Genomic DNA, 144,179 nt, shown 5'->3' on the forward strand with positions numbered 1-144,179 from the left:
CGCTACCTAGCTTAAAATAACTTAACCTAACCTAACCTACGCACTTCTATCGTTAGAAAACGTTTTATTCGCTACTTTACAACGCTTTTTAAAACATTACGACGGTTTCATGAATTTTCACATTAGATATCGCAGTTTCCGACTTGTAGTGGTGAAAAACACATCTCATTGGCTGACATTGTTTAATGCGGTTTTATGACGCTTCATAACTTAATCTAACGTAACCTTCGAACTTGTATCTAAAAACACTCGGTTACACTGTTTTGTTGACAATTACGATATTTGCATAACCTCAAAGTTTTTTCACCAACTTAGTACAGTACAGAACGCTGTATCTCGCTAAATGACATCGTATTTTAAGGTTTCACGATGCTTGCAAACACTATCACGAGAATATCACAATAGCAGTTTCGCGCTTGTAACTGTAGAAGACGCAGTATCTGGCTAGTTCGTGCCGTTATGTGTGCTTTCACAATATTTCACATATCGCAGTTTCGCACTCGCAACAAAACAACACTAACTCGTTAGAGGAAGTCGCAATTGGTGGTTTAACGACGCCACCTAGCTTAAAATAACATAACTCAACCTAACCTAACCTTCGCATCTCTAGCGTTAGAAAACGTTTTACTGGCTACTTTACAATGCTTTCTGCAACATTACGACGGTTTCATGCGCTTTCACATTAGATATCGCAGTTCCCGACTTGTAATGGTGAAAAACACTGCATCTCAATAGCTGAAATTGTTTATTGCGGTTTTATGACGCTTCATAACCTAACCTAACATTCGCGCTTGTATCTAAAAACGCTCTATTACACTGTTTCGTTCACAATTGCGATATTTGCATGACCTCATAGTTTTTCACCAACCTAGTACAGTACAGAACGCTGTATCTCGCTAAATGACATCGTTCTTTAAGGTTTCACGATGCTTTCATGCGCTTTCACGAGAATATCACAATATAGCAGTTTCGCTATTGTAACGGTCCAAGACGCAGTATCTGGCTAGTTCATGCCATTTTCTGTGCTTTCACAATATTTCACCTATCGCAGTTTCGTACTCGCAATAAAACAACACTATCTCGTTAGATGACGTCGTTTTTGGGGGTTTCACGACGCTACTTAGCTTAACCTAACTTAACCTAACCCAACCTTCGCACTTCTATCGTTAGAAAACGTTTTACTCGCTACTTCACAATGCTTTCTACAACATTACGACGGTTTCATGCGCTTTCAGAATAGATATCGCAGTTCCCAACTTGTAATGTTGAAAAACACTGCATCTCACTAAGTGACATTGTTTATTGCGGTCTTACGACGGTTCACATCTTAACCTAACCTAACATTCGCACGTGTATAAAACACTCTATTACACTGTTTCGTTCACAATTACGATATTTGCATGACCTCACAGTTTTTCACCAATCTATTACAGTACAGAACGCTGTATCTCGCTAAATGACATCGTTCCTTAAGGTTTCAGGATGCTTGCATGCACTTTAACGAGAATATCACAGTATACAGTTTCGCACTTGTAACGATACAACACGCAGTATCTGGCTTGTTCATGCTGTTTTGTGTGCTTTCACAATATTTCACCTATCGCAGTTTCGCACTCGCAATAAAAAAACACTATCTCGTTAGATGACGTCGTTTTTGGTGGTTTCACGACGCTACCTTGCTTAAACTAACTTAACCTAACCTAACCTTCGCACTTATATCGTTAGCAGACGTTTTACTCGCTACTTTACAATGCTTTCTACAAAGTTACGACGGCTTCATGCGCTTTCACAATAGATATCGCTGTTCCTGACTTGTAATGGTGAAAAACACTGCATCTCAATAGCTGAAATTGTTTATTGCGGTTTTATGACGCTTCATAACCTGACCTAACATTCGCGCTTGTATCTAAAAACGCTCTACTACACTGTTTCGTTCACAATTGCGATCTTTGCATGACCTCATAGTTTTTCACCAACCTTGTACAGTACACAACGCTGTATCTCGCTAAATGACATCGTTCCTTAAGGTTTCACGATGCTTCCATGCGCTTTAACGAGAATATCATAGTATAGCAGTTTCGCACTTGTAACGATACAACACGCAGTATCTGTCTTGTTCATGCCGTTTTGTGAGCTTTTAAAACATTTCACCTATCGCAGTTTCGTACTCGCAATAAAACAACACTATCTCGTTAGATGACGTCGTTTTTGGTGGTTTCACGACGCTACTTAGGTTAAACTAACTTAACCTAACCTAACCTTCGCACTTCTATCGTTAGAAAACGTTTTACTCGCTACTTTACAATGCTTTCTACAACATTACGACGGTTTCATGCGCTTTCACATTAGATATCGCAAATCCCGACTTGTAATGGTGAAAAACACTGCATCTCACTAAGTGACATTGTTTAATGCGGTTTTACGACGGTTCATATCGTAACCTAACCTAACATTCGCGCTTGTATCTAAAAACGCTCTATTACACTCTTTACTTCACAATTACGATATTTGCATGACCTCACAGTTTTTCACCAACTTATTACAGTACAGAACGCTGTATCTCGCTAAATGACATCGTTCTTTAAGGTTTCTCGATGCTTGCATGCGCTTTAACGAGAATATCACAATACAGCAGTTTCGCACTTGTAACGATACAACACGCAGTATCTGGCTTGTTCATGCCGTTTTGTGTGCTTTCACAACATTTCACCTATCGCAGTTTCGTACTCGCCATAAAACAACACTATCTCGTTAGATGACGTCGTTTTTGGTGGTTTCACGACGCTACCTAGCTTAAACTAACACAACTTAACCTAACATAACCTTCGCACTTCTATCGTTAGAAAACGTTTTACTCGCTACTTTACAATGCTTTCTACAACGTTACGATGGTTTCATGCGCTTTCACATTAGATGTCGCAGTTCGCGGCTTGTAATGGTGAAAAACGCTGCATCTCAATAGCTGAAAATAAAGTTTTTTCATTCCATTCCATTCTCAATAGCTGACATTGTTTGATGCGGTTTTTTGCCGCTTCATGACTTAACCTAACCTAACCTTTGCACTCGTATCTAAAAACGCTCTATTACACTGTTTCGTTCACAATTACGATGTTTGCATGACCTCACAGTGTTTCACCAACTAGTACAGTACATAACGCTGTATCTAGCTAGATGACATCGTTCTTTAAGGTTTCACGATGCTTGCATGCGCTTTAACGAGAATATCACAGTATACAGTTTCGCACTTGTAACTTAACAACACGCAGTATCTGGCTTGTTCATGCCGTTTTGTGTGCTTTCACAATATTTCACCTATCGCAGTTTCGCACTCGCAATAAAAAACACTATCTCGTTAGATGACGTCGTTTTTGGTGGTTTCACGACGCTACCAAGCTTAAACTAACTTAACCTAACCTAACCTTCGCACTTCTATCGTTAGAAGACGTTTTACTCGCTACTTTACAATGCTTTCTACAAAGTTACGACGGCTTCATGCGCTTTCACATTAGATATCGCAGTTCCCGACTTGTAATGGTGAAAAACACTGCATCTCAATAGCTGAAATTGTTTATTGCGGTTTTATGACGCTTTATAACCTAACCTAACATTCGCGCTTGTATCTAAAAACGCTCTATTACACTGTTTCGTTCACAATTGCGATATTTGCATGACCTCACAGTTTTTCACCAATCTATTGCAGTACAGAACGCTGTATCTCGCTAAATGACATCGTTCCTTAAGGTTTCAGGATGCTTGCATGCGCTTTAACGAGAATATCACAGTATACAGTTTCGCACTTGTAACGATACAACAAGCTGTATCTGGCTTGTTCATGCCGTTTTGTGTGCTTTCACAATATTTCACCTATCGCAGTTTCGCACTCGCAATAAAACAACACTATCTCGTTAGATGACGTCGTTTTTGGTGGTTTCACGACGCTACCTTGCTTAAACTAACTTAACCTAACCTAACCTTCGCACTTATATCGTTAGCAGACGTTTTACTCGCTACTTTACAATGCTTTCTACAAAGTTACGACGGCTTCATGCGCTTTCACATTAGATATCGCAGTTCCTGACTTGTAATGGTGAAAAACACTGCATCTCAATAGCTGAAATTGTTTATTGCGGTTTTATGACGCTTCATAACCTAACCTAACATTCGCGCTTGTATCTAAAAACGCTCTACTACACTGTTTCGTTCACAATTGCGATCTTTGCATGACCTCATAGTTTTTCACCAACCTAGTACAGTACAGAACGCTGTATCTCGCTAAATGACATCGTTCTTTAAAGTTTCACGATGCTTCCATGCGCTTTAACGAGAATATCATAGTATAGCAGTTTCGCACTTGTAACGATACAACACGCAGTATCTGTCTTGTTCATGCCGTTTTGTGAGCTTTCAAAACATTTCACCTATCGCAGTTTCGTACTCGCAATAAAAAAACACTATCTCGTTAGATGACGTCGTTTTTGGTGGTTTCACGACGCTACCTAGGTTAAACTAACTTAACCTAACCTAACCTTCGCACTTCTATCGTTAGAAAACGTTTTACTCGCTACTTTACAATGCTTTCTACAACATTACGACGGTTTCATGCGCTTTCACATTAGATATCGCAGTTCCCGACTTGTAATGGTGAAAAACACTGCATCTCACTAAGTGACATTGTTTAATGCGGTTTTACGACGGTTCATATCGTAACCTAACCTAACATTCGCGCTTGTATCTAAAAACGCTCTATTACACTATTTCCTTCACAATTACGATATTTGCATGACCTCACAGTTTTTCACCAACCTATTACAGTACAGAACGCTGTATCTCGCTAAATGACATCGTTCTTTAAGGTTTCTCGATGCTTGCATGCGCTTTAACGAGAATATCACAATACAGCAGTTTCGCACTTGTAACGATACAACACGCAGTATCTGGCTTGTTCATGCCGTTTTGTGTGCTTTCACAACATTTCACCTATCGCAGTTTCGTACTCGCCATAAAACAACACTATCTCGTTAGATGACGTCGTTTTTGGTGGTTTCACGACGCTACCTAGCTTAAACTAACACAACTTAACCTAACATAACCTTCGCACTTCTATCGTTAGAAAACGTTTTACTCGCTACTTTACGATGCTTTCTACAACGTTACGATGGTTTCATGCGCTTTCACATTAGATGTCGCAGTTCCCGGCTTGTAATGGTGAAAAACACTGCATCTCAATAGCTGAAAATAAAGTTTTTTCATTCCATTCCATTCTCAATAGCTGACATTGTTTGATGCGGTTTTTTGCCGCTTCATGACTTAACCTAACCTAACCTTTGCACTCGTATCTAAAAACGCTCTATTACACTGTTTCGTTCACAATTACGATATTTGCATGACCTCACAGTGTTTCACCAACTAGTACAGTACATAACGCTGTATCTAGCTAGATGACATCGTTCTTTAAGGTTTCACGATGCTTGCAAGCACTTTCACGAGAATATCACAGTAAAGCAGTTTCGCACTTGTAACGGTACAACACGCAGAATCTGGCTTGTTCATGCCGTTTTGTGTGCTTTCACAACATTTCACCTATCGCAGTTTCGTACTCGAGGTTAAACAACACTATCTCGTTAGATGACGTTGTTTTTGGTGGTTTCGCGACGCTACCTAGCCTAAACTAACTCAACCTAACATAACCTTCGCACTTCTATTGTGAGAAATCGTTTTACTCGCTACTTTACAATGCTTTCAACAACATTACGACGGTTTCGGAGGCTTTCACATTAGATATCGCAGTTCCCGGCTTGTAATGGTGAAAAACACTGCATCTCACTAAGTGACATTGTTTAATGCGGTTTTACGACGGTTCATATCTTAACCTAACCTAACATTCGCACGTGTAAAAAACACTCTATTACACTGTTTCATTCACAATTACGATATTTGCATGACCTCACAGTTTTTCACCAATCTATTACAGTACAGAACGCCGTATCTCGCTAAATGACATCGTTCTTTAAGGTTTCACGATGCTTGCATGCGCTTTAACGAGAATATCACAGTATAGCAGTTTCGCACTTGTAACGATACAACACGCAGTATCTGGCTTGTTCATGCCGTTTTGTGTGCTTTCACAACATTTCACCTATCGCAGTTTCGTACTCGCAATAAAACAACACTATCTCGTTAGATGACGTCGTTTTTGGTGGTTTCACGACGCTACCTAGCTTAAACTAACTTAACCTAACCTAACCTTCGCACTTCTGTCGTTAGAAAACGTTTTACTCCCTACTTTACAATGCTTTCTACAACATTACGACGGTTTCATGCGCTTTCACACTAGATATCGATGTTCCCGACTTGTAATGGTGAAAAACACTGCATCTCACTAAGTGACATTGTTTATAGCGGTTTTACGACGGTTCATATCTTAACCTAACCTAACATTCGCGCTTGAATCTAAAAACGCCCTATTACAATGTTTCGTTCACAATTACGATATTTGCATGACCTCACAGTTTTTCACCAACTTATTACAGTACAGAACGCTGTATCTCGCTAAATGACATCGTTCTTTAAGGTTCCACGATGCTTGCATGCGCTTTAACGAGAATATCACAATACAGCAGTTTCGCACTTGTAACGGTACAACACGTAGTATCTGGCTTGTTCATGCCGTTTTGTGTGCTTTCACAATATTTCACCTATCGCAGTTTCATCCTCGCAATAAAACAACACTATCTCGTTAGATGACGTCGTTTTTGGTGGTTTCACGACGCTACCTAGCTTAAACTATCCTAACCTAACCTAACCTTCGCACTTCTATCGTTAGAAGACGTTTTACTCGCTACTTTACAATGCTTTCTACAAAGTTACGACGGCTTCATGCGCTTTCACATTAGATATCGCAGTTCCCGACTTGTAATGGTGAAAAACACTGCATCTCAATAGCTGAAATTGTTTATTGCGGTTTTATGACGCTTTATAACCTAACCTAACATTCGCGCTTGTATCTAGAAACGCTCTATTACACTCTTTCGTTCACAATTGCGATATTTGCATGACCTCATAGTTTTTCACCAACCTAGTACAGTACAGAACGCTGTATCTCGCTAAATGACATCGTTCTTTAAGGTTTCACGATGCTTGCATGCGCTTTAACGAGAATATCACTATATAGCAGTTTCGTACTTGTAACGGTACAACACGCAGTATCTGGCTTGTTCATGCCGTTTTGTGTGCTTTCACAACATTTCACCCATCGCAGTTTCGTAATCGCAATAAAACAACACTATCTCGTTAGATGACGTCGTTTTTGGTGGTTTCACGACGCTACCTAGCTTAAACTATCTTAACCTAACCTAAACTTCGCACTTCTATTGTTAGAAGACGTTTTACTCGCTACTTTACAATGCTTTCTACAAAGTTACGACGGCTTCATGCGCTTTCACATTAGATATCGCAGTTCCCGACTTGTAATGGTGAAAAACACTGCATCTCAATAGCTGAAATTGTTTATTGCGGTTTTATGACGCTTTATTACCTAACCTAACATTCGCGCTTGTATCTAGAAACGCTCTATTACACTGTTTCGTTCACAATTGCGATATTTGCATGACCTCATAGTTTTTCACCAACCTAGTACAGTACAGAACGCTGTATCTCGCTAAATGACATCGTTCTTTAAGGTTTCACGATGCTTGCATGCGCTTTAACGAGAATATCACAGTATAGCAGTTTCGCACTTGTAACGATACAACACGCAGTATCTGGCTTGTTCATGCCGTTTTGTGTGCTTTCACAACATTTCACCTATCGCAGTTTCGTACACGCAATAAAACAACACTATCTCGTTAGATGACGTTGTTTTTGGTGGTTTCGCGACGCTACCTAGCCTAAACTAACTCAACCTAACATAACCTTCGCACTTCTATTGTGAGAAATCGTTTTACTCGCTACTTTACAATGCTTTCAACAACATTACGACGGTTTCGGAGGCTTTCACATTAGATATCGCAGTTCCCGGCTTGTAATGGTGAAAAACACTGCATCTCACTAAGTGACATTGTTTAATGCGGTTTTACGACGGTTCATATCTTAGCCTAACCTAACATTCGCACGTGTATAAAACACTCTATTACACTGTTTCGTTCACAATTACGATATTTGCATGACCTGACAGTTTTTCACTAATCTATTACAGTACAGAACGCTGTATCTCGCTAAATGATATCGTTCTTTAAGGTTTCACGATGCTTGCATGCGCTTTAACGAGAATATCACAGTATAGCAGTTTCGCACTTGTAACGATACAACACGAAGTATCTGGCTTGTTCATGCCGTTTTGTATGCTTTCACAACATTTCACCTATCGCAGTTTCGTACTCGCAATAAAACAACACTATCTCGTTAGATGACGGCGTTTTTGGTGGTTTCACGACGCTACCTAGCTTAAACTAACTTAACCTAACCTAACCTTCGCACTTCTGTCGTTAGAAAACGTTTTACTCCCTACTTTACAATGCTTTCTACAACATTACGACGGTTTCATGCGCTTTCACATTAGATATCGCAGTTCCCGACTTGTAATGGTGAAAAACACTGCATCTCACTAAGTGACATTGTTTAATGCGGTTTTACGACGGTTCATATCTTAACCTAACCTAACATTCGCGCTTGAATCTAAAAACGCCCTATTACAATGTTTCGTTCACAATTACGATATTTGCATGACCTCACAGTTTTTCACCAACTTATTACAGTACAAAACGCTGAATCTCGCTAAATGACATCGTTCTTTAAGGTTCCACGATGCTTGCATGCGATTTAACGAGAATATCACAATACAGCAGTTTCGCACTTGTAACGGTACAACACGCAGTATCTGGCTTGTTCATGCCGTTTTGTGTGCTTTCACAATATTTCACCTATCGCAGTTTCATCCTCGCAATAAAAAATTACTATCTCGTTAGATGACGTCGTTTTTGGTGGTTTCACGACGCTAGCTAGGTTAAACTAAAATAACTCAACCTAACATAACCTTCGCACCCTTATCGTTAGAAAACGTTTTACTCCCTACTTTTCAATGGTTTCTGCAACATTACGACGGTTTCATGCGCTTTCACATTAGATATCGCAGTTCCCGACTTGTAATGGTGAAAAACACTGCATCTCACTAAGTGACATTGTTTAATGCGGTTTTACGACGCTTCATATCTTAACCTAACCTAACCTTCGCGCTTGTAACTAAAAACGCTCTATTACACTGTTTCGTTCACAATTACGATGTTTGCATGACCTCACAGTTTTTCACCAACTTATTACAGTACAGAACGCTGTATCTCGCTAAATGACATCGTTCTTTAAGGTTTCTCGATGCTTGCATGCGCTTTAACGAGAATATCACAATACAGCCGTTTCGCACTTGTAACGATAAACACGCAGTATCTGGCTTGTTCATGCCGTTTTGTGTGCTTTCACAACATTTCACCTATCGCAGTTTCGTACTCGCAATAAAACAACACTATCTCGTTAGATGACGTCGTTTTTGATGGTTTCACGACGCTACCTAGCTTAAACTAACATAACTTAACCTAACATAACCTTCGCACTTCTATCGTTAGAAAGCGTTTTACTCGCTACTTTACAATGCTTTCTACAACGTTACGATGGTTTCATGTGCTTTCACAATAGATGTCGCAGTTCCCGGCTTGTAATTGTGAAAAACACTGCATCTCAATAGCTGAAAATAAAGTTTTTTCATTCCATTCCATTCTCAATAGCTGACATTGTTTAATGCGGTTTTTTGCCGCTTCATGACTTAACCTAACCTAACCTTTGCACTCTTATCTAAAAACGCTCTATTACACTGTTTCGTTCACAATTACGATATTTGCATGACCTCACAGTGTTTCACCAACTAGTACAGTACATAACGCTGTATCTAGCTGGATGACATCGTTCTTTAAGGTTTCACGATGCTTGCATGCGCTTTCACGAGAATATCACAAAATAGCAGTTTCGCACTTGTAACGGTACAAGACGCAGTATCCGGCTAGTTCATGCCGTTTTGTGCGCTTTCACAATATTTCACCTATCGCAGTTTCGTACCCGCAATAAAACAACACTATTTCGTTAGATGACGTCGTTTTTGGTGGTTTCACGACGCTACCTAGCTTAAACTAACATAACTCAACCTAACATAACCTTGGCACTTCTATCGTTAGAAAACGTTTTACTCGCTACTTTACAATGCTTTCTGCAACATTACGACGGTTTCATGCGCTTTCACAATAGATATCGCAAGTTCCGACCTGTAATGATGAAAAACACTGCATCTCACTAAGTGAAATTGTTTATTGCGGTTTTACGACGGTTCATATCTTAACCTAACCTAACCTTCGCGCTTGTATCTAAAAACGCTCTGTTACACTGTTTCGTTCACAATTACGATATTTGCATGGCCGCACAGTTTTTCACCCCCTTAGTACAGTACAGAACGCTGTATCTCGCTAAATGACATCGTTCCTTAAGGTTTCACGATGCTTGCATGCGCTTTAACGAGAATATCACAGTATACAGTTTCGAACTTGTAACGATACAACACGCAGTATCTGGCTTGTTCATGCCGTTTTGTGTGCTTTCACAATATTTCACCTATCGCAGTTTCGCACTCGCAATAAAACAACACAATCTCGTTAGATAACGTCGTTTTTGGTGGTTTCACGGCGCTACATAGCTTAAACTAACATAACTCAACCTAACATAACCTTCGCACTTCTATCGTTAGAAGACGTTTTACTCGCTACTTTACAATGCTTTCTACAAAGTTACGACGGCTTCATGCGCTTTCACATTAGATGTCGCAGTTCCCGACTTGTAATGGTGAAAAACACTGCATCTCAATAGCTGAAATTGTTTATTGCGGTTTTATGACGCTTTATAACCTAACCTAACATTCGCGCTTGTATCTAAAAACGCTCTATTACACTGTTTCGTTCACAATTGCGATATTTGCATGACCTCATAGTTTTTCACCAACCTAGTACAGTACAGAACGCTGTATCTCGCTAAATGACATCGTTCTTTAAGGTTTCACGATGCTTTCATGCGCTTTCACGAGAATATCACAATATAGCAGTTTCGCTCTTGTAACGGTCCAAGACGCAGTATCTGGCTAGTTCATGCCATTTTGTGTGCTTTCACAATATTTCACCTATCGCAGTTTCGTACTCGCAATAAAACAACACTATCTCGTTAGATGACGTCGTTTTTGGTGGTTTCACGACGCTACTTAGCTTAACCTAACTTAACCTAACCCAACCTTCGCACTTCTATCGTTAGAAAACGTTTTACTCGCTACTTCACAATGCTTTCTACAACATTACGACGGTTTCATGCGCTTTCACAATAGATATCGCAGTTCCCGACTTGTAATGTTGAAAAACACTGCATCTCACTAAGTGACATTGTTTATTGCGGTTTTACGACGGTTCATATCTTAACCTAACCTAACATTCGCACGTGTATAAAACACTCTATTACACTGTTTCGTTCACAATTACGATATTTGCATGACCTCACAGTTTTTCACCAATCTATTACAGTACAGAACGCTGTATCTCGCTAAATGACATCGTTCTTTAAGGTTTCACGATGCTTGCATGCGCTTTAAAGAGAATGTCACAATACAGCAGTTTCGCACTTGTAACGATACAACACGCAGTATCTGGCTTGTTCATGCCGTTTTGTGTGCTTTCCCAACATTTCATTCATCGCAGTTTCGTAATCGCAATAAAACAACACTATCTCGTTAGATGACGTCGTTATTGGTGGTTTCACGACGCTACCTAGCTTAAACTAACATAACTTAACCTAACATAACCTTCGCACTTCTATCGTTAGAAAACGTTTTACTCGCTACTTTACAATGCTTTCTACAACATTACGACGGTTTCATGCGCTTTCACAATAGATATTGCAGTTCCCGACTTGTAATGGTGAAAAACACTGCATCTCACTAAGTGACATTGTTTAATGCGGTTTTACGACGGTTCATATCTTAACCTAACCTAACATTCGCACTTGTATCTAAAAACACTCTATTACACTGTTTCGTTCACAATTACGATATTTGCATTACCTCACAGTTTTTCACCAATCTATTACAGTACAGAACGCTGTATCTCGCTAAATCACATCGTTCCTTAAGGTTTCACGATGCTTGCATGCGCTTTAACGAGAATATCACAGTATACAGTTTCGCACTTGTAACAATACAACACGCAGTATCTGGCTTGTTCATGCCGTTTTGTGTGCTTTCACAATATTTCACCTATCGCAGTTTCGCACTCGCAATAAAACAACACTATCTCGTTAGATGACGTCGTTTTTGGTGGTTTCACGACGCTACCTTGCTTAAACCAACCTAACCTAACCTAACCTTCGCACTTATATCGTTAGAAGACGTTTTACTCGCTACTTTACAATGCTTTCTACAAAGTTACGACGGCTTCATGCGCTTTCACATTAGATATCGCAGTTCCTGACTTGTAATGGTGAAAAACACTGCATCTCAATAGCTGAAATTGTTTATTGCGGTTTTATGACGCTTTATAACCTAACCTAACATTCGCGCTTGTATCTAAAAACGCTCTATTACACTGTTTCGTTCACAATTGCGATATTTGCATGACCTCATAGTTTTTCACCAACCTAGTACAGTACAGAACGCTGTATCTCGCTAAATGACATCGTTCTTTAAGGTTTCACGATGCTTTCATGCGCTTTCACGAGAATATCACAATATAGCAGTTTCGCTCTTGTAACGGTCCAAGACGCAGTATCTGGCTAGTTCATGCCATTTTGTGTGCTTTCACAATATTTCACCTATCGCAGTTTCGTACTCGCAATAAAACAACACTATCTCGTTAGATGACGTCGTTTTTGGTGGTTTCACGACGCTACTTAGCTTAACCTAACTTAACCTAACCCAACCTTCGCACTTCTATCGTTAGAAAACGTTTTACTCGCTACTTCACAATGCTTTCTACAACATTACGACGGTTTCACGCGCTTTCACAATAGATATCGCAGTTCCCAACTTGTAATGTTGAAAAACACTGCATCTCACTAAGTGACATTGTTTATTGCGGTTTTACGACGGTTCATATCTTAACCTAACCTAACATTTGCACGTGTATAAAACACTCTATTACACTGTTTCGTTCACAATTACGATATTTGCATGACCTCACAGTTTTTCACCAACTTATTACAGTACAGAACGCTGTATCTCGCTAAATGACATCGTTCTTTAAGGTTTCACGATGCTTGCATGCGCTTTAAAGAGAATGTCACAATACAGCAGTTTCGCACTTGTAACAATACAACACGCAGTATCTGGCTTGTTCATGCCGTTTTGTGTGCTTTCCCAACATTTCACCCATCGAAGTTTCGTAATCGCAATAATACAACACTATCTCGTTAGATGACGTCGTTTTTGGTGGTTTCACGACGCTACCTAGCTTAAACTAACATAACTTAACCTAACATAACCTTCGCACTTCTATCGTTAGAAAACGTTTTACTCGCTACTTTACAATGCTTTCTACAACATTACGACGGTTTCATGCGCTTTCACAAGAGATATTGCAGTTCCCGACTTGTAATGGTGAAAAACACTGCATCTCACTAAGTGACATTGTTTAATGCGGTTTTACGACGGTTCATATCTTAACCTAACCTAACATTCGCACTTGTATCTAAAAACACTCTATTACACTGTTTCGTTCACAATTACGATATTTGCATGACCTCACAGTTTTTCCCCAATCTATTACAGTACAGAACGCTGTATCTCGCTAAATGACATCGTTCCTTAAGGTTTCAGGATGCTTGCATGCGCTTTAACGACAATATCACAGTATACAGTTTCGCACTTGTAACGATACAACAAGCAGTATCTGGCTTGTTCATGCCGTTTTGTGTGCTTTCACAATATTTCACCTATCGCAGTTTCGCACTCGCAATAAAACAACACTATCTCGTTAGATGACGTCGTTTTTGGTGGTTTCACGACGCGACCTTGCTTAAACTAACTTAACCTAACCTAACCTTCGCACTTATATCGTCAGCAGACGTTTTACTCGCTACTTTAGAATGCTTTCTACAACATTACGACGGTTTCATGCGCTTTCACATTAGATATCGCAGTTCCCGACTTGTAATGGTGAAAAACACTGCATCTCACTAAGTGACATTGTTTAATGCGGTTTTACGACGGTTCATATCTTAACCTAACCTAACATTCGCGCTTGTATCTAAAAACGCTCTATTACACTGTTTCCTTCACAATTACGATATTTGCATGACCTCACAGTTTTTCACCAACTTATTACAGTACAGAACGCTGTATCTCGCTAAATGACATCGTTCTTTAGGTTTCTCGATGCTTGCATGCGCTTTAACGAGAATATCACAATACAGCAGTTTCGCACTTGTAACGATACAACACGCAGTATCTGGCTTGTTCATGCCGTTTTGTGTGCTTTCACAACATTTCACCTATCGCAGTTTCGTACTCGCCATAAAACAACACTATCTCGTTAGATGACGTCGTTTTTGGTGGTTTCACGAGGCTACCTAGCTTAAACTAACACAACTTAACCTAACATAACCTTCGCACTTCTATCGTTAGAAAACGTTTTACTCGCTACTTTACAATGCTTTCTACAACGTTTCGATGGTTTCATGCGCTTTCACATTAGATGTCGCAGTTCCCGGCTTGTAATGGTGAAAAACACTGCATCTCAATAGCTGAAAATAAAGTTTTTTCATTCCATTCCATTCTCAATAGCTGACATTGTTTGATGCGGTTTTTTGCCGCTTCATGACTTAACCTAACCTAACCTTTGCACTCGTATCTAAAAACGCTCTCTTACACTGTTTCGTTCACAATTACGATATTTGCATGACCTCACAGTGTTTCACCAACTAGTACAGTACATAACACTGTATCTAGCTAGATGACATCGTTCTTTAAGGTTTCACGATGCTTGCAAGCACTTTCACGAGAATATCACAGTAAAGCAGTTTCGCACTTGTAACGGTACAACACGCAGAATCTGGCTTGTTCATGCCGTTTTGTGTGCTTTCACAACATTTCACCTATCGCAGTTTCGTACTCGCAATAAAAGAACACTATCTCGTTAGATGACGTCTTTTTTGGTGGTTTCACGAAGCTACCTAGCTTAAACTAACTTAGCCTAACTAACCTTCGCACTTCTATCGTTAGAAAACGTTTTACTTGCTACTTCACAATGCTTTCTGCAACATTACGACGGTTTCATGCGCGTTCACAATAGATATCGCAGTTCCCGACTTGTAATGGTGAAAAACACTGCATCTCACTAAGTGACATTGTTTAATGCGGTTTTACGACGGTTCATATCTTAGCCTAACCTAACATTCGCACGTGCATAAAACACTCTATTACACTGTTTCGATCACAATTACGATATTTGCATGACCTCACAGTTTTTCACCAATCTATTACAGTACAGAACGCTGTATCTCGCTAAATGACATCGTTCTTTAAGGTTTCACGATGCTTGCATGCGCTTTAACGAGAATATCACAGTATAGCAGTTTCGCACTTGTAACGATACAACACGCAGTATCTGGCTTGTTCATGCCGTTTTGTGTGCTTTCACAACATTTCACCTATCGCAGTTTCGTACACGCAATAAAACAACACTATCTCGTTAGATGACGTCGTTTTTGGTGGTTTCACGACGCTACCTAGCTTAAACTAACTTAACCTAACCTAACCTTCGCACTTCTGTTGTTAGAAAACGTTTTACTCCCTACTTTACAATGCTTTCTACAACATTACGACGGTTTCATGCGCTTTCACATTAAATATCGCAGTTCCCGACTTGTAATGGTGAAAAACACTGCATCTCACTAAGTGACATTGTTTAATGCGGTTTTACGACGGTTCATATCTTAACCTAACCTAACATTCGCGCATGAATCTAAAAACGCCCTATTACATTGTTTCGTTCACAATTACGATATTTGCATGACCTCACAGTTTTTCACCAACTTATTACAGTACAGAACGCTGTATCTCGCTAAATGACATCGTTCTTTAAGGTTCCACGATGCTTGCATGCGCTTTAACGAGAATATCACAATACAGCAGTTTCGCACTTGTAACGGTACAACACGCAGTATCTGGCTTGTTCATGCCGTTTTGTGTGGTTTCACAATATTTCACCTATCGCAGTTTCGTACTCGAGGTTAAACAACACTATCTCGTTAGATGACGTTGTTTTTGGTGGTTTCGCGACGCTACCTAGCTTAAACTAACTTAACCTAACTAACCTTCGCACTTCTGTCGTTAGAAAACGTTTTACTCCCTACTTTACAATGCTTTCTACAACATTACGACGGTTTCATGCGCTTTCACATTAGATATCGCAGTTCCCGACTTGTAATGGTGAAAAACACTGCATCTCACTAAGTGACATTGTTTAATGCGGTTTTACGACGGTTCATATCTTAACCTAACCTAACATTCGCGCTTGAATCTAAAAACGCCCTATTACAATGTTTCGTTCACAATTACGATATTTGCATGACCTCACAGTTTTTCACCAACTTATTACAGTACAGAACGCTGTATCTCGCTAAATGACATCGTTCTTTAAGGTTTCACGATGCTTGCATGCGCTTTAACGAGAATATCACTATATAGCAGTTTCGTACTTGTAACGGTACAACACGCAGTATCTGGCTTGTTCATGCCGTTTTGTGTGCTTTCACAACATTTCACTCATCGCAGTTTCGTAATCGCAATAAAACAACACTATCTCGTTAGATGACGTCGTTTTTGGTGTTTTCACGACGCTACCTAGCTTAAACTAACTTAACCTAACCTAACCTACGCACTTCTATCGTTAGAAAACGTTTTACTCGCTACTTTACAGTGCTTTCAACAACATTACGACGGTTTCGGAGGCTTTCACATTAGATATCGCAGTTCCCGGCTTGTAATGGTGAAAAACACTGCATCTCACTAAGTGACATTGTTTAATGCGGGTTTACGACGGTTCATATCTTAACCTAACCTAACATTCGCACGTGTAAAAAACACTCTATTACACTGTTTCGTTCACAATTACGATATTTGCATGACCTCACAGTTTTTCACCAATCTATTACAGTACAGAACGCTGTATCTCGCTAAATGACATCGTTCTTTAAGGTTTCACGATGCTTGCATGCGCTTTAACGAGAATATCACAGTATAGCAGTTTCGCACTTGTAACGATACAACACGCAGTATCTGGCTTGTTCATGCCGTTTTGTGTGCTTTCACAACATTTCACCTATCGCAGTTTCGTACGCGCAATAAAACAACACTATCTCGTTAGATTACGTCGTTTTTGGTGTTTTCACGACGGTACCTAGCTTAAGCTAACTTAACCTAACCTAACCTACGCACTTCTGTCGTTAGAAAACATTTTACTCGCTACTTTACAGTACTTTCTACAACATTACGACGGTTTCATGCGCTTTCACATTAAATATCGCAGTTCCCGACTTGTAATGGTGAAAAACACTGCATCTCACTAAGTGACATTGTTTAATGTGGTTTTACGACGGTTCATATCTTAACGTAACCTAACATTCGCGCTTGTATCTAAAAACGCTCTATTACACTGTTTCCTTCACAATTACGATATTTGCATGACCTCACAGTTTTTCACCAACTTATTACAGTACAGAACGCTGTATCTCGCTAAATGACATCGTTCTTGAAGGTTTCACGATGCGTGCATGCGCTTTAACGAGAATATCACAATACAGCAGTTTCGCACTTGTAACGGTACAACACGCAGTATCTGGCTTGTTCATGCCGTTTTGTGTGCTTTCACAACATTTCACCTATCGCAGTTTCGTACGCGCAATAAAACAACACTATCTCGTTAGATTACGTTGTTTTTGGGGTTTTCACGACGCTACCTAGCTTAAAATAACCTAACCTAACCTGACCTACGCAGTTCTATCGTTAGAAAACGTTCTATTCGCTACTTTACAATGCTTTTTAAAACATTACGACGGTTTCATGCATTTTCACATTAGATATCGCAGTTTCCGACTTGTAATGGTGAAAAACACATCTCATTGGCTGACATTGTTTAATGCGGTTTTATGACGCTTCATAACTTGATCTAACGTAACCTTCGAACTTGTATCTAAAAACACTCGGTTACACTGTTTCGTTGACAATTACGATATTTGCATAACCTCAAAGTTTTTTCACCAACTTACTACAGTACAGAACGCTGTATCTCGCTAAATGACATCGTATTTTAAGGTTTCACGATGCTTGAAAACACTATCACGAGAATATCACAATAGCAGTTTCGCGCTTGTAACTGTAGAAGACGCAGTATCTGGCTAGTTCGTGCCGTTATGTGTGCTTTCACAATATTTCACATATCGCAGTTTCGCACTCGCAACAAAACAACACTAACTCGTTAGAGGAAGTCGCATGGATGGATGGATGGATGCTATGAGCGTCCCCTTTATAACGGGGTGGTGACAAGTATGCCACCAGGCTCGACAAAAAAAAACTTTTTTTTTTATGTTGGCGTAATGCTTCTACTTCGATAAATTCTATCTTAATAGAAAAAAAGGTAAATTTTCAGCTTAAGTTCTCTGCCATTTACGGCACACTGTCCATATTTTATTTTTCCAATATTTATTTTTGTCCTTTATCTCTAATTTTCTGCCACCAATACTCTAACCGTCTCTTACTTATTTCAATCGCGGGTGTGTTCAGCTTTCCATTGTTGTCCCTAAAACCCAAGGCTTCCTGTAGGCTCGTGCCCAAACGTACACTTGGGTGGATATCTCCACATTCAATCAGAACATGCTCCGCCGTTTCCTTATCTTTCCCGCAGCATGTGCATTGTTCTTCTTCTTTACTGAATCTTGCTTTATAACTACGCGTTCTAAGGCAACCCGATCTCGCTTCAAACAGTAAAGCGCTTCCCCTTGAATTATCGTAAAATGCCTCCCTCCTTATTTCATTTTTGCCCTTTCGGTAGTTACTCAAAGCCGGTTTTTTCTCCATAGCTGCCATCCAGTAAATCCTCTCCGCCTCCCTGACTTTTCCCTTAACGCTCTTTGTTGACATACGGCTTACAATACCAGCCGTATACTTACTAGTGAGTCTTCTAGTTCTTTTTCTCCACTGTGTGTCCACGCTCTTCCTATACAAATAACGGAACACCTTCTCTGCCCATCTACTCTCCTTCATATTTCTTAGCCTTTCTTCGAACCTTATTTTGCTCTGCGCTTCCCTCGCCTCAAAACCTGCCCACCCCATATCGCCCTTTACAGCCTCGTTTGTCGTCTTCCCGTGAGCACCCAACGCGAGGCGTCCCACAGTCCTTTGATTTACATCCATTCCCGCTTGCACCTCTGCCCTCATGCACACCACTGAGTTCCCAAAAGTAAGCCCTGGAACCATTACACCCTTCCACAGACCTCGAAGCACCTCATACCTATTGTATCCCCACAACGCTTTGTGCTTCATTATTGCCGCATTCCTCTTTCCTTTTGCTGCCGAGGCTTTTTCCTGTACCTCCATGTATCTATCACTCTCATTTACCCATACTCCAAGGTACTTGTATTCACTTACCCTCGGTATTTCTTGGCCTTGTATGGACACCGTCTGATCACAGGGATCATTGAATACCATCAATCCACACTTCGTTACACTGAATCCTAGTCCAAGAGCTTCACCTTCCCTTCCGCATATATTCGCCAGCTGCTTTATATCATCTCGACTGTCCGCAAATAAGACGATATCGTCCGCATAAAATAAACCTGGAAGCTTCTGCTCAATCATCATGCCGCCCTGTTTGTGTGACAGATTAAAACCAATGTTGCTACCTTCTAGCGCTTTTTCCATACTCACCATGTACAGCATGAATAACAGCGGGGACAAAGGACATCCCTGTCTCAGACCCCTGCTAACCTCAACGTTCTCTTTGCTACGCATTCCTTCCCACTCTATGCAAACTGTATTTTCTCGGTATATCTTCCTCAAAAGCTGTATACAGTCGTCGCCCATGCCCATTCCTTTCAATATATCCCACAAAATTTCCTGATTAACGTTGTCGTATGCCCCCGTGATGTCTAGGAAAGCCACGTACAAGGGCCTATTCTCTATTTTGGATATTTCTATTCACTGAGTGAGAACAAACAGGTTATCGTCTAACCACCTGTCGACTCGAAATCCGTTCTGAAGTTCTCCCAAAATATCGTTATGTTCGGCCCATGTTTCTATTTTCATTTTTACTGCTTGCATCGCCATCCTGTATAGTACCGATGTAATTGTTAGTGGTCTATACGAGCGAATCTTGTCCTTTTCTCCCTTGCCTTTATAGATTAAGTTAATTCTACTTTGTCGCCAACTGTCCGGTATTTGTCCGTCCTTTGAGCTTTTTCTACTGCTTTTAACAATGCTTCTTTAGTGTTATGCCCTAGTTCGTTAATGAGGCTAACGGGAATGAGATGCAGTGCATGGGCGACGACTGTGCAATTGGTGGTTTAACGACGCCACCTAGCTTAAAATAACATAACTCAACCTAACCTAACCTTCGCATCTCTAGCGTTAGAAAACGTTTTACTGGCTACTTTACAATGCTTTCTGCAACATTACGACAGTTTCATGCGCTTTCACATTAGATATCGCAGTTTCCGACTTGTAATGGTAAAAAACACTGCATCTCAATAGCTGAAATTGTTTATTGCGGTTTTATGACGCTTCATAACCTAACCTAACATTCGAGCTTGTATCTAAAAACGCTCTATTACACTGTTTCGTTCACAATTGCGATGATTGCATGACCTCATAGTTTTTCACCAACCTAGTACAGTACAGAACGCTGTGTCTCGCTAAATGACATCGTTCTTTAAGGTTTCACGATGCTTTCATGCGCTTTCACGAGAATATCACAATATAGCAGCTTCGCACTTGTAACGGTCCAAGACGCAGTTTCTGGCTAGTTCATGCCATTTTGTGTGCTTTCACAATATTTCACCTATCGCAGTTTCGTACTCGCAATAAAACAACACTATCTGGTTAGATGACGTCGTTTTTGGTGGTTTCATGCAGCTACTTACTTAAATTAACATAACTCAACCTAAGATAACCTTCGCACTTCTATCGTTAGAAAACGTTTTACTCGCTACTTTACAATGCTTTCTACAACATTACGACGGTTTCATGCGCTTTCACAATAGATATTGCAGTTCCCGACTTGTAATGGTGAAAAACACTGCATCTCACTAAGGACATTGTTTAATGTGGTTTTACGACGGTTCATATCTCAACCTAACCTAACATTCGCGCTTGTATCTAAAAACGCTCTATTACACTGTTTCCTTCACAATTACGATATTTGCATGACCTCACAGTTTTTCACCAACTTATTACAGTACAGAACGCTGTATCTCGCTAAATGACATCGTTCTTTAAGGTTTCACGATGCTTGCATGCGCTTTAACGAGAATATCACTATATAGCAGTTTCGTACTTGTAACGGTACAACACGCAGTATCTGGCTTGTTCATGCCGTTTTGTGTGGTTTCACAATATTTCACCTATCGCAGTTTCGTACTCGCAATTAAACAACACTATCTCGTTAGATGACGTTGTTTTTGGTGGTTTCGCGACGCTGCCTAGCCTAAACTAACTCAACCTAACATAACCTTCGCACTTCTATTGTGAGAAATCGTTTTACTCGCTACTTTACAATGCTTTCAACAACTATACGACGGTTTCGGAGGCTTTCACAAAAGATATCGCAGTTCCCGGCTTGTAATGGTGAAAAACACTGCATCTCACTAAGTGACATTGTTTAATGCGGTTTTACGACGGTTCATATCTTAACCTAACCTAACATTCGCACGTGTAAAAAACACTCTATTACACTGTTTCGTTCACAATTGCGATATTTGCATGACCTCACAGTTTTTCACCAATCTATTACAGTACAGAACGCTGTATCTCGCTAAATGACATCGTTCTTTAAGGTTTCACGATGCTTGCATGCGCTTTAACGAGAATATCACAGTATAGCAGTTTCGCACTTGTAACGATACAACACGCAGTATCTGGCTTGTTCATGCCGTTTTGTGTGCTTTCACAACATTTCACCTATCGCAGTTTCGTACGCGCAATAAAACAACACTATCTCGTTAGATTACGTCGTTTTTGGTGTTTTCACGACGCTACCTAGCTTAAACTAACTTAACCTAACCTAACCTACGCACTTCTATCGTTAGAAAACGTTTTACTCGCTACTTTACAGTGCTTTCTACAACATTACGACGGTTTCATGCGCTTTCACACTAAATATCGCAGTTCCCGACTTGTAATGGTGAAAAACACTGCATCTCACTAAGTGACATTGTTTAATGTGGTTTTACGACGGTTCATATCTTAACCTAACCTAACATTCGCGCTTGTATCTAAAAACGCTCTATTACACTGTTTCCTTCACAATTACTATATTTGCATGACCTCACAGTTTTTCACCAACTTATTACAGTACAGAACGCTGTATCTCGCTAAATGACATCGTTCTTTAAGGTTTCACGATGCGTGCATGCGCTTTAACGAGAATATCACAATACAGCAGTTTCGCACTTGTAACGGTACAACACGCAGTATCTGGCTTGTTCATGCCGTTTTGTGTGCTTTCACAACATTTCACCTATCGCAGTTTCGTACGCGCAATAAAACAACACTATCTCGTTAGATTACGTTGTTTTTGGTGTTTTCACGACGCTACCTAGCCTAAAATAACCTAACCTAACCTAACCTACGCACTTCTATCGTTAGAAAACGTTTTATTCGCTACTTTACAATGCTTTTTAAAACATTACGTCGGTTTCATGCATTTTCACATTAGATATCGCAGTTTCCGACTTGTAAAGGTGAAAAACACTGCATCTCACTAAGTGACATTGTTTAATGTGGTTTTACGACGGTTCATATCTTAACCTAACCTAATCTTCGCGCTTGTAACTAAAAACGCTCTATTACACTGTTTCGTTCACAATTACGATATTTGCATGACCTCACAGTTTTTCACCAACTTATTACAGTACAGAACGCTGTATCTCGCTAAATGACATCGTTCTTTAAGGTTTCACGATGCTTGCATGCGCTTTAACGAGACTATCACTATATAGCAGTTTCGCACTTGTAGCGGTACAAGACGCAGTATCTGGCTTGTTCATGCCGTTTTGTGTGGTTTCACAATATTTCACCTATCGCAGTTTCGTACTCGCAATAAAACAACACTATCTCGTTAGATGACGTCGTTTTTGGTGGTTTCACGACGCTACTTAGCTTAACCTAACTTAACCTAACCCAACCTTCGCACTTCTATCGTTAGAAAACGTTTTACTCGCTACTTCACAATGCTTTCTACAACATTACGACGGTTTCATGCGCTTTCACAATAGATATCGCAGTTCCCGACTTGTAATGTTGAAAAACACTGCATCTCACTAAGTGACATTGTTTATTGCGGTTTTACGACGGTTCATATCTTAACCTAACCTAACATTCGCACGTGTATAAAACACTCTATTACACTGTTTTGTTCACAATTACGATATTTGCATGACCTCACAGTTTTTCACCAACATATTACAGTACAGAACGCTGTATCTCGCTAAATGACATCGTTCTTTAAGGTTTCACGATGCTTGCATGCGCTTTAACGAGAATGTCACAATACAGCAGTTTCGCACTTGTAACGATATAACACGCAGTATCTGGCTTGTTCATGCCGTTTTGTGTGCTTTCACAACATTTCACCTATCGCAGTTTCGTACGCGCAATAAAACAACACTATCTCGTTAGATCACGTCGTTTTTGGTGTTTTCACGACGCTACCTAGCTTAAACTAACTTAACCTAACCTAACCTACGCACTTCTATCGTTAGAAAACGTTTTACTCGCTACTTTACAGTGCTTTCTACAACATTACGACGGTTTCATGCGCTTTCACATTAAATATCGCAGTTCCCGACTTGTAATGGTGAAAAACACTGCATCTCACTAAGTGACATTGTTTAATGTGGTTTTACGACGGTTAATATCTTAACCTAACCTAACATTCGCGCTTGTATCTAAAAACGCTCTATTACACTGTTTCCTTCACAATTACGATATTTGCATGACCTCACAGTTTTTCACCAACTTATTACAGTACAGAACGCTGTATCTTGCTAAATGACATTGTTCTTTAAGGTTCCACGATGCTTGCATGCGCTTTAACGAGAATATCACAATACAGCAGTTTCGCACTTGTAACGGTACAACACGCAGTATCTGGCTTGTTCATGCCGTTTTGTGTGCTTTCACAACATTTCACCTATCGCAGTTTCGTACGCGCAATAAAACAATACTATCTCGTTAGATTACGTCGTTTTTGGTGTTTTCACGACGCTACCTAGCTTAAAATAACTTAACCTAACCTAACCTACGCACTTGTATCGTTATAAAACGTTTTATTCGCTACTTTACAATGCTTTTTAAAACATTTCGACGGTTTCATGCATTTTCACATTAGATATCGCAGTTTCCGACTTGTAATGGTGAAAAACACATCTCATTGGCTGACATTGTTTAATGCGGTTTTATGATGCTTCATAACTTAATCTAACGTAACCTTCGAACTTGTATCTAAAAACACTCGGTTACACTGTTTCGTTGACAATTACGATATTTGCATAACCTCAAAGTTTTTTCACCAACTTAGTACAGTACAGAACGCTGTATCTCGCTAAATGACATCGTTCTTTAAGGTTTCACGATGCTTGCAAGCACTATCACGAGAATATCACAATAGCAGTTTCGCGCTTGTAACTGTAGAAGACGCAGTATCTGGCAAGTTCGTGCCGTTATGTGTGCTTTCACAATATTTCACATATCGCAGTTTCGCACTCGCAACAAAACAACACTAACTCGTTAGAGGACGTCGCAATTGGTGGTTTAACGACGCCACCTAGCTTAAACTAACATAACTCAACCTAACATAACCTTCGCACTTCCATCGTTAGAAAACGTTTCACTCGCTACTTTACAATGCTTTCTACAACATTACGACGGTTTCATGCGCTTTCACAATAGATATTGCAGTTCCCGACTTGTAATGGTGAAAAACACTGCATCTCACTAAGTGACATTGTTTAATGCGGTTTTACGACGGTTCATATCTTAACCTAACCTAACATTCGCACTTGTATCTAAAAACACTCTATTACACTGTTTCGTTCACAATTACGATATTTGCATGAACTCACAGTTTTTCACCAATCTATTACAGTACAGAACGCTGTATCTCGCTAAATGACATCGTTCTTAAAAGTTTCACGATGCTTGCATGCGCTTTAACGAGAATATCACAGTATACAGTTTCGCACTTGTAACTAAACAACACGCAGTATCTGGCTTGTTCATGCCGTTTTGTGTGCTTTCACAATATTTCACCTATCGCAGTTTCGCACTCGTAATAAAACAACACTATCTCGTTAGATTATGTCGTTTTTGGTGGTTTCACGACGCTACCTAGCTTAAACTAACTTAACCTAACCTAACCTTCGCACTTCTATCGTTAGAAGACGTTTTACTCGCTACTTTACAATGCTTTCTACAAAGTTACGACGGCTTCATGCGCTTTCACATTAGATATCGCAGTTCCCGACTTGTAATAGTGAAAAACACTGCATCTCAATAGCTGAAATTGTTTATTGCGGTTTTATGACGCTTTATAACCTAACCTTACATTCGCGCTTGTATCTAAAAACGCTCTATTACACTGTTTCGTTCACAATTACGATATTTGCATGACCTCAAAGTTTTTTCACCAACTTAGTACAGTACAGAACGCTGTATCCCGCTAAATGACATCGTTCTTTAAGGTTTCACGATGCTTGCATGCGCTTTCACGAGAATAACACAATATACCCGTTTCGCACTTGTAACAGTACAAGACGCAGTATCTGGATAGTTCACGCCGTTTTGTGTGCTTTCACAACATTTCACCTATCGCAGTTTCGTACTCGCAATAAAACAACACTATCTCGTTAGATGACGTCGTTTTTGGTGGTTTCACGACGCTACCTAGCTTAAACTAACTTAACCTAACCTAACCTTCGCACTTCTATCGTTAGAAAACGTTTTACTCGCTACTTTACAATGCTTTCTGCAACATTACGACGGTTTTATGCGCTTTCACAATAGATATCGCAGTTTCCGAGTTGTAATGATGAAAAACACTGCATCTCACTAAGTGACATTGATTATGCGGTTTTACGACGGTTCATATCTTAACCTAACCTAACCTTCGCACTTGTGTCTAAAAACGCTCTATTACACTGTTTCGTTCACAATTACGATATTTGCATGACCTCACAGTTTTTCACCAACCTAGTACAGTACAGAACGCTGTATCTCGCTAAATGACATCGTTCTTTAAGGTTTCACGATGCTTTCATGCGCTTTCACGAGAATATCACAATATAGCACTTTCGCACTTGTAACGGAACAAGATGCAGTATCTTGCTAGTTCATGCCATTTTGTGTGCTTTCATAATATTTCACTTATCGCAGTTTCGTACTCGCAATAAAACAACACTATCTCGTTAGACGACGTCGTTTTTGGTGGTTTCACGACGCTACCTAGCTTAAACTAACATAACTCCACCTAACATAACCTTCGCACTTCTATCGTTAAAAAACGTTTTACCCGCTACTTTGCAATACTTTCTACAACGTTACGACATTTTCATGCGCTTTCACATTAGATATCGCAGTTCCCGACTTGTAATGGTGAAAAACACTGCATCTATATAGCTGACATTGTTTAATGCGGTTTTTTGTCGCTTCACGACTTAACCTAACCTAACCTTCGCACTTCTTTCTAAAAACGCTCTATTACACTGTTTCGTTCCCAATTACGATATTTGCATGACCTTACAGTGTTTCACCAACTAGTACAGTACAGAATGGTGTATCTAGCTAGATGACATCGTTCCTTAAGGTTTCACGATGCTTGCATGCGCTTTCACGAGAATATCACAAAATAGCTGCCTCGCACTTGTAACGGTACAAGACGCAGTATCCGGCTAGTTCAGGCCGTTTTGTGCGCTTTCAGAATATTTCACCTATCCAGTTTCGTACTCGCAAAAAACAACACTATCTCGTTAGATGACGTCATTTTTGGTGGTTTACGACGCAACCTAGCTAAAACCAACATAACTCAACCTAACCTAACCTTCGCACTTCTAGCGTTAGAAAACATTTTACTCGCTACTTTACAGTGCTTTCCGCAGCACTACGACGTTTTCATGCGCTTTCACATTAGATATCGCAGTTTCCGACTTGTAATTGTGAAAAACACTGCATATCAATAGTTGACATTGTTTAATGCGGTTTTATGACGCTTCATAACCTAACCTAACCTTCGCACATGTATCTAAAAACGCTCTGTTACACTGTTTCGTTCACATTTACGATATTTGCATGACCACACAGTTTTTCACCCACTTAGTACAGTACAGAACGCTGTATCCCGCTCAATGACATCGTTCTTTAAGGTTCAACGATGCTTGCATGCGCTTTCACGAGAATAACACAATACACCAGTTTCGCACTTGTAACAGTACAAGACGCAGTATCTGGCTAGTTCACGCCGTTTTGTGTGCTTTCACAACATTTCACCTATCGCAGTTTCGTACTCGCAATAAAACAACACTATCTCGTTAGATGACGTCGTTTTTGGTGGTTTCACGACGCTACCTAGCTTAAACTAACTTAACCTAACCTAACCTTCGCACTTCTATCGTTAGAAAACGTTTTACTCGCTACTTTATAATGCTTTCTACAACATTACGACGGTTTCATGCGCTTTCACATTAGATATCGCAGTTCCTGACTTGTAATGGTGAAAAACACTGCATCTCACTAAGTGACATTGTTTAATGCGGTTTTACGACGGTTCATATCTTAACCTAACCTAACGTTCGCACTTGTAACTAAAAACGCTCTATTACACTGTTTCGTTCACAATTACGATATTTGCATGACCTCAGAGTTTTTCCCCAACTTATTACAGTACAGAACGCTGTATCTCGCTAAATGACATCGTTCTTTAAGGTTTCACGATGCTTGCATGCGCTTTCACGAGAATATCACAAAGCAGCAGTTTCACACTTGTAACGGTACAAGACGCAGTATCCGGCTAGTTCATGCCATTTTGTGTGCTTTCACACTATTTCACCTATCGCAGTATCGTACTCGCAATAAAACAACACTATCTCGTTAGACGACGTCGTTTTTTGGTGTTTTCACGACGCTACCTAGCTTAAACTAACATAACTCAACCTAACATAACCTTCGCACTTCTATCGTTAGAAAACGTTTTACTCGCTACTTTACAATGCTTTCTACAACGTTACGACGGTTTCATGCGGTTTCACATTAGATATCGCAGTTCCCGACTTGTAATGGCGAAAAACACTGCATCTCAATAGCTGAAAATAAAGTTTTTTTCATTCCATTCCATTCTCAATAGCTGACATTGTTTGATGCGGTTTTCTGCCGCTTCATGACTTAACCTAACCTAACCTTTGCACTTGTATCTAAAAACGCTCTAGGACACTGTTTCGTTCACAATTACGATATTTGCATGACCTCACAGTGTTTCACCAACTAGTACAGTACAGAACGCTGTATCTAGATAGATGACATCGTTCTTGAAGGTTTCACGATGCTTGCATGCGCTTTCACGAGAATATCACAAAGCAGCAGTTTCACACTTGTAACGGTACAAGACGCAGTATCCGGCTAGTTCATGCCGTTTCGTGTGCTTTCACAATATTTCACCTATCGCAGTTTCGTACTCGCAATAAAACAACACTATTTCGTTAGATGACGTCGTTTTTGGTGGTTTCACGACGCTACCTAGCTTAAACTAACATAACTCAACCTAACTTAACCTTCGCACTTCTATCGTTAGAAAACGTTTTACTCGCTACTTTACAATGCTTTCTGCAACATTACGACGGTTTCATGCGCTTTCACAATAGATATCGCAGTTCCCGACTAGTAATGATGAAAAACACTGCATCTCACTAAGTGATATTGTTTAATGTGGTTTTACGACGGTTCATATCTTAACCTAACCTAACCTTCGCACTTGTATCTAAAAACGCTCTATTACACTGTTTCGTTCACAATTACGATATTTGCTAACCTCGCAGTTTTTCACCAGACTAGTACAGTACAGAACGCTGTATCTCGCTCAATGACGTCGTTCTTTAAGGTTTCACGATACTTTCATGCGCTTTCACGAGGATATCACAATATAGCAGTTTCGCACTTGTAACGGAACAAGATGCAGTATCTAGCTAGTTCATCCCATTTTGTGCGCTTTCAGAATATTTCACCTATCCAGTATCGTACTCGCAAAAAACAACACTATCTCGTTAGATGACGTCATTTTTGGTGGTTTCACGACGCGACCTAGCTTAAACTAACATAACTCAACCTAACCTAACCTTCGCACTTCTAGCGTTAGAAAACGTTTTAATTGCTACTTTACAGTGCTTTCTGCAACACTACGACGGTTTCATGCGCTTTCACATTAGACATCGCAGTTTCCGACTTGTAATTGTGAAAAACACTGCATATCAATAGTTGACATTGTTTATTGCGGTTTTATGACTTTTCATAACCTAACCTAAGCTTCGCACTTGTATCTAAAAACGCTCTGTTACACTGTTTCGTTCACAATTACGATATTTGCATGACCGCACAGTTTTTCACCCACTTAGTACAGTACAGAACGCTGTATCCCGCTAAATGACATCGTTCTTTAAGGTTCCACGATGCTTGCATGCGCTTTCACGGGAATAACACAATATACCAGTTTCGCACTTGTAACAGTACAAGACGCAGTATCTGGCTAGTTCACGCCGTTTTGTGTGCTTTCACAATAACTCACCTATCGCAGTTTCGTAGTCGCAACAAAACAACACTATCTCGTTAGATGACGTCGTTTTTGGTGGCTTCACGACGCTACCTAACTTGAACTAACATAACTCAACCTTACTGATCCTTTGCACTTCTAGCATTAGAAAGCGTTTTTTTTTCGCTACATTACAATGCTTTTTGCAACATTAGGACGGTTTCATGCACTTTCACATAAAATATCGCAGTTTCCGACTTGTAATGGTGAAAAACACTACATCTCATTGGCTGACATTGCTTAATGCGGTTTTATGACGCTTCATAACTTAATCTAACCTAACCTTTGAACTTGTATCTAAAAACGCTCGGTTACACTGTTTCGTTGACAATTACGATATTTGCATGACCTCAAAGTTTTTTCACCAACTTAGTACAGTACAGAACGCTGTATCTCGCTAAATGACATCGTTTTTTAAGGTTTCACGATGCTTGCAAGTACTTTCACGAGAATATCACAATATAGCAGTTTCATACTTGTAACGGTCCAAGACGCAGTATCTGGCTAGTTCATGCCATTTTGTGTGCTTTCACAATATTTCACCTTTCGCAGTTTCGTACTCGCAATAAAACAACACTGTCTCGTTAGATGACGTCGTTTTCGGTGGTTTCCCGACGCTACCTAGCTTAAACTAACATAACTCAACCTAACATAACCTTCGCACTTCTATCGTTAGAAAACGTTTTACTCGCTATTTTACAATGCTTTCTGCAACATTACGACGGTTTCATGCGCTTTCACAATAGATATCGCAGTTCCCGACTAGTAATGATGAAAAACACTGCATCTCACTAAGTGATATTGTTTAATGTGGTTTTACGACGGTTCATATCTTAACCTAACCTAACTTTCGCACTTGTATCTAAAAACGCTCTATTACACTGTTTCGTTCACAATTACGATATTTGCATGACCTCACAGTTTTACACCAGACTAGTACAGTACAGAACGCTGTATCTCGCTCAATGACGTCGTTCTTTAAGGTTTCACGATGTTTTCATGCGCTTTCACGAGGATATCACAATATAGCAGTTTCGCACTTGTAACGGAACAAGATGCAGTATCTAGCTAGTTCATGCCATTTTGTGTGCTTTCACAATATTTCACCTATCGCAGTTTCGTACTCGCAAATAAACAACACTATCTCGTTAGACGACGTCGTTTTTGGTGGTTTCACGACGCTACCTAGCTTAAACTAACAGAGCTCAACCTAACATAACCTTCGCACTTCTATCGTTAAAAAACGTTTTACTCGCTACTTTACGATGCTTTCTACAACGTTACGACGGTTTCATGCGCTTTCACATTAGATATCGCAGTTCCCGACTTGTAATGTTGAAAAACACTGCATCTATATAGCTGACATTGTTTAATGCGGTTTTTTTGTCGCTTCACGACTTAACCTAACCTAACCTTCGCACTTCTTTCTAAAAACGCTCTATTACACCGTTTCGTTCAAAATTACGATACTTGCATGACCTTACAGTGTTTCACCAACTAGTACAGTACAGAACGGTGTATCTAGCTAGATGACATCGTTCCTTTAGGTTTCACGATGCTTGCATGCGCTTTCACGAGAATATCACAAAATAGCAGTCTCGCACTTGTAACGGTACAAGACGCAGTATCCGGCTAGTTCAGGTCGTTTTGTGCGCTTTCAGAATATTTCACCTATCCAGTATCGTACTCGCAAAAAACAACACTATCTCGTTAGATGACGTCATTTTTGGTGGTTTCACGACGCGACCTATCTTAAACTAACATAACTCAACCTAACCTAACCTTCGCACTTCTAGCGTTAGAAAACGTTTTAATTGCTACTTTACAGTGCTTTCTGACAACTACGACGGTTTCATGTGCTTTCACATTAGACATCGCAGTTTCCGACTTGTAATTGTGAAAAACACTGCATATCAATAGTTGACATTGTTTATTGCGGTTTTATGACGCTTCATAACCTAACCTAACCTTCGCACTTGTATCTAAAAACGCTCTGTTACACTGTTTCGTTCACAATTACGATATTTGCATGACCGCACAGTTTTTCACCCACTTAGTACAGTACAGAACGCTGTATCCCGCTAAATGACATCGTTCTTTAAGGTTCCACGATGCTTGAATGCGCTTTCACGGGAATAACACAATATACCAGTTTCGCACTTGTAACAGTACAAGACGCAGTATCTGGCTAGTCCCACGCCGTTTTGTGTGCTTTCACAATAACTCACCTATCGCAGTTTCGTAGTCGCAACAAAACAACACTATCTCGTTAGATGACGTCGTTTTTGGTGGCTTCACGACGCTACCTAACTTGAACTAACATACCTCAACCTTACTGATCCTTTGCACTTCTAGCATTAGAAAGCGTTTTTTTTCGCTACATTACAATGCTTTTTGCAACATTAGGACGGTTTCATGCACTTTCACATAAAATATCGCAGTTTCCGACTTGTAATGGTGAAAAACACTACATCTCATTGGCTGACATTGCTTAATGCGGTTTTATGACGCTTCATAACTTAATCTAACCTAACCTTTGAACTTGTATCTAAAAACGCTCGGTTACACTGTTTCGTTGACAATTACGATATTTGCATGACCTCAAAGTTTTTTCACCAACTTAGTACAGTACAGAACGCTGTATTTCGCTAAATGACATCGTTTTTTAAGGTTTCACGATGCTTGCAAGTACTTTCACGAGAATATCACAATATAGCAGTTTCATACTTGTAACGGTCCAAGACGCAGTATCTGGCTAGTTCATGCCATTTTGTGTGCTTTCACAATATTTCACCTATCGCAGTTTCGTACTCGCAATAAAACAACACTGTCTCGTTAGATGACGTCGTTTTCGGTGGTTTCCCGACGCTACCTAGCTTAAACTAACATAACTCAACCTAACATAACCTTCGCACTTCTATCGTTAGAAAACGTTTTACTCGCTATTTTACAATGCTTTCTGCAACATTACGACGGTTTCATGCGCTTTCACAATAGATATCGCAGTTCCCGACTAGTAATGATGAAAAACACTGCATCTCACTAAGTGATATTGTTTAATGTGGTTTTACGACAGTTCATATCTTAACCTAACCTAACTTTCGCACTTGTATCTAAAAACGCTCTATTACACTGTTTCGTTCACAATTACGATAATTGCATGACCTCACAGTTTTTCACCAGACTAGTACAGTACAGAACGCTGTATCTCGCTCAATGACATCGTTCTTTAAGGTTTCACGATGCTTTCATGCGCTTTCACGAGGATATCACAATATAGCAGTTTCGCACTTGTAACGGAACAAGATGCAGTATCTAGCTAGTTCATGCCATTTTGTGTGCTTTCACAATATTTCACCTATCGCAGTTTCGTACTCGCAAAAAAACAACACTATCTCGTTAGACGACGTCGTTTTTGGTGGTTTCACGACGCTACCTAGCTTAAACTAACATAACTCAACCTAACATAACCTTCGCACTTCTATCGTTAGAAAACGTTTTACTCGCTACTTTACGATGCTTTCTACAACGTTACGACGGTTTCATGCGCTTTCACATTAGATATCGCAGTTCCCGACTTGTAATGGCGAAAAACACTGCATCTCAATAGCTGAAAATAAAGTTTTTTTTCATTCCATTCCATTCTCAATAGCTGACATTGTTTGATGCGGTTTTCTGCCGCTTCATGAGTTAACCTAACCTAACCTTTGCACTTGTATCTAAAAACGCTCTAGGACACTGTTTCGTTCACAATTACGATATTTGCATGACCTCACAGTGTTTCACCAACTAGTACAGTACAGAACGCTGTATGTAGCTAGATGACATCGTTCTTGAAGGTTTCACGATGCTTGCATGCGCTTTCACGAGAATATCACAAAGCAGCAGTTTCACACTTGTAACGGTACAAGACGCAGTATCCGGCTAGTTCATGCCGTTTTGTGCGCTTTCACAATATTTCACCTATCGCAGTTTCGTACTCGCAATAAAACAACACTATTTCGTTAGATGACGTCGTTTTTGGTGGTTTCACGACGCTACCTAGCTTAAACTAACATAACTCAACCTAACATAACCTTCGCACTTCTATCGTTAGAAAACGTTTTACTCGCTACTTTACAATGCTTTCTGCAACATTACGACGGTTTCATGCGCTTTCACAATAGATATCGCAGTTCCCGACTAGTAATGATGAAAAACACTGCATCTCACTAAGTGATATTGTTTAATGTGGTTTTACGACGGTTCATATCTTAACCTAACCTAACCTTCGCACTTGTATCTAAAAACGCTCTATTACACTGTTTCGTTCACAATTACGATATTTGCTAACCTCACAGTTTTTCACCAGACTAGTACAGTACAGAACGCTGTATCTCGCTCAATGACGTCGTTCTTTAAGGTTTCACGATACTTTCATGCGCTTTCACGAGGATATCACAATATAGCAGTTTCGCACTTGTAACGGAACAAGATGCAGTATCTAGCTAGTTCATGCCATTTTGTGTGCTTTCACAATATTTCACCTATCGCAGTTTCGTACTCGCAAAAAAACAACACTATCTCGTTAGACGATGTCCTTTTTGGTGGTTTCACGACGCTACCTAGCTTAAACTAACAGAGCTCAACCTAACATAACCTTCGCACTTCTATCGTTAAAAACGTTTTACTCGCTACTTTACGATGCTTTCTACAACGTTACGACGGTTTCATGCGCTTTCACATTAGATATCGCAGTTCCCGACTTGTAATGTTGAAAAACACTGCATCTATATAGCTGACATTGTTTAATGCGGTTTTTTTGTCGCTTCACGACTTAACCTAACCTAACCTTCGCACTTCTTTCTAAAAACGCTCTATTACACCGTTTCGTTCACAATTACGATATTTGCATGACCTTACAGTGTTTCACCAACTAGTACAGTACAGAACGGTGTATCTAGCTAGATGACATCGTTCCTTAAGGTTTCACGATGCTTGCATGCGCTTTCACGAGAATATCACAAAATAGCAGTCTCGCACTTGTAACGGTACAAGACGCAGTATCCGGCTAGTTCAGGTCGTTTTGTGCGCTTTCAGAATATTTCACCTATCCAGTATCGTACTCGCAAAAAACAACACTATCTCGTTAGATGACGTCATTTTGGGTGGTTTCACGACGCGACCTAGCTTAAACTAACATAACTCAACCTAACCTAACCTTCGCACTTCTAGCGTTAGAAAACGTTTTAATTGCTACTTTACAGTGCTTTCTGCAACACTACGACGGTTTCATGCGCTTTCACATTAGACATCGCAGTTTCCGACTTGTAATTGTGAAAAACACTGCATATCAATAGTTGACATTGTTTATTGCGGTTTTATGACGCTTCATAACCTAACCTAACCTTCGCACTTGTATCTAAAAACGCTCTGTTACACTGTTTCGTTCACAATTACGATATTTGCATGACCGCACAGTTTTTCACCCACTTAGTACAGTACAGAACGCTGTATCCCGCTAAATGACATCGTTCTTTAAGGTTCCACGATGCTTGCATGCGCTTTCACGGGAATAACACAATATACCAGTTTCGCACTTGTAACAGTACAAGACGCAGTATCTGGCTAGTTCACGCCGTTTTGTGTGCTTTCACAATAACTCACCTATCGCAGTTTCGTAGTCGCAATAAAACAACACTATTTCGTTAGATGACGTCGTTTTTGGTGGTTTCACGACGCTACCTAGCTTAAACTAACATAACTCAACCTAACATAACCTTCGCACTTCTATCGTTAGAAAACGTTTTACTCGCTACTTTACAATGCTTTCTGCAACATTACGACGGTTTCATGCGCTTTCACAATAGATATCGCAGTTCCCGACTAGTAATGATGAAAAACACTGCATCTCACTAAGTGATATTGTTTAATGTGGTTTTACGACGGTTCATATCTTAACCTAACCTAACCTTCGCACTTGTATCTAAAAACGCTCTATTACACTGTTTCGTTCACAATTACGATATTTGCTAACCTCACAGTTTTTCACCAGACTAGTACAGTACAGAACGCTGTATCTCGCTCAATGACGTCGTTCTTTAAGGTTTCACGATACTTTCATGCGCTTTCACGAGGATATCACAATATAGCAGTTTCGCACTTGTAACGGAACAAGATGCAGTATCTAGCTAGTTCATGCCATTTTGTGTGCTTTCACAATATTTCACCTATCGCAGTTTCGTACTCGCAAAAAAACAACACTATCTCGTTAGACGATGTCCTTTTTGGTGGTTTCACGACGCTACCTAGCTTAAACTAACAGAGCTCAACCTAACATAACCTTCGCACTTCTATCGTTAAAAACGTTTTACTCGCTACTTTACGATGCTTTCTACAACGTTACGACGGTTTCATGCGCTTTCACATTAGATATCGCAGTTCCCGACTTGTAATGTTGAAAAACACTGCATCTATATAGCTGACATTGTTTAATGCGGTTTTTTTGTCGCTTCACGACTTAACCTAACCTAACCTTCGCACTTCTTTCTAAAAACGCTCTATTACACCGTTTCGTTCACAATTACGATATTTGCATGACCTTACAGTGTTTCACCAACTAGTACAGTACAGAACGGTGTATCTAGCTAGATGACATCGTTCCTTAAGGTTTCACGATGCTTGCATGCGCTTTCACGAGAATATCACAAAATAGCAGTCTCGCACTTGTAACGGTACAAGACGCAGTATCCGGCTAGTTCAGGTCGTTTTGTGCGCTTTCAGAATATTTCACCTATCCAGTATCGTACTCGCAAAAAACAACACTATCTCGTTAGATGACGTCATTTTGGGTGGTTTCACGACGCGACCTAGCTTAAACTAACATAACTCAACCTAACCTAACCTTCGCACTTCTAGCGTTAGAAAACGTTTTAATTGCTACTTTACAGTGCTTTCTGCAACACTACGACGGTTTCATGCGCTTTCACATTAGACATCGCAGTTTCCGACTTGTAATTGTGAAAAACACTGCATATCAATAGTTGACATTGTTTATTGCGGTTTTATGACGCTTCATAACCTAACCTAACCTTCGCACTTGTATCTAAAAACGCTCTGTTACACTGTTTCGTTCACAATTACGATATTTGCATGACCGCACAGTTTTTCACCCACTTAGTACAGTACAGAACGCTGTATCCCGCTAAATGACATCGTTCTTTAAGGTTCCACGATGCTTGCATGCGCTTTCACGGGAATAACACAATATACCAGTTTCGCACTTGTAACAGTACAAGACGCAGTATCTGGCTAGTTCACGCCGTTTTGTGTGCTTTCACAATAACTCACCTATCGCAGTTTCGTAGTCGCAACAAAACAACACTATCTCGTTAGATGACGTCGTTTTTGGTGGCTTCACGACGCTACCTAACTTGAACTAACATAACTCAACCTTACTGATCCTTTGCACTTCTAGCATTAGAAAGCGTTTTTTTCGCTACATTACAATGCTTTTTGCAACATTAGGACGGTTTCATGCACTTTCACATAAAATATCGCAGTTTCCGACTTGTAATGGTGAAAAACACTACATCTCATTGGCTGACATTGCTTAATGCGGTTTTATGACGCTTCATAACTTAATCTAACCTAACCTTTGAACTTGTATCTAAAAACGCTCGGTTACACTGTTTCATTGACAATTACGATATTTGCATGACCTCACAGTGTTTCACCAACTAGTACAGTACAGAACGCTGTATCTAGCTAGATGACATCGTTCTTGAAGGTTTCACGATGCTTGCATGCGCTTTCCCGAGAATATCACAAAGCAGCAGTTTCACACTTGTAACGGTACAAGACGCAGTATCCGGCTAGTTCATGCCGTTTTGTGCGCTTTCACAATATTTCACCTATCGCAGTTTTGTACTCGCAATAAAACAACACTATTTCGTTAGATGACGTCGTTTTTTGTGGTTTCACGACGCTACCTAGCTTAAACTAACATAACTCAACCTAACATAACCTTCGCATCTCTAGCGTTAGAAAACGTTTTACTCGCTATTTTACAATGCTTTCTGCAACATTACGACGGTTTCATGCGCTTTCACAATAGATATCGCAGTTCCCGACTAGTAATGATGAAAAACACTGCATCTCACTAAGTGATATTGTTTAATGTGGTTTTACGACGGTTCATATCTTAACCTAACCTAACTTTCGCACTTGTATCTAAAAACGCTCTATTACACTGTTTCGTTCACAATTACGATATTTGCATGACCTCACAGTTTTACACCAGACTAGTACAGTACAGAACGCTGTATCTCGCTCAATGACGTCGTTCTTTAAGGTTTCACGATGTTTTCATGCGCTTTCACGAGGATATCACAATATAGCAGTTTCGCACTTGTAACGGAACAAGATGCAGTATCTAGCTAGTTCATGCCATTTTGTGTGCTTTCACAATATTTCACCTATCGCAGTTTCGTACTCGCAAAAAAACAACACTATCTCGTTAGACGACGTCGTTTTTGGTGGTTTCACGACGCTACCTAGCTTAAACTAACAGAGCTCAACCTAACATAACCTTCGCACTTCTATCGTTAAAAAACGTTTTACTCGCTACTTTACGATGCTTTCTACAACGTTACGACGGTTTCATGCGCTTTCACATTAGATATCGCAGTTCCCGACTTGTAATGTTGAAAAACACTGCATCTATATAGCTGACATTGTTTAATGCGGTTTTTTTGTCGCTTCACGACTTAACATAACCTAACCTTCGCACTTCTTTCTAAAAACGCTCTATTACACCGTTTCGTTCAAAATTACGATATTTGCATGACCTTACAGTGTTTCACCAACTAGTACAGTACAGAACGGTGTATCTAGCTAGATGACATCGTTCCTTAAGGTTTCACGATGCTTGCATGCGCTTTCACGAGAATATCACAAAATAGCAGTCTCGCACTTGTAACGGTACAAGACGCAGTATCCGGCTAGTTCAGGTCGTTTTGTGCGCTCTCAGAATATTTCACCTATCCAGTATCGTACTCGCAAAAAACAACACTATCTCGTTAGATGACGTCATTTTTGGTGGTTTCACGACGCGACCTAGCTTAAACTAACATAACTCAACCTAACCTAACCTTCGCACTTCTAGCGTTAGAAAACGTTTTAATTGCTACTTAACAGTGCTTTCTGGAACACTACGACGGTTTCATGCGCTTTCACATTAGACATCGCAGTTTCCGACTTGTAATTGTGAAAAACACTGCATATCAATAGTTGACATTGTTTATTGCGGTTTTATGACGCTTCATAACCTAACCTAACCTTCGCACTTGTATCTAAAAACGCTCTGTTACACTGTTTCGTTCACAATTACGATATTTGCATGACCGCACAGTTTTTCACCCACTTAGTACAGTACAGAACGCTGTATCCCGCTAAATGACATCGTTCTTTAAGGTTCCACGATGCTTGCATGCGCTTTAGCGGGAATAACACAATATACCAGTTTCGCACTTGTAACAGTACAAGACGCAGTATCTGGCTAGTTCACGCCGTTTTGTGTGCTTTCACAATAACTCACCTATCGCAGTTTCGTAGTCGCAACAAAACAACACTATCTCGTTAGATGACGTCGTTTTTGGTGGCTTCACGACGCTACCTAACTTGAACTAACATAACTCAACCTTACTGATCCTTTGCCCTTCTAGCATTAGAAAGCGTTTTTTTCGCTACATTACAATGCTTTTTGCAACTTTAGGACGGTTTCATGCACTTTCACATAAAATATCGCAGTTTCCGACTTGTAATGGTGAAAAACACTACATCTCATTGGCTGACATTGCTTAATGCGGTTTTATGACGCTTCATAACTTAATCTAACCTAACCTTTGAACTTGTATCTAAAAACGCTCGGTTACACTGTTTCGTTGACAATTACGATATTTGCATGACCTCAAAGTTTTTTCACCAACTTAGTACAGTACAGAACGCTGTATCTCGCTAAATGACATCGTTTTTTAAGGTTTCACGATGCTTGCAAGTACTTTCACGAGAATATCACAATATAGCAGTTTCGCACTTGTAACGGTCCAAGACGCAGTATCTGGCTAGTTCATGCCATTTTGTGTGCTTTCAAAATATTTCACCTATCGCAGTTTCGTACTCGCAATAAAACAACACTGTCTCGTTAGATGACGTCGTTTTCGGTGGTTTCCCGACGCTAACTAGCTTAAACTAACATAACTCAACCTAACATAACCTTCGCACTTCTATCGTTAGAAAACGTTTTACTCGCTACTTTACGATGCTTTCTACAACGTTACGACGGCTTCATGTGCTTTCACAATAGATATCGCAGTTCCCGACTTGTAATGGTGAAAAACACTGCATCTCACTAAGTGACATTGTTTAATGCAGTTTTACGACGGTTCATATCTTAACCTAACCTAACATTCGCACTTGTATCTAAAACACTCTACTACACTGTATCGTTCACAATTACGATATTTGCATCACGTCACAGTTTTTCACCAATCTATTACAGTACAGAACGCTGTATCCCGCTAAATGACATCGTTCTTTAAGGTTCCACGATGCTTGCATGCGCTTTCACGAGAATAACACAATATACCAGTTTCGCACTTGTAACAGTACAAGACGCAGTATCTGGCTAGTTCACGCTGTTTTGTGTGCTTTCACAACATTTTACCTATCGCAGTTTCGTACACGCAATAAAACAAGACTATCTCGTTAGATGACGTCGTTTTTGGTGGTTTCACGACGCTACCTAGCTTAAACTAACTTAACTTAACTAACCTTCGCACTCCTATCGTTAGAAAACGTTTTACTCGCTACTTTTCAATTGTTTCTGCAACATTACGACGGTTTCATGCGCTTTCACATTAGATATTGCAGTTCCCGACTTGTAATGGTGAAAAACACTGCATCTCACTAAGTGACATTGTTTAATGCGGTTTTACGACGGTTCATATTTTAAACTAACCTAACCTTCGCACTTGTAACTAAAAACGCTCTATTACACTGTTTCGTTCACAATTACGATATTTGCATGACCTCACAGATTTTCACCAACCTAGTACAGTACAGAACGCTGTATCTCGCTAAATGACATCGTTCTTTAAGGTTTCACGATGCTTTCATGCGCTTTCACGAGAATATCACAATATAGCAGTTTCGCACTTGTAACAGAACAAGATGCAGTATCTAGCTAGTTCATGCCATTTTGTGTGCTTTCACAATATTCCACCTATCGCAGTTTCGTACTCGCAATTAAACAACACTATCTCGTTAGACGACGTCGTTTTTGGTGGTTTCACGACGCTACCTAGCTTAAACTAACATAACTCAACCTAACATAACCTTCGCACTTCTATCGTTAAAAAACGTTTTACTCGCTACTTTACGATGCTTTCTACAACGTTACGACGGTTTCATGCGCTTTCACATTAGATATCGCAGTTCCCGACTTGTAATGTTGAAAAACACTGCATCTATATAGCTGACATTGTTTAATGCGGTTTTTTTTGTCGCTTCACGACTTAAGCTAACCTAACCTTCGCACTTCTTTCTAAAAACGATCTATTACACTGTTTCGTTCACAATTACGATATTTGCATGACCGTACAGTGTTTCACCAATTAGTACAGTACAGAACGGTGTATCTAGCTAGATGACATCGTTCCTTAAGGTTTCACGATGCTTGCATGCGCTTTCACGAGAATATCACAAAATAGCAGTCTCGCACTTGTAACGGTACAAGACGCAGTATCCGGCTAGTTCAGGCCGTTTTGTGCGCTTTCAGAATATTTCACCTATCCAGTATCGTACTCGAAAAAAAAAACACTTTCTCGTTAGATGACGTCATTTTTGGTGGTTTCACGACGCGACCTAGCTTAAACTAACATAACTCAACCTAACCTAACCTTCGCACTTCTAGCGTTAGAAAACGTTTTAATTGCTACTTTACAGTGCTTTCTGCAACACTACGACGGTTTCATGCGCTTTCACATTAGATATCGCAGTTTCCGACTTGTAATTGTGAAAAACACTGCATATCAATAATTGACATTGTTTAATACGGTTTTATGACGCTTCATAACCTAACCTAACCTTCGCACTTGTATCTAAAAACGCTCTGTTACACTGTTTCGTTCACAATTACGATATTTGCATGACCGCACAGTTTTTCACCCACTTAGTACAGTACAGAACGCTGTATCCCGCTAAATGACATCGTTCTTTAAGGTTCCACGATGCTTGCATGCGCTTTCACGGGAATAACACAATATACCAGTTTCTCACTTGTAACAGTACAAGACGCAGTATCTGGCTAGTTCACGCCGTTTTGTGTGCTTTCACAATAACTCACCTATCGCAGTTTTGTACTCGCAACAAAACAACACTATCTCGTTAGATGACGTCGTTTTCGGTGGCTTCACGACGCTACCTAGCTTGAACTAACATAACTTAACCTTACTGATCCTTTGCACTTCTAGCATTAGAAAGCGTTTTATTCGCTACATTACAATGCTTTTTGCAACATTAGGACGGTTTTATGCACTTTCACATTAGATATCGCAGTTTCCGACTTGTAATGGTGAAAAACACTACATCTCATTGGCTGACATTGCTTAATGCGGTTTTATGACGCTTCATAACTAAATCTAACCTAACCTTCGAACTTGTATCTAAAAACGCTCGGTTACACTGTTTCGTTGACAATTACGATATTTGCATGACCTCAAAGTTTTTTCACCAACTTAGTACAGTACAGAACGCTGTATCTCGCTAAATGACATCGTTTTTTAAGGTTTCACGATGCTTGCAAGTACTTTCACGAGAATCCCATAATATAGCAGTTTCATACTTGTAACGGTCCAAGACGCAGTATCTGGCTAGTTCATGCCATTTTGTGTGCTTTCACAATATTTCACCTATCGCAGTTTCGTACTCGCAATAAAACAACACTGTCTCGTTAGATGACATCGTTTTTGGTGGTTTCCCGACGCTACCTAGCTTAAACTAACATAACTCAACCTAACATAACCTTCGCACTTCTATCGTTAGAAAACGTTTTACTCGCTACTTTACAATGCTTTCTACAACATTACGACGGTTTCATGCGCTTTCACAATAGATATCGCAGTTCCCGACTTGTAATGGTGAAAAACACTGCATCTCACTAAGTGACATTGTTTAATGCAGTTTTACGACGGTTCATATCTTAACCTAACCTAACATTCGCACTTGTATCTAAAACACTCTATTACACTGTCTCGTTCACAATTACGATATTTGCATCACCTCACTGTTTTTCACCAATCTATTACAGTACAGAACGCTGTATCTCGCCAAATGACATCGTTTTTAAGGTTTCACGATGCTTTCATGCGCTTTAACGAGAATATCACAGTATAGCAGTTTCGCACTTGTAACGGTACAACACGAAGTATCTGGCTTGTTCATGCCGTTTTGTGTGCTTTCACAACATTTCACATATCGCAGTTTCGTACTCGCAATAAAACAACACTATCTCGTTAGATGACGACGTTTTTGGTGGTTTCACGACGCTACTTACCTTAAACTAACTTAACCTAACCTAACCTTCGCACTTCAATCGTTAGAAATAGTTTTACTCGCTACTTCACAATGCTTTCTACAACAATACGACAGTTTCATGCGCTTTCACAATAGATATCGCAGTTGCTGACTTGTAATGGTGAAAAACACTGCAGCTCACTAAGTGACATTGTTTAATGCGGTTTTACGACGGTTCATATCTTAACCTAACCTAACATTCGCGCTTGTATCTAAAAACGCTCTATTACAACGTTTCCTTCACAATTACAATATTTGCATGACCTCACAGTTTTTCATCAACTTATTACAGTACAGAACGCTGTATCTCGCTAAATGACATCGTTCTTTAAGGTTCCACGATGCTTGCATGCGCTTTAACGAGAATATCACAATACAGCAGTTTCGCACTTGTAACGGTACAACACGCAGTATCTGGCTTGTTCATGCCGTTTTGTGTGCTTTCACAATATTTAACCTATCGCAGTTTCATCCTCGCAATAAAACAACACTATCTCGTTAGATGATGCCGTTTTTGGTGGTTTCACGACGCTAGCTAGCTTAAACTAACATAACTCAACCTAACATAACCTTCGCACTCCTATTGTTAGAAAACGTTTTACTCGCTACTTTTCAATGGTTTCTGCAACATTACGACGGTTTCATGCGCTTTCACATTAGATATCGCAGTTCCCGGCTCTTAATGGTGAAAAACACTGCATCTCACTAAGTGACATTGTTTAATGCGGTTTTACGACGGTTCATATCTTAACCTAACCTAACCTTCGCACTTGTAACTAAAAACGCTCTATTACACTGTTTCGTTCACAATTACGATATTTGCATGACCTCACAGTTTTTCACCAACTTATTACAGTACAGAACGCTGTATCTCGCTAAATGACATCGTTCTTTAAAGTTTCACGATGCTTGCATGCGCTTTAACGAGAATATCACTATATAGCAGTTTCGCACTTGTAACGGTACAAGACGCAGTATCTGGCTTGTTCATGCCGTTTTGTGTGGTTTCACAATATTTCACCTATCGCAGTTTCGTACTCGCAATTAAACAACACTATCTCGTTAGATGACGTCAATTTTGGTGGTTTCGCGACGCTACCTAGCCTAAACTAACTCAACCTAACATAACCTTCGCACTTCTATTGTGAGAAATCGTTTTAATCGCTACTTTACAATGCTTTGAACAACATTACGACGGTTTCGGAGGCTTTCACATTAGATATAGCAGTTCCCGACTTGCAACGGTGAAAAACACTGCATCTCAATAAGTGACATTGTTCAATGCGGTTTTACGACGGTTCATATCTTAACCTAACCTAACATTCGCGCTTGTATCTAAAAACGCTCTATTACACTGTTTCGTTCACAATTAAATATTTGCATGACCTCACAGTTTTTCACCACCCTAGTACAGTACAGAACGCTGTATCTCGCTGAATGACATCGTTCATTAAGGTATCAGGACGCTTTCATGCGCTTTCGCGAAAATATCACAATATAGCAGTTTCGCACTTGTAACGGTACAAGACGCAGTATCGGGCTAGTTCATGCCATTTTGTGTGCTTTCACAATATTTCACCTATCGCAGTTTTGTACTCGCAATAAAACAACACTGTCTCGTTAGATGACGTCGTATTTGGTGGTTTCATGGCGCTACCTAGCTTTAACATAACTCAACCTAACATAACCTTCGCACTTCTATCGTTAAAAAACGCTTTACTCGTTACTTTACAATGCTTTCTACAGCGTTACGACGGTTTCATGCGCTTTCACATTAGATATCGCAGTTCCCAACTTGTAATGGTGAAAAACACTGCATCTATATAGCTGACATTGTTTAATGCGGTTTTTTTGTCGCTTCACGACTTAACCTAACCTAACCTTGGCACTTCTTTCAAAAAACGCTCTTTTACACTGTTTCGTTCACAATTACGATATTTGCATGACCTTACAGTGTTTCACCAACTAGTACAGTACAGAACGGTGTATCTAGCTGGATGACATCGTTCCTTAAGGTTTCACGATGCTTGCATGCGCTTTCACGAGAATATCACAAAATAGCAGTCTCGCACTTGTAACAGTACAAGACGCAGTATCCGGCTAGTTCAGGCCGTTTTGTGCGTTTCAGAATATTTCACCTATCCAGTTTCGTACTCGCAAAAAACAACACTATCTCGTTAGATGACGTCATTTTTGGTGGTTTTTACGACGCGACCTAGCTTAAACTAACATAACTCAACCTAACCTAACCTTCACACTTCTAGCGTTAGAAAATGTTTTACTCGCTACTTTACAGTGCTTTCTGCAACACTACGACGGTTTAATGCGCTTTCACATTAGATATCGCAGTTTCCGACTTTTAATTGCGAAAAACACTGCATATCAATAGTTGACATTGTTTAATGCGGTTTTAAGACGCTTCATAACCTAACCTAACCTTCGCACTTGTATCTAAAAACGCTCTGTTACACTGTTTCGTTCACAATTACAATATTTGCATGACCGCACAGTTTTTCACCCACTTAGTAGAGTACAGAACGCTGTACCCCGCTAAATGACATCGTTCTTTAAGGTTCCACGATGCTTGCATGCGCTTTCACAAGAATAACACAATATACCAGTTTCGCACTTGTAACAGTACAAGACGCAGTATCTGGCTAGTTCACGCCGTTTTGTGTGCTTTCACAATAATTCACCTATCGCAGTTTCATACTCGCAACAAAACAACACTATCTCGTTAGACGACGTCGTTTTTGGTGGTTTCACGACGCTACCTAGCTTAAACTAACATAACTACACCCAACATAATCTTCGCACTACTATCGTTGAAAAACGATTTACTCGCTACTTTACAACGCTTTCTACAACGTTACGACGGTTTCATGCGCTTTCACATTAGATATCGCAGTTCCCGACTTGTAATGGTGAAAAACACTGCATCTCAATAGCTGACATTGTTTGATGCGGTTTTTTGTCGTTCAATGACTTAACCTAACCTAACCTTTGCACTTGTATCTAAAAACGCTCTATTACACTGTTTCGTTCACAATTACGATATTTGCATGACCTTACAGTGTTTCACCAACTAGTACAGTACAGAACGCTGTATCTAGCTAGATCACATCGTTCTTTAAGGTTTCACGATGCTTGCATGCGCTTTCACGAGAATATCACAAAATAGCAGTCTCGCACTTGTAACAGTACAAGACACAGTATCCGGCTAGTTCAGGCCGTTTTGTGCGCTTTCAGAATATTTCACCTATCCAGTTTCGTACTCGCAAAAAACAACACTATCTCGTTAGATGACGTCATTTTTGGTGGTTTTTACGACGCGACCTAGCTTAAACTAACATAACTCAACCTAACCTAACCTTCGCACTTCTAGCGTTAGAAAACGTTTTACTCGCTACTTTACAGTGCTTTCTGCAACACTACGACGGTTTCATGCGCTTCACATTAGATATCGCAGTTTCCGACTTTTAATTGTGAAAAACACTGCATATCAATAGTTGACATTGTTTAATGCGGTTTTATGACGCTTCATAACCTAACCTAACCTTCGCACTTGTATCTAAAAACGCTCTGTTACACTGTTTCGTTCACAATTACAATATTTGCATGACCGCACAGTTTTTCACCCACTTAGTAGAGTACAGAACGCTGTATCCCGCTAAATGACATCGTTCTTTAAGGTTCCACGATGCTTGCATGCGCTTTCACAAGAATAACACAATATACCAGTTTCGCACTTGTAACAGTACAAGACGCAGTATCTGGCTAGTTCACGCCGTTTTGTGTGCTTTCACAATAACTCACCTATCGCAGTTTCGTACTCGCAACAAAACAACACTATCTCGTTAGATGACGTCGTTTTTGGTGGCTTCACGACGCTACCTAGCTTGAACTAACATAACTCAACCTTACTGATCCATTGCACTTCTAGCGTTAGAAAGCGTTTTCTTCGCTACATTACAATGCTTTTTGCAACATTACGACGGTTGCATGCACTTTCACATTAGATATCGCAGTTTCCGACTTGTAATGGTGAAAAACACTACATCTCATTGGCTGACATTGCTTAATGCGGTTTTATGACGCTTCATAACTTAATCTAACCTAACCTTCGAACTTGTATCTAAAAACGCTCGGTTACACTGTTTCGTTGACAATTACGATATTTGCATGACCTCAAAGTTTTTTCACCAACTTAGTACAGTACAGAACGCTGTATTTCGCTAAATGACATCGTTCTTTAAGGTTTCACGATGCTTGCAAGTACTTTCACGAGAATATCACAATATAGCAGTTTCATACTTGTAACGGTCCAAGACGCAGTATCTGGCTAGTTCGTGTCATTTTGTGTGCTTTCACAATATTTCACCTATCGCAGTTTCGTACTCGCAATAAAACAACACTGTCTCGTTAGATGACGTCGTTTTTGGTGGTTTCCCGACGCTACCTAGCTTAAACTAACATAACTCAACCTAACATAACCTTGGCACTTCTATCGTTAGAAAACGTTTTACTCGCTACTTTGCAATGCTTTCTACAACATCACGACGGTTTCATGCGCTTTCACAATAGATATCGCAGTTCCCAACTTGTAATTGTAATTCCCGATTTGTAAGCCTCAAATGCGTCATGTGCTGTTCTGCGCGTATGTATTTTATTTATTTATTTATTTATTTAAATACCTTAAAAGCCCGGAGGGCATTACATAAGGGGGGATACATACAAGAGGTTACTATAGCATCAGTAAAACAACATGTCAGGGAGTAATACTAGTAATCAAACAGACCGATAGCCCAAGCAACATTACTAATAACACAATAAGCAAAAAACACAGTAAGTAGCCCACCATAACAGGAAACATATTTCAAGAAATAGCAATAAACATTCTCTAAGCATGCGTAACACATTAATTATCAATGGTGGTTACAAATTATTGTCAGCTTCTAAGTAAGTTTGTACTGCAGACTGGAAAAGGGAGGGTTCTGTAATAGCGACGATGTTTGAGGGCAGCGCGTTCCACTCGTTAATGGATAACAGCAGAGGTGAAAATTGGTATTTCTTAGTGCGTGAATATATTGGATTGACCTTATGTGCATGACCACCGCGATCAGAAACGTAGGGAGCCGGGTGAATGAATGATCGGGAAAATGACGAGTCACTATGATATAAACTATGGAAAAAACATAGGCGGGACAACTTTCTGCGCGTGGCAAGCAATGGAAGGTTCAGAGAACGCTTAAGACATGTTACGCTTTGATGGCGAGAATGACAGGAGGTGATAAACCGAGCTGCTTTATTTTGTACCGATTCTAGCATATCAGATAACATTGCCGTGTGTGGATGCCAGATGGTTGACGCATACTCTAGTGAAGGCCTGATCAGAGCTTGATATGCGTGAAGTTTAGTTTTCAAGTTTGCGCATCTGAGGCGGCGTTTCAAAAGACCGAGTTTTTTTGATGATTTGCTGGTGATGTATTCAATGTGACTGTTCCAGGTTAGGTCGGAACTAAAGAAAATGCCGAGGTATTTTGTGGATGAAACGGTCTCAATTACGGTGCTATTGACTATGTATCTGACGGATGATGAGGGGTTGGCTACGGAAGTAAATCTAATATGTTTGGTTTTTTCAGCGTTGATGTGCATCTGCCACAAATTGCACCACTCTGCGAGTTTTAACAAATCTGACTGTAGGATGCTACTGTCATTCGGTTCGGTAATCTCCTTATATATAACGCAATCATCTGCGAATAGGCGTAGAGAAGAAACAATATTAGATCCAATGTCATTGATGTAGACCAAAAATAATAATGGTCCGAGCACAGAGCCCTGGGGGACACCGGATTTTACCATGCACTTTCTGGAAATTATGTGGTTAAGTTTGACCGATTGCGACCGGTTACAGAGGAACTCTTGAATCCATTGGATTGTTTTCTGATCAAGCTGGAGGTTACGGACTTTAGTTATTAATCGGTTATGTTGGACGCGATCAAAAGCCTTTGAAAGGTCTATAAAAATAGCATCTGTAGGAGCAGAGCTATGCATGGATTTGTGCAAGTCAGTCAACAATTCGAATAGTTGGGTGTTGCAAGAGCGCTTTTCCCGAAAGCCGTGTTGGTTTGGGATGAGGACGTTGTTTTTGTTCAAGTGAGATATAATTTTCGAGTAAATGATATGTTCTAATAGCTTGCAAGATATACAGGTCAGAGAGATTGGACGGTAGTTGTTCGGACTTGACTTTTGGCCGGATTTGTATATGGGTTTAACAAAGGCATATTTCCAGTCTTCCGGTACACAGCCCGTGTCAAGCGACTGCTGAAAGATCAGCGACAATAAATACGCTGATCTGTGGCGGGTTAATTTTAGGAGTTTGGCACTAATTCCGTCGGGCCCCGGGCTAGTCTTATGAGGAAGGCGTTGTACAGCTTGTGCGACACCATTTTCAGTTATTGTAATCGAAGAAAAAGGGTCGTGAATGGTAGGTTTTAACAGTGCCAGTGAGTCTAGTGGAAGTTCTTCCGTGAACACCGATGCAAAGAATTCATTGAAGAATTCAGCACTTTCCTCTGGCGACAACGGCCTTGATCACTCAGTAGAGTTGGCTCAGAAGGGTAGGCTGTAGGGTTCACCACGCGCCAGAATTTCTGGGGGTCAGTTTTCAAAAGGTTAGGTAAGGTGCAGTTAAAATATTTTTCCTTGGCCTCTTTTATTGAGGCCTCCGCTTGTTTTGAAAGATTTTTATAACTAAGCCAATCTTCCGGAGTATTAGTTCGTGTAGCCCTTTTAAAAGCTCGTTTCTTCCTATTTAGGCATCTTTTTACATCGCGTGTGAACCACGGGTCATTTGTTTTGGTGCTGATTGTTAGTTTCGGGACGCAGCATTCTTCTATTTTTTTAGTGTGTCACGGAATTGAAGCCAATTTTCGTTTGTAGGGCGATGTTCAAAGCTTGACTCAAATATTGGTATAAAATCATCTAACATACGGTTCATCTTATCGATGTCAGCACATGCGTAATTCAATAACTGCTTAGTTACCTTTGATTTGTCGGCGCGTGGTAGATATAGTGAACAATGGACAACTCTGTGGTCGCTTATTTCTTCAAGCACGTGGGTAAGAGCTTCCTGGGAATTATTAGTGAAAAGTAAATCTAAAATGTTATCGCCACGTGTAGGTTCTGTTACTAACTGGGTCATGAGGTGGACGTGTGTCAAATGTAGAAAACGCAAGCATTCGTGACGGTGGGAGCTGTTACTGCTGACAGAAGAAGATGCCCAATCTATGCCTGGGTAGTTGAAGTCGCCGCCGAGAATAAGAACAGAATTTGGATAATGGGCATGCACATACTCGAGTGAATCATTCAGCAAGACGACGAACTCTGGACCGCTATCGGGGGGTCGGTAGCAGGCACCGATAATTACGGTAGTGTGAGCTGACTGCGCAGTAACCCAAATTGCTTCGATGGACGAGTCGTAAGCAAAAACTGACGGTTGGAATTCTTGTTTAACAGCTATAATTACTCCTCCTCCTTTAGATACCGATCTATCTTTGCGAAAAACTGTAAACTGTGCAGGAAAGTTAAGTTCAGAGTTCGAAATGTCGGCCGACAGCCATGTTTCCGTACCGATCAAAATGTCGGCGGAACATGTGTACAAGAAGGAATTTAGGGTGTCTAGCTTATTTAAAATGCTCCGAAAATTTATTCGGAGCAACGTTACTTCAGATTTGTAGGTGGAGTTTCGATTAGAAGAGGTAGTTTGTCAATCAGCGAGAGGTTGGTGCGGAGAGACTTCATTAAGAGAACTGCCTTGGGGTTTCATTGCATGGGCCGTGAATTCCTGTCTGGGAGTTACTTCGACAACGCTATCAGTGACAAAGTTGTATCGAAAAACGCGGCCCCAAATGTACAAACAGTTAAAGCGAACCGAATAACGCTCGCTTCCTTTGCGCTTAAGCTTTGCAAAATCCCTCAACCGTTTACGGGCCATCTGCACCTTCGGCGAGAAATCTTCGTCAATCCAAACCTTGGGAAAATCTAAGTTTTTCAGTTTCGGGGCATTGCGCAAGACCTCGGTTTTGGACTTAAAGTTTAGAAATTTGATTATAATGGGTCGGTCAAAATGCGGGCGTCGCTTACCGACGCGATGGGCGCGTTCAATGTCACCAACTTGTAACTCAAGGTGCGCGGAAAAAAATTCTTTAACAATTTTTTCTGTTACCTCGTAGTCTTCTTTGTCGGTCTCGGGAAGGCCTTTAACGATGAGGTTGTTCCGCCTCATCCTGTTATTTATATCGTCTACTACATCACCGAGATCTTCATTTACTTTTGATATGCTTGATTTTACTTCACGTACTGAATCACCTACATCTTCGCACGTTGACTCAATTTGCGATATCTTTTGCAGACCTGTCTCAATGTCATGAATTTTAGCATTAATGCCTGCGATGTTTTGTTTTATTTCTGTCAGTGTAGCTGTAGTTTCTTCATGAAAATCTTTCATCAAAGCTAGAACGTCATCAATCTTCGGACCAGGGTTCACTTCCACGTCACCAGCACAGAGTAGGAGCAAAGAAAGGCACGTGCTCACCAACAAAACACATGGTCTCGGGCTAGCAAAGCGGAACAAGTTACACGCGCCATTGAAGCGAGCTCTAGGGTAACTTGTGTTCTTACAACAAGACACAAACGACCCGATGCGTGCCCGGTATGTAGACACGTCTACACCCATACTAGTGCCCAGGATACAGAACACAACAAGGAATAGTGGGGATCAGCGGCCAGCAGTATGCAAGAAATACAGTTCTGTAAAGAGCGCAAGGCTAAATGCCTACCTAGAACAATCAAAACGAGGACTTAGCCATGGCTGCTGCTGGCCGCAAATCCCAAGAAAGAGCTGTGGGCAGCGTCTTTATGTAGTGTCCGGTGGCGCTACATTCGTTATGACGTCAGCGGGAGGATGATGTCATTCTTGAGTGGTGACGGCGCAGAAAGGATGAATCAGTGCCAATCCTCGGTGACGGTGTGCGACCAAGCAGCAAAAGGAACACGGAGGCAGGAACCTAGAACAATCAAAACGAGGACTTAGCCATGGCTGCTGCTGGCCGCAAATCCCAAGAAAGAGCTGTGGGCAGCGTCTTTATGTAGTGTCCGGTGGCGCTACATTCGTTATGACGTCAGCGGGAGGATGATGTCATTCTTGAGTGGTGACGGCGCAGAAAGAATGAATCAGTGCCAATCCTCGGTGACGGTGTGCGACCAAGCAGCAAAAGGAACACGGAGGCAGGAACCTAGAACAATCAAAACGAGGACTTAGCCATGGCTGCTGCTGGCCGCAAATCCCAAAAAAGAGCTGTGGGCAGCGTCTTTATGTAGTGTCCGGTGGCGCTACATTCGTTATGACGTCAGCGGGAGGATGATGTCATTCTTGAGTGGTGACGGCGCAGAAAGGATGAATCAGTGCCAATCCTCGGTGACGGTGTGCGACCAAGCAGCAAAAGGAACACGGAGGCAGGAACCTAGAAAAATCAAAACGAGGACTTAGCCATGGCTGCTGCAGGCCGCAAATCCCCTTGCATCGCATGTGTGTTCCATTTATGTATGCTATGTATAACTTCGAGTTGCTGGTCACAATAATACCGAGAAATTATCTCGAGACCTGTACGGTACTTCTTTTTGCAAATAATTGTTTGTACTTCCACCCTGAAACGGCCCACTTCTGGGCTAACAGTATAAATAAATGAAAATGAAAATGAAAATGGTGAAATACACTGCATCTCACTAAGTGACATTGTTTAATGCAGTTTTTCGACGGTTCATATCTTAACCTAACCTAACATTCGCACTTGTATCTAAAACACTCTATTACACTGTCTCATTCACAATTACAATATTTGCATCACCTCACAGTTTTTCACCAATCTATTACAGTACAGAACGCTGTATCTCGCAAAATGAGATCGTTCTTTAAGGTTTCACGATGCTTGCATGCGCTTTAACGAGAATATCACAGTATAGCAGTTTCGCACTTGTAACGGTACAACACGAAGTATCTGGCTTGTTCATGCCGTTTTGTGTGCTTTCACAACATTTCACATATCGCAGTTTCGTACTCGCAATTAAACAACACTATCTCGTTAGATGACGTCGTTTTTGGTGGTTTTACGACGCTACCTAGCCTAAACTAACTCAACCTAACATAACCTTCGCACTTCTATCGTGAGAAATCGTTTTACTCGCTACTTTACAATGCTTTCTACAACATTACGACGGTTTCGGAGGCTTTCACATTAGATATCGCAGTTCCCAACTTGTAATATTGAAAAACACTGCATCCCACTAAGTGACATTGTTTGATGCGGTTTTACGACGGTTCATATCTTAACCTTACCTAACATTCGCGCTTGTATCTAAAAACGCTCTATTACACTGTTTCGTTCACAATTACGATATTTGCATGACCTCACAGTTTTTCACCGACCTAGTACAGTACAGAACGCTGTATCTCGCTAAATGACATCGTTCTTTAAGGTATCACGATGCTTTCATGTGCTTTCGCGAGAATCTCATGATATAGCAGTTTCGCACTTGGAACGGTACAAGACGCACTATCTGGCTAGTTCATGCCATTTTGTGTGCTTTCACAATATTTCACCTATCGCAGTTTCGTACTCGCAATAAAACAACACTATCTCGTTAGACGACGTCGTTTTTGGTGGTTTCACGACGCTACCTAGCTTAAACTAACATAACTCAACCTAACATAATCTTCGCACTTCTATCGTTAAAAAACGTTTTACTCGCTACTTTACAACGCTTTCTACGACGTTACGACGGTTTCATGCGCTTTCACATTAGATATCGCAGTTCCCGACTTGTAATGGTGAAAAACACTGCATCTCAATAGCTGACATTGTTTGATGCGGTTTTTTGTCGCTCAATGACTTAACCTAACCTATCCTTTGCACTTGTATCTAAAAACGCTCTATTACACTGTTTCGTTCACAATTACGATAATTGCATGACCTTACAGTGTTTCACAGTGTTACAGAACGCTGTATCTAGCTAGATGACATCGTTCCTTAAGGTTTCACGATGCTTGCATGCGCTTTCACGAAAATATCACAAAATAGCAGTCTCGCACTTGTAGCGGTACAAGACGCAGTATCCGGCTAGTTCAGGCCGTTTTGTGCGCTTTCACAATATTTCACCTATCCAGTTTCGTACTCGCAAAAAACAACACTATCTCGTTAGATGACGTCATTTTTGGTGGTTTCACGACGGGACCTAGCTGAAACTAACACAACTAAACCTAACCTAACCTTCGCACTTCTAGCGTTAGAAAGCATTTTACTCGCTACTTTACAGTGCTTTCTGCAACATTACGACGGTATCATGCACTTTCACATTAGATATTGCAGTTTCCGACTTGTAATGGTGAAAAACACTACATCTCATTGGCTGACATTGTTTAATGCGGTTTTATGACGCTTCATAACTTAATCTAACCTAACCTTCGTACTTGTATCTAAAAACGCTCGGTTACACTGTTTCGTTGACAATTGCGATATTTGCATGACCTCAAAGTTTTTTTCACCAACCTAGTACAGTACAGAACGCTGTATCTCGCTAAATGGCATCGTTCTTTAAGGTTTCACGATGCTTGCAAGCACTTTCACGAGAATATCACAATAGCAGTTTCGCGCTTGTAACAGTACAAGACGCAGTATCTATCTAGTTCGTGCCGTTATGTGTGCTTTCACAATATTTCACATATCGCAGTTTCGCACTCGCAACAAAACAACACTAACTCGTTAAATGACGTCGTTTTTGGTGGTTTAACGACGCTACCAAGCTTAAAATAAAATAACTCAACCTAACCTAACCTTCACATCTCTAGCGTTAGAAAACGTTTTACTCGCTACTTTACAATGCTTTCTACAACATTACGACGGTTTCGGAGGTTTTCACATTAGATATCGCAGTTCCCAACTTGTAATGGTGAAAAACACTGCATCTCACTAAGTGACATTGTTTAATGCGGTTTTACGACGGTTCATATCTTAACCTTACCTTACATTCGCGCTTGTATCTAAAAACGTTCCATTACACTGTTTCGTTCACAATTACGATATTTGCATGACCTCACAGTTTTTCACCAACCTAGTACAGTACAGAACGCTGTATCTCGCCAAACGACATCGTTCTTTAAGGTTTCACGATGCTTTCATGCGCTTTCACGAGAATAACACACTATACCAGTTTCGCACTTGTAACAGTACAAGACGCAGTATCTGGCAAGCTCACGCCGTTTTGTGTGCTTTCACAATATTTCACCTATCGCAGTTTCGTACTCGCAATAAAACAACAATATCTCGTTAGATGACGTCGTTTTTGGTGGTTTCACGACGCTACCTAGCTTAAACTAACTTAACCTAACCTAACCTTCGCACTTCTATCGTTAGAAAACGTTTTACTCGCTACTTTACAACGCTTTCTACGACGTTACGACGGTTTCATGCGCTTTCACATTAGATATCGCAGTTCCCGACTTGTAATGGTGAAAAACACTGCATCTCAATAGCTGACATTGTTTGATGCGGTTTTTTGTCGCTCAATGACTTAACCTAACCTATCCTTTGCACTTGTATCTAAAAACGCTCTATTACACTGTTTCGTTCACAATTACGATAATTGCATGACCTTACAGTGTTTCACAGTGTTACAGAACGCTGTATCTAGCTAGATGACATCGTTCCTTAAGGTTTCACGATGCTTGCATGCGCTTTCACGAAAATATCACAAAATAGCAGTCTCGCACTTGTAGCGGTACAAGACGCAGTATCCGGCTAGTTCAGGCCGTTTTGTGCGCTTTCACAATATTTCACCTATCCAGTTTCGTACTCGCAAAAAACAACACTATCTCGTTAGATGACGTCATTTTTGGTGGTTTCACGACGGGACCTAGCTGAAACTAACACAACTAAACCTAACCTAACCTTCGCACTTCTAGCGTTAGAAAGCATTTTACTCGCTACTTTACAGTGCTTTCTGCAACATTACGACGGTATCATGCACTTTCACATTAGATATTGCAGTTTCCGACTTGTAATGGTGAAAAACACTACATCTCATTGGCTGACATTGTTTAATGCGGTTTTATGACGCTTCATAACTTAATCTAACCTAACCTTCGTACTTGTATCTAAAAACGCTCGGTTACACTGTTTCGTTGACAATTGCGATATTTGCATGACCTCAAAGTTTTTTTCACCAACCTAGTACAGTACAGAACGCTGTATCTCGCTAAATGGCATCGTTCTTTAAGGTTTCACGATGCTTGCAAGCACTTTCACGAGAATATCACAATAGCAGTTTCGCGCTTGTAACAGTACAAGACGCAGTATCTATCTAGTTCGTGCCGTTATGTGTGCTTTCACAATATTTCACATATCGCAGTTTCGCACTCGCAACAAAACAACACTAACTCGTTAAATGACGTCGTTTTTGGTGGTTTAACGATGCTACCAAGCTTAAAATAAAATAACTCAACCTAACCTAACCTTCACATCTCTAGCGTTAGAAAACGTTTTACTCGCTACTTTACAATGCTTTCTACAACATTACGACGGTTTCGGAGGTTTTCACATTAGATATCGCGGTTCCCAACTTGTAATGGTGAAAAACACTGCATCTCACTAAGTGACATTGTTTAATGCGGTTTTACGACGGTTCATATCTTAACCTTACCTTACATTCGCGCTTGTATCTAAAAACGTTCCATTACACTGTTTCGTTCACAATTACGATATTTGCATGACCTCACAGTTTTTCACCAACCTAGTACAGTACAGAACGCTGTATCTCGCCAAACGACATCGTTCTTTAAGGTTTCACGATGCTTTCATGCGCTTTCACGAGAATAACACACTATACCAGTTTCGCACTTGTAACAGTACAAGACGCAGTATCTGGCAAGCTCACGCCGTTTTGTGTGCTTTCACAATATTTCACCTATCGCAGTTTCGTACTCGCAATAAAACAACAATATCTCGTTAGATGACGTCGTTTTTGGTGGTTTCACGACGCTACCTAGCTTAAACTAACTTAACCTAACCTAACCTTCGCACTTCTATCGTTAGAAAACGTTTTACTCGCTACTTTACAACGCTTTCTACGACGTTACGACGGTTTCATGCGCTTTCACATTAGATATCGCAGTTCCCGACTTGTAATGGTGAAAAACACTGCATCTCAATAGCTGACATTGTTTGATGCGGTTTTTTGTCGCTCAATGACTTAACCTAACCTATCCTTTGCACTTGTATCTAAAAACGCTCTATTACACTGTTTCGTTCACAATTACGATAATTGCATGACCTTACAGTGTTTCACAGTGTTACAGAACGCTGTATCTAGCTAGATGACATCGTTCCTTAAGGTTTCACGATGCTTGCATGCGCTTTCACGAAAATATCACAAAATAGCAGTCTCGCACTTGTAGCGGTACAAGACGCAGTATCCGGCTAGTTCAGGCCGTTTTGTGCGCTTTCACAATATTTCACCTATCCAGTTTCGTACTCGCAAAAAACAACACTATCTCGTTAGATGACGTCATTTTTGGTGGTTTCACGACGGGACCTAGCTGAAACTAACACAACTAAACCTAACCTAACCTTCGCACTTCTAGCGTTAGAAAGCATTTTACTCGCTACTTTACAGTGCTTTCTGCAACATTACGACGGTATCATGCACTTTCACATTAGATATTGCAGTTTCCGACTTGTAATGGTGAAAAACACTACATCTCATTGGCTGACATTGTTTAATGCGGTTTTATGACGCTTCATAACTTAATCTAACCTAACCTTCGTACTTGTATCTAAAAACGCTCGGTTACACTGTTTCGTTGACAATTGCGATATTTGCATGACCTCAAAGTTTTTTTCACCAACCTAGTACAGTACAGAACGCTGTATCTCGCTAAATGGCATCGTTCTTTAAGGTTTCACGATGCTTGCAAGCACTTTCACGAGAATATCACAATAGCAGTTTCGCGCTTGTAACAGTACAAGACGCAGTATCTATCTAGTTCGTGCCGTTATGTGTGCTTTCACAATATTTCACATATCGCAGTTTCGCACTCGCAACAAAACAACACTAACTCGTTAAATGACGTCGTTTTTGGTGGTTTAACGACGCTACCAAGCTTAAAATAAAATAACTCAACCTAACCTAACCTTCACATCTCTAGCGTTAGAAAACGTTTTACTCGCTACTTTACAATGCTTTCTACAACATTACGACGGTTTCGGAGGTTTTCACATTAGATATCGCAGTTCCCAACTTGTAATGGTGAAAAACACTGCATCTCACTAAGTGACATTGTTTAATGCGGTTTTACGACGGTTCATATCTTAACCTTACCTTACATTCGCGCTTGTATCTAAAAACGTTCCATTACACTGTTTCGTTCACAATTACGATATTTGCATGACCTCACAGTTTTTCACCAACCTAGTACAGTACAGAACGCTGTATCTCGCCAAACGACATCGTTCTTTAAGGTTTCACGATGCTTTCATGCGCTTTCACGAGAATAACACACTATACCAGTTTCGCACTTGTAACAGTACAAGACGCATTGTCTGGCAAGCTCACGCCGTTTTGTGTGCTTTCACAATATTTCACCTATCGCAGTTTCGTACTCGCAATAAAACAACAATATCTCGTTAGATGACGTCGTTTTTGGTGGTTTCACGACGCTACCTAGCTTAAACTAACTTAACCTAACCTAACCTTCGCACTTCTATCGTTAGAAAACGTTTTACTCGCTACTTTACAATGCTTTCTACAACATTACGACGGTTTCATGCGCTTTCACATTAGATATCGCAGTTCCCGACTTGTAATGGTGAAAAACACTGCATCTCACTAAGTGGCATTGTTTAATGCGGTTTTACGACAATTCATATGTTAACCTTACCTAACATTCGCGCTTGTATCTAAAAACGCTCTATTACACTGTTTCGTTCACAATTACAATATTTGCATGACCTCACAGTTTTTCACCAACCTAGTACAGTACAGAACGCTGTATCTCGCTAAATGACATCGTTCTTTAAGGTATCACGATGCTTTCATGCGCTTTCGCGAGAATATCATAATATAGCAGTTTCGCACTTGGAACGGTACAAGACGCACTATCTGGCTAGTTCATGCCATTTTGTGTGCTTTCACAATATTTCACCTATCGCAGTTTCGTACTCGCAATAAAATAACACTATCTCGTTAGACGACGTCGTTTTTGGTGGTTTCACGACGCTACCTAGCTTAAACTAACATAACTCAACCTAACATAATCTTCGCACTTCTATCGTTAAAAAACGTTTTACTCGCTACTTTACAACGCTTTCTACGACGTTACGACGGTTTCATGCGCTTTCACATTAGATATCGCAGTTTCCGACTTGTAATGGTGAAAAACACTGCATCTCAATAGCTGATATTGTTTGATGCGGTTTTTTGTCACTCAATGACTTAACCTAACCTAACCTTTGCACTTGTATCTAAAAACGCTCTATTACACTGTTTCGTTCACAATTACGATATTTGCATGACCTTACAGTGTTTCACCAACTAGTACAGTACAGATCGCTGTATCTAGCTAGATGACATCGTTCTTTAAGGTTTCACGATGCTTGCATGCGCTTTCACGAGAATATCACAAAATAGCAGTTTCGCACTTGTAACAGTACAAGACGCAGTACTCGGCTAGTTCATGCCGTTTTGTGTGCTTTCACAATTTTTCACCTATCCAGTTTCGTACTCGCAAAAAAACAACACTATCTCAATAGATGACGTCATTTTGGGTGGTTTCACGGCGCGACCTAGCTTGACCTAACACAACTCAACCTAACCTAACCTTCGCACTTCTAGCGTTAGAAAACGTTTTTCTCGCTACTTTACAGTGCTTTCTGCAACATTACGACGGTTTCATGCGCTTTCACATTAGATATCGCAGTTTCCGACTTGTAATGCTGAAAAACACTGCATCTCAATAGCTGAAATTTTTTATTGTGGTTTTATGACGCTTCATAACCTTACCTAACATTCGTGCTTGTATCTAAAAACGCTCTATTACACTGTTTCGTTCACAATTACGATATTTGCATGACCTCACAGTTTTTCACCAACCTAGTACAGTACAGAACGCTGTATCTCGCTAAATGACAGCGTTCTTTAAGGTTTCACGATGCTTGCATGCGCTTTAACGAGAATATCACTATATAGCAGTTTCGCTCTTGTAACAGTACAAGACGCAGTATCTGCCTTGTTAATGCCGTTTTGTGTGCTTTCACAATATTTCACCTATCGCAGTTTCGTACTCGCAATTAAACAACACTATCTCGTTAGATGACGTCGTTTTTGGTGGTTTTACGACGCTACCTAGCCTAAACTAACTCAACCTATCATAACCTTCGCACTTCTATCGTGAGAAATCGTTGTACTCGCTACTTTACAATGCTTTCTACAACATTACGACGGTTTCGGAGGCTTTCACATTAGATATCGCAGTTCCCAACTTGTAATATTGAAAAACACTGCATCCCACTAAGTGACATTGTTTGATGCGGTTTTACGACGGTTCATATCTTAACCTTACCTAACATTCGCGCATGTATCTAAAAACGCTCTATTACACTGTTTCGTTCACAATTACGATAATTGCATGACCTCACAGTTTTTCACCGACCTAGTACAGTACAGAACGCTGTATCTCGCTAAATGACATCGTTCTTTAAGGTATCACGATGCTTTCATGCGCTTTCGCGAGAATCTCATGATATAGCAGTTTCGCACTTGGAACGGTACAAGACGCACTATCTGGCTAGTTCATGCCATTTTGTGTGCTTTCACAATATTTCACCTATCGCAGTTTCGTACTCGCAATAAAACAACACTATCTCGTTAGACGACGTCGTTTTTGGTGGTTTCACGACGCTACCTAGCTTAAACTAACATAACTCAACCTAACATAATCTTCGCACTTCTATCGTTAAAAAACGTTTTACTCGCTACTTTACAACGCTTTCTACAACGTTACGACAGTTTCATGCGCTTTCACATTAGATATCGCAGTTCCCGACTTGTAATGGTGAAAAACAATGCATCTCCATAGCTGACATTGTTTGATGCGGTTTTTTGTCGCTCAATGACTTAAGTTACCTAACCTTTGCACTTGTATCTAAAAAGGCTCGGTTACACTGTTTCGTTGACAATTACGATATTTGCATAACCTCAAAGTTTTGTCACCAACTTAGTACAGTACAGAACGCTGTATCTCGCTAAATGACATCGTTCTTTAAGGTTTCACGATGCTTGCAAGCACTTTCACGAGAATATCACATTAGCAGTTTCGCGCTTGTAAAAGTACAAGACGCAGTATCTGGCTAGTTCGTGCCGTTATGTGTGCTTTCACAATATTTCACATATCGCAGTTTCGCACTCGCAACAAAACAACACTAACTCGTTAGATGACGTCGTTTTTGGTGGTTTAACGACGCTACCTAGCTTCAAATAATATAACTCAACCTAACCTTCGCATCTCTAGCGTTAGAAAACGTTTTACTCGCTACTTTGCAATGCTTTCTGCAACATTACGACGGTTTCATGCGCTTTCACATTATATATCGCAGTTTCCGACTTGTAATGGTGAAAAACACTGCTTCTCAATAGCTGAAATCGTTTATTGCGGTTTTATGACGCTTCATAACCTAACCTAACATTCGCGCTTGTATCTAAAAACGCTCTATTACACTGTTTCGTTCACAATTACGATATTTGCATGACCTCACAGTTTTTCACCAACCTAGTACAGTACAGAACGCTGTATCTCACTAAATGACATCGTTCTTGAAGGTTTCACGATGCTTGCAATCGCTTTAACGAGAATATCACAGTATAGCAGTTTCGCACTTGTAACGGTACAACACGCAGTATCTGGCTTGTTCATGCCGTTTTGTGTGCTTTCACAACATTTCACCTATCGCAGTTTCGTACTCGCAATAAAACAAAACTATCTTGTTAGATGACGTCGTTTTTGGTGGTTTCACGACGCTACCTAGCTTAAACTAACTTAACCTAACCTAACCTTCGCACTTCCATCGTTAGAAAACGTTTTACTCGCTACTTTACAATGCTTTCTACCACATTACGACGGTTTCATGCGCTTTCACATTAGATATCGCAGTTCCCAACTTGTAATGGTGAGAAACGCTACATCTCACTAAGTGACATTGTTTAATGCGGTTTTATGACGCTTCATAACCTAATCTAACCTAACCTTCGAACTTGTATCTAAAAACACTTGGTTACACTGTTTCGTTGACAATTACGATATTTGCATGACCTCACAGTTTTTCACCAATCTATTACAGTACAGAACGCTGTATCTCGCTAAATGACATCGTTTTTTTAAGGTTTCACGATGCTTGCAAGCACTTTCACGAGAATATCACAATAGGAGTTTCGCGCTTGTAACAGTAAAAGACGCAGTATCCGGTTAGTTCGTGCCGGTATGTGTGCTTTCACAATATTTCACATATCGCAGTTTCGCACTCGCAACAAAACAACACTAACTCATTAGATGACGTCGTTTTTGGTGGTTTAACGACGCTACCTAGCTTAAAATAACATAACTCAACCTAACCTAACCTTCGCATCTCTAGCGTTAGAAAACGTTTTACTCGCTACTTTACAATGCTTTCTACAATGTTACGACGGTTTCATGCGCTTTCACATTAGATATCGCAGTTCCCGACTTGTAATCGTGAAAAACACTGCATCTCAATAGCTGACATTGTTTGACGCGGTTTTTTGTCGCTTCTTGACTTAACCTAACCTAACCTTTTCACTTGTATCTAAAAACGCTCTATTACACTGTTTCGTTCAAAATTACGATATTTGCATGACCTTACAGTGTTTCACCAACTAGTACAGTACAAAACGCTGTATCTAGCTACATGACATCGTTCTTTAAGGTTTCACGATGCTTGAATGCGCTTTCACGAGATTATCACAAATTAGCAGTTTCGCACTTGTAACGGTACAAGACGCAGTATCCGGCTAGCTCATGCCGTTTTGTGCGCTTTCAGAGTATTTCACCTATCCAGTTTCGTACTCGCAAAAAAACAACACTATCTCAATAGATGACGTCATTTTTGGTGGTTTCACGACGCGACCTAGCTTAAACTAACACAATTCAACCTAACCTAACCTTCGCACTTCTAGCGTTAGAAAACGTTTTACTCGCTACTTTACAGTGTTTTCTGCAACATTAAGACGGTTTCATGCGCTTTCACATAGATATCGCAGTTTCCGACTTGTAAAGGTGAAAAACACTGCATCTCACTAAGTGACATTGTTTAATGCGGTTCTACGACGGTTCATATGTTAACCTGACCTAACATTCGCACTTGTATCTAAAAACACTCTATTACACTGTTTCGTTCACAATTAGGATATTTGCATGACCTCACAGTTTTTCACCAATCTATGACAGTAAAGAACGCTGTATCCCGCTAAATGACATCGTTCTTTATGGTTCCACGATGCTTGCATGCGCTTTCACGAGAATAACACAATATACCAGTTTCGCACTTGTAACAGTACAAGACGCAGTATCCGGCTACTTCACGCCGTTTTGTGTGCTTTCACAATAACTCACCTATCGCAGTTTCGTACTCGCAACAAAACAACACTATCTCGTTAGATGACGTCGTTTTTGGTGGCTTCACGACGCTACCTAGCTTGAACTAACATAACTCAACCTTACCTATCCTTGCACTTCTAGCGTTAGAAAACGTTTTATTCGCTACTTCACTATGCCTTTTGCAACATTACGACGGTTTCTTGCATTTTCACATTAGATATCGCAGATCCCGACTTGTAATCGTGAAAAACACTGCACCTCACTAAGTGACATTGTTTAATGCGGTTTTACGGCGGTTGATATCTTAACCTAACCTAACATTCGCACTTGTATCTAAAAACACTCTATTACACTGTTTCGTTCACAATTAGGATATTTGCATGACCTCACAGTTTTTCACCAATCCATGACAGTACAGAACGCTGTATCTCGCTAAATGACATCGTTCTTTAAGGTTTCACGATGCTTGCATGCGCTTTAACGAGAATATCACAGTATAGCAGTTTCGCACTTGTAACGGTACAACACGCAGTATCTGGCTTATTCATGCCGTTTTTTGTGCTTTCACAACATTTCACCTATCGCAGTTTCGTACTCGCATTAAAACAACACTATCTCGTTAGATGACGTAGTTTTTGGTGGTTTCACGACGCTACCTAGCTTAAACTAACTTAACCTAACCTAACCTTCGCACTTCTATCGTTAGAAAACGTTTTACTCGCTACTTTACAGTGCTTTCTGCAACAATACGATGGTTTCATGTGCTTTCACATTAGATATCGCAGTTTCCGACTTGTAGTTGTGAAAAACGCTGCGTATCATTAGTTGACATTGTTTAATGCGGTTTTATGACGCTTCATACCCTAACCTAACCTTCGCACTTGTATCTAAAAACGCTCTGTTACACTGTTTCGTTCACAATTACGATATTTGCATGACCGCACATTTTTTCACCCACTTAGTACAGTACAGAACGCTGTATCCCGCTAAATGACATCGTTCTTTAAGGTTCCACGATGCTTGCTTGCGCTTTCACGAGAATAACACAATATAGCAGTTTCGCACTTGTAACAGTACAAGACGCAGTATCTGGCTAGTTGACGCCGTTTTGTGTGCTTTCACAATAACTCACCTATAGCAGTTTCGTTTTCGCAACAAAACAACACTATCTCGTTAGATGACGTCGTTTTTGGTGGCTTCACGACACTACCTAGCTTGAACTAACATAACTCAACCTAACCTAACCTTTGCACTTCTAGCACTAGAAAACATTTTATTCGCTACTTTACAATGCTTTTTGCAACATTACAACGGTTTCATGCACTTTCACATTAGATATCGCAGTGTCCGACTTGTAATGGTGAAAAACACTGCATCTCAATAGCTGAAATTGTTTATTGCGGTTTTATGACGCTTCATAACTTAACCTAACCTAACCTTCGCGCTTGTATTTAAAAACGCTCTGTTACACTGTTTGGTTCACAATTGCGATATTATCATGACCTCACAGTTTTTCACCAACTTAGTACACTACAGAACGCTGTATCTCGCTAATGACATCGTTCTTTAAAGTTTCACGATTCTTGCATGCGCTTTCACGAGAATACCACAATATAGCAGTTTCGCCCTTGTAACGGTACAAGACGCAGTATCTGTCTAGTTCAATGTCGTTTTGTGTGCTTTCACATTATTTCACCTATCGCAGTTTTGCACTCGCTACAAACCAACACTATCTCGTTAGATGTCGTCGTTTTCGGTAGTTTCACGACGCTACCTAGCTTGAACATAACTCAACCTAACCTAACCCAGGCAGCACTCCGGCGATGGACCGATCTTGGACCGGTATTGGCTAACGTCGCTGCAATATTGGCCCAAGGTTGGCAAATCGGCAACGATCAACTTCTACCGATGTAGGACCGCCGTTCAAGCCAACCTGGGGCCGACGTCCTGCCGTTGCATTTGCCGACACCCAGCCGACGGCGGCCCACTCTACACATGCCAATGAAGGCCCGTCCTTTCACCGACGCAGTTGCCAACATACATCCAGCATAGGGCCAATCTCGGGCCACTTTGTAGCCAATGAAATGCCGGTATTGCGCCAGCATTCACTTTACGACGAATATTGGCTACCATTGGCTTGCCAATTTTACACCGTGAATAATATGGGCTTTATACTACTGGCATTTCTTTGCTGGTGGACTTTACATTACATCCCCAGAATCACCTCTAGCAGCTTATAGCGCCCCGTACGAGCTTGGCAGCGTAGTATACTTCAAGGCGACTGACCACTGGATGACTAGTGTAGAAGCACTACAGGATTTCACTAAATCGTCCAATTTCGCCTTTTTTCTTGCATTGCCTATTATCCTCCCCACATGTAGAGCATAAGACATACATTTTTCTTCATTTTCGCGAGAATGGGCTGTTCTATTATGTATTAGCTAAAAAAACATTAACTAAAGTAACTGCTCCGTGCAAATATTCCGCACACTAGCAATCTATAAATAAGAATACCAGAACACAATATTTTGTAACCTTATTTCTGAGTATACTAAGCCAAACTATTTATTTCAGTTCGGCTTTTCAAGTTGCTGCAGTTCAGTAATGAAGCCCAAACTAGGAGGCGAGTACAGCAAGGCTTTATCGGCATAGGGCTGGCCAGGGAAGCAGAGGTTGGGCAATGACTCAGAGGCTGCAGCAGCAGATGAGGCAATGAAAGTAGGCTTCCAAGGGTCCTGCAAGCAGCGATTGGGCAAGAAACCAACCATCACAGGCTGTCGCAGATCCCTGCTCCAAGGGGCAGCAGCGACCGGGCTGCAAATCTATGAACACATCTATAAAGTGCCTTTCCTAACCTCCATCAAGGCCAACAAACTTCAACAGCCATGTCTTGATGAAACGCTGTGCTTTTTCAGACACCTGCATACGTAAATTGAAATAAACACCTCAAGATAAGTTCTAAGCACTGCAGTATAACATATATGCAAGCAAAAACAATGAACAACAATAACAGTAGATGTTATAATGTACTATCCAGATCAAATGCCATGTGGCCATTATGGAATAAAATGAACAAATACTTCAACAGTCATTGGGCAAAAAAAATCTGCCACAGACCAAAAAATTCAGGAATAGATTTCATTTAAAGTTGATTAAAACAAGCTTGTTTGACTAATTGACAAACATACACCAGGTCTTTCGTGATTTCTACACATGATTTACAGGGTTGCATGACAGGTGAACTAGTCTGCAGCTATAGCCTATGGCTGTATAAATTGATAACAGGGCAACAAGACACACGACTGCACGAACTTTCAACTCTGGATTATTCTTCGGCACACGTCAGCTAATACTGCACAAGAGGATGACAGACCACCAGATAGACAACACAAGATGAAAGAATCTATGCTAACCCAATTTCAGCACTGACACTTGTGGATTAGTGCAAGGCTCCTGTCCCAAGTTTAAAATGGTATCTCCAAAGGCTATGAAAGATGTGCTGATGTGGTTTCCTACGTTGTTCTTTTCGCTATAAATAAACCTCCGAAATTTCATGTGCTTTTGGAGACTTGCATGATCTGAAGTCTTGGTTTTATAGGAGACCAGGACTGGATAGGTAGCTCACCAAAAAACCGTACTTGACAGAAACTCGCGACACAATACAGCCATTTGCGAACCGGCTGCAGAGAGAGAACGTACTCTTGGCGCTACCGTGCTTCATTCTGGAACGATAAGCTCTAAAAGCCATTGCGCCAGTAATACTGTACTGAGGCTTAAAAAAAACTGTCAGAAGGCTACTCTCACATAAATAATACTTAAAAATAGAGAGGAGCTCTGCAAAGCGGACTGCATCTATGCATGTGGCATTGAAGAAACAGTGTTGTGCAGTGACGGCAACTTCCTCGTGATCATTTCCTGGTTGGGACATTGTGCTATTGTAGTACTGGCTTATATGCCCGTGCGGCGACGATACTACACTGCGCACTTCTATAATAAAAAAACGAATAAGTAGAGGCTGCAGCATCACTTTTTCTGGCGGCATATGTACACCCTGTCTGTGGAATGCATGTACGTTGATGTTGATCAGGCGAACAACTGTGACAGCATAGCACGGGTGGTGTCGCGGTCGTATGGTTGATAGCGCGGGATGGATTTCCTGACCATAACGGCTGCATTTAGGTGGGGACGAAATATAAAAAGAACACCCGCGAACCAAAATGCTATGTGCACATTGGAGAACCCCAAGCGGTCACAATCTTTGTACGCACACTGCAGCGTACCTCAGAATGATATCTTGTTGGCACATTAAAGCCTAGCAATTATCGATGTTGAACAGACATGTTTATTTTAGGCCGACACAGGGAAGCGGAAAAAACTGAAACTGCGTGTTAGGTGAACTAAACAACAAGTAAACGTCGAAGACATTTGATACTTCTCTAGCAATGCACAAATTCCGATGTTACTTAGCCACAGCAGCAAGTGAGAAAAACGCCTACTGAATTGGCTGGCTCCATAAAGCTAAGCTTTGAGTAATCTGCTCCTTTGTAACAAGAACCCTGTCTTTTGCACAAATTAAGTTAAGCAGAGGCACTTCAGCATCGAGTTTTTACCGCAAGAGTATCTTTTAGACAGCCCAGAGGCGTATGAACGTGGCCTGCACAAGTGTTGTGAGCAATTCACTTTTCCTTTACACGCAACCGTTTACAAAAAAAAAGACTACCTGCCTATCGTTTTGTTCACTACATGCACCAGATGAAGTTTGCTGAAGGTGGTTAAATGGACGGACGCATGGAAACTATGCTAGTCTTGAACTTCACTACTCAACGCTCAGTGGGCCAGACAAAATAAAAGTTTACAATGCCGTTTGTTGCATAATGTGCTCGTTTCATTTCCAGCCAATCACCAATCGAGCAAAACAAGGTATCTTTGAGGTAAAACATCTTGATTGCGGAGGCACATGTATGAATAAATTTTCATACAACTGTGAGGTTGCTAGAACAGAAAACAGTTGTAGATAACTCTAATGAACTTTTCATTGTGTCACTTTGTGCTAGCCTTTTTTCTCAATCATGCTCAGCCAAAAACAACATTGTCACAAAGCTGCCCACACGATGTAGAGTCATTTGCCCCACCCCACCTCCCCACCACAATAGAGCCATTTGTATTGAAAATTGGGATCAGTAGAACACTCCGTAGTGTGAGGAAATATTTTATGAACGTTCTGCCATTCTTCATTTGCCTTTATATTGACGATTCTGCAGCAAGAGAAAAAAACATAAAAAATCTGTCACAACGTAACCCGATTTCATCGTAGTACAGGTCTTCGACATCTAAGCTAAATTCACTGCATGTCTTCGGATTATTCTGCCGCAGAAATATCACGATAGCCCCTGCATTGGGCACAAAAAAGGGATCACAATAATGCTATGCCTTGCCCCAAAAAGAACTCAAGACTGCTGTTAAGTCGCTAGAACACAAGGGTCAACGACAAGGCCGAGTTCAATGAAGTGATAGGACTAAAATGTCAGTGAACCTCTCATGTTTCATTTCATTTCATTTCATTTTATTACCTTAAAGACCCCATTGAAGGGGTATTACATACGGGGTGGGTACATATATGAAAACGTGAAAGCCATTTTTTTTTACAATGCAAGGTAATTTGTTACGGTGTTCAAAAAGGTGGTAGGACAGGTTATGGCGGTGATTTCGTTAGAAAGGCCGTTCCAGTCCGTAGCTGCACGAAAAAAGAATGAGGACGAAAAAGTGACGGTGCGCGTACGCGGCCGCTCAACTTGTTGCGGGTGACCAGTGCGATGGGAGATGCGTGCCGGAGGAAGAATGTATGGTGGCCTGCCGAGCGAGCTGTAAAAAAACTTGTGAAAATGGGAAAGACTAGAAATGCGGCGACGAGATGCAAGCAATGATAGGCCAGATTCTGCTTTCAGTGCTGATATGCTGACGTCATAAGAGTACGTAGAATGAATAAATCGTGTGGCTTGATTTTGAAGTGACTCGAGTTGATCGATGAGATATGCTTGATGCGGGCTCCAAATGGCTGATGCGTATTCTATCTTCGTCCTTACGAGAGATTGATAAGTTAGTAATTTGACTAAAAGCTAGTAATTCAATAAAATCAAATATTGCTTCAAAGCAATGTTTGTAGTGACTCCAGCAGTTGTACCAGCAGTTGGCAATATTTTCTTGAAGGTACACTAAAGAGAACTAATGTCTCAGTTTAGACTGACACGCGGCACACAGAGACCTCTCAAGCCACAAGTTCATTTTCAGCGAAGAAAATATTAGGGATGAAGTTTATTTTTTATTTTGTGATGCTAAATTTTGAAAATGAATTGTATTTTCGCAACATTGGCTTGATGAATATTTCTGAAATTTTGTATCATAGGTCCATCACACCGACAGATAACAGTGTACATAATTTTGATGAATCAATATTTACATGAGACCCAGTACACGTGTTTGAATTTTATGATGTCACCTGGTTTCGTGCGAAAATATTAAGTGAGCGTCTCCACCCACATTTTCTTTTGGTGCGTTATCTCAATTACCAAGCGTCGTTTCGCGGTAAGGGTGCTATTTCCTGGATTGAGAAATTGTACATCACTAATACGCGTAAAATGTTTTTGGTTTTAGTGTCTTTAAAACGTGTACCGAGACAATTTTGAGACATCGCAAAAGGGACATTTTTAGTTTCCTCGGTATGCAAGCAGCATTACCACTTGCCACACAATAGTCAGCCAGCGTGCATGAGATAGTTACTTTGACTTTAAAGTTTTTGTTCCAACGTATTGGACACAATGGAGTGGACATCATCATGACGAGTCAACAAGGTTCCTCCGAGTTGGAAAACGGAGTTTCCATGCAGCCTGAATCACAGAAATCACTGTTATGGTCAATAGGGACAATGCACTCATGGTTTATATGTACCACGAGCAGATCGCTTTTCTGCCATTAGTACGTAGCAAATTGCCAAGTTCCTGCAACGTCACACTGCCTTGTCATATCACAGAGAAGCCACCCACTTGATATCGAAATTGGTAGTGTCTTTTAAAAGTAGAGGTATTAAAAACATATGCGATGTTTTCCCACGCAATAAAAACTGTCTTTTTGAAACCAATCGTCTTCTATAGAACCAATATTCCTAAATATTGAAAATTTGTCTCAGTACTCCTTTAAGTGATGCCAACAAGATGAAATGGGACAGCAATATCAGATGGTTTGGCAGCATGTATTTGGGTACATGCACGATTACCTGATCAATTGTGAAGGGAACAATATAACGAATGGGTGGTAGATCACAGCTGGTCTGTAGGCGCTCGCTCGCTCCCTGCTTTTATGGCCTAAGCAGCCACTGCGAGTAAAATATAGTTGTTTTTACACAGTGTCCGCGCACTCCGCATGTGGGCGTCGAGAGCCAACTCTCGACGCCCGCATGCGGAGTGCGTGGGCGTCGAGACGCCCGTACACCTAAATTTATTATAACGTGCACCTAAACGTGCACCTAAATTTAATATTTAGGTGCACGTTAAAGAACTCCACATGGTCAAAACTCCCAGAGCCTTCAACTATGGCGTCTTTCGTAAATATATCAGTGAACGAACTTCCTCGAATAATAATCCTTGACAATAACACTCGATTATTGAGCAATACATTGAAGATTCACTGCTGCTGGCCTGTTCGGAAAGTGTGGACAAGAGTCACGCAAAAGCGTCGGCGCTAATTACTTCTGAAACTTTTTCCCAGATTCTTCTAGTTAATTGCATAAAAATGTTGACGGATTGAAATGACATGCCGTCTCGCTTTCTTTACAAGCCCACACAAAAGCATTTCTGGTTAGAAACAATGTCGCTATTTCAGCTAAAAGCATCACAACAAATTTTTGCCAACGGTGCTTTTTTTTTCTTCAGGTGCAATGAAAATATATTAGTACTAATGAGGACATTTTTTGATTCTATAAAATTATATTGTTCCTGTGCGTCTCTGGAGAGCCTTATTGCATGAGAAAATGTTTCACATTTTTTAATCGGCACTGAAGATTGCATGTGGGATTGTGCGGGCTTGGTTTTTTTTTTCTTTACTAAAACGACTTTCCAAAACTGCATCACAACATGATCTTTCATGTCTCCAAATTTTGTGTTTTTATTTTGAACAAATATTATTTTCATTGACATTCTTATTACTACTGCTATTACTCCTGCTATTGCGAGTGCTATTCACACCTACTTGTGAGAAATAGTGACCATCCCTCTTATGCTTTTACTTTCACCTTAATGAAGTACTTATTTCAATAAGCACGAAATGTGATACCTTGAACAAGAATGTGCCAATTTATCATTTTCATGGGCACTGGCTGCCGCATACGAATTCGAAGTAAACGTTTCCAAAACAATTTTTCTCAGAAAAAAAGAAAAGATTATGTTGTCTATCATTTCCTCTGCCAGTTTGTGAAAGATTTTGTGGCCAAGCCTTCTGAACCCAATGCACAATGGTACGTGCGTGCAGAATGGAATATTTATCAATTCACTCCTGTCTTGAAGTATCAGCAAAAGGTGTCATATATGCTTCCTACCATGTTTCCATTGCGTTGGTAACACAGGAAAGTGCAAAAGTAGAAATGAACCTGAGCATTATTTGAGTGCGCTAGCCTTTTTTTTCCAATGGACGGCGGCGAGTTAGTTTGGAACAAGATTGCAGCAATAGGTAGAAGCACAACCTCCTTTCTGTACACAGTCCGCAAATAAAGCAAGCGTGCGCCTCCAGACTCGCCGCAAGTAGATATAGTCGGGACAATAAAGAGAAACAATTGCTTGACTTAGATGAACAAACTGTGGTCTGAAATCTCTAATGCTACAAGTTTCACTGTCATCATTTCATTAATAATGAACAAAAATCAAGGTCAACATTTTAATGGTAAATTTCGTGCTTAAACATTTGCCAGGGTGCGACAGCTGAACTAGAAGTTGGAGCACTAAAATTTGAATTTTCAAAGCAGCAAAATTTTCTTTTTGGAGCACTAAAATTTAAATTTGTAGCAGGTTACAAGCGAAAAAACATTCATTTTTTTTTTACCACGAAAGACCGAATTTTGAGCAACTTGAGAAAGAAGGCTTAGACTTAAAAATATATATTTATGTGCAAGCCATTTAACATTCCCTAAATCATGCACAGTGAATATGTGCACTCCAATTTCAAAAAGTAGTAATTTCTTTAATCACCCCACTCCGCAAACAATCATAAGGTCCACATTAGAAGTCACCAGGCCTGTCAAATCGTTTGAGAATTCAAATGTGGATTTCCCCAGATGGTGACCATGAGATTCCTAAAACTAGAAAAAAACGGATTTTTTACAGCTGTAGAGATGTCATATTGTACCCCAAATAATTTTGCCAGTAACTTTTCCTACTGACTAATATGTGGCATATATATACATCAGTGATTGAACAAACTGCAAAGTGTCTAGAGACTACTACAAGCCCCTTCCAAATATTATAAGGCTTTTTCACAGGCCATCATGTACTATGCGAAGGTGGCTTAAGCGGTGTTTCTGCACAGGTTAGAACAAGACCAAGAAATTTCGAACCACAACCCCCCCCCCCCCCTCCTTCCCTTCATTTTTTTTTCATGAAGAAGTTAGGTTTAGGGCACAATTTTTGGCTTGCTTGCAAGGCGCGTTTGACCAGATAAAGCAATCTAATCAAACCATTGCGAGACCAACCTGCCAGTTGGCTTCGCAATGGCACCGGATATCTATCGCATGTGGTGTTGCTATGGCAACTGACGTCACGGCATGAACTGGCTGTAAAGCTGGTAGTGTACAAGCTCGATATGCTGAGAGCTTGAACACTTACAGCTTTATTTCCTAATGGTTCCTAAGATGCCATGGCAGCACTTGATGACTAGAAAATTCATATTTCCAACGAAGTGTTGCTGGCTACGGCAACACATCTTTTGTGTTGTCGTTGCGTCGTCCCGCCGTTAAATATATCTGCTGCGGTCAGCAAACCGACCGGCACGTGGCGTTGTAACTACATCTGGTTGATAGAGTTTTTCGACTGTCTTTAAATAATGAGCAGCTGTCTTACACTGCGGTTTATGGTTAGGGTCTGCCCGCATGGACTGATGATGCAAACTACAAGTGGCTAAAATGGTCTCCATTTCTCGCTCACATTAGGGCAAACGAGAAAATTTTGAGGGCCGTCGGGCATTTTGGCGCAGCGTGGCACAATTTGGGCAAATTTTATGGTTTTGGCACAGCTCGGCACACAAATGAGCAATTTTATAAAATTGACGCAATCAGAACAGCTGTTGCACCCCTGCGTTTGAGCATCACGTAGCAAATTTCAAGATGTCTTTTTCGTATTTTTATGACATTGGCTCAATGAAATTTTCCAATCATCGTATGCTAGGTCTAGCACCCACTGAACAGAATGTACTTCATTTTTAATGAGTAGAAGCTATGTGTGACCCCCCCCCCCCCCCCCCCAGTAGACGCCTTCATTATTTCGTGCGTCACTGTGTTTGGCAAAGGCAATCTCAGTGGAATCTCCACCCAAATTTTCTTCTTGCATGTTTTGTCCGTTGCCGAGCATCATGTTGCCGCAAGAAAAGTGTTTGTCGGATAGTGTATTAAGAAGTACATATATGCAAAAAATTGTTTTGCTCTTTAGTGTCTCTTTGGAGAATGGAAGGGTACTTCACTTTACGGCAAAACTGCTGCAGGAATTGAACCTTCAGTTTTTAGACCTAAGGTTAACGCTTTACTCAAACTGGGGTGAGATGGCTGAAACTAAATTGGGAGCGGTTTCTGGAGCAGCGAAATTTCAATTTTGCAGCAGTTAGCCGCCTTTACTAAGTTGTCCTGGGAGCTTGAAAATACCCATGTTTAGCAACGTGGGGGCACCAGTGCATACTTTAATTTCCTTAGGATACACATTAAACTGAAACAGATTTTGAAGGAAGTTTTTGAACTGATGATCGCTAGGTATGAACTGCACTACTTTTTTACATCCACACACGTGACATCTAGCCCTCGTAACACGTAAAATAATATCTAAAAAAGGTTTAGTTAAAAGCTAGGTTCCGCGGAGACATTAAAAAGAACACATCACACTCAAAAAGAAATTAAATAATTGTGATTGCACAAGAATCTTAGTGACGTAAGAGTGGTCGTTCGCTCAAAAAAAAATCGTGACATGATAGCGTAAAGCGCTTCTAACAAACAAAAGCAAGCTGCACTGCCGTTCGCGGTCATCTCATGCAAGACCAACTCCAAAAGTGCAGGGCGAGATCCAAGAAATCTTGAAGCATAGACTATCTCGTGAAGCACGTGCATATGACACTAAGTGATAAGCGAGTGATACTGATAACGCCTCTCCACATCAGCAACCACGCGCTATTATTATAGCACAAGTTGGCCAGTGTTGATACTTTTTCAATATCTATAGGTCGTCACCATCGATGAAGAACTCCCAATAATACATCGGCTCGCAATTGCTGCCCTCGCCGCTCCGTGACTCGCGTAAAGTGCTACCGCACCACAGGTGAAAAAATCCCTGTCCACGCAAACAAAACGCTGACCGTAGACAGGCAGGTTTTATTGCAAAAAAAAGAAGAAAAGAAAGAAAACAAAGTCACACCGTTATTTTCTGCTCCCCTATATACCACAGGAAAATATTGGGAGGGCAGAGGCACGGGCCGGGTGTGCCACCCCCTGGCTACGCTACTGGTGGACGGAAACCAGTGTGGTCGAATACACACATAGAGAAGGAGAGCCGGGGAGGAGGGTGGGAGTGGCACAGGCTACTGTTAGGTTACCTTGGCCAGAAAAGTAGCTCTAACTGGAGCGACACATGTATGATGTAGGAAAGAAAGTTGCGTCTAACGAGCTGGCCGAACAAACAGAAGCATCTGCAACGAAATAGACTAGAATAAGGTGACATTACCAAAATAAAGGGAAAAGAATTGAACTTCCGGGCTATATCTAGACTCTCTCACAAATCGGACAACAACGGGGCACATTCCTGAGTGTAATGACAATGACAGCAACTTCCCCCAGCTCCACACACCTACATTCTATTTTGAAATATATATAATTGGACTTTTCGCACATTCATTATTAGTTGTGACGAGGTTCCCGTGCGGAAACCTAAATGTTCCGCTTTTATGCGAGCATTCATGGTCGGTGCTCATATTAACCCCATTGTTGATAACAACCAAAACACAAAAAGAGACAGGAGACAATGGCACTGCAACCGCCGTGAGACTACCTTCACGTATGTAGCGCACTGTGGCATGTCGCCGGTAAATTTTGCTGTCTTTCCGGATTGTGTAGTCTGTCTGCAGAAGTCCGCACACATGAAGCCAGAGCAAAACAACGCTGTTCGAAAATGAAGACCCTGCAAAGTCACGGTAGAATCACACATGCAACCGCCAGCTTTTCTTTGCCAGTGCGAGGCGAGATCACGTGATCCAACCCTGTACGACACAGCACTCGCGCCTCCGGTGGTGGGCCTCACGCCCAATATGTAAGGGAAACTGCATTACCGACCCTTGATACACTAAACGGTGCAGCAAGCAATAGAGGAAGACAAGCGGTCGGTGCAGGGTGAATAAGTGGTCGAAAATACAGTGACAAGAGACTTTTCGAAAACAGTCAACCATAGATTCTTGGCTCTCTAACGCATTTGTAAGTAGTGTAAATAAACATCTTGTATATTATAGAAAGCAAATGTCAGTGAATTGCTGAATCAAACCCTTTTATAACGTACTGTTTCCTGTCATGCAAGTTTTGATTCATGTCAAACATTAGTTGGCAAAACATTAGAGCTCACTCAAACTCACTTATACATACTTCGCGCCTGGGGCTCATTCTAACCCACCAAAGTTTTCTTAAACGAGACTCGCTCGACATCAAGCTCGCTAAAATATTACTCACCCCTAATCAGTCAAGCACCTGGCTTATTTGAGTATGAGCGAGTCTCGACTAAGTCGACTCATAAGTGAGTTGCTGACCTTAGGTGTCAAGTTAAGGAGACGATCACAGAGCGCCCAGACTTAATAGGATAGAATAAACTGATCGATCAGATAGATACTACACAGACCGACTGACAGACAGATATGGTTAAGGTGCTCAACCCTTAAGGAAAGCCTCACTTTGAGGTTTCAGCTTTTCTGGTTTCTATGAATAGAAAGCACTTACGAGACATTTCGAAACTTGCCACTCTGTACTAGCACTGGTGTCCAAGCGATAGCCAACACACTGCCCTAAACGAGCCTTGGAATGCAAACCACAGGTCAACAGCATAAGAAAAAATGACTTCCTTGTTATTATGGCAGGACACCAACACTTGCTAAGCTAAAAAAAAAGAAATAATTAGAAAATTGATGTGTTTTTGAAACACCCGACAGCGTTGTACAGACCTTGTAGAGAATCTGCTGCAATCTAGCAGACACCGAGGGCATCTCTCCAATGTTGAAGGCTCGGCACGCTCCACCTGTGAAGGCACGGAATGTCCATATTAACGAGTGGTGGCAGATAGGGGCGGCAATGCCAACAAATTTTCGTGTGCCATGTTGCTCAGACTGAGGAAACTGGGATGCTAAAAAAATATTTGCAGGAGATTAAGTTCTATGTTATTTGGCTTTCTCGTGGCTGACGTGAAGGGACAGATCTTCTGCTCATTTCGTTGCTTACAATTAAATGCCTGTTTATGTTCTCCGTTCTATCCAGATGTGGGACAGCATATGCGCTCATCACAGCACGCTCTCTCATGCCATGCCAGAATGAAACGGTTTTGGCACCGTATGAATGCAGGCACAGACAAACTGGCCTTTGCACGAGCTTCACAGTTGCAACACGACTACTCATGCTTGCCTCTATTGCTGTTTACAACATTACTTTGTCTATTACATTGTGATAACAATTACATATTAGCCACGTGGGTTCTGCCTGTCATCAATTCTCATCTCATGGAATGGTTGTGCTCGAACAATATAGCAGTTTCGCACTTGTAACAGTACAAGACGCAGTATCTGGCTAGTTGACGCCGTTTTGTGTGCTTTCACAATAACTCACCTATAGCAGTTTCGTTTTAGCAACAAAACAAAACTATCTTGTTAGATGACGTCGTTTTTGGTGGTTTCACGACGCTACCTAGCTTAAACTAACCTAACCTAACCTAACCTTCGCACTTCTATCGTTAGAAAACGTTTTACTCGCTACTTTACAATGCTTTCTACAACATTACGACGGTTTCATGCGCTTTCACATTAGATATCGCAGTTCCCGACTTGTAATGGTGAAAAACACTGCATCTCACTAAGTGACATTGTTTAATGCGGTTTTACGACGGTTCATATCTTAACCTAACCTAACATGAGCGCTTGTATCTAAAAACGCTCTATTACACCGTTTCGTTCAATTTTACGATATTTGCATGACCGCACAGTTTTTCACCCACTTAGTACAGTACAGAACGCTGTATCTCGCTAAATGACATCGTTCTTGAAGGTTTCACGATGCTTGCAATCGCTTTAACGAGAATATCACAGTATAGCAGTTTCGCACTTGTAACGGTACAACACGCAGTATCTGGCTTGTTCATGCCGTTTTGTGTGTTTTCACAACATTTAACCTTTCGCAGTTTCGTACTCGCAATAAAACAACACTATCCCGTTAGATGACGTCGTTTTTGGTGGTTTCACGACGCTACCTAGCTTAAACTAACCTAACCTAACCTAACCTTCGCACTTCTATCGTTAGAAAACGTTTTACTCGCTACTTTACAATGCTTTCTACAACATTACGACGGTTTCATGCGCTTTCACATTAGATATCGCAGTTCCCGACTTGTAATGGTGAAAAACACTGCATCTCACTAAGTGACATTGTTTAATGCGGTTTTACGACGGTTCATATCTTAACCTAACCTAACATTCGCGCTTGTATCTAAAAACGCTCTATTACACTGTTTCGTTCAATTTTACGATATTTGCATGACCGCACAGTTTTTCACCCACTTAGTACAGTACAGAACGCTGTATCCCGCTATATGACATCGTTCTTTAAGGTTCCACAATGCTTGCATGCGCTTTCACGAGAATAACCCAATATACCAGTTTCGCACTTGTAACAGTACAAGACGCAGTATCTGGCTAGTTCACGCCGTTTTGTGTGCTTTCACAATAACTCACCTATCGCAGTTTCGTACTCGCAACAAAACAACACTATCTCATTAGATGACGTCGTTTTTGGTGGCTTCACGACGCTACCTAGTTTGAACTAACCTAACTCAACCTTACCTATCCTTTGCACTTCTAGCGTTAGAAAACGTTTTATTCGCTATTTTAAAATGCTTTTTAAAACATTACGACGGTTTCATGCATTTTCACATTAGATATCGCAGTTTCCGACTTGTAATGGTGAAAAACACATCTCATTGGCTGACATTGTTTAATGCGGTTTTATGACGCTTCATAACTTAATCTAACGTAACCTTCGAACTTGTATCTAAAAACGCTCGGTTACACTGTTTCGTTGACAATTACGATATTTGCATAACCTCAAAGTTTTTTCACCAACTTAGTACAGTACAGAACGCTGTATCTCGCTAAATGACATCGTTCTTTAAGGTTTCACGATGCTTGCAAGCACTTTCACGAGAATATCACATTAGCAGTTTCGCACTTGTAACGGTACAAGACGCAGTATCTGGCTAGTTCGTGCCGTTATGTGTGCTTTCACAATATTTCACATATCGCAGTTTCACACTCGCAACAAAACAACACTAACTCGTTAGAAGACGTCGTTTGTGGTGGTTTAACGACGCTACCTAGCTTCAAATAATATAACTCAACCTAACCTAACTTTCGCATCTCTAGCGTTAGAAAACGTTTTACTCGCTACTTTACAATGCTTTCTGCAACATTACGACGGTTTCATGCGCTTTCACATTATATATCGCAGTTTCCGACTTGTAGTGGTGAAAAACACTGCATCTCAATAGCTGAAATTGTTTATTGCGGTTTTATGACGCTTCATAACCTAACCTAACATTCGCGCTTGTATCTAAGAACGCTCTATTACACTGTTTCGTTCACAATTAGGATATTTGCATGACCTCACAGTTTTTCACCAACCTAGTACAGTACAGAACGCTGTATCTCGCTAAATGACATCGTTCTTGAAGGTTTCACGATGCTTTCATGCGCTTTCACGAGAATATCACAATATAGCAGTTTCGCACTTGTAACGGTTTAAGACGCAGTATCTGGCTAGTTTATGCCATTTTGTGTGCTTTCACAATATTTCACCTATCGCAGTTTCGTACTCGCAATAAAACAACACAATCTCGTTAAATGACGTCGTTTTTGGTGGTTTCACGACGCTACCTAGCTTAAACTAACATAACTCAACCTATTAGAACCTTCGCACTTCTATCGTTAGAAAACGTTTTACTTTCTACTTTACAATGCTTTCTACAACTTTACGACGGTTTCATGCGCTTTCACAATAGATATTGCAGTGCCCGACTTGTAATGGTGAAAAACACTGCATCTCACTAAGTGACAATGTTTAATGCGGTTTTACGACGCTTCATATCTTAACCTGACCTAACCTTCGCACTTGTAACTAAAAACGCTCTATTACACTGTTTCGTTCACAATTACGAAATTTCATGACCTCACAGTTTTTCACCAACTTAATACAGTACAGAACGCTGTATCTCGCTAAATGACATCGTTCTTTAAGGTTTCACGATGCTTGCAATCGCTTTAACGAGAATATCACAGTATAGCAGTTTCGCACTTGTAACGGTACAACACGCAGTATCTGGCTTGTTCATGCCGTTTTGTGTGTTTTCACATTTCACCTTTCGCAGTTTCGTACTTGCAATAAAACAACACTATCCCGTTAGATGACGTCGTTTTTGGTGGTTTCACGACGCTACCTAGCTTAAACTAACCTAACCTAACCTAACCTTCGCACTTCTATCGTTAGAAAACGTTTTACTCGCTACTTTACAATGCTTTCTACAACATTATGATGGTTTCATGCGCTTTCACATTAGATATCGCAGTTCCCGACTTGTAATGGTGAAAAACACTGCATCTCACTAAGTGACATTGTTTCATGCGGTTTTACGACGGTTCATATCTTAACCTAACCTAACATTCGCGCTTGTATCTAAAAACGCTCTATTACACTGTTTCGTTCAAAATTACGATATTTGCATGACCGCACAATTTTTCACCCACTTAGTACAGTACAGAACGCTGTATCCCGCTATATGACATCGTTCTTTAAGGTTCCACGATGCTTGCATGCGCTTTCACGAGAATAACCCAATATACCAGTTTCGCACTTGTAACAGTACAAGACGCAGTATCTGGCTAGTTCACGCCGTTTTGTGTGCTTTCACAATAACTCACCTATCGAAGTTTCGTACTCGCAACAAAACAACACTATCTCATTAGATGACGTCGTTTTTGGTGGCTTCACGACGCTACCTAGTTTGAACTAACCTAACTCAACCTTACCTATCCTTTGCACTTCTAGCGTTAGAAAACGTTTAATTCGCTACTTTACAATGCTTTTTAATACTTCACGACGGTTTCATGCATTTTAACATTAGATATCGCAGTTTCCGACTTGTAATGGTGAAAAACACTGCATCTCAATAGCTGACATTGTTTGATGCGGTTTTTTGTCATTCATGACTTAACCTAACCTAACAATTGCGCTTGTATCTAAAAACGCTCTATTACACTGTTTCGTTCACAATTACGATATTTGCATGACCTCACAGTTTTTCACCAACTTATTACAGTACAGAACGCTCTATATCGCTAAATAACAACGTTCTTTAAGGTTCCACGATGCTTGCATGCGCTTTAACGAGAATATCACAATACCGCAGTTTCGCACTTGTAACGGTACAATATGCAGTATCTGGCTTGTTCATGCCGTTTTGTGTGCTTTCACAATATTTCACGTATCGCAGTTTCGTCTTCCCAATAAAACAACACTATCTCGTTAGATGACGTCGTTTTTGGTGGTTTCACGACGCTCGCTAGCTTAAACTTACATACGTCAACCTAACATAATCTTCGCACTCCTTTCGTTGGAAAACGTTTTCCTCGCTACTTTCCAATGCTTTCTGCAACATTATGACGTTTTCATGCGCTTTCACAATAGATATCGCAGTTTCCGACTTGTAATGATGAAAAACACTGCATCTCACTAAGTGACATTGTTTAATGCGGTTTTACGACGGTTCATATCTTAACCTAACCTAACCTTCGCACTTGTAACTAAAAACGCTCTATTACACTGTTTCGTTCACAATTACGATATTTGCATGACCTCACTGTTTTTCACCAACTTATTACAGTACAGAACGCTGTATCTCGCTAAATGAAATCGTTCTTTAAGGTTTCACGATGCTTGCATGCGCTTTAACGAGAATATCACTATACAGCAGTTTCGCACTTGTGACGGTACAAGACGCAGTATCTGGCTTGTTCATGCCGTTTTGTGTGCTTTCACAATATTTCACCTATCGCAGTTTCGTACTCGCAATTAAACAAAACTATCTCGTTAGATGACGTCGTTTTTGGTGGTTTCACGACGCTACCTAGCCTAAACTAACTCAACCTAACATAACCTTCGCACTTCTTTCGTGTGAAATCGTTTTACTCGCTACTTTACAATGCTTTCTACAGCATTGCGCCGGTTTCGGAGGCTTTCACATTAGATATCGCAGTTCCCGACTTGTGATGCTGAAAAACACTGCATCTCACTAAGTGACATTGTTTAATGCGGTTTTACGACGGTTCATATCTTAACCTAACCTAACATTCGCGCTTGTATGTAAAAACGCTCTATTGCACTGTTTCGTTCACAATTACGATATTTGCATGACCTCACAGTTTTTCACCAACCTAGTACCGTACAAAACGCTGTATCTCGCTAAATGACATCATTCTTTAAGGTATCACGATGCTTTCATGCGCTTCAACGAGAATATCACAGTACAGCAGTTTCGCACTTGTAACGGTACAAGACGCAGTATCTGGCTAGTTCACGCCGTTTTGTGTGCTTTCACAATAACTCACCTATCGCAGTTTCGTACTCGCAACAAAACAACACTATCTCGTTAGATGACGTCGTTTTTGGTGCCTTCACGACGCTACCTAGCTTGAACTAACATAACTCAACCTTACCTATCCTTTGCACTTCTAGCGTTAGAAAACGTTTTATTCGCTACTTTACAAAGCTTTCTACAACGTTACGACGGTTTCATGCGCTTTCACATTAGATATTGCAGTTTCCGACTTGTATTTGTTAAAGACACTGCATATCAATAGTTGACATTGTTTAATGCGGTTTTATGACGCTTCATGACTTAACCTAACCTAACCTTTGCACGTGTATCTAAAAACGCTCTATTACACTGTTTCGTTCACAACTACGATATTTGCATGACCTTACAGTGTTTCACCAACTAGTACAGTACAGAACGCTGTATCTAGCTAGATGAGATCGTTCTTTTAAGTTTCACGATGCTTGCATGCGCTTTCACGAGAATGTCACAATACAGCAGTTTCGCACTTGTAACGATACAACACGCAGTATCTGGCTTGTTCATGCCGTTTTGTGTGCTTTCCCAACATTTCATTCATCGCAGTTTCGTAATCGCAATAAAACAACACTATCTCGTTAGATGACGTCGTTTTTGGTGGTTTCACGACGCTACCTAGCTTGAACTAACATAACTCAACCTTACCTATCCTTTGCACTTCTAGCGTTAGAAAACGTTTTATTCGCTACTTTACAAAGCTTTCTACAACGTTACGACGGTTTCATGCGCTTTCACATTAGATATTGCAGTTTCCGACTTGTATTTGTTAAAGACACTGCATATCAATAGTTGACATTGTTTAATGCGGTTTTATGACGCTTCATGACTTAACCTAACCTAACCTTTGCACGTGTATCTAAAAACGCTCTATTACACTGTTTCGTTCACAACTACGATATTTGCATGACCGCACATTTTTTCACCCACTTAGTACACTACAGAACGCTGTATCCCGCTAAATGACATCCTTCTTTAAGGTTCAACGATGCTTGCTTGCGCTTTCACGAGAATAACACGATATACCAGTTTCGCACTTGTAACAGTACAAGACGCAGTATCTGGCTAGTTCACGCCGTTTTGTGTGCTTTCACAATAACTCACCTATCGCAGTTTCGTACTCGCAACAAAACAACACTATCTCGTTAGATGATGTCGTTTTTGGTGGCTTCACGACGCTACCTAGCTTGAACTAACATAACTCAACCTTACCAATCCTTTGCACTTCTAGCGTTAGAAAACGTTTTATTCGCTACTTTACAATGCTTTTTGCAACATTACGACGGTTTCATGCATTTTCACATTAGATATCGCAGTTTCCGACTTGTAATGGTGAAAAACACTACATCTCATTGGCTGACATTGTTTAATGCGGTTTTATGACGCTTCATAACTTAATCTAACCTAACCTTGGAACTTGTATCTAAAATCGCTCGGTTACACTGTTTCGTTGACAACTACGATATTTGCATGACCTCGAAGTTTTTTCACCAACTTAGTACAGTACAGAACGCTGTATCTCGATAAATGACATCGTTGTTTAAGGTTTTACGATGCTTGCAAGCACTTTCACGAGAATATCACAATAGCAATTTCGCGCTCGTAACAGTACAAGACGCAGTATCTGGCTAGTTCGTGCCGTTATGTGTGCTTTCACAATATTTCACATATCGCAGTTTCGCACTCGCCACAAAACGACACTAACTCGTTAAATGACGTCGTTTTTGGTGGTTTAATGACGCTACCTAGCTTTAAATAACATAACTCAACCTAACCTAACCTTCGCATCTCCAGCGTTAGAAAACGTTTTACTCGCTACTTTACATTGCTTTCTGCAACATTACGACGGTTTCATGCGCTTTCCCATTAGATATCGCAGTTTCCGACTTGTAATGGTGAAAAACGCTGCATCTCAATAGCTGAAAATTTTTATTGCGGTTTTATGACGCTTCATAACTTTACCTAACAATCGTGCTTGTATCTAAAACGCTCTATTACACTGTTTCGTTCACGATTACGATATTTGCATGACCTCACAGTTTTTCCCCAACCTAGTACAGTACAGAACGCTGTATCTCGCCAAATGACATCGTTCTATAAGGTTTCACGATGCTATCATGCGCTTTCACGAGAATAACACAATATACCAGTTTCGCACTTGTAACAGTACAAGACGCAGTATCTGGCTAGTTCACGCCGTTTTGTGTGCTTTCACAATATTTCACATATCGCAGTTTCGTACTCGCAATAAAACAACACTATCTCGTTAGATGACGTCGTTTTTGGTGGTTTCACGACGCTACCTAGCTTAAACTAACATAACTCAACCTAACATAACCTTCGCACTTTTATCGTTAGAAAACGTTTTACTCGCTACTTTACAGTGCTTTCTACAACATAACGACGGTTCCATGCGCTTTCACAATAGATATCGCAGTTGCCGACTTGTAGTGGTGAAAAACGCTGCATCTCAATAGCTGACATTGTTTGATGCTTTTTTTTGCCGCTTCATGACTTAACCTAACCTAACCTTTACACTTGTATCTAAAAACGCTCTATTACACTGTTTCGTTCACAATTACGATATTTGCATGACCTTACAGTGTTTCACCAACTAGTACAGTACAGAACGCTACATCTAGCTAGATGACATCGTTCTTTAAGGTTTCACGATGCTTGCATGCGCTTTCACGAGAATATAACAAAATAGCAGTTTCGTACTTGTAACGGTACAAGACGCAGTATCCGGCTAGTTCATGCCGTTTTGTGTGCTTTCAAAATATTTCACCTATCCAGTTTCGTACTCGCAAAAAAATCAACACTATCTCAATAGATGACGTCATTTTTGGTGGTTTCACGACGCGACCTAGCTTAAACTAACACAACTCAACCTAACCTAACCTTCGCACTTCTAGCGTTAGAAAACGGTTTACTCGCTACTTTACAGTGCTTTCTGCCTCATTACGACGGTTTCATGCGCTTTCACAATAGATATCGCAGTTCCCGACTTGTAATGATGAAAAACACTGCATCTCACTAAGTGACATTGTTTAATGCGGTTTTACGACGGTTCATATCTTAACCTAACCTAACCTTCGCACTTGTAACTAAAAAGGCTCTAATACACTGTTTCGTTCACAATTACGATATTTGCATGACCTCACAGTTTTTCACCAACCTAGTACAGTACAGAACGCTGTATCTCGCTAAATGACATCGTTCTTTGAGGTATCACGATGCTTTCATGCGCTTTCACGAGAATAACACAATATACCAGTTTCACACTTGTAACAGTACAAGACGCAGTATCTGGCTAGTTCACGCCGTTTTGTGTGCTTTGACAAAAACTCACCTATCGCAGTTTCGTACTCGCAACAAAACAACACTATCTCGTTAGATGACGTCGTTTTTGGTGGCTTCACGACGCTACCTAGCTTGAACTAACATAACTCAACCTTACCTATCCTTTGCACTTCTAGCGTTAGAAAACGTTTTATTCGCTACTTTACAATGCTTTTTGCAACATTACGACGGTTTCATGCACTTTCACATTAGATGTCGCAGTTTCCGACTTGTAATGGTGAAAAACACATCTCATTGGCTGACATTGTTAAATGCGGTTTTATGACGCTTCATAACTTAATCTAACCTAACCTTCGAACTTGTATCTAAAATCGCTCGGTTACACTGTTTCGTTGAAAATTACGATATTTCATGACCTCAAAGTTTTTTTCACCAACTTAGTACAGTACAGAGCGCTGTATCTCGCTAAATGACATCGTTCTTTAAGGTTTCACGATGCTTGCAAGCACTTTCACGAGAACATCACAATAGCAGTTTCACGCTTGTAACAGTACAAGACGCAGTATCTGGCTAGTTCGTGCCGTTATGTGTGCTTTCACAATATTTCGCATATCGCAGTTTCGCACTCGCAACAAAACAACACTAACTCGTTAAATGACGTCGTTTTCAGTAGTTTGACGACGCTACCTAGCTTAAAATAGCATAACACAACCTAACCTAACCTTCACATCTCTAGCGTTTGAAAACGTTTTACTCGCTACTTTACAATGCTTTCTCCAACATTACGACGGTTTCATGCGCTTTCACATTAGATATCGCAGTTTCCGGCTTGTAATGGTGAAAAACACTGCATCTCAATAGCTGACATTGTTGGATGCGGTTTTTTGTCGCTCAATGACTTAACTTAACCTAACCTTTGCACTTGTATCTAAAAACGCTCTATTACACTGTTTCGTTCACAATTACGACATTTGCATGACCTCACAATTTTTCACCAACCTAGTATAGTACAGAACGCTGTATCTCGCTAAATGACATCGTTCTTAAAGGTTTCACGATGCTTTCATGCGCTTTCACGAGAATATCACAATATAGCAGTTTCGCACTTGTAACGGTCCAAGACGCAGTACCTGGCTAGTTTATGCCATTTTGTGTGCTTTCACAATATTTCACCTATCGCAGTTTCGTACTCGCAATAAAACAACACTATCTCGTTAGATGACGTCGTTTTTGGTGGTTTCACGACGCTACCTAGCTTAAACTAACATAACTCAACCTAACATAACCTTCGCACTTCTATCGTTAGAAAACGTTTTAGTCACTACTTTACAATGCTTTCTACAACATTACGACGGTTTCATGCGCTTTCACAATAGATATCGCAGTTCCCAACTTGTAATGGTGAAAAACACTGCATCTCACTAAGTGACATTGTTTAATGCGGTTTTACGAAGGTTCATATCTTAACCTAACCTAACATTCGCACTTGTATCTAAAACACTCTATTACACTGTTTCATTCACAATTACGATATTTGCATGACCTCACAGTTTTCACCAATCTATTACAGTGCAGAACGCTGTATCTCGCTAAATCACATCGTTCTTTAAGGTTTCACGATGCTTACATGCGCTTTAACGAGAATATCACAGTATAGCAGTTTCGCACTCGTAACGGTACAACACGCAGTATCTGGCTTGTTCATGCCGTTTTGTGTGCTTTCACAACATTTCACCTATCGCAGTTTAGTACTCGCAATAAAACAAAACTATCTCGTTAGATGACGTCGTTTTTGGTGGTTTGACGACGCTACCTAGCTTAAACCAACTTAACCTAACCTAACCTTCGCACTTCCATCGTTAGAAAACGTTTTACTCGCTACTTTACAATGCTTTCTACAACATTACGATGGTTTCATGCGCTTTCACATTAGATATCGCAGTTCCCGACTTGCAATGGTGAAAAACACTACATCTCACCAAGTGACATTGTTTAATGCGGTTTTACGACGGTTCATATCTTAACCTAACCTAACATTCGCGCTTGTATCTAAAAACGCTCTATTACACTGTTTCGTTGACAATTACGATATTTGCATGACCTCACAGTTTTTCACCTATCTATTACAGTACAGAACGTTGTATCTCGCTAAATGACATCGTTTTTTAAAGTTTCACGATGCTTGGAAGCACTTTCACGAGAATATCACAATAGCAGTTTCGCGCTTGTAACAGTACAAGACGCAGTATCCGGCTAGTTCGTGCCGTTATGTGTGCTTTCACAATATTTCACATATCGCAGTTTCGCACTCGCAACAAAACAACACTAACTCGTTAGATGACGTCGTTTTTGGCGGTTTAACGACGCTACCTAGCTTAAAATAACATAAATCAACCTAACCGAACCTTCGCATCTCTAGCGTTAGAAAACGTTTTACTCGCTACTTTACAATGCTTTCTACAATGTTACGACGGTTTCATGCGCTTTCACATTAGATATCGCAGTTTTCGACTTGTAATCGTGAAAAACACTGCATCTCAATAGCTCAAATTGTTTATTGCGGTTTTATGACGCTTCATAACCTAACCTAACATTCGCGCTTGTATCTAAAAACGCTCTATTACACTGTTTCGTTCAATTTTACAATATTTGCATGACCGCACAGTTTTTCACCCACTTAGTACAGTACAGAACGCTGTATCCCGCTATATGACATCGTTCTTTAAGGTTCCACGATGCTTGCATGCGCTTTCACGAGAATAACCCAATATACCAGTTTCGCACTTGTAACAGTACAAGACGCAGTATCTGGCTAGTTCACGCCGTTTTGTGTGCTTTCACAATAACTCACCTATCGCAGTTTCGTACTCGCAACAAAACAACACTATCTCATTAGATGACGTCGTTTTTGGTGGCTTCACGACGCTACCTAGTTTGAACTAACCTAACTCAACCTTACCTATCCTTTGCACTTCTAGCGTTAGAAAACGTTTTATTCGCTATTTTAAAATGCTTTTTAAAACATTACGACGGTTTCATGCATTTTCACATTAGATATCGCAGTTTCCGACTTGTAATGGTGAAAAACACATCTCATTGGCTGACATTGTTTAATGCGGTTTTATGACGCTTCATAACTTAATCTAACGTAACCTTCGAACTTGTATCTAAAAACGCTCGGTTACACTGTTTCGTTGACAATTACGATATTTGCATAACCTCAAAGTTTTTTCACCAACTTAGTACAGTACAGAACGCTGTATCTCGCTAAATGACATCGTTCTTTAAGGTTTCACGATGCTTGCAAGCACTTTCACGAGAATATCACATTAGCAGTTTCGCACTTGTAACGGTACAAGACGCAGTATCTGGCTAGTTCGTGCCGTTATGTGTGCTTTCACAATATTTCACATGTCGCAGTTTCGCACTCGCAACAAAACAACACTAACTCGTTAGAAGACGTCGTTTGTGGTGGTTTAACGACGCTACCTAGCTTCAAATAATATAACTCAACCTAACCTAACTTTCGCATCTCTAGCGTTAGAAAACGTTTTACTCGCTACTTTACAATGCTTTCTGCAACATTACGACGGTTTCATGCACTTTCACATTATATATCGCAGTTTCCGACTTGTAGTGGTGAAAAACACTGCATCTCAATAGCTGAAATTGTTTATTGCGGTTTTATGACGCTTCATAACCTAACCTAACATTCGCGCTTGTATCTAAGAACGCTCTATTACACTGTTTTGTTCACAATTAGGATATTTGCATGACCTCACAGTTTTTCACCAACCTAGTACAGTACAGAACGCTGTATCTCACTAAATGACATCGTTCTTGAAGGTTTCACGATGCTTTCATGCGCTTTCACGAGAATATCACAATATAGCAATTCCGCACTTGTAACGGTTTAAGACGCAGTATCTGGCTAGTTTATGCCATTTTGTGTGCTTTCACAATATTTCACCTATCGCAGTTTCGTACTCGCAATAAAACAACACAATCTCGTTAAATGACGTCGTTTTTGGTGGTTTCACGACGCTACCTAGCTTAAACTAACATAACTCAACCTTACCTATCCTTTGCACTTCTAGCGTTAGAAAACGTTTTATTCGCTACTTTACAAAGCTTTCTACAACGTTACGACGGTTTCATGCGCTTTCACATTAGATATTGCAGTTTCCGACTTGTATTTGTTAAAGACACTGCATATCAATAGTTGACATTGTTTAATGCGGTTTTATGACGCTTCATGACTTAACCTAACCTAACCTTTGCACGTGTATCTAAAAACGCTCTATTACACTGTTTCGTTCACAACTACGATATTTGCATGACCGCACATTTTTTCACCCACTTAGTACACTACAGAACGCTGTATCCCGCTAAATGACATCCTTCTTTAAGGTTCAACGATGCTTGCTTGCGCTTTCACGAGAATAACACGATATACCAGTTTCGCACTTGTAACAGTACAAGACGCAGTATCTGGCTAGTTCACGCCGTTTTGTGTGCTTTCACAATAACTCACCTATCGCAGTTTCGTACTCGCAACAAAACAACACTATCTCGTTAGATGATGTCGTTTTTGGTGGCTTCACGACGCTACCTAGCTTGAACTAACATAACTCAACCTTACCAATCCTTTGCACTTCTAGCGTTAGAAAACGTTTTATTCGCTACTTTACAATGCTTTTTGCAACATTACGACGGTTTCATGCATTTTCACATTAGATATCGCAGTTTCCGACTTGTAATGGTGAAAAACACTACATCTCATTGGCTGACATTGTTTAATGCGGTTTTATGACGCTTCATAACTTAATCTAACCTAACCTTGGAACTTGTATCTAAAATCGCTCGGTTACACTGTTTCGTTGACAACTACGATATTTGCATGACCTCGAAGTTTTTTCACCAACTTAGTACAGTACAGAACGCTGTATCTCGATAAATGACATCGTTGTTTAAGGTTTTACGATGCTTGCAAGCACTTTCACGAGAATATCACAATAGCAATTTCGCGCTCGTAACAGTACAAGACGCAGTATCTGGCTAGTTCGTGCCGTTATGTGTGCTTTCACAATATTTCACATATCGCAGTTTCGCACTCGCCACAAAACGACACTAACTCGTTAAATGACGTCGTTTTTGGTGGTTTAATGACGCTACCTAGCTTTAAATAACATAACTCAACCTAACCTAACCTTCGCATCTCCAGCGTTAGAAAACGTTTTACTCGCTACTTTACATTGCTTTCTGCAACATTACGACGGTTTCATGCGCTTTCCCATTAGATATCGCAGTTTCCGACTTGTAATGGTGAAAAACGCTGCATCTCAATAGCTGAAAATTTTTATTGCGGTTTTATGACGCTTCATAACTTTACCTAACAATCGTGCTTGTATCTAAAACGCTCTATTACACTGTTTCGTTCACGATTACGATATTTGCATGACCTCACAGTTTTTCCCCAACCTAGTACAGTACAGAACGCTGTATCTCGCCAAATGACATCGTTCTATAAGGTTTCACGATGCTATCATGCGCTTTCACGAGAATAACACAATATACCAGTTTCGCACTTGTAACAGTACAAGACGCAGTATCTGGCTAGTTCACGCCGTTTTGTGTGCTTTCACAATATTTCACATATCGCAGTTTCGTACTCGCAATAAAACAACACTATCTCGTTAGATGACGTCGTTTTTGGTGGTTTCACGACGCTACCTAGCTTAAACTAACATAACTCAACCTAACATAACCTTCGCACTTTTATCGTTAGAAAACGTTTTACTCGCTACTTTACAGTGCTTTCTACAACATAACGACGGTTCCATGCGCTTTCACAATAGATATCGCAGTTGCCGACTTGTAGTGGTGAAAAACGCTGCATCTCAATAGCTGACATTGTTTGATGCTTTTTTTTGCCGCTTCATGACTTAACCTAACCTAACCTTTACACTTGTATCTAAAAACGCTCTATTACACTGTTTCGTTCACAATTACGATATTTGCATGACCTTACAGTGTTTCACCAACTAGTACAGTACAGAACGCTACATCTAGCTAGATGACATCGTTCTTTAAGGTTTCACGATGCTTGCATGCGCTTTCACGAGAATATAACAAAATAGCAGTTTCGTACTTGTAACGGTACAAGACGCAGTATCCGGCTAGTTCATGCCGTTTTGTGTGCTTTCAAAATATTTCACCTATCCAGTTTCGTACTCGCAAAAAAATCAACACTATCTCAATAGATGACGTCATTTTTGGTGGTTTCACGACGCGACCTAGCTTAAACTAACACAACTCAACCTAACCTAACCTTCGCACTTCTAGCGTTAGAAAACGGTTTACTCGCTACTTTACAGTGCTTTCTGCCACATTACGACGGTTTCATGCGCTTTCACAATAGATATCGCAGTTCCCGACTTGTAATGATGAAAAACACTGCATCTCACTAAGTGACATTGTTTAATGCGGTTTTACGACGGTTCATATCTTAACCTAACCTAACCTTCGCACTTGTAACTAAAAAGGCTCTAATACACTGTTTCGTTCACAATTACGATATTTGCATGACCTCACAGTTTTTCACCAACCTAGTACAGTACAGAACGCTGTATCTCGCTAAATGACATCGTTCTTTGAGGTATCACGATGCTTTCATGCGCTTTCACGAGAATAACACAATATACCAGTTTCACACTTGTAACAGTACAAGACGCAGTATCTGGCTAGTTCACGCCGTTTTGTGTGCTTTGACAAAAACTCACCTATCGCAGTTTCGTACTCGCAACAAAACAACACTATCTCGTTAGATGACGTCGTTTTTGGTGGCTTCACGACGCTACCTAGCTTGAACTAACATAACTCAACCTTACCTATCCTTTGCACTTCTAGCGTTAGAAAACGTTTTATTCGCTACTTTACAATGCTTTTTGCAACATTACGACGGTTTCATGCACTTTCACATTAGATGTCGCAGTTTCCGACTTGTAATGGTGAAAAACACATCTCATTGGCTGACATTGTTAAATGCGGTTTTATGACGCTTCATAACTTAATCTAACCTAACCTTCGAACTTGTATCTAAAATCGCTCGGTTACACTGTTTCGTTGAAAATTACGATATTTCATGACCTCAAAGTTTTTTTCACCAACTTAGTACAGTACAGAGCGCTGTATCTCGCTAAATGACATCGTTCTTTAAGGTTTCACGATGCTTGCAAGCACTTTCACGAGAACATCACAATAGCAGTTTCACGCTTGTAACAGTACAAGACGCAGTATCTGGCTAGTTCGTGCCGTTATGTGTGCTTTCACAATATTTCGCATATCGCAGTTTCGCACTCGCAACAAAACAACACTAACTCGTTAAATGACGTCGTTTTCAGTAGTTTGACGACGCTACCTAGCTTAAAATAGCATAACACAACCTAACCTAACCTTCACATCTCTAGCGTTTGAAAACGTTTTACTCGCTACTTTACAATGCTTTCTCCAACATTACGACGGTTTCATGCGCTTTCACATTAGATATCGCAGTTTCCGGCTTGTAATGGTGAAAAACACTGCATCTCAATAGCTGACATTGTTGGATGCGGTTTTTTGTCGCTCAATGACTTAACTTAACCTAACCTTTGCACTTGTATCTAAAAACGCTCTATTACACTGTTTCGTTCACAATTACGACATTTGCATGACCTCACAATTTTTCACCAACCTAGTATAGTACAGAACGCTGTATCTCGCTAAATGACATCGTTCTTAAAGGTTTCACGATGCTTTCATGCGCTTTCACGAGAATATCACAATATAGCAGTTTCGCACTTGTAACGGTCCAAGACGCAGTACCTGGCTAGTTTATGCCATTTTGTGTGCTTTCACAATATTTCACCTATCGCAGTTTCGTACTCGCAATAAAACAACACTATCTCGTTAGATGACGTCGTTTTTGGTGGTTTCACGACGCTACCTAGCTTAAACTAACATAACTCAACCTAACATAACCTTCGCACTTCTATCGTTAGAAAACGTTTTAGTCACTACTTTACAATGCTTTCTACAACATTACGACGGTTTCATGCGCTTTCACAATAGATATCGCAGTTCCCAACTTGTAATGGTGAAAAACACTGCATCTCACTAAGTGACATTGTTTAATGCGGTTTTACGAAGGTTCATATCTTAACCTAACCTAACATTCGCACTTGTATCTAAAACACTCTATTACACTGTTTCATTCACAATTACGATATTTGCATGACCTCACAGTTTTCACCAATCTATTACAGTGCAGAACGCTGTATCTCGCTAAATCACATCGTTCTTTAAGGTTTCACGATGCTTACATGCGCTTTAACGAGAATATCACAGTATAGCAGTTTCGCACTCGTAACGGTACAACACGCAGTATCTGGCTTGTTCATGCCGTTTTGTGTGCTTTCACAACATTTCACCTATCGCAGTTTAGTACTCGCAATAAAACAAAACTATCTCGTTAGATGACGTCGTTTTTGGTGGTTTGACGACGCTACCTAGCTTAAACCAACTTAACCTAACCTAACCTTCGCACTTCCATCGTTAGAAAACGTTTTACTCGCTACTTTACAATGCTTTCTACAACATTACGATGGTTTCATGCGCTTTCACATTAGATATCGCAGTTCCCGACTTGCAATGGTGAAAAACACTACATCTCACCAAGTGACATTGTTTAATGCGGTTTTACGACGGTTCATATCTTAACCTAACCTAACATTCGCGCTTGTATCTAAAAACGCTCTATTACACTGTTTCGTTGACAATTACGATATTTGCATGACCTCACAGTTTTTCACCTATCTATTACAGTACAGAACGTTGTATCTCGCTAAATGACATCGTTTTTTAAAGTTTCACGATGCTTGGAAGCACTTTCACGAGAATATCACAATAGCAGTTTCGCGCTTGTAACAGCACAAGACGCAGTATCCGGCTAGTTCGTGCCGTTATGTGTGCTTTCACAATATTTCACATATCGCAGTTTCGCACTCGCAACAAAACAACACTAACTCGTTAGATGACGTCGTTTTTGGCGGTTTAACGACGCTACCTAGCTTAAAATAACATAAATCAACCTAACCGAACCTTCGCATCTCTAGCGTTAGAAAACGTTTTACTCGCTACTTTACAATGCTTTCTACAATGTTACGACGGTTTCATGCGCTTTCACATTAGATATCGCAGTTTTCGACTTGTAATCGTGAAAAACACTGCATCTCAATAGCTCAAATTGTTTATTGCGGTTTTATGACGCTTCATAACCTAACCTAACATTCGCGCTTGTATCTAAAAACGCTCTATTACACTGTTTCGTTCAATTTTACAATATTTGCATGACCGCACAGTTTTTCACCCACTTAGTACAGTACAGAACGCTGTATCCCGCTATATGACATCGTTCTTTAAGGTTCCACGATGCTTGCATGCGCTTTCACGAGAATAACCCAATATACCAGTTTCGCACTTGTAACAGTACAAGACGCAGTATCTGGCTAGTTCACGCCGTTTTGTGTGCTTTCACAATAACTCACCTATCGCAGTTTCGTACTCGCAACAAAACAACACTATCTCATTAGATGACGTCGTTTTTGGTGGCTTCACGACGCTACCTAGTTTGAACTAACCTAACTCAACCTTACCTATCCTTTGCACTTCTAGCGTTAGAAAACGTTTTATTCGCTATTTTAAAATGCTTTTTAAAACATTACGACGGTTTCATGCATTTTCACATTAGATATCGCAGTTTCCGACTTGTAATGGTGAAAAACACATCTCATTGGCTGACATTGTTTAATGCGGTTTTATGACGCTTCATAACTTAATCTAACGTAACCTTCGAACTTGTATCTAAAAACGCTCGGTTACACTGTTTCGTTGACAATTACGATATTTGCATAACCTCAAAGTTTTTTCACCAACTTAGTACAGTACAGAACGCTGTATCTCGCTAAATGACATCGTTCTTTAAGGTTTCACGATGCTTGCAAGCACTTTCACGAGAATATCACATTAGCAGTTTCGCACTTGTAACGGTACAAGACGCAGTATCTGGCTAGTTCGTGCCGTTATGTGTGCTTTCACAATATTTCACATGTCGCAGTTTCGCACTCGCAACAAAACAACACTAACTCGTTAGAAGACGTCGTTTGTGGTGGTTTAACGACGCTACCTAGCTTCAAATAATATAACTCAACCTAACCTAACTTTCGCATCTCTAGCGTTAGAAAACGTTTTACTCGCTACTTTACAATGCTTTCTGCAACATTACGACGGTTTCATGCACTTTCACATTATATATCGCAGTTTCCGACTTGTAGTGGTGAAAAACACTGCATCTCAATAGCTGAAATTGTTTATTGCGGTTTTATGACGCTTCATAACCTAACCTAACATTCGCGCTTGTATCTAAGAACGCTCTATTACACTGTTTTGTTCACAATTAGGATATTTGCATGACCTCACAGTTTTTCACCAACCTAGTACAGTACAGAACGCTGTATCTCACTAAATGACATCGTTCTTGAAGGTTTCACGATGCTTTCATGCGCTTTCACGAGAATATCACAATATAGCAATTCCGCACTTGTAACGGTTTAAGACGCAGTATCTGGCTAGTTTATGCCATTTTGTGTGCTTTCACAATATTTCACCTATCGCAGTTTCGTACTCGCAATAAAACAACACAATCTCGTTAAATGACGTCGTTTTTGGTGGTTTCACGACGCTACCTAGCTTGAACTAACATAACTCAACCTTACCTATCCTTTGCACTTCTAGCGTTAGAAAACGTTTTATTCGCTACTTTACAATGCTTTTTGCAACATTACGACGGTTTCATGCACTTTCACATTAGATGTCGCAGTTTCCGACTTGTAATGGTGAAAAACACATCTCATTGGCTGACATTGTTTAATGCGGTTTTATGACGCTTCATGACTTAACCTAACCTAACCTTTGCACGTGTATCTAAAAACGCTCTATTACACTGTTTCGTTCACAACTACGATATTTGCATGACCGCACATTTTTTCACCCACTTAGTACACTACAGAACGCTGTATCCCGCTAAATGACATCCTTCTTTAAGGTTCAACGATGCTTGCTTGCGCTTTCACGAGAATAACACGATATACCAGTTTCGCACTTGTAACAGTACAAGACGCAGTATCTGGCTAGTTCACGCCGTTTTGTGTGCTTTCACAATAACTCACCTATCGCAGTTTCGTACTCGCAACAAAACAACACTATCTCGTTAGATGATGTCGTTTTTGGTGGCTTCACGACGCTACCTAGCTTGAACTAACATAACTCAACCTTACCAATCCTTTGCACTTCTAGCGTTAGAAAACGTTTTATTCGCTACTTTACAATGCTTTTTGCAACATTACGACGGTTTCATGCATTTTCACATTAGATATCGCAGTTTCCGACTTGTAATGGTGAAAAACACTACATCTCATTGGCTGACATTGTTTAATGCGGTTTTATGACGCTTCATAACTTAATCTAACCTAACCTTGGAACTTGTATCTAAAATCGCTCGGTTACACTGTTTCGTTGACAACTACGATATTTGCATGACCTCGAAGTTTTTTCACCAACTTAGTACAGTACAGAACGCTGTATCTCGATAAATGACATCGTTGTTTAAGGTTTTACGATGCTTGCAAGCACTTTCACGAGAATATCACAATAGCAATTTCGCGCTCGTAACAGTACAAGACGCAGTATCTGGCTAGTTCGTGCCGTTATGTGTGCTTTCACAATATTTCACATATCGCAGTTTCGCACTCGCCACAAAACGACACTAACTCGTTAAATGACGTCGTTTTTGGTGGTTTAATGACGCTACCTAGCTTTAAATAACATAACTCAACCTAACCTAACCTTCGCATCTCCAGCGTTAGAAAACGTTTTACTCGCTACTTTACATTGCTTTCTGCAACATTACGACGGTTTCATGCGCTTTCCCATTAGATATCGCAGTTTCCGACTTGTAATGGTGAAAAACGCTGCATCTCAATAGCTGAAAATTTTTATTGCGGTTTTATGACGCTTCATAACTTTACCTAACAATCGTGCTTGTATCTAAAACGCTCTATTACACTGTTTCGTTCACGATTACGATATTTGCATGACCTCACAGTTTTTCCCCAACCTAGTACAGTACAGAACGCTGTATCTCGCCAAATGACATCGTTCTATAAGGTTTCACGATGCTATCATGCGCTTTCACGAGAATAACACAATATACCAGTTTCGCACTTGTAACAGTACAAGACGCAGTATCTGGCTAGTTCACGCCGTTTTGTGTGCTTTCACAATATTTCACATATCGCAGTTTCGTACTCGCAATAAAACAACACTATCTCGTTAGATGACGTCGTTTTTGGTGGTTTCACGACGCTACCTAGCTTAAACTAACATAACTCAACCTAACATAACCTTCGCACTTTTATCGTTAGAAAACGTTTTACTCGCTACTTTACAGTGCTTTCTACAACATAACGACGGTTCCATGCGCTTTCACAATAGATATCGCAGTTGCCGACTTGTAGTGGTGAAAAACGCTGCATCTCAATAGCTGACATTGTTTGATGCTTTTTTTTGCCGCTTCATGACTTAACCTAACCTAACCTTTACACTTGTATCTAAAAACGCTCTATTACACTGTTTCGTTCACAATTACGATATTTGCATGACCTTACAGTGTTTCACCAACTAGTACAGTACAGAACGCTACATCTAGCTAGATGACATCGTTCTTTAAGGTTTCACGATGCTTGCATGCGCTTTCACGAGAATATAACAAAATAGCAGTTTCGTACTTGTAACGGTACAAGACGCAGTATCCGGCTAGTTCATGCCGTTTTGTGTGCTTTCAAAATATTTCACCTATCCAGTTTCGTACTCGCAAAAAAATCAACACTATCTCAATAGATGACGTCATTTTTGGTGGTTTCACGACGCGACCTAGCTTAAACTAACACAACTCAACCTAACCTAACCTTCGCACTTCTAGCGTTAGAAAACGGTTTACTCGCTACTTTACAGTGCTTTCTGCCACATTACGACGGTTTCATGCGCTTTCACAATAGATATCGCAGTTCCCGACTTGTAATGATGAAAAACACTGCATCTCACTAAGTGACATTGTTTAATGCGGTTTTACGACGGTTCATATCTTAACCTAACCTAACCTTCGCACTTGTAACTAAAAAGGCTCTAATACACTGTTTCGTTCACAATTACGATATTTGCATGACCTCACAGTTTTTCACCAACCTAGTACAGTACAGAACGCTGTATCTCGCTAAATGACATCGTTCTTTGAGGTATCACGATGCTTTCATGCGCTTTCACGAGAATAACACAATATACCAGTTTCACACTTGTAACAGTACAAGACGCAGTATCTGGCTAGTTCACGCCGTTTTGTGTGCTTTGACAAAAACTCACCTATCGCAGTTTCGTACTCGCAACAAAACAACACTATCTCGTTAGATGACGTCGTTTTTGGTGGCTTCACGACGCTACCTAGCTTGAACTAACATAACTCAACCTTACCTATCCTTTGCACTTCTAGCGTTAGAAAACGTTTTATTCGCTACTTTACAATGCTTTTTGCAACATTACGACGGTTTCATGCACTTTCACATTAGATGTCGCAGTTTCCGACTTGTAATGGTGAAAAACACATCTCATTGGCTGACATTGTTAAATGCGGTTTTATGACGCTTCATAACTTAATCTAACCTAACCTTCGAACTTGTATCTAAAATCGCTCGGTTACACTGTTTCGTTGAAAATTACGATATTTCATGACCTCAAAGTTTTTTTCACCAACTTAGTACAGTACAGAGCGCTGTATCTCGCTAAATGACATCGTTCTTTAAGGTTTCACGATGCTTGCAAGCACTTTCACGAGAACATCACAATAGCAGTTTCACGCTTGTAACAGTACAAGACGCAGTATCTGGCTAGTTCGTGCCGTTATGTGTGCTTTCACAATATTTCGCATATCGCAGTTTCGCACTCGCAACAAAACAACACTAACTCGTTAAATGACGTCGTTTTCAGTAGTTTGACGACGCTACCTAGCTTAAAATAGCATAACACAACCTAACCTAACCTTCACATCTCTAGCGTTTGAAAACGTTTTACTCGCTACTTTACAATGCTTTCTCCAACATTACGACGGTTTCATGCGCTTTCACATTAGATATCGCAGTTTCCGGCTTGTAATGGTGAAAAACACTGCATCTCAATAGCTGACATTGTTGGATGCGGTTTTTTGTCGCTCAATGACTTAACTTAACCTAACCTTTGCACTTGTATCTAAAAACGCTCTATTACACTGTTTCGTTCACAATTACGACATTTGCATGACCTCACAATTTTTCACCAACCTAGTATAGTACAGAACGCTGTATCTCGCTAAATGACATCGTTCTTAAAGGTTTCACGATGCTTTCATGCGCTTTCACGAGAATATCACAATATAGCAGTTTCGCACTTGTAACGGTCCAAGACGCAGTACCTGGCTAGTTTATGCCATTTTGTGTGCTTTCACAATATTTCACCTATCGCAGTTTCGTACTCGCAATAAAACAACACTATCTCGTTAGATGACGTCGTTTTTGGTGGTTTCACGACGCTACCTAGCTTAAACTAACATAACTCAACCTAACATAACCTTCGCACTTCTATCGTTAGAAAACGTTTTAGTCACTACTTTACAATGCTTTCTACAACATTACGACGGTTTCATGCGCTTTCACAATAGATATCGCAGTTCCCAACTTGTAATGGTGAAAAACACTGCATCTCACTAAGTGACATTGTTTAATGCGGTTTTACGAAGGTTCATATCTTAACCTAACCTAACATTCGCACTTGTATCTAAAACACTCTATTACACTGTTTCATTCACAATTACGATATTTGCATGACCTCACAGTTTTCACCAATCTATTACAGTGCAGAACGCTGTATCTCGCTAAATCACATCGTTCTTTAAGGTTTCACGATGCTTACATGCGCTTTAACGAGAATATCACAGTATAGCAGTTTCGCACTCGTAACGGTACAACACGCAGTATCTGGCTTGTTCATGCCGTTTTGTGTGCTTTCACAACATTTCACCTATCGCAGTTTAGTACTCGCAATAAAACAAAACTATCTCGTTAGATGACGTCGTTTTTGGTGGTTTGACGACGCTACCTAGCTTAAACCAACTTAACCTAACCTAACCTTCGCACTTCCATCGTTAGAAAACGTTTTACTCGCTACTTTACAATGCTTTCTACAACATTACGATGGTTTCATGCGCTTTCACATTAGATATCGCAGTTCCCGACTTGCAATGGTGAAAAACACTACATCTCACCAAGTGACATTGTTTAATGCGGTTTTACGACGGTTCATATCTTAACCTAACCTAACATTCGCGCTTGTATCTAAAAACGCTCTATTACACTGTTTCGTTGACAATTACGATATTTGCATGACCTCACAGTTTTTCACCTATCTATTACAGTACAGAACGTTGTATCTCGCTAAATGACATCGTTTTTTAAAGTTTCACGATGCTTGGAAGCACTTTCACGAGAATATCACAATAGCAGTTTCGCGCTTGTAACAGCACAAGACGCAGTATCCGGCTAGTTCGTGCCGTTATGTGTGCTTTCACAATATTTCACATATCGCAGTTTCGCACTCGCAACAAAACAACACTAACTCGTTAGATGACGTCGTTTTTGGCGGTTTAACGACGCTACCTAGCTTAAAATAACATAAATCAACCTAACCGAACCTTCGCATCTCTAGCGTTAGAAAACGTTTTACTCGCTACTTTACAATGCTTTCTACAATGTTACGACGGTTTCATGCGCTTTCACATTAGATATCGCAGTTTTCGACTTGTAATCGTGAAAAACACTGCATCTCAATAGCTCAAATTGTTTATTGCGGTTTTATGACGCTTCATAACCTAACCTAACATTCGCGCTTGTATCTAAAAACGCTCTATTACACTGTTTCGTTCAATTTTACAATATTTGCATGACCGCACAGTTTTTCACCCACTTAGTACAGTACAGAACGCTGTATCACGCTATATGACATCGTTCTTTAAGGTTCCACGATGCTTGCATGCGCTTTCACGAGAATAACCCAATATACCAGTTTCGCACTTGTAACAGTACAAGACGCAGTATCTGGCTAGTTCACGCCGTTTTGTGTGCTTTCACAATAACTCACCTATCGCAGTTTCGTACTCGCAACAAAACAACACTATCTCATTAGATGACGTCGTTTTTGGTGGCTTCACGACGCTACCTAGTTTGAACTAACCTAACTCAACCTTACCTATCCTTTGCACTTCTAGCGTTAGAAAACGTTTTATTCGCTATTTTAAAATGCTTTTTAAAACATTACGACGGTTTCATGCATTTTCACATTAGATATCGCAGTTTCCGACTTGTAATGGTGAAAAACACATCTCATTGGCTGACATTGTTTAATGCGGTTTTATGACGCTTCATAACTTAATCTAACGTAACCTTCGAACTTGTATCTAAAAACGCTCGGTTACACTGTTTCGTTGACAATTACGATATTTGCATAACCTCAAAGTTTTTTCACCAACTTAGTACAGTACAGAACGCTGTATCTCGCTAAATGACATCGTTCTTTAAGGTTTCACGATGCTTGCAAGCACTTTCACGAGAATATCACATTAGCAGTTTCGCACTTGTAACGGTACAAGACGCAGTATCTGGCTAGTTCGTGCCGTTATGTGTGCTTTCACAATATTTCACATGTCGCAGTTTCGCACTCGCAACAAAACAACACTAACTCGTTAGAAGACGTCGTTTGTGGTGGTTTAACGACGCTACCTAGCTTCAAATAATATAACTCAACCTAACCTAACTTTCGCATCTCTAGCGTTAGAAAACGTTTTACTCGCTACTTTACAATGCTTTCTGCAACATTACGACGGTTTCATGCACTTTCACATTATATATCGCAGTTTCCGACTTGTAGTGGTGAAAAACACTGCATCTCAATAGCTGAAATTGTTTATTGCGGTTTTATGACGCTTCATAACCTAACCTAACATTCGCGCTTGTATCTAAGAACGCTCTATTACACTGTTTTGTTCACAATTAGGATATTTGCATGACCTCACAGTTTTTCACCAACCTAGTACAGTACAGAACGCTGTATCTCACTAAATGACATCGTTCTTGAAGGTTTCACGATGCTTTCATGCGCTTTCACGAGAATATCACAATATAGCAATTCCGCACTTGTAACGGTTTAAGACGCAGTATCTGGCTAGTTTATGCCATTTTGTGTGCTTTCACAATATTTCACCTATCGCAGTTTCGTACTCGCAATAAAACAACACAATCTCGTTAAATGACGTCGTTTTTGGTGGTTTCACGACGCTACCTAGCTTAAACTAACATAACTCAACCTAACAGAACCTTCGCACTTCTATCGTTAGAAAACGTTTTACTTTCTACTTTACAATGCTTTCTACAACTTTACGACGGTTTCATGCGCTTTCACAATAGATATTGCAGTGCCCGACTTGTAATGGTGAAAAACACTGCATCTCACTAAGTGACAATGTTTAATGCGGTTTTACGACGCTTCATATCTTAACCTGACCTAACCTTCGCACTTGTAACTAAAAACGCTCTATTACACTGTTTCGTTCACAATTACGAAATTTGCATGACCTCACAGTTTTTCACCAACTTAATACAGTACAGAACGCTGTATCTCGCTAAATGACATCGTTCTTTAAGGTTTCACGATGCTTTCATGCGCTTTCACGAGAATAACACAATATACCAGTTTCACACTTGTAACAGTACAAGACGCAGTATCTGGCTAGTTCACGCCGTTTTGTGTGCTTTCACAAAAACTCACCTATCGCAGTTTCGTACTCGCAACAAAACAACACTATCTCGTTAGATGACGTCGTTTTTGGTGGCTTCACGACGCTACCTAGCTTGAACTAACATAACTCAACCTTACCTATCCTTTGCACTTCTAGCGTTAGAAAACGTTTTATTCGCTACTTTACAATGCTTTTTGCAACATTACGACGGTTTCATGCACTTTCACATTAGATGTCGCAGTTTCCGACTTGTAATGGTGAAAAACACATCTCATTGGCTGACATTGTTAAATGCGGTTTTATGACGCTTCATAACTTAATCTAACCTAACCTTCGAACTTGTATCTAAAATCGCTCGGTTACACTGTTTCGTTGAAAATTACGATATTTCATGACCTCAAAGTTTTTTTCACCAACTTAGTACAGTACAGAGCGCTGTATCTCGCTAAATGACATCGTTCTTTAAGGTTTCACGATGCTTGCAAGCACTTTCACGAGAACATCACAATAGCAGTTTCACGCTTGTAACAGTACAAGACGCAGTATCTGGCTAGTTCGTGCCGTTATGTGTGCTTTCACAATATTTCGCATATCGCAGTTTCGCACTCGCAACAAAACAACACTAACTCGTTAAATGACGTCGTTTTCAGTAGTTTGACGACGCTACCTAGCTTAAAATAGCATAACACAACCTAACCTAACCTTCACATCTCTAGCGTTTGAAAACGTTTTACTCGCTACTTTACAATGCTTTCTCCAACATTACGACGGTTTCATGCGCTTTCACATTAGATATCGCAGTTTCCGGCTTGTAATGGTGAAAAACACTGCATCTCAATAGCTGACATTGTTGGATGCGGTTTTTTGTCGCTCAATGACTTAACTTAACCTAACCTTTGCACTTGTATCTAAAAACGCTCTATTACACTGTTTCGTTCACAATTACGACATTTGCATGACCTCACAATTTTTCACCAACCTAGTATAGTACAGAACGCTGTATCTCGCTAAATGACATCGTTCTTAAAGGTTTCACGATGCTTTCATGCGCTTTCACGAGAATATCACAATATAGCAGTTTCGCACTTGTAACGGTCCAAGACGCAGTACCTGGCTAGTTTATGCCATTTTGTGTGCTTTCACAATATTTCACCTATCGCAGTTTCGTACTCGCAATAAAACAACACTATCTCGTTAGATGACGTCGTTTTTGGTGGTTTCACGACGCTACCTAGCTTAAACTAACATAACTCAACCTAACATAACCTTCGCACTTCTATCGTTAGAAAACGTTTTAGTCACTACTTTACAATGCTTTCTACAACATTACGACGGTTTCATGCGCTTTCACAATAGATATCGCAGTTCCCAACTTGTAATGGTGAAAAACACTGCATCTCACTAAGTGACATTGTTTAATGCGGTTTTACGAAGGTTCATATCTTAACCTAACCTAACATTCGCACTTGTATCTAAAACACTCTATTACACTGTTTCATTCACAATTACGATATTTGCATGACCTCACAGTTTTCACCAATCTATTACAGTGCAGAACGCTGTATCTCGCTAAATCACATCGTTCTTTAAGGTTTCACGATGCTTACATGCGCTTTAACGAGAATATCACAGTATAGCAGTTTCGCACTCGTAACGGTACAACACGCAGTATCTGGCTTGTTCATGCCGTTTTGTGTGCTTTCACAACATTTCACCTATCGCAGTTTAGTACTCGCAATAAAACAAAACTATCTCGTTAGATGACGTCGTTTTTGGTGGTTTGACGACGCTACCTAGCTTAAACCAACTTAACCTAACCTAACCTTCGCACTTCCATCGTTAGAAAACGTTTTACTCGCTACTTTACAATGCTTTCTACAACATTACGATGGTTTCATGCGCTTTCACATTAGATATCGCAGTTCCCGACTTGCAATGGTGAAAAACACTACATCTCACCAAGTGACATTGTTTAATGCGGTTTTACGACGGTTCATATCTTAACCTAACCTAACATTCGCGCTTGTATCTAAAAACGCTCTATTACACTGTTTCGTTGACAATTACGATATTTGCATGACCTCACAGTTTTTCACCTATCTATTACAGTACAGAACGTTGTATCTCGCTAAATGACATCGTTTTTTAAAGTTTCACGATGCTTGGAAGCACTTTCACGAGAATATCACAATAGCAGTTTCGCGCTTGTAACAGTACAAGACGCAGTATCCGGCTAGTTCGTGCCGTTATGTGTGCTTTCACAATATTTCACATATCGCAGTTTCGCACTCGCAACAAAACAACACTAACTCGTTAGATGACGTCGTTTTTGGCGGTTTAACGACGCTACCTAGCTTAAAATAACATAAATCAACCTAACCGAACCTTCGCATCTCTAGCGTTAGAAAACGTTTTACTCGCTACTTTACAATGCTTTCTACAATGTTACGACGGTTTCATGCGCTTTCACATTAGATATCGCAGTTTTCGACTTGTAATCGTGAAAAACACTGCATCTCAATAGCTCAAATTGTTTATTGCGGTTTTATGACGCTTCATAACCTAACCTAACATTCGCGCTTGTATCTAAAAACGCTCTATTACACTGTTTCGTTCAATTTTACGATATTTGCATGACCGCACAGTTTTTCACCCACTAAGTACAGTACAGAACGCTGTATCCCGCTATATGATATCGTTCTTTAAGGTTCCACGATGCTTGCATGCGCTTTCACGAGAATAACCCAATATACCAGTTTCGCACTTGTAACAGTACAAGACGCAGTATCTGGCTAGTTCACGCCGTTTTGTGTGCTTTCACAATAACTCACCTATCGCAGTTTCGTACTCGCAACAAAACAACACTATCTCATTAGATGACGTCGTTTTTGGTGGCTTCACGACGCTACCTAGTTTGAACTAACCTAACTCAACCTTACCTATCCTTTGCACTTCTAGCGTTAGAAAACGTTTTATTCGCTATTTTAAAATGCTTTTTAAAACATTACGACGGTTTCATGCATTTTCACATTAGATATCGCAGTTTCCGACTTGTAATGGTGAAAAACACATCTCATTGGCTGACATTGTTTAATGCGGTTTTATGACGCTTCATAACTTAATCTAACGTAACCTTCGAACTTGTATTTAAAAACGCTCGGTTACACTGTTTCGTTGACAATTACGATATTTGCATAACCTCAAAGTTTTTTCACCAACTTAGTACAGTACAGAACGCTGTATCTCGCTAAATGACATCGTTCTTTAAGGTTTCACGATGCTTGCAAGCACTTTCACGAGAATATCACATTAGCAGTTTCGCACTTGTAACGGTACAAGACGCAGTATCTGGCTAGTTAGTGCCGTTATGTGTGCTTTCACAATATTTCACATGTCGCAGTTTCGCACTCGCAACAAAACAACACTAACTCGTTAGAAGACGTCGTTTGTGGTGGTTTAACGACGCTACCTAGCTTCAAATAATATAACTCAACCTAACCTAACTTTCGCATCTCTAGCGTTAGAAAACGTTTTACTCGCTACTTTACAATGCTTTCTGCAACATTACGACGGTTTCATGCACTTTCACATTATATATCGCAGTTTCCGACTTGTAGTGGTGAAAAACACTGCATCTCAATAGCTGAAATTGTTTATTGCGGTTTTATGACGCTTCATAACCTAACCTAACATTCGCGCTTGTATCTAAGAACGCTCTATTACACTGTTTTGTTCACAATTAGGATATTTGCATGACCTCACAGTTTTTCACCAACCTAGTACAGTACAGAACGCTGTATCTCACTAAATGACATCGTTCTTGAAGGTTTCACGATGCTTTCATGCGCTTTCACGAGAATATCACAATATAGCAATTCCGCACTTGTAACGGTTTAAGACGCAGTATCTGGCTAGTTTATGCCATTTTGTGTGCTTTCACAATATTTCACCTATCGCAGTTTCGTACTCGCAATAAAACAACACAATCTCGTTAAATGACGTCGTTTTTGGTGGTTTCACGACGCTACCTAGCTTAAACTAACATAACTCAACCTAACAGAACCTTCGCACTTCTATCGTTAGAAAACGTTTTACTTTCTACTTTACAATGCTTTCTACAACTTTACGACGGTTTCATGCGCTTTCACAATAGATATTGCAGTGCCCGACTTGTAATGGTGAAAAACACTGCATCTCACTAAGTGACAATGTTTAATGCGGTTTTACGACGCTTCATATCTTAACCTGACCTAACCTTCGCACTTGTAACTAAAAACGCTCTATTACACTGTTTCGTTCACAATTACGAAATTTGCATGACCTCACAGTTTTTCACCAACTTAATACAGTACAGAACGCTGTATCTCGCTAAATGACATCGTTCTTTAAGGTTTCACGATGCTTGCAATCGCTTTAACGAGAATATCACAGTATAGCAGTTTCGCACTTGTAACGGTACAACACGCAGTATCTGGCTTGTTCATGCCGTTTTGTGTGTTTTCACATTTCACCTTTCGCAGTTTCGTACTTGCAATAAAACAACACTATCCCGTTAGATGACGTCGTTTTTGGTGGTTTCACGACGCTACCTAGCTTAAACTAACCTAACCTAACCTCACCTTCGCACTTCTATCGTTAGAAAACGTTTTACTCGCTACTTTACAATGCTTTCTACAACATTACGATGGTTTCATGCGCTTTCACATTAGATATCGCAGTTCCCGACTTGTAATGGTGAAAAACACTGCATCTCACTAAGTGACATTGTTTAATGCGGTTTTACGACGGTTCATATCTTAACCTAACCTAACATTCGCGCTTGTATCTAAAAACGCTCTATTACACTGTTTCGTTCAAAATTACGATATTTACATGACCGCACAATTTTTCACCCACTTAGTACAGTACAGAACGCTGTATCCCGCTATATGACATCGTTCTTTAGTGTTCCACGATGCTTGCATGCGCTTTCACGAGAATAACCCAATATACCAGTTTCGCACTTGTAACAGTACAAGACGCAGTATCTGGCTAGTTCACGCCGTTTTGTGTGCTTTCACAATAACTCACCTATCGCAGTTTCGTACTCGCAACAAAACAACACTATCTCATTAGATGACGTCGTTTTTGGTGGCTTCACGACGCTACCTAGTTTGATCTAACCTAACTCAACCTTACCTATCCTTTGCACTTCTAGCGTTAGAAAACGTTTTATTCGCTACTTTACAATGCTTTTTAATACTTCACGACGGTTTCATGCATTTTCACATTAGATATCGCAGTTTCCGACTTGTAATGGTGAAAAACACTGCATCTCAATAGCTGACATTGTTTGATGCGTTTTTTTGTCGCTTCATGACTTAACCTAACCTAACAATTGCGCTTGTATCTAAAAACGCTCTATTACACTGTTTCGTTCACAATTACGATATTTGCATGACCTCACAGTTTTTCACCAACTTATTACAGTACAGAACGCTCTATCTCGCTAAATGACAACGTTCTTTAAGGTTCCACGATGCTTGCATGTGCTTTAACGAGAATATCACAATACCGCAGTTTCGCACTTGTAACGGTACAATATGCAGTATCTGGCTTGTTCATGCCGTTTTGTGTGCTTTCACAATATTTCACGTATCGCAGTTTCGTCTTCCCAATAAAACAACACTATCTCGTTAGATGACGTCGTTTTTGGTGGTTTCACGACGCTAGCTAGCTTAAACTTACATAAGTCAACCTAACATAATCTTCGCACTCCTTTCGTTGGAAAACGTTTTCCTCGCTACTTTCCAATGCTTTCTGCAACATTATGACGGTTTCATGCGCTTTCACAATAGATATCGCAGTTTCCGACTTGTAATGATGAAAAACACTGCATCTCACTAAGTGACATTGTTTAATGCGGTTTTACGACGGTTCATATCTTAACCTAACCTAACCTTCGCACTTGTAACTAAAAACGCTCTATTACACTGTTTCGTTCACAATTACGATATTTGCATGACCTCACTGTTTTTCACCAACTTATTACAGTACAGTACGCTGTACCTCGCTAAATGAAATCGTTCTTTAAGGTTTCACGATGCTTGCATGCGCTTTAACGAGAATATCACTATACAGCAGTTTCGCACTTGTAACGGTACAAGACGCAGTATCTGGCTTGTTCATGCCGTTTTGTGTGCTTTCACAATATTTCACCTATCGCAGTTTCGTACTCGCAATTAAACAAAACTATCTCGTTAGATGACGTCGTTTTTGGTGGTTTCACGACGCTACCTAGCCTAAACTAACTCAACCTAACATAACCTTCGCACTTCTTTCGTGTGAAATCGTTTTACTCGCTACTTTACAATGCTTTCTACAGCATTGCGCCGGTTTCGGAGGCTTTCACATTAGATATCGCAGTTCCCGACTTGTGATGCTGAAAAACACTGCATCTCACTAAGTGACATTGTTTAATGCGGTTTTACGACGGTTCATATCTTAACCTAACCTAACCTTCGCACTTGTAACTAAAAAGGCTCTAATACACTGTTTCGTTCACAATTACGATATTTGCATGACCTCACAGTTTTTCACCAACCTAGTACAGTACAGAACGCTGTATCTCGCTAAATGACATCGTTCTTTGAGGTATCACGATGCTTTCATGCGCTTTCACGAGAATAACACAATATACCAGTTTCACACTTGTAACAGTACAAGACGCAGTATCTGGCTAGTTCACGCCGTTTTGTGTGCTTTCACAAAAACTCACCTATCGCAGTTTCGTACTCGCAAGAAAACAACACTATCTCGTTAGATGACGTCGTTTTTGGTGGCTTCACGACGCTACCTAGCTTGAACTAACATAACTCAACCTTACCTATTCTTTGCACTTCTAGCGTTAGAAAACGTTTTATTCGCTACTTTACAATGCTTTTTGCAACATTACGACGGTTTCATGCACTTTCACATTAGATGTCGCAGTTTCCGACTTGTAATGGTGAAAAACACATCTCATTGGCTGACATTGTTAAATGCGGTTTTATGACGCTTCATAACTTAATCTAACCTAACCTTCGAACTTGTATCTAAAATCGCTCGGTTACACTGTTTCGTTGAAAATTACGATATTTGCATGACCTCAAAGTTTTTTTCACCAACTTAGTACAGTACAGAGCGCTGTATCTCGCTAAATGACATCGTTCTTTAAGGTTTCACGATGCTTGCAAGCACTTTCACGAGAACATCACAATAGCAGTTCCACGCTTGTAACAAAACAAGACGCAGTATCTGGCTAGTTCGTGCCGTTATGTGTGCTTTCACAATATTTCGCATTTCGCAGTTTCGCACTCGCAACAAAACAACACTAACTCGTTAAATGACGTCGTTTTCAGTAGTTTGACGACGCTACCTAGCTTAAAATAGCATAACACAACCTAACCTAACCTTCACATCTCTAGCGTTTGAAAACGTTTTACTCGCTACTTTACAATGCTTTCTCCAACATTACGACGGTTTCATGCGCTTTCACATTAGATATCGCAGTTTCCGGCTTGTAATGGTGAAAAACACTGCATCTCAATAGCTGACATTGTTGGATGCGGTTTTTTGTCGCTCAATGACTTAACCTAACCTAACCTTTGCACTTGTATCTAAAAACGCTCTATTACACTGTTTCGTTCACAATTACGACATTTGCATGACCTCACAATTTTTCACCAACCTAGTATAGTACAGAACGCTGTATCTCGCTAAATGAAATCGTTCTTAAAGGTTTCACGATGCTTTCATGCGCTTTCACGAGAATATCCCATATAGCAGTTTCGCACTTGTAACGGTCCAAGACGCAGTACCTGGCTAGTTTATGCCATTTTGTGTGCTTTCACAATATTTCACCTATCGCAGTTTCGTACTCGCAATAAAACAACACTATCTCGTTAGATGACGTCGTTTTTGGTGGTTTCACGACGCTACCTAGCTTAAACTAACATAACTCAACCTAACATAACCTTCGCACTTCTATCGTTAGAAAACGTTTTAGTCACTACTTTACAATGCTTTCTACAACATTACGACGGTTTCATGCGCTTTCACAATAGATATCGCAGTTCCCAACTTGTAATGGTGAAAAACACTGCATCTCACTAAGTGACATTGTTTAATGCGGTTTTACGAAGGTTCATATCTTAACCTAACCTAAAATTCGCACTTGTATCTAAAACACTCTATTACACTGTTTCATTCACAATTACGATATTTGCATGACCTCACAGTTTTTCACCACTCTATTACAGTACAGAACGCTGTATCTCGCTAAATCACATCGTTCTTTAAGGTTTCACGATGCTTGCATGCGCTTTAACGAGAATATCACAGTATAGCAGTTTCGCACTTGTAACGGTACAACACGCAGTATCTGGCTTGTTCATGCCGTTTTGTGTGCTTTCACAACATTTCACCTATCGCAGTTTAGTACTCGCAATAAAACAAAACTATCTCGTTAGATGACGTCGTTTTTGGTGGTTTGACGACGCTACCTAGCTTAAACCAACATAACCTAACCTAACCTTCGCACTTCCATCTTTAGAAAACGTTTTACTCGCTACTTTACAATGCTTTCTACAACATTACGATGGTTTCATGCGCTTTCACATTAGATATCGCAGTTCCCGACTTGCAATGGTGAAAAACACTACATCTCACCAAGTGACATTGTTTAATGCGGTTTTACGACGGTTCATATCTTAACCTAACCTAACATTCGCGCTTGTATCTAAAAACGCTCTATTACACTGTTTCGTTCACAATTACGATATTTGCATGACCTCACAGTTTTTCACCAATCTATTACAGTACAGAACGCTGTATCTCGCTAAATGACATCGTTTTTTAAAGTTTCATGATGCTTGGAAGCACTTTCACGAGAATATCACAATAGCAGTTTCGCGCTTGTAACAGTACAAGACGCAGTATCCGGCTAGTTCGTGCCGTTATGTGTGATTTCACAATATTTCACATATCGCAGTTTCGCACTCGCAACAAAACAACACTAACTCGTTAGATGACGTCGTTTTTGGCGGTTTAACGACGCTACCTAGCTTAAAATAACATAAATCAACCTAACCTAACTTTCGCATCTCTAGCGTTAGAAAACGTTTTACTCGCTACTTTACAATGCTTTCTACAACGTTACGACGGTTTCATGCGCTTTCACATTAGATATCGCAGTTTTCGACTTGTAATCGTGAAAAACACTGCATCTCAATAGCTGACATTGTTTGATGCGGTTTTTTGTCGCTTCATGACTTAACCTAACCTAACCTTTTCACTTGTATCTAAAAACGCTCTAATACACTGTTTCGTTCAAAATTACGATATTTGCATGACCTTACAGTGTTTCACCAACTAGTACAGTACAGAACGCTGTATCTAGCTAGATGACATCGTTCTTTAAGGTTCCACGATGCTTGAATGCGCTTTCACGAGAATATCACAAAATAGCAGTTTCGCACTTGTAACGGTACAAGACGCAGTATCCGGCAAGCTCATGCCGTTTTGTGCGCTTTCAGAGTATTTCACCTATCCAGTTTCGTACTCGCAAAAAAACAACACTATCTCAATGGATGACGTCATTTTTGGTGGTTTCACGACGCGACCTAGCTTAAACTAACACAACTCAACCTAACCTAACCTTCGCACTTCTAGCGTTAGAAAACGTTTTACTCGCTACTTTACAGTGTTTTCTGCAACATTACGACGGTTTCATGCGCTTTCACATAGACATCGCAGTTTCCGACTTGTAAAGGTGAAAAACACTGCATCCCACTAAGGACATTGTTTAATGCGGTTCTACGACGGTTCATATGTTAACCTAACCTAACATTCGCACTTGTATCTAAAAACACTCTATTACACTGTTTCGTTCACAATTAGGATATTTGCATGACCTCACAGTTTTTCACTAATCTATTACAGTACAGAACGCTGTATCTCGCTAAATGACATCGTTCTTTGAGGTTTCACGATGCTTTCATGCGCTTTCACGAGAATAACACAATATACCAGTTTCGCACTTGTAACAGTACAAGACGCAGTATCTGGCCTGTTCACGCCGTTTTGTGTGCTTTCACAATAACTCACCTATCTCAGTTTCGTACTCGCAACAAAACAACACTATCTCGTTAGATGACGTCGTTTTTGGTGGCTTCACGACGCTACCTAGCTTGAACTAACATAACTCAACCTTACCTATCCTTTGCACTTCTAGCGTTAGAAAACGTTTTATTCGCTAGTTCACAATGCCTTTTGCAACATTACTACGGTTTCTTGCGTTTTCATATTAGATATCGCAGATCCCGACTTGTAATGGTGAAAAACACTGCATCTCACTAAGTGACATTGTTTAATGCGGTTTTACGACGGTTGATATCTTAACCTAACCTAACATTCGCACTTGTATCTAAAAACACTTTATTACACTGTTTCGTTCACAATTAGGATATTTGCATGACCTCACAGTTTTTCACCAATCTATGACAGTACAGAACGCTGCATCTCGCTAAATGACATCGTTCTTTAAGGTTTCACGATGCTTGCATGCGCTTTAACGAGAATATCACAGTATAGCAGTTTCGCACTTGTAACGGTACAACACGCAGTATCTGGCTTATTCATGCCGTTTTTTGTGCTTTCACAACATTTCACCTATCGCAGTTTCGTACTCGCAATAAAACAACACTATCTCGTTAGATGACGTCGTTTTTGGTGGCTTTACGACGCTACTTAGCTTGAACTAACATTACTCAACCTAACCTAACCTTTGCACTTCTAGCGCTAGAAAACATTTTATTCGCTACTTTACAATACTTTTTGCAACATTACGACGGTTTCATGCACTTTCACATTAGATATCGCTGTGTCCGACTTGTAATGGTGAAAAACACTACATCTCATTGGCTGACATTGTTTATTACGGTTCTATGACGCTTCATAACTTAATCTAACCTAACATTCGCGCTTATATCTAAAAACGCTCTATTACACTGTTTCGTTCACAATTACAATATTTGCATGCGCTCACAGTTTTTCACCAACCTAGTACAGTACACAACGCTGTATCTCGCTAAATGACATCGTTCTTTAAGGTTTCACGATGCTTGCATGCGCTTTCACGAGAATATCACAAAATAGCAGTTTCGCGCTTGTAACAGTACAAGACGCAGTATCTGGCTAGTTCGTGCCGTTATGTGTGCTTTCACATTATTTCACATATCGCAGTTTCGCACTCGCAACAAAACAACACTATCTCAATAAATGACGTCATTTTTGGTGGTTTCACGACGCGACCTAGCTTAAACGAACTTAACCTAACCTAACCTTCGCACTTCTATCGTTAGAAAACGTTTTACTCGCTACTTTACAGTGCTTTCTGCAACAATACGAAGGTTTCATGCGCTTTCACATTAGATATCGCAGTTTCCGACTTGTAGTTGTGAAAAACGCTGCATATCATTAGTTGACATTGTTTAATGCGGTTTTATGACGCTTCATAACCTAACCTAACCTTCGCACTTGTATCTAAAAACGCTCTGTTACACTGTTTCGTTCACAATTACGATATTTGCATGACCTCACAGTTTTTCACCCACTTAGTACAGTACAGAACGCTGTATCCCGCTAAATGACATCGTACTTTAAGGTTCCACGATGCTTGCTTGCGCTTTCACGAGAATAACACAATATAGCAGTTTCGCACTTGTAACAGTACAAGACGCAGTATCTGGCTAGTTGACGCCGTTTTGTGTGCTTTCACAATAACTCACCTATAGCAGTTTCGTTTTAGCAACAAAACAACACTATCTCGTTAGATGACGTCGTTTTTGGTGGCTTCACGACACTACCTAGCTTGAACTAACATAACTCAACCTAACCTAACCTTTGCACTTCTAGCGCTAGAAAACGTTTTATTCGCTACTTTACAATGCTTTTTGCAACATTACGACGGTTTCATGCACTTTCACATTAGATATCGCAGTGTCCGACTTGTAATGGTGAAAAACACTGCTTCTCAATAGCTGAAATTGTTTATTGCGGTTTTATGACGCTTCATAACTTAACCTAACCTAACCTTCGCACTTGTATTTAAAAACGCTCTGTTACACTGTTTGGTTCACAATTGCGATTTTATCATGACCTCACAGTTTTTCACCAACTTAGTACACTACAGAACGCTGTATCTCGCTAATGACATCGTTCTTTAAAGTTTCACGATTCTTGCATGCGCTTTCACGAGAATACCACAATATAGAAGTTTCGCCCTTGTAACGGTACAAGACGCAGTATCTGTCTAGTTCAATGCCGTTTTTGTGTTTTCACATTATTTCACCTATCGCAGTTTTGCACTCGCTACAAACCAACACTATCTCGTTAGATGTCGTCGTTTTCGGTAGTTTCACGAAGCTACCTAGCTTGAACATAACTCAACCTAACCTAACCCAGGCAGCACTCCGGCGATGGACCGATCTTGGACCGGTATTGGCTAACGTCGCTGCAATATTGGCCAGAGGTTGGCAAATCGGCAAAGATCAACTTCTGCCGATGTAGGACCGCCGTTCAAGCCAACCTGGGGCCGACGTCCTGCCGTTGCATTTGCCGACACCCAGCCGACGGCTGCCCACTCTACACATGCCAATGAAGGCCCGTCCTTTCACCGACGCAGTTGCCAACATACATCCAGCATAGGACCAATCTCGGGCCACTTTGTAGCCAATGAAATGCCGGTTTTACGCCAGCATTCACTTTACGACGAATATTGGCTACCATTGGCTTGCCAATTTTACACCGTGATTAATATGGGCTTTTTACTACTGGCATTTCTTTGCCGGTGGACTTTACATTACATCCCCAGAATCACCTCTAGCAGCTTATAGCGCCCCGTACGAGCTTGGCAGCGTAGTATACTTCAAGGCGACTGACCACTGGATGACTAGTGTAGAAGCACTACAGGATTTCACTAAATCGTCCAATTTTGCCTTTTTTCTTGCATTGCCTATTATCCTCCCCACATGTAGAGCATAAGACATACATTTTTCTTCAGTTTCGTGAGAATGGGCTGTTCTATTATGTATTAGCTAAAAAAACATTAACTAAAGTAACTGCTCCGTGCAAATATTCCGCACACTAGCAATCTATAAATAAGAATACCAGAACACAATATTTTGTAACCTTATTTCTGAGTATACTAAGCCAAACTATTTATTTCAGTTCGGCTTTTCAAGTTGCTGCAGTTCAGTAATGAAGCCCAAACTAGGAGGCGAGTACAGCAAGGCTCTATCGGCATAGGGCTGGCCAGAGAAGCAGAGGTTGGGCAATGACTCAGAGGCTGCAGCAGCAGATGAGGCAATGAAAGTGGGCTTCCAAGGGTCCTGCAAGCAGCGATTGGGCAGGAAACCAACCATCACAGGCTGTCGCAGATCCCTGCTCCAAGGGGCAGCAGCGACCGGGCTGCAAATCTATGAACACATCGGTAAAGTGCCTTTCCTAACCTCCATCAAGGCCAACAAACTTCAACAGCCACGTCTTGATGAAACGCTGTGCTTTTTCAGACACCTGCATACGTAAATAGAAATAAACACCTCAAGATAAGTTCTAAGCACTGCAGTATAACATATATGCAAGCAAAAACAATGAACAACAATGATAGTAGGTGTTATAATGTACTATCCAGATCAAATGCCATGTGGCCATTATGGAATAAAATGAACAAATACTTCAACTGTCATTGTGCAAAAAAAATCTGCCACAGACCAAAATATTATCTGCCACAGACCAAAATATTCAGGAATAGGTTTCAATTAAAGTTGATTAAAACAAGCTTGTTTGACTAATTGACGAATAGACACCAGGTCTTTCATGATTTCTACACATGATTTACAGGGTTGCAAGCCAGGTGAACTAGTCTGCAGCTATAGCCTATGGCTGTATAAATTTATAACAGGACAACAAGACACACGACTGCACGAACTTTCAACTCTGGATTATTCTTCGGCACACGTCAGCTAATACTGCACAAGAGGATGACAGACCACCAGATAGACAACACAAGATAAAAGAATCTATGCTAACCCAATTTCAGCACTGACACTTGTGGATTATTGCAAGGCTCCTGTACCAAGTTTAAAATGGTATCTCCAAAGGCTATGAAAGATGTGCTGATGTGGTTTCCTACGTTGTTCTTTTCGCTATAAATAAACCTCCGAAATTTCATGTGCTTTTGGAGACTTGCATGATCTGAAGTCTTGGTTTTATAGGAGACCAGGACTGGATAGGTAGCTCACCAAAAAGCCGTACTTGACAGAAATTCGCGACACAATACAGCCATTTGCGAACCGGCTGCAGAGAGAGAACGTACTCTTGGCGCTACCGTGCTTCATTCTGGAACGATAAGCTCTAAAAGCCATTGCGCCAGTAATACTGTACTGTGGCTAAAAAAACTGTCAGAAGGCTACTCTCACATAAATAATACTTAAAAATAGAGAGGAGCTCTGCAAAGCGGACTGCATCTATGCATGTGGCATTGAAGAAACAGTGTTGTGCAGTGATGGCAACTTCCTCGTGATCATTTCCTGGTTGGGACATTGTGCTATTGTAGTACTGGCTTATATGCCCGTGCGGCAACGATACTACACTGCGCACTTCTATAATAAAAAAAACGAATAAGTAGTGGCTGCAGCATCACTTTTTCTGGCGGCATATGCACACCCTGTCTGTGGAATGCATGTACGTTGATGTTGATCAGGCGAACAACTGTGGCAGCATAGCACGGGTGGTGTCGCGGTCGTATGGTTGATAGCGCGGGATGGATTTCCTGACCATAACGGCTGCATTTAGATGGGGACGAAATATAAAAAGAACACCCGCGAACCAAAAGCTATGTGCACATTGGAGAACCCCAAGCGGTCACTATCTTTGTACGCACACTACAGCGTACCTCACAATGATATCTTGTTGGCACATTAAAGCCTAGCAATTATCGATGTTGAACAGACATGTTTATTTTAGGCCGACACAGGGAAGCGGAAAAAACTGAAACTGCGTGTTAGGTGAACTAAACAACAAGTAAACGTCGAAGACATTTGATACTTCTCTAGCAATGCACAAATTCCGATGTTACTTAGCCACAGCAGCAAGTGAGAAAATCGCCTACTGAATTGGCTGGCTCCATAAAGCTAAGCTTTGAGTAATCTGCTCCTTTGTAACAAGAACCCTGTCTTTTGCACAAATTAAGTTAAGCAGAGGCACTTCAGCATCGAGTTTTTACCGCAAGAGTATCTTTTAGACAGCCCAGAGGCGTATGAACGTGGCCTGCACAAGTGTTGTGGGCAATTCACCTTTCCTTTACACGCAACCGTTTACAAAAAAAAAGACTACCTGCCTATCGTTTTGTTCACTACACGCACCAGATGAAGTTTGCTGAAGGTGGTTAAATGGACGGACGCATGGAAACTTTGTTAGTCTTGAACTTCACTACTCAACGCTCAGTGGGCCAGACAAAAAAAAGTTTACAATGCCGTTTGTTGCATAATGTGCTCGTTTCATTTCCAGCCAAACACCAATCGAGCAAAACAAGGTATCTTTGAGGTAAAACATCTTGATTGCGGAGGCACATGTATGAATAAATTTTCATACAACTGTGAGGTTGCTAGAACAGAAAACAGTTGTAGATAACTCAAATGAACTTTTCATTGTGTAACTTTGTGCTAGCCTTTTTTCTCAATCATACACAGCCAAAAACAACATTGTCACAAAGCTGCCCACACGACGTAGAGTCATTTGCCCCACCCCACCTCCCCACCACAATAGAGCCATTTGTATTGAAAATTGGGATCAGTAGGACACTCCGTAGTGTGAGGAAATATTTTATGAACGTTCTGCCATTCTTCATTTGCCTTTATATTGACGATTCTGCAGCAAGAGAAAAAAACATGAAAAATCTGTCACAACGTAACCCGATTTCATCGTAGTACAGGTCTTCGACATCTAAGCTAAATTCACTGCATGTCTTCGGATTATTCTGCCACAGAAATATCACGATAGCCCCTGCATTGGGCACAAGAAAGGGATCACAATAATGCTATGCCTTGCCCCAAAAAGAACTCAAGACTGCTGTTAAGTCGCTAGAACACAAGGGTCAACGACAAGGCCGAGTTCAATGAAGTGATAGGACTAAAATGTCAGTGAACCTCTCATGTTTCATTTCATTTCATTTCATTTTATTACCTTAAAGGCCCCATATTGAAGGGGTATTACATACGGGGTGGGTACATATATGAGACGTGAAAGCCATTTTTTTTTTACAATGCAAGGTAGTTTGTTACGGTGTTCAAAAAGGTGGTAGGACAGGTTATGGCGGTTATTTCGTTAGAAAGGCCGTTCCAGTCCGTAGTTGCACGAAAAAAGAATGAGGACGAAAAAGTGACGGTGCGCGTACGCGGCCGCTCAACTTGTTGCGGGTGACCAGTGCGAAGGGAGATGCGGGCCAGAGGAAGAATGTATGGTGGCCTGCCGAGCGAGCTGTAAAAAAACTTGTGAAAATGGGAAAGACTAGAAATGCGGCGACGAGATGCAAGCAATGATAGGCCAGATTCTGCTTTCAGTGCTGATATGCTGACGTCATAAGAGTACGTAGAATGAATAAATCGTGTGGCTTGATTTTGAAGTGACTCGAGTTGATCGATGAGATATGCTTGATGCGGGCCCCAAATGGCTGATGCGTATTCTATCTTCGTCCTTACGAGAGATTGATAAGTTAGTAATTTGACTAAAAGCTAGTAATTCAATAAAATCAAATATTGCTTCAAAGCAATGTTTGTAGTGACTCCAGCAGTTGCACCAGCAGTTGCCAATATTTTCTTGAAGGTACACTAAAGAGAACTAATGTCTCAGTTTAGACTGCCACGCGGCACACAGAGACCTCTCAAGCCACAAGTTCATTTTCAGCGAAGAAAATATTAGGGATGAAGTTTATTTTTTATTTTGTGATGCTAATTTTTGAAAATGAATTGTATTTTCGCAACATTGGCTTGATGAATATTTCTGAAATTTTGTATCTTAGGTCCATCACACCGACAGATAACAGTGTACTTAATTTTGATGAATCAATATTTACATGAGACCCAGTACACGTGTTTGAATTTTATGATGTCACCTGGTTTCGTGCGAAAATATCAAGTGAGCGTCTCCACCCAAATTTTCTTTTGGTGCGTTATCTCAATTACCAAGCGTCGTTTCGCGGTAAGGGTGGTATTTCCTGGATTGAGAAATTGTACATCACTAATACGCGTAAAATGTTTTTGGTTTTAGTGTCTTTAAAACGTGTACCGAGACAATTTTGAGACATCGCAAAAGGGACATTTTTAGTTTCCTCGGTATGCAAGCAGTATTACCACTTGCCACACAATAGTCAGCCAGCGTGCATGAGATAGTTACTTTGACTTTAAAGTTTTTGTTCCAACGTATTGGACACAATGGAGTGGACATCATCATGACGAGTCAACAAGGTTCCTCCGAGTTTGAAAACGGAGTTTCCATGCAGCCTGAATCACAGAAATCACTGTTATGGTCAATAGGGACAATGCACTCATGGTTTATATGTACCACGAGCAGATCGCTTTTCTGCCATTAGTACGTAGCAAATTGCCAAGTTCCTGCAACGTCACACTGCCTTGTCATATCACAGAGAAGCCACCCACTTGATATCGAAATTGATAGTGTCTTTTAAAAGTAGAGGTATTAAAAAAAATTGCCCGCAGCTTCCCTCGGGGGAACACTGAGGAGGTTGCGGAGCATATAATTGGTTAACGGGGTGTTAAAGTGCGACTTACTTGGGTCGATGGCTAAATTGGTTAACGTGGTTGTGAAATGGGGTGTTAAATTGCGACTTACTTGGGTCGATGGCTAAATTGGTTAACGTGGTTGTAGGAGGGGGTGTTAAATGAGTGAACACGTACACACGTATGCGAAAGGGCGGCGCTGGTCGAAGGGACGTCGATCATTGTGTTTGTGGATTCGTTGGAATTCATTTCACCGCGACCTTGGACGTCGACGCGCCGTACAAACCAACCGACGAGCGGCAACTGAGCGAGCGAGCGCCGACCTTGAGTATATATACAGCTCGACGGCGCATGCACTGTCAGCTGTTGAATGTTCTCGAAGCGCGACGCCACATGCGCGTCCACTGGAGAATCAGGAGAATTGTAGATGTCGAACGCGGTGTGTAGAGGAGGAAGGGTGCACAGATGGTGGAGGAGTGAAGCACGCGCGGTGTGTAGAGGAGGAAGGGATGCACAGATGGTGGAAGAGTGGGCGACGGCGCGACGGCGCATGCGCGCGCGTCAGCTGTCGAATGTTCGAGAAGCGGTGCGGACGGCGCGGACAGCGCGGACGGCGCACTACAAGGCGCGAGTATAACAAGCTTCCGCATCTAACATATGCGATGTTTTCCCACGCAATACAAACTGTCTTCTTGAAACTAATCGTCTTCTATAGAACCACACTTCCTAAATATTGAAAATTTGTCTCAGTACTCCTTTAAGTGATGCAAACAAGATGAATCGGGACAGCAATATCAGATGGTTTGGCAGCATGTATTTGGGTATATGCACGATTACCTGATCAATTGTGAAGGGAACAATATAACGAATGGGTGGTAGATCACAGCCGGTCTGTAGGCGCTCGCTCGCTCCCTGCTTTTATGGCCTAAGCAGCCACCGCGAGTAAAATATAGTTGTTTTTACACAGTGTCCGCGCACTCCGCATGTGGGCGTCGAGAGCCAACTCTCGACGCCCACATAAATATATCAGTGAACGAACTTCTTCGAATAATAATCCTTGACAATAACACTCGATTATTGAGCAATACATTGAAGATTCACTGCTGCTGGCCTGTTCGGAAAGTGTGGACAAGAGTCACGCAAAAGCGTCGGCGCTAATTACTTCTGAAACTTTTTCCCAGATTCTTCTAGTTAATTGCATAAAAATGTTGACGGATTGAAATGACATGCCGTCTCGCTTTGTTTACAAGCCCACACAAAAGCATTTCTGGTTAGAAACAATGTCTCTATTTCAGCTAAAAGCATCACAACAAATTTTTGCCAACGGTGCTTTTTTTTCTTCAGGTGCAATGAAAATATATTAGTACTAATAAGGACATTTTTTGATTCTATAAAATTATATTGTTCCCGTGCGTCTCTGGAGAGCCTTATTGCATATGAAAATGTTTCACATTTTTTAATCGGCACTGAAGATTGCATGTGGGATTGTGCGGGCTTGGTTTTTTTTTTTCTTTACTAAAACGACTTTCCAAAACTGCATCACAACATGATCTTTCATGTCTCCAAATTTTGTGTTTTTATTTTGAACAATTATTATTTTTATTGACATTCTTATTACTACTGCTATTACTCCTGCTATTGCGAGTGCTATTCACACCTACTTGTGAGAAATAGTGACCATCCCTCTTATGCTTTTACTTTCACCTTAATGAAGTACTTATTTCAATAAGCACGAAATGTGATACCTTGAACAAGAATGTGCCAATTTATCATTTTCATGGGCACTGGCTGCCGCATACGAATTCGAAGTAAACGTTTCCAAAACAATTTTTCTCAGAAAAAAAGAAAAGATTATGTTGTCTATCATTTCCTCTGCCAGTTTGTGAAAGATTTTGTGGCCAAGCCTTCTGAACCCGATGCACAATGGTACGTGCGTGCAGAATGGAATATTTATCAATTCACTCCTGTCTTGAAGTATCAGAAAGAGGTGTCATATATGCTTCCTACCATGTTTCCATTGCGTTGGTAACACCAGAAAGTGCAAAAGTAGAAATGAACCTGAGCATTATTTGAGTGCGCTAGCCTTTTTTTTTCCAATGGACGGCGGCGAGTTAGTTTGGAACAAGATTTCAGCAATAGGTAGAAGCACAACCTCCTTTCTGTACACAGTCCGCAAATAAAGCGAGCGTGCGCCTCCAGACTCGCCGCAAGTAGATATAGTCGGGACAATAAAGAAAAACAATTGCTTGACTTAGATGAACAAACTGTGGTCTGAGATCTCTAATGCTACAAGTTTCACTGTCATCATTTCATTAATAATGAACAAAAATCAAGGTCAACATTTCAATGGTAAATTTCGTGCTTAAACGTTTGCCAGGGTGCGACAGCTGAACTAGAATTTGGAGCAATTTTCAAAGCAGCAAAATTTTACTTTTGGAGCACTAAAATTTAAATTTGTAGCAGATTACAAGCGAAAAAACAATCATTTTTTTTTACCACGAAAGACCGAATTTTGAGCAGCTTGAGAAAGAAGGCTTAGACTTAAAAATATATATTTATGTGCAAGCCATTTAACATTCCCTAAATCATGCACAGTGAATACGTGCACTCCAATTTCAACAAAGTAGTAATTTCTTTAATCACCCCACTCCGCAAACAATCATGAGGTCCACATTAGAAGTCACCAGGCCTGTCAAATCGTTTGAGAATTCAAATGTGGATTTCCCCAGTTGGTGACCATGAGATTCCTAAAACTGGAAAAAACGGATTTTTTACAGCTGTAGAGATGTCATATTGTACCCCAAATAATTTTGCCAGTAACGTTTCCTACTGACTAATATGTGGCATATATATACGTCAGTGATTGAACAAACTGCAAAGTGTCTAGAGACTACTATAAGCCCCTTCTAAATATTAAAAGGCTTTTTCACAGGCCATCATGTACTAGGTGAAGGTGGCTTAAGCGGTGTTTCTGCACAGGTTAGAACAAGACCAAGAAATTTTCGAACCACAACCCCCCCCCCCCCTCCTTCCCTTCATTTTTTTTTTTCATGAAGGAGTTAGGTTTAGGGCACAATTTTTGGCTTGCTTGCAAGGCGCGTTTGACCAGATAAAGCAATCTAATCAAACCTTTGCGAGACCAACCTGCCAGTTGGCTTCGCAATGGCACCGGATATCTATCGCATGTGGTGTTGCTATGGCAACTGACGTCACGGCATGAACTGGCTGTAAAGCTGGTAGTGTACAAGCTCGATATGCTGAGAGCTTGAACACTTACAGCTTTATTTCCTAATGGTTCCTAAGATGCCATGGCAGCACTTGATGACTAGAAAATTCATATTTCCAACGAAGTGTTGCTGGCTACGGCAACACATCTTTTGTGTTGTCGTTGCGTCGTCCCGCCGTTAAATATATCTGCTGCGGTCAGCCGACCGACAGGCACGCGGCGTTGTAACTTCATCTGGTTGATAGAGTTTTGCGAGTGTCTTAAACTAATGAGCAGCTGTCTTACACTGCGGTTTATGGTTAGGGTCTGCCCGCATGGACTGATGATGCAAACTACAAGTGGCTAAAATGGTCTCCATTTCTCGCTCACATTAGGGCAAACGAGAAAATTTTGAGGGCCGTCGGGCATTTTGGCGCAGCGTGGCACAATTTCGGCAAATTTTATGGTTTTGGCACAGCTCGGCACACAAATGAGCAATTTCATAAAATTGACGCAATCAGAACAGCTGTTGCACCCCTGCGTTTGAGCATCCCGTAGCAAATTTCAAGATGTCTTTTTCGTATTTTTATGACATTGGCTCAATGAAATTTTCCAATCTTCGTATGCTAGGTCTAGCACCCACTGAACAGAATGTACTTCATTTTTAATGAGTAGAAGCTATGTGTGACCCCCCCCCCCCCCCCCAGTAGACGCCTTCATTATTTCGTGCGTCACTGTGTTTGGCAAAGGCAATCTCATTGGAATCTCCACCCAAATTTTCTTCTTGCATGTTTTGTCCGTTGCCGAGCATCATGTTGCCGCAAGAAAAGTGTTTGTCGGATAGTGTATTTAGAAGTACATATATGCAAAAAAATTGTTTTGCTCTTTAGTGTCTCTTTGGAGAATGGAAGGGTACTTCACTTTACGGCAAAACTGCTGCAGGAATTGAACCTTCAGTTTTTAGACCTAAGGTTAACGCTTTACTCAAACTGGGGTGAGATGGCTGAAACTAAATTGGGAGCGGTTTCTGGAGCAGCGAAATTTCAATTTTGCAGCAGTTAGCAGCCTTTACTAAGTTGTCCTGGGAGCTTGAAAATATCCATGTTTAGCAACGTGGGGGCACCAGTGCATACTTTAATTTCCTTAGGTTACACATTAAACTGAAACAGATTTTGAAGGAAGTTTTTGAACAGATGATTGCTAGGTATGAACTGCACTACTTTTTTACATCCACACACGTGACATCTAGCCCTCGTAACACGTAAAATAATATCTAAAAAAGGTTTAGTTGAAAGCTAGGTTCCGCGGAGACATTAAAAAGAACACATCACACTCAAAAAGAAATTAAATAGTTGTGATTGCACAAGAATCTTAGTGACGTAAGAGTGGTCGCTCGCTCAAAAAAAATCGTGACATGATAGCGTAAAGAGCTTCTAACAAACAAAAGCAAGCTGCACTGCCGTTCGCGGTCATCTCATGCAAGACCAACTCCAAAAGTGCAGGGCGAGATCCAAGAAATCTTGAAGCATAGACTATCTCGTGAAGCACGTGCATATGACAGTAAGTGATAAGCGAGTGATACTGATAACGCCTCTCCACATCAGCAACCACGCGCTATTATTATAGCACAAGTTGGCCAGTGTTGATACTTTTTCAATATATATAGGTCATCACCATCGATGAAGAACTCCCAATAATACATCGGCTCGCAATTGCTGCCCTCGCCGCTGCGTGACTCGCGTAAAGTGCTACCGCACCACAGGTGAAAAAATCCCTGTCCACGCAAACAAAACGCTGACCGTAGACAGGCAGGTTTTATTGCAAAAAAAAGAAGAAAAGAAAGAAAACAAAGTCACACCGTTATTTTCTGCTCCCCTATATACCATAGGAAAATATTGGGAGGGCAGAGGCACGGGCCGGGTGTGCCACCCCCTGGCTACGCTACTGGTGGACGGAAACCAGTGTGGTCGAATACACACATAGAGAAGGAGAGCCGGGGAGGAGGGTGGGAGTGGCACAGGCTACTGTTAGGTTACCTTGGCCAGAAAAGTAGCTCTAACTGGAGCGACACATGTATGATGTAAGAAAGAAAGTTGCGTCTCACGTGCTGGCCGAACAAACAGAAGCATCTGCAACGAAATAGACTAGAATAAGGTGACATTACCAAAATAAAGGGAAAAGAATTGAACTTCCGGGCTATATCTAGACTCTCTCACAAATCGGACAACAACGGGGCACATTCTTGAGTGTGATGACAATGACAGCAACTTCCCCCAGCTCCACACACCTACATTCTATTTTGAAATATATATAATTGGACTTTTCGCACATTCATTATTAGTTGTGACAGGGTTCCCGTGCGCAAACCTAAATGTTCCGCTTTTATGCGAGCATTCATGGTCGGTGCTCATGTTAACCCCATTGTTGATAACAACCAAAACACAAAAAGAGACAGGAGACAATGGCACTGCAACCGCCGTGAGACTACCTTCACGTATGTAGCGCACTGTGGCATGTCGCCGGTAAATTTTGCTGTCTTTCCGGATTGTGTAGTCTGTCTGCAGAAGTCCGCACACATGAAGCCAGAGCAAAACAACGCTGTTCGAAAATGAAGACCCTGCAAAGTCACGGTAGAATCACACATGCAACCGCCAGCTTTCCTTTGCCAGTGCGAGGCGAGATCACGTGATCCAACCCTGTACGACACAGCACTCGCGCCTCCGGTGGTGGGCCTCACGCCCAATATGTAAGGGAAACTGCATTACCGACCCTTGGTACACTAAACGGTGCAGCAAGCAATAGAGGAAGACAAGCGGTCGGTGCAGGTTGAATAAGTGGTCGAAAAGACAGTGACAAGAGACTTTTCGAAAACAGTCAACCATAGATTCTTGGCTCTCTAACGCATTTGTAAGTAGTGTAAATAAACATCTTGTATATTATAGAAAGCAAATGTCAGTGAATTGCTGAATCAAACCCTTTTATAACATACTGTTTCCTGTCATGCAAGTTTTGATTCATGTCAAACATTAGTTGGCAAAACATTAGAGCTCACTCAAACTCACTTATACATACTTCGCGCCTGGGGCTCATTCTAACCCACCAAAGTTTTCTTAAACGAGACTCGCTCGACATCAAGCTCGCTAAAATATTACTCACCCCTAATCAGTCAAGCACCTGGCTTATTTGAGTATGAGCGAGTCTCGACTAAGTCGACTCATAAGTGAGTTGCTGACCTTAGGTGTCAAGTTAAGGAGACGATCACAGAGCGCCCAAACTTAATAGGCTAGAATAAACCGATCGATCAGATAGATACTACACAGACCGACTGACAGACAGATATGGTTAAGGTGCTCAACCCTTAAGGAAAGCCTCACTTTGAGGTTTCAGCTTTTCTGGTTTCTATGAATAGAAAGCACTTACGAGACATTTCGAAACTTGCCACTCAGTACTAGCACTGGTGTCCAAGCGATAGCCAACACACTGCCCTAAACGAGCCTTGGAATGCAAACCACAGGTCAACAGCATAAAAAAAATGACTTCCTTGTTATTATGCAAGGACGACAACACTTGCTAAGCTAAAAAAAGAAATAATTAGAAAATTGATGTGTTTTTGAAACACCCGACAGCGTTGTACAGACCTTGTGTAGAATCTGCTGCAATCTAGCAGACACCGAGGGCATCTCTCCAATGTTGAAGGCTCGGCACGCTCCACCTGTGAAGGCACGGAATGTCCATATTAACGTGTGGTGGCAGATAGGGGCGGCAATGCCAACAAATTTTCGTGTGCCATGTTGCTCAGACTGAGGAAACTGGGATGCTAAAAAAATATTTGCAGGAGATTAACTTCTATGTTATTTGGCTTTCTCGGGGCTGACGTGAAGGGCCAGATCTGCTGCTCATTTCGTTGCTTACAATTAAATGCCTGTTTATGTTCTCCGTTCTATCCAGATGTGGGACAGCATATGCGCTCATCACAGCACGCTCTCTCATGCCATGCCAGAATGAAACGGTTTTGGCACCGTATGAATGCAGGCACAGACAAACTGGCCTTTGCACGAGCTTCACAGTTGCAACACGACTACTCATGCTTGCCTCTACTGCTGTTTACAACATTACTTTGTCGATTACATTGTGATAACAATTACATATTAGCCACGTGGTTTCTGCCTGTCATCGATTCTCCTCTAATGGAATGGTTGTGCTCGAACAATATAGCAGTTTCATACTTGTAACAGTACAAGACGCAGTATCTGGCTAGTTCACGCCGTTTTGTGTGCTTTCACAATCTTTCACATATCGGAGTTTTGCATTCGCAACAAAACAACACTATCTCGTTAGATGACGTCGCTTTTGGTGGTTTCACGACGCTACCTAGCTTAAACTAACATAACTCAACCTAACCTAACATTCGCACTTCTATCGTTAAAAAAGTTTTACTCAATACTTTACAATGCTTTCAACATTACGACGGTATCATGCGCTTTCACATAAGATATCGCAGTTTCCGACTTGTAATGGTGAAAAACACTGCATCTCAATAGCCGACATTGTTTAATGCGGTTTTATGACGCTTCATAACTTAACCTAACCTTCGCACTTGTATCTAAAAACACTCTCTTACACTGTTTCGTTCCCAACTACGATATTTTCATGACCTCACAGTTTTTCACCAACTTAGTACAGTACAGAACGCTGTATCTCGCTAATGACATCGTTCTTTAAGGTTTCACGATGCTTGCATGCGCTTTCACGAGAATATCACAATATAGCAGTTTCGCACTTGTAACGGTACGAGACGCAGTATCTGGCTAGTTCAATGCCGTTTTGTGTGCTTTCACAATATTTCACCCAGCGCAGTTTTGCACTCGCTACAAACCAACACTATCTCGTTAGATATCGTCGTTTTCGGTAGTTTCACGATGCTACCTAGCTTGAACATAACTCAACCTAACCTAACCCAGGCAGCACATCGGCGTTGGACCGATCTTGGACCGGTATTGGCTAACGTCAGCTGCAATATTGGTCCAAAGTTGGCAAATCCGCAAAGTGCAACTTCTTCCGGTGTAGGACTGCCGTTCAAGCCAACCTGTGGCCGACGTCCTGCCGTTGCGTTTGTCGACACCCAGCTGACGGCGGCCCACTCTACACATGCCAATGAAGGCCTGTCCTTTCAGCGACGTAGTTGCCAACATACATCCAGCATAGGACCATTCTCGGGCCACTTTGTAGCCAATGAAATGCCGTTATTACGCCAGCATTCGCATTACGACGAATATTGGCTACCATTGGCTTGCCAATTTACCGCCGTTAATAATATGGGCTTTTTACTACTGGCATTTCTTTGCCGGTGGACTTTACATTACGTCCCCAGAATCTCCTCTAGCAGCTTATAGCAGCCCCGTACGAGCTTGGCAGCGTAGTATACTTCAAGGCGGCTGACCACTGGATGACTAGTGTAGAAGCACTACAAGAGTTCACTAAATCGTCCATTTTTGCCTTTTTTCTTGCATTGCCAATTACCCTCCCCACATGTAGAGCATAAGACATACCTTTTTCTTCAGTTTCGCGAGACTGGTCTGTTCTATCAAGTATTAGCTAAAAAAACATTAACTAAAGTAACTGCTCCGTGCAAATATTCCGCACACTAGCAATCTATAAATACGAATACTAGAACACAATTTTTGTAACTTTATTTCTAAGTATACCAAGTTAAACTATTTATTTAAGTTCGGCTTTTCAAGTTGCTGCAGTTCAGTAATGAAGCCCAAACTAGGAGGCGAGTACAGCAAGGCTCTATCGGCATAGGGCTGGCCAGGGCAGCAGAGGTTGGGCGATTAATCAGAGGCTGCAGCAGGAGATGAGGCAAAAACAGTGGGCTGCCCAGGGTCCTGCAAGCAGCGATTGGGCAGGAAATCAACCATCACAGGCTGTCGCAGATCCCTGCTCCAAGGGGCAGCAGCGACCGGGCTGCAAATCTATGAACACATCTGTAAAGTGCCTGTCCTAACCTCCATAAAGGCCAACAAACTTCAACAGCCGCGTCTTGATGAAACGCTGTGCTTTTTCAGACACCTGCATACGTAAATAGAAATAAACACCTCAAGATAAGTTCTAAGCACTGCAGTATAACATATATGCAAGCAAAAACAATGAACAACAATGACAGTAGATGTTATAATGTACTATCCAGATGAAATGCCATGTGGCCATTATAGAATAAAATGAACAAATACTTCAACAGTCATTGTGCAAAAAAAATCTGCCGCAGACCAAAATATTATCTGCCACAGACCAAAATATTCAGGAATAGGTTTCAATTAAAGTTGATTAAAACAAGCTTGTTTGACTAATTGACGAATAGACACCAGGTCTTTCATGATTTCTACACATGATTTACAGGGTTGCAAGCCAGGTGAACTAGTCTGCAGCTATAGCCTATGGCTGTATATATTTATAACAGGACAACAAGACACACGACTGCACGAACTTTCAACTCTGGATTATTCTTCGGCACACGTCAGCTAATACTACACAAGAGGATGACAGACCACCAGATAGACAACACAAGATAAAAGAATCTATGCTAACCCAATTTCAGCACTGGCACTTGTGGATTATTGCAAGGCTCCTGTACCAATTTTAAAATGGTATCTCCAAAGGCTATGAAAGATGTGCTGATGTGGTTTCCTATGTTGTTCTTTTCGCATAAAATAAAGCTCCGAAATTTCATGCGATTTTAGAGACTTGCATTGATCTGAAGTATTCGTTTTATAGGAGACCAGGACTGGATAGGTAGCTCACCAAAAAGCAGTACTTGACAGAAACTTGCGACACATACAGCCCTTTGCGGACCGGCTGCAGAGAGAGCACGTACTTGTGGCGCTACCATGCTTCATTTTGGAACGAAAAGCTCTAAAAGCAATTGCGCCAGTAATACTGTACTGTGGTTTAAAAAAACTGTCAGAAGGCTACTCTCACATAAATAGCACTTGAAAACAGAGAGGAGCTCTGCAAAGCGGACTGCATATATGCATGTGGCATCGAAGAGACAGTGTTGTGCAGTGGTGGCAACTTCCTCGTTATCATTTCCTGGTTGGGATTTTTTGCTATGGTAGTACTGGCTTATATGCCTGTGCGGCGACGATACTACACTGCGCACTTCTGTAGTAAAAAAACGAATAAGTAGTGGCTGCAGCATCACTTTTTCTGGCGGCATATGTACACCCTGTCTGCGGAATGCATGTACTTGTCGTTTGTTTGTTGATTAGTGAAACGACTGTGACAGCATAGCACGGGTGGTGTCGCCGTCGTATGGTTGATAGCGCGGGATGGATTTCCGACCATAACGGCTGCATTTAGATGGGGACGAAATATAAAAAGAACACCCGCGAACCAAAAGATATGTGCGCATTGGAGAACCCCAAGCGGTCACAATCTTAATACGCACACTACAGCGTACCTCACAATGATATCTTGTTGGCACATTAAAGCCTAGCAATTATCCATGTTAACATACAGACATACATTAACAGACATGTTAAATTTAGGCCGACACAGGGAAGCGAGAAAACTGAAACTGCGTGTTAAGTGAACTAAACAACAAGTAAACGTCGAACAGATTTGACACTTCTCTAGCAATGCACAAATTCCGATGTTACTTAGCCACAGCAGCAAGTGAGAAAAACGCCTACTGAATTGGCTGGCTCCATAAAGCTAAGCTTTGAGTAATCTGCTCCTTTGCAACAAGAACCCTGTCTTTTGCACAAATTAAGTTAAGCAGAGGCACTTCAGCATCGAGTTTTTACCGCAAGAGTATCTTTTAGACAGCCCAGAGGCGTATGAACGTGGCCTGCACAAGTGTTGTGGGCAATTCACCTTTCCTTTACACGCAACCGTTTACAAAAAAAAAGACTACCTGCCTATGGTTTTGTTCACTACACGCACCAGATAAAGTTTGCTGGTGGTGGTTAAATGGACGGACGCATGGAAACTTTGTTAGTCTTGAAGTTCACTACTCAACGCTCAGTGGGCCAGACAAAAAAAATTACAATGCCGTTTGTTGCATAATATACTCGTTTCATTTCCAGCCAAACACCAACAGAGCAAAACAAGGTATCTTTGAGGTAAAACATCTTGATTGCGGAGGCACATGTATGAATAAATTTTCATACAACTGTGAGGTTGCTAGAACAGAAAACAGTTGTAGATAACTCAAATGAACTTTTCATTGTGTAACTTTGTGCTAGCCTTTTTTCTCAATCATACACAGCCAAAAACAACATTGTCACAAAGCTGCCTACACGACGAAGAGTCATTTGCCCCACCTCACCTCCCCAACTAAATAGAACCATTTGTATTGAAAATTGGCATCAGTAGAACACTCCGTAGTGCGAGGGAATGTTCTATGAACGTTCTGCCATTCTTCATTTGCCTTTATATTGACGATTCTCCAGCAAGAGAAAAAAACATGAAAAATCTGTCACTAAGTAACCCGATTTCATGGTAGTGCAGGTCTTCAACATCTAAGCTAAATTCACTGCATGTCTTCGGATCATTCTGCCGCAGAAATATCACGATAGCCCCTGCATTGGGCACAAGAAATGGATCATAATAATGCCATGTCATGCCCTAAAAAGAACACATGACTGCTGTTAAGCCGCTAGAACACGAGGGTCAACGACAAGGCCGAGTTCAATGAAGTGATAGGACTAAAATGCCAGTGAACCTCTCATGTTGTACTTCAATCAAATCAAAAATTGCTTCAAAGCAGTGTTTGCAGTGACTCGTGTTACACCAGCAGTTGGCAATATTTTCTTGAAGGTACACTAAAGAGAACTAATGTCTCAGTTTAGACTGACACGCTGCACACCGAGACCTCTCAAGCCAGAAGTTCATTTTCAGCGAAGAAAATATCAGGGATGAAGTTTATTGTTATTTTGTGATGCTCAAATTTGTAAAATGAATTGTATTTTCGCAACATTGGCTTGATGATTATTTCGGAAATTTCGTATCTTAGGATCATCACACCGACAGATAACAGTGTACTTAATTTTGATGAATCAATATTTACATAAGACCCAGTACACGTGTTTGAATATTATGATGTCACCTGGTTTCGTGCGAAAAGATCAAGCGACCATCTCCACCCACATTTTCTTTTGGTGCGTTATCTCAATTACCAAGCGTCGTTTCGCGGTAAGGGTGGTATTTCCTGGATAGATAAATTGTAGTTGACTAATACGCGAAAAATGTTTTTGGTTTTAATGTCTTTAAAAGCTGTACCGAGACAATTTTGAGACATCGCAAAAGGGACATTTTTAGTTTCCTCGGTATGCAAGCAGTATTACCACTTGCCACACAATAGTCAGCCAGCGTGCATGAGATTGTTACTTTGACTTTAAAGTTTTTGTTCCAACGTATTGGCAAGCAATGGAGTGGACAGTATCATGATGCGTCAACAAGGTTCCTCCGAGTTTGCAAACGGAATTTCCATGCAGCCTGAATCACAGAAATCACTGTCATGGTCAATAGGGACAATGCACTCATGGTTTAAATGTACCACGAGCAGATCGCATTTCTGCCATTAGTACGTAGCAAATTGCCAAGTTCCTGCAATGTCACACTGCCTTGTCATATCACAGAGAAGCCACCCACTTCATATCAAAATTGACAGTGTCTTTTAAAAGTAGAGGTGTTAAAAACATATGCTATGCTTTCCCACGCAACACTAACTATCTTCTTGAAACCAATCGTCTTCTATAGAACAACAATTCCTAAATATTGAAAATTTGTCTCAGTACTCCTTTAAGTGATGCCAACAAGATGAATCGGGACAGCAATATCAGATGCTTTGGCAGTATTAATTTGGGTACATACACGATTACCTGATCAATTGTGAAGGGAACAATATAACGAAATGGTGGTAGATCACAGCCGGTCTGTAGGCGCTCGCTCGCTCCCTGCTTTTATGGCCTAAGCAGCCACCGCGAGTAAAATATAGTTTTTATACCTTGTCCGCACACTCCGCATGCGGGCGTCGAGAGCCAACTCTCGACGCCCGCATGCGGAGTGCGCGGGCGTTGACACGCCCGTTCACCTAAATTTATTATAACGTGCACTTAAACGTGCACCTAAATTTATTTTTTAGGTGCACGTTAAAGAACTCCACATGGTCAAAATTCCCAGAGCCTTCAACTATGGCGTCTTTCGTAAACATATTGCCGCGAGGCGTATTGCGGATAGTGTTGCGTATGCCGATACTGCCGGCACGCGGCCTTATCGTGGTCCAGGATGCACCGCGACTCATCTGCGAAGATCATGGCCCGTACGTCGACCATTCGTTGATAACGAGATAGCGCCAGACGCTACGACGACTGTATCTCGGATGGTGAACGCGCCTTGCTTTCCAGTGTGACATTTCTGTTACCCGACGGCCGTCGAACGCGCCTTGCGTTCTAGTGGGACATTTCTGTTACCCGACGGCCGTCGAACGCGCTTCGCGTTCCAGTGGGACATTTTCGGTTACCCGACGGCCGTCGAACGCGCTGTTCGCCTCCCGCTAGGCCGGTGTGTCTGTTTTACTTTAGTGAGTGCAAGTCCACCAAATAAACGGATCTCCTTCTATTTCTACTAACCTCCCGGTCTCCTGTATTCGGGCTACCCTCACTCTTACGTGACATCTGGTGGAGGTGCGGGGTATGAACGAGCACGCTGAAGACACAGATACTCGAAGCAGTCGCCGCCTCCGAAACCTGCCACCTGAGCTGGGACCGCTACCGGACCCCACGCGACCACGAAATGACGCTTCCACAGCCACCATGAGCACCCCGCAATCACCTACCCCTGTCATGCTGAAGCAGCCGCGGGTGCCCCAAATTTCCATGGTTATGCCGCTGAAGACCCAGAAGAATGGCTCGACCAATTCGAGCGCGTGGCTACATTAAACAGGTGGGATGAAGAAATGAAGCTGCGATACGTTTACTTTTCCCTGGACGGCCCCGCCAAAACGTGGTATGAAAACCATGAGACCACACTGACCACCTGGGAATTTCTGAAGAATGAGTTGCTCAGGACCTTCACCAGCATCATGCGAAAAGAAAGGGCCCAGCTGCTGCTAGAATCGAGGACCCAACAGCCCAATGAGACCCTAAACGTGTACGTCGAAGAAATGAAACGTCTTTTTAGGCGAGCGGACCAAGACATGACCGAAGACAAAAAGGTCGGATACCTTATGCGAAGGATGAAGGAGTCGCTTTTCGCCGGTCTCGTAAGGAACCCTCCTAAAACAGTCGCCGAATTTACTGAAGAAGCGCGCACCATAGAAAGGACCCTGGACGCCCGGACTCGGCAATACAACCGCCCGTTTCAGCTCAGCTCGCTCTACTCGGAACCGATTCGAGGTGGGCTAACCACCAACGATCTGCGGGAAGCTATTCGAGAAGTGGTTAAGGAAGAACTACGCCGATTGCTACCTCCTACCCCCCAGCCCCCCCAAGGAGCATCTCTCTTGGACATAGTGCGTGATGAAGTCCAGCAGGCGCTTGGCTCTTCATCAGCGATGACTCGAACAGAGGCCGAAGCAATGACTTACGCCGCTGCAGTGAACACTAGGCCACCCCGACGAAACGAGCCCAGTCCTCGACGGTACGCTGCAGCCCCAAGTAGCCGTCCGCCCTTACCCGCCCACCCTACATATGAGAGACGCCCGAGCCAAAGAAAATGCGACACCTGGAGAACTCCCGACGACCGTCCCCTATGCTTTTACTGCGGTGAGGCCGGCCACATTCTTCGACACTGCCCCTACAGGCGGATGGGACTGCATGGCTTCTCATCTCAGGCACCACGGCCACGCCCTGGACAACGACCCCCGGCAATCGAAAACTACTTGCGCCATACAGAGTACTTGTCCAGCCGTTCTCCATCACCGCCATCTCCACGCTTCACGTCACCGAACCGCCGCACCAACGAACGAAGAACGTCCCCAAGCCCCCGTAGGGGAAACTAAAACCAGCAACCTTTGGAGGTGAGGTTGCTTCAAGAGGAAAAGCTGAAGACCCTCCACCGAAGACCATATATGACGACAGCACATCATCTACGACGACGACAACGCACAACAACCCAAGCCGCGAGACGAAGCAAAACGAATCAACAAGACGAAGCCATGACCCGAACCCAAAACCAACGCGCAACTCCAGCCCACGTGCCACCGATTTTGAAGTATCTATCGACGGCCACCCGGTAACTGCCTCTATTGACACAGGAGCTGACTACTCGGTCATCAGCGGGCCATTGACAGCACAGCTGAAGAAGGTCAAGACGGCTTGGGACGGCCCGCAGATCCGCACAGCGGGAGGCCACCTCCTCACCCCATCGGGACGATGTACTGCAAGGGTGACATTCGATGGTCACACATACCTTGCTACTTTCTTGGTGCTCCCACAGTGCTCCCGTGACGTCATTCTCGGCATGGACTTCTTGACTCAAGATCACGCGGTTATTGACCTGGCGTCCAGATCCATCAAACTTTCCTCGGATCAAGCCATAAATTCATACTCGGCACCACACAATCGCACAGCCCTCCGTGTGCTCGAGAATGACGTGAGCGTCCCACCCCGATCAACGACCCTAATCCCCGTAACCACTGGTACTGCCGAAAATGCTCATGGCGTCGTCGAAGGTAACATACAGCTTTTGCTTGGCCGTGATATCGCAATCGCAAGAGGCATTGCGGACTTCCGGAATGGACAGGGCCCAGTGCTGCTAACAAATTTCAGCCAAGAACATCGTCACCTGGCCAAAAGCACGACAATTGCCTTTCTCGATGAAATCGCGGAAGTCAGTGACACCCTCGCCCTCTTGAATCCAGCGACCATCACCCCACAGACCCACAACTCGCAGCTGTCATTCGACATTAACCCTTCATTGCCTCAATGCAAGCAGCAACTGCTCCAGAACCTCCTTCGACGTTATGACGACTGTTTCGCCACTTCTTCACAGGTCCGACACACTTCTCTGGCAAAGCATCGAATCATAACACAAGAAGACATCCGCCCTCTCAATCAAAGCCCTTATCGTGTGTCGGCACGTGAACGTCAGGCCATCCGAGAGCAAGTTGAGGAAATGTTACACGACGATGTAATTCAGCCATCGAAAAGCCCATGGGTGGCACCAGTTGTCCTTGTCAAAAAGAAAGACGGAAGTCTTCGGTTTTGCGTCGATTACCGACGGTTGAATAGTGTAACCAAGAAGGACGTGTACCCTTTACCAAGGATCGACGATACCCTAGATCGTCTTAGTGATGCAAGGTACTTCTCGTTCATTGATCTGAAGACAGGGTATTGGCAAATTCAGGTTGATGAAAGAGACCGAGAAAAGACCGCCTTCATCACGCCGGATGGATTGTATGAGTTCAAAGTGATGCCATTTGGACTTTGTTCCGCTCCAGCAACCTTCCAGCGTCTAATGGACACAGTACTGGCAGGTCTCAAGTGGCAAATATGTCTCGTATACCTGTACGATGTGGTCGTCTTCGCCTCCAACTTTAGCGACCACCTGAAAAGACTCCGGATGGTACTGGACGCAATTAAGTCATCAGGGCTGACACTGAAGCAAGAAAAATGCCATTTTGCCTATGAAGAACTACAGTTTCTTGGCCATGTTATAAGCAAAGATGGCGTAAGACCAGATCCCGAAAAGACAGCCGCTATCGCACAGTTTCCTCAGCCGCAAGATAAGAGAGCAGTGCGCCGATTCTTAGGACTGTGCGCCTATTACCGACGCTTTGTCAAGAACTTCTCACACATTGCTGCCCCTTTGGCGCAGCTCACCAAGTCGGACGCCCCTTTCGAATGGAAAGCTGAGCAACGTGAGGCATTCAAAGAACTTCAACAACGTTTACAGTCGCCGCCTCTGCTGGGTCACTTTGATGAAAATGCCGAAACTGAGATACATACAGACGCCAGCAGCATCGGCTTAGGTGCCGTTCTCGTTCAGAAGCACAAGGGCTGCGAGCGCGTCATCGCGTATGCAAGCCGCTCACTGTCGAAAGCGGAAGTGAACTATTCCACGTCTGAGAAGGAGTGTCTTGCGATAGTATGGGCCACCTCGAAATTACGCCCATACTTATATGGCAGACCCTTCTAGGTCGTAACGGACCATCATGCGTTGTGCTGGTTGGCCAGTTTGAAAGACCCTTCTGGCCGCCTCGCTCGATGGAGCCTACGGCTTCAGGAGTTTGACGTTAAGGTAGTCTACACATCTGGTCGTAAGCACTCCGACGCAGACTGCCTCTCAAGAGCCCCTGTCGGCGCACCACCAAGCCATGAAGACGACGATGACTTTCTTGGGCCTATCAGCAGCAGCACCTTTGCATTACAGCAGCGCTCAGATCCGATCCTACAACAGTTGATCAACAACATCGAAGGAAAGGCCTCCATACCGCCTGCACTGTTCAAGCGTGGGATATCCTTCTTCTGTGTGCAAAACGGGGTGGTAGTTAAAAAGAACTTCGCACCGAATAAGGCAGCTTACCTTCTTGTCGTCCCAAGCAGCCTCAGAGAAGAAATTTTACAAGCGTTGCATGACGAACCCACTGCAGGTCACCTCGGTTTTACACGCACACTCCACAGAATTCAAGAACGATACTACTGGCCCCACCTCTCCTCAGATGTTGCGCGGTACGTCAAGAGTTGCCGCGAATGTCAGCGCCGGAAGAGACCTCCAACAAAGCCAGCTGGATTTCTCAAGCCAACTGAACCCCCGTCGAGACCATTCCAACAGATTGGTATGAACCTGCTTGGACCTTTCCCCACGTCAACATCCGGCAACAAGTGGATCATAGTGGCCACTGATTACCTTACCCGATACGCAGAAGCTAAGGCCCTCCCGAACGGCACAGCCGTAGAAGTTGCCAAATTTTTTGTCGAATCAATTCTCCTCCGTCATGGCGCACCTGAGGTACTAATAACAGACAGGGGAACAGCGTTTACGGCTGATCTTACTCAGGCAATCTTACATTACAGTCATACAGATCACCGAAGAACAACTGCGTACCATCCGCAGACAAATGGTCTCACGGAACGCTTGAACAAGACCATTGCCGATATGCTCGCTATGTACGTGGACACAGAACGCAAGACCTGGGACTTAATTCTGCCTTACGTGGTCTTCGCCTACAACACCGCGGTGCAGGAGACCACTAAAATGACACCATTTAATCTCGTCCATGGGAGGGATGCCGTTACTACCCTGGACGCCATGCTGCCTAATGTCACCGATGAAAACAACCTAGACGTGGCCGCCTACCTTCAGCACGCAGAAGAAGCCTGGCCGCTTGCTCGTCTGCGCATAAAAGACCAACAGCGAAACGACGCAAGACGCTACAACCTGCGGAGACGCGATTTAACATACAGGCCAGGTGACAAAGTCTGGGTTTGGACGCCCGTTCGCCGCCGAGGATTAAGCGAAAAACTCATGCGCCGTTATTTCGGCCCATACAAAGTCATCCGTCAAGTGGGTGAAGTGGACTATGAAGTGGTCCCTGATGGGGCTTGCTCATCCCAACGACGCCGCGCACGACAAGAAGTGGTACACGTCGCCCGTTTGAAGCCCTATCATGCGCTCTAAAGGAGGCTCCCTGTTTGCATCTCTTGTTTTCTTTATGTGTGCGTGATTCGTGCTTATTTGCCATTTACTTTCTCACAGGCTGTCCTTTTGTTTTAATTTTATTTTAAACAAAGCATCGGGTCGATGCTTACGTTGAGGAGGGGTGCAATGCCGCGAGGCGTATTGCGGATAGTGTTGTGCATGCCGATACCGCCGGCACGCGGCCTTATCGTGGTCCAGGATGCACCGCGACTCATCTGCGAAGATCATGGCCCGCACGTCGACCATTCGTTGATAACGAGATAGCACCAGACGCGACGACTGTATCTCGGATGGTGAACGCGCCTTGCGTTCCAGTGGGACATTTCTGTTACCCGACGGCCGTCGAACGCGCCTTGCGTTCTAGTGGGACATTTCTGTTACCCGACGGCCGTCGAACGCGTTTTGCGTTCCAGTGGGACATTTTCGGTTACCCGACGGCCGTCGAACGCGCTCTTCGCCTCCCGCTAGGCCGGTGTGTCTGTTTTACTTTAGTGAGCGCAAGTCCGCCAAATAAACGGATCTCCTTCTATTTCTACTAACCTCCCGGTCTCCTGTCTTCGGGCTACCCTCACTCTTACGTGACAATATCAGTGAACTAACTTCCTCGAATAATAATCCTTGACAATAACAGTTGATTATTGGGCAATACATTAAAGATTCACTGCTGCTGGCCTGTTCGGAAAGTGTGAACAAGAGTCACGGAAAAGCGTCAGCGCCAATTACTTCTGAAAAGTTTCCCCAGATTTTTCTAGTTAATTGCATAAAAATGTTAACATATTGAAATGACATGCCGTCTCGCTTTGTTTACAAGCCCACACAAAAGCATTTCTGGTTAGAAACAATGTCGCTATTTCAGCTAAAAGCATCACAACAAATTTTTGCCAACGGTGCTTTTTTTCTTCAGGTGCAATGAAAATATATTAGTACTAATGAGGACATTTTCTGATTCTCTAAAATTATATTGTTCCTGTGCGTCTCTGGCGAGCCTTATTGCATATGAAAATGTTTCACATTTTTTCATCGGCACTGAAGATTGCATGTGGGATTGTGCGGGCTTGGTTTTTTTTTTCTTTACTAAAACGACTTTCCAAAACTGCATCACAACATGATCTTTCATATCTCCAAATGTTGTGTTTTCAATTTGAACAATTATTATTTTCATTGACATTCTTATTACTACTGCTATTACTCCTGCTATTGCGAGTCCTTTTCACACCTACTTGTGAGAAATAGTAACCATCCCTTTTATGCTTTTACTTTCACCTTAATGAAGTACTTATTTCAATAAGCACGAAATGTGATACCTTGAACAAGAGTGTGCCAATTTATCATTCTCATGGGCACAGGCTGCCGCATATGAATTCGAAGTAAACGTTTCCAAAATAATTTTTCTAAGAAAAAAAGAAAAGATTATGTTGTCTGTCATTTCCTCTGCCAGTTTGTGAAGGATTTTGTGGCCAAGCCTTCTGAACCCGACGCACAATGGTACGTGCGTGCAGAATGAAATATTTATCAATTCACTCCTGTCTTGAAGTATCAGAAAAAGGTGTCATATATGCTTCCAACCATGTTTCCATTGCGTTTATACCACCAGAAAGTGCAACAGTAGAAATGAACCTGAGCATTATTTGAGTGCGTCAGCCTTTTCTCCCGATGGACAGCGGCGAGTTAGTTTGGAACAAGATTGCGGCAACAGGTAGAAGCACAACCTCCTTTCTGTACACAGTCCGCAAAGAAAGCGAGCGTGCGCCTCCAGACTCACCGCAAGTAGATATAGTCGGGACAAGAAAGAGAAACAATTGCTTGACTTAGATGAACAAACTGTGGTCTGAGATCTCTAATGCTACAAGTTTCACTGTCATCATTTCATTATAATGAACAAAAATCAAGGTCAACATTTCAATGGTAAATTTCGTGCTTAAACATTTGCCATGGTGCGACAGCTGAACTAGAATTTGGAGCGATTTTCAAAGCAGCAAAATTTTACTCTGGGAGCACTAAAATTGAAATTTGGAGCAGGTTACAAGCGAAAAAACATTCATTTTTTTACCACGAAAGACCGAATTTCGAGCAGCTTGAGAAAGAAGGCTTAGCCTTAAAAATATATATTTATGTGCAAGCCATTTAACATTCCCTAAATCATGCACAGTGAATATGAGCTCTCCTATTTCAACAAAGTAGTGATTTCTTTAATCACTTCACTCCGCAAACAATCATGAGGTCCACATTAGAAATCACCAGGCCTGTCAAATTGTTTGAGAATTCAAATGTGGATTTCCCCAGATGGTGACCATGAGATTCCTAAAACTGGAAAAAAACGGATTTTTTACAGCTGCAGAGATGTCATATTGTACCCCAAATAATTTTGCCAGTAACTTTTCCAACTGACAAATATGTGGCATATATATACATCAGTCATTGAACAAACTGCAAAGTGTCTAGAGACTACTATAGGTCCCTTCTAAATATTATAAGGCTTTTTCTCAGGCCATCATGTACTATGGCGAAGGTGGCTTAAGCAGTGTTTCTGCACGGGTTAGAACAAGACCAACTGTCAGAAGGCTACTCTCACATAAATAGCACTTGAAAACAGAGAGTAGCTCTGCAAAGCTCCTCTCTGTTTA

Source organism: Rhipicephalus microplus, unplaced genomic scaffold, assembly GCF_043290135.1.
Source record: "Rhipicephalus microplus isolate Deutch F79 unplaced genomic scaffold, USDA_Rmic scaffold_39, whole genome shotgun sequence".
NCBI lineage: Eukaryota > Metazoa > Arthropoda > Arachnida > Ixodida > Ixodidae > Rhipicephalus > Rhipicephalus microplus.